The sequence below is a fragment of the Numenius arquata genome, chromosome 4 (genome assembly GCF_964106895.1).
Source record: "Numenius arquata chromosome 4, bNumArq3.hap1.1, whole genome shotgun sequence".
NCBI lineage: Eukaryota > Metazoa > Chordata > Aves > Charadriiformes > Scolopacidae > Numenius > Numenius arquata.
In genome coordinates, this window is record NC_133579.1 from 42,823,437 (window position 1) to 42,967,615 (window position 144,179).

A 144,179-nucleotide genomic window follows, 5' to 3' on the forward strand; every position below is an offset into this window, starting at 1 on the left:
TATATGAACGTATAAACTGTACATAGGCTAAGCCAGTATTAACATAGATCAGAACAAGTCAATTTGAAAACTGCAGAAAACCATCTTCTCCTTTGCTCTGCTATACTGGTCAAAACACAGAAAGAGCTAGAAACAGGGACTGGCAGCATGGCAGACTTGCCAAAGCATCTGACAGGACAAAGAACTGATCGAATGCAGCAACTAGGAACCTACAAAAAAAAAAGCAAGTTGTGAGGACAGGATAAAAAAAAAAAAAAAAACCAACACACACACACACAGAAGAAAGAGCATCCTAAAAACATCAAGAATCACTGCAAAGACCTGGAGAGCCACTAAAGGATCAGCCTCTCCAGGTTTTGACCCATTTGCTTTCATTGGATTTTGCTTATTTTACTAAATTCTAAGACTATGCAGTGCATCCTGCTGGCTTTGACAACAAAGTTGGATCAGGAAAAGCAGTATGTAACTCTATTCAATTGCTTAAAATTTTTGCAGGGAGCTGGGCAGGTTGCACCCTTGCTGTAGGGATTGCTCTGCTGGCTTCCTTCGGGCAGCAGCTGGTGAGCAGCCCAGAGGCAGTCCCCCAGGGGCTGCGGAGAGCCTGGGGAGCGCTCCCGCAGTCCGCAACCAGGTGTATGGAAGCACCCAGCCAAACCGGTTTCAGAGCACAGTAGGTGAGATGCAGGGAGTTGTCATCCGACTCAGCTTCATCTCTGCCTTGCCTTGTCTATGCAGAGATAACTTGGGGGGAGCTGCAAAAACGGCTCAGCCCGGGGTTGTCTCAAGATTGCATCACAATAAGAACTGAAACCGAATGGAGCCTTAACTCCCTTAACAAATAAAATGCCCTGAGTCCCATCCCACCACTAGTCCCATGACTTCGAGTGCTAGACAACACAAAATTGGCAACAGAGACTTGGCCATCGCACCACCAGAGGTAAACATCCCAGATAGTGTAATCCACTCAGGCATAATCCTGCACCCCCACAGAATCAGGAAATATAAACCACAATGTTTGAGGAGAAAAAGCGGGAATCTTCCAACGATACAGCTGGCCTGTAGGAGATTCGTCCCCCCCTTGTCCAGGACGCTGTACAGGGTAACTTCCCAGGGATTGAGCGACCTTACCTGAGAGAGAGGGTAAGTGATAAAGAAACATACGTATGGTATAAGGCATGCTATTAAGATCGTAATTTGTGCACTCTTAAGGTATTAAAATCTAGCGCGCTTGTGGCTTGCGTTGTTACTTTTCGGGATCACTTGTAGGTTGCAATAGTATTCAGCAAATTGCTTTAAATTGCAATAGTGTAATCGCCATTGTACACATGGAACTCGCAATAGTGACGTATTGGACCTGTGAGTGAAGTCCAAATAAATTGTTAATTGGAACCTCTCAGTGAAGTCCTTTTTCCCGTTTCGTCACACCAGGGCCGACAGTCCTCACTTTGTTCTCACCCTTTTAAGTTGGGTGTTGGTCCTGACACTTTGTTAACAGAAAAACAAAGAAACAGTTTTCTCCAGCGTCCATAACAGAAATAAACTGGAAGCAGGCATTTTTTCCAAGCACAGGTATAAAAATAACAAAATCTCTACTTTCAATAGGAGCATGAGCAAATCTGCAGTTATTTGATTATCTAGAAAAAAAATAACTTTGTTAGCTTTTGCAAAGAAGATTAGCACTTCCTTTAGTTATAGATGATCATAAATACACCTAGATGTGTCTGCAAGTGTACACAAGACATAATATAGCTTGAAATATAATTCAATATCAGAGCAGCATGTCTTTTTCTGAAGAAAAATTGCACTGGATTTCATGAATGTGAAATTTAAAAGAAAGCCTTTTCCACCAAAACATTCTTGTTACAATAAAAAATTTATATTACTGCACAAAGGGTACTGCTGTTTCCTGCGGGGACATTAAGCAGTAGGAAGACTATAGTCTATTTGAAATGAGGCAGTTTTTTTGGGTTTTGGGGGGTTGGCTTTGTGTTGCTGGTTTCTGGTTTTGGGGTGGATTTTTTTCAGAGGCAAATCCAGCTTTCTCTGAAGAGAGTGGTATAACTGTGGAGTTAGACAGATCAACTATAACCTGTCTAATCCAAGATTGTGCCTGATGAGGTTAGACAGACATTTTAATTTTGCCTTTGTCTATTTATAGAAGCAGCACACAAACCTTTCTTCTTTTTTTATTAGGACAAGGATGCATAAGACTTCATCTTGAAGAAGACAGATGGCCCTCACACTTGCATGTTTGATTTTAATAACAGGGCTAAGGGCTGCGAGTTACATTGCTTAAGTGCCACACTATCGAACATCTAGGGAAAAAAATAGAGAATTAGACACAGGTCTGTCTAAAAATCAAGGTTATGTGAGCGAGCAAAGTTATACAACTCAAAGTTGACTTCCTCCTTTAGAAACACTTTTTCCTTGCAGCAGCTCCTCCTCCTCCAACTTGGTCTCACAGCCTCTTCCACAAGCATTCTGCATTTTCTGATCAGTGGTGCCTGAATCGGGACCATACCAGCCCCAGCAGATCACCTCAGGATGCAAAAGCATCACCTCCTTGTCTTGATGCAAAGGGTAACATAAATGTTTATACCAGAATTTTAACCCATAGATCATTCTTAGTCATAAGCAAAGGAGACATCAAAAAGAGGCAGACTTCTTCCTTCTCATAGCAATCCCTATTTCGTTAGACTGTAACATTTGTGGGCTGAATTTGTAATACCTACTTCTCCATATGAAAAGAAAGTTTCCAGGAGAAAAGTCTGGAATACACAGATTCAAATAAACCCATTAAAAAGTTATCCTTGTTGTTTAAGGTCTAAATAAATAACAGATGAGTTCTTCATTGCTTAATACAGATACTTCCCCACCACCACCACCAGTTAAAACTCCTGAGCTCCTATATTCAAGTTAGATTTCAAAATCTGCTTCTCTCTGGGGTAGCCTGGCTCAAGAGTGCCTGGCACCTCAGTAAAAGCAGACACTAGAGGAAAAGACCAAGCAACAAGCCATAGTCTTATATTTGATTGTAGTGAAGCCAATTAAGCAGGAAGTCACTACAGAAACCTGTGCCACTTCTGTGGAAAAAGAAAGAGAAGTGCATCAAAACATGTACATGAAAGTAAAATCTAGCAGTGGATCAGATTATGAAACTGGTATTTACTCTAACTGCATGTGGTTTAAAATTACAGGTTTTAAAGCTATCATTTGGAAACAAAGCAGACCATTATCATTGTTTTGCATCGAAGGGTTTTATAGGACTGACATGTCATCAGCAAGTGAAGAATGTTTGCTTTAAAGCATATCAAATTATAAATGCAAAGCAGTCTACAAATCAGAAAGAGGACGGGGAGACAGACACAAAAAGCACATGAAACCACATTAGGCATCTCATTATTTTATATTTTAAATACAACTGCAGGTGTTGAGAACTGTGTTTCTTTTAGGAAGCTAAACCTTCACTGCAGAACTGGAGATGTAGTTTCCTCAAGGAATCTAAAACTAAGATGAGCCCAACTGAACACTTGTAGATTGTCAGGTTGACTTTGTATTCCTCGAGGTAAAAACCCAGACCCCAAACAACAGCAACTGTCACTGGACAGTCGAAACTATGAGACATTCAAAAGCATGACTGAAATGGAAATAGTGAGATGATTTCTAGTGTTACAGTTTGCAGATGGATTAACAGTTGCCCCATTTTCCTCTGAGTACGCTGAATACTTGCCACCAGGGAATAACAGGTCCAAACAGAAATGCAATTCTTACCACATCAATAACCACCAGTAGGAACGGTGGTTCTGTGTTGGCATCTAAAAGATCAAAACAGAACTGAGTTTATTAGCTGTTGGGAGTAAGAGACTAACACTCCAGAAGAACCTGTGAGAAAAAAGCTACAAAAAAAACCTTAGGATATGACTGCACAATACTTTATGAATATATATTGCTCTGTTAATTTCCATACTGACAGCAAAAGTGAAATGCATAAGTAAGATATGCTGGTAGTAAGAAATTACTGCTTTAATTATATTCATATTTCTTGATTATGGCATTTGCAAGTCTTCCCATGCCAGTTGCATTCCAGTTTTAAAGGTTAGACTTGGGAAATTTGAGAAACATTGGCAAAAAATCGCAACGACAATACAATGAATGACAAAAATGCATAACTAATTCAGATTTGGTCTCTGCCGAATTCTAAATATCCCCAAGTGAGAAACTGTTTTCCTCAAAAACAGCAACAAAAAGAAATATTAGGGTCCTACATTAAGATCAATGTCTGTAATAAATATCTACAGGATATTTGTTTTATCCTGTATTATTATCTACATAGATATTATCTACGGGATCCTGTTTGCATTCTGTGTCTCTGGCTTGGCTAACAAGTAGATTTCATTTTTTAATTTCAAATGCAGATTCTCCTCTCAAACAGCATCCTTTCTAAGTAGCACCATCAAGAATATTTTAGGTACCACTTGAACATTTCTGTAACTATCAGAATTATCTTAAGAATACAGTGGGGAGAATTAATCAGAATTCAGCTTAAACTTCATTATCAATGGGAAAAAAACCAATTCAGCTGTAAATATATAACATTAAGAAGTCATTGCTTGCATATCAGCAGAGAACCCATTTGTCTGTCCTTCTGGGACGGAATCAATATTAACTTATTTTAATCTGAAAAGTTTACTTTCTCAAAAAGTAAAGGTCTCTATACAGCTCTGATATCAAAGGCTGCTGTCTATGTATCCTGTTATTCTCCTATTGCAGCTCAAGATACGCACTGTCAGCGAGTTAGACATTAATAGTACACAAGTATCTGCCCTAAGTGGCAGGACTGCAGCTCAGAATGAATTCTCATACCACACTACCCTTCTGCAAAAAACCATTCCCCTCCTGCAGGAAAGCAAGCCTTGGTAGCAGCCAGGGTTGCATTTAAGCACTGTTACTGGCAGGCAATGTTCTTTTGGTTGACAGACACTCTGTTTCCAGCTCCACCAGGTACCACCTCATCAACTTGCTTGGGAGAAAAGAAAGAAGCAAAAGCTCAAATACAACTTTTGTCCCTTAGCGTGTGTATCTTTAAGCAAAGTTTGTTAAAAACCTACTACAACCCGAGTATGAGCCTTCAACTTTGAACCCAAAGCAATTTCACGTAACTTCTACGTCAATCTGCTGGGCATTTTAGTTGAGTATAAACTATTGCAGAACAAGCAACCCTGAGAAGGCCAAAGGTTAGTATTCCTCTGCCTGCTTTCACTAGACAGGTGAGTTACAATGAGAGAGCTAACTCAATACCGGGGAGAAAGGGATAAAACTGATGTCTAAAACAGTAGAAGGATCTCTTGGAGAGTTCTTTTAAATGTTTTTAGAGTTTTTTGGGTGAGATATAATCCATTGTTGAACATTGTGAGATTGTTTCAGTAAATTCTCCAAGATATTCACAATAAAAATTAGGGAACATGGTGGAAGATGGTAACCACCCAGATGAATGAAAACCGATAAACATTTCCTCCTTTTAAAATAAAGGTTTAGGAGCAATGCAGATATTGTAGACCAGCTATATAAACTTAAATTCATAAAAAGTATGGAACAATTTTGAAGCACAATAAAATTTAGAGAAAGTGGTTTTATCAAGAACAGTCATTCTAGATTAGTCTACCTTCCTTCTAGAAAACAAGCAATGTATCTTTAGAATATGGGAAAAACAACTATCTTAGCAAACTCTTGATGTGGACACATTTTGAGACCTGCTCAAAATTCAGTCATGACGGTATTTCCTCCACGAGGCTATCATGTTTGTTTGCATAACAAATTGGAAAAATACACTGTGTATCTACCCATAGCACATTTAAAAGACAATGATTCATCACAGATGGATCCGAAGGGATCTGTCCTAAATCCAACAGTATTTTCATTAGTGACATCAAGGGTTGAAAGTATATGGGAGAACAGAACAATACTAAGATGAAAAAGGATCTTAAGTTGAAGTGTTTGGAAAAAAACCCTAACCCTCTGCGCCTTTACTAAATTGTAAGCGCAAGGAAGTTTTAGTCTGGAAAGCAGTAACTCAGTACTACTGGCAAAGTGAAAGTCCCTTGGGATCAAAAGTTATAATAGATCCCGAGATAAACCTAAGTAATGTGTCATATGACTGAAGAAGTCGATCAGCTTGACAGGATACACAAAGTGAAATGCAGTATATAGGACACAATCTTTCCTTTTTACCAGGTATCAACAAAGCTACCAGAAAAGTAACGTCCAGTTTGAGGTGTCGCATCTCAAAGAAAAGGAATAGTTGGAGTGAGCTTAACAGAGTGGAGCAAGACTGTTGAAAGGTTTTCAGGGATGTAATCTGTAAGGAAAGAGAATATACACCACAGCCTGGAAAAAAAAAAGGAAGTCTTTCATACATCTCTGCAAGAGAACGCAAATGGCATCATTTTCCAGTCTCAAATACAAAGGAAGGAAAACCCAAGTTTAAACCGGAACAAGGGAAATTTAGGTTAGCCAAGAAAATCCACAAGCTGAACAATTAAACACTGGAATAGCTTTTCCAAGAGTGCTCTTGTAATATCATCTTTGGGGCTAACTAAACCAATTAGACAAGCATTTAGCTCAGAAAAAGTTTGTTTTCTGTTTTGGTAACAACTGAATGCAGGTTTGCAATAGAGACAGTAATACACATCTTAAGCGTTCCTTAACAGTTTGCAACCTTGGCAAAACAGTTTATTACTTCTTTGTAGCCACAACGTCACTGAGCACAGCATAGACTCTCAGGCTTAAAAAAACCTCAGTGATCTTTTTTTTTTTTTTTCAAATGAATTCAGTTTCCTGTAGAATCTAGAGTTAAATATAAACTGTATCTAGAAAGGGTATGTTTCTCCTGCTTTTCATCAAAACAGCATACCCAAATACCACCCAAATCTCTGCTGCCTACGGCAGGAGACCCTTTTGAAGTTTTTCTTTGTTGTGCTGTCCCCAGCTCTCTAGCTCCACACGAAGCTCACCACCCTCGTGACAATTTCACAGAATCTCAGAATGATATGGGGTTGGAAGGGAACTCTGGAGATCCAACCCCACTGCCAAAGCAGCTTGACTTAGAGCAGGTTGCACGGGAACGTGTCCAGGCGGGTTTTGAATGTCTCCAGATACGGAGACTCCACCACCTCTCTGGGCAGCCTGTTCCAGTGCTCTGCCACCCTCAGAGTAAAGAAGTTCCTCCTCATGTTTAGATGGAACTTCTTATGGTCAAGTTTGTTCATCTGATTATCCATTCTTAAAAAGTGAACAAATATTACAGCATCAACAGAAAAAACTCATCACCCATAACTTGACAAAACTCCCCATGAGTTTCAATCTGGTTTTTAGCCTGTGACTGCTGCTTCCCTTAGTACAATTCACAGACATTTACAGGAATATTATGATAAAATTTGCTGCAATGCTCTTATGGGAATAGCTGCTCCAGTGAGGAGAGAATAATAACCTACAAGGCACAGGATGCCTGATCTCTGCCATGCCTCTGACTTGCCCCCTAGGGATGCTGAGCAGCTGGACATCTGTAGGTCTAAACAGCCACCGCAGCTTTTAAAGAAAGGAATATATGCTCCTCTCCGAAAAGAGCTCTCCTCCCTCAGTCAAGACATTCTGTTGCCATCACAAGTGATAACATCCCTTCCCTACTCTCACACTGTACCACCTCAGTAATATTTGTATGTTTAACAACTGAATTTTTTTATAATGTTTTCCTTTTTTTTTTTTTTGAGACAAAGCCCAATCATAGTTGTTATTTTACAGTTGTACCTATGGACATGGATTTCTTCTTCTATTTTTACTCACAGATCTGCTTGTACATAGATTGAATGCTTAAGATTCATGGATTTAAAAAATAAATAAAAAATAAAGTAGTTAAAAAACACAAACATATAAGCTTTAACATCTAAACCAAGAAGTTCAGAACATATTCAGAGCTATAATAGCAGCAGCAGCTGAGAAACTATTACAAAAAGGCATACCATAGGGAAAGGTTTCAAAGCAGCTACAAAAAAATAAGAAGTCCACTGTAAAACTTCAACGCCATTTTACCAAGTCAAATAACAGCATTTAAGAAAAAAATAGTATGCACTCTTCCTGACATCTTGTTCAGGTTGCACACTTTGGGTGTTTATATCTTTGTGCACTTCTTCACAACATACTCTAACATTCAACATCTATTCTGCATATTCCATCAATCCGTTAGAAACAAACAGGACAAACAAACTTATAATTTGACTTATAGTTGTACAGACTTACATTTGTCTGTTGTTAAAAGACAAATGAATACTTTCTGATAGTACTTTCCTACCAAGAATTCTGGGAGAGCGCCTTGGTTTGGCTTTATTTTAAATAAGGACTTTGCTTCTCTCAATTTTATGATTTGTATTAAGCTTCAGAGTTTTAATACTCCCAGACCATTTTCTCAAGGACTTTATCCCCAGCAATTCTAGTGATAACTTAATGATAATAAAGTTATCTTGAGCTCTGCAAAAGAAAGTGGAAACTCATGGCAAAGTCAAGAAAATAGAGTGTTATCAAATGCATATTTTAGCCTCCATCTACCAAATAGCTTAAAGACCTCTGAATGCCAAGCAAGAAGCTGAGATTTAGCATAAAAGACTGATGCTTCGTTCATACCATGCAGAATCTTATATGAACAGAAATATCCACAAGCAAAAAGCTCGTCAATTGTGTGCCATACTAATAGGACGCTGTGCCTTATTAAGCAGAGCAATTTAAATCAAAACTTTTAGGAATAAGATGAAATATTAAATAAAGATTTACATTCCCAGTCAGTATGTATGCTTTTTAACACATCAGTGGCTACAAAAACATGGATTAGTAAGAAAGAAAGAAAGAAAAAAAGAAAGAAAAGAAAGTGGGCAGCCACTCGAAGATGAACTATATACTTTGGAAGTAGAAGATGAAATATTTACTTTGGATTTCAAACTATGTATCTATTTCAAACCTTGCAGCAACTGTAGTTACTGCAAAACATTTTAGTGCATATCAGTGTAATATTTAGAAGAATTGTGATATTATGTAAACAAACATACACAAGTTTATGTGACTTCACACAGTTTTCAAAGTCTGTCTTGTGAAGGTGTAATGCAATTTGATATACACACAGTGATGTATTACATCCATATTAAAATAAATACTGTTGCCTATTGAGCAATGCAAGTCAACTATAAAATATATTCTCTATAAAACAGAAGTGCTTTCTCTCCTAAATAAGGAAGCATAGGAATCTAACACCTTAGTGGAAGTGGCCAGAACACTGTGCCTACACCACCCATGGAGCTGAACTGGTGCCTCGGATACTTGGCTATGGGGCCTCTTCTGTGGGGCAGGTGGAAGCAGCACAAACAAAAGCCCCATACTGTCAGGATAAGCACTTTCATACTTGTTTTTTTTTCTACATGCTATCAGAAATTTTTTTCAAAAGGCTTTTTTGAAGTTCAAGTTGCTTGCGAGCAACAAATCCTCAGAGAACAGGATTGCAATCACGTTCCATGGGGTACCACGTCTTTAAAAGCCCTTTCGGGGGCGGGGGGGAAGAAAGTCTAGCTTATTTGTTTGGAGGAAGGCGTGCTTATTCGAGGTACCACACAATTTCTTTTGTCTGTAGAGACAGTTTTTCCTTTGACTGACATCTGATATAATAATCTATAAGTGTTTCCCCCCCTCTAAAATTTAGAGACAATGTGTAAAACAAATTACAAAAACCTTTGCCTTCTAATAATGTCAATACAGTTTACAGTCTAGTCCACTCATTCACATCTCATAGCTGTAGTAACCTTCCTCACAGCACCAACCGAGAAACGTCATCTGTCATCCAGAGTGACAAACCATTCTTTAAACATATTTATTATTAACAAGTAACATCATACACATTTTTCAAAGCATGGTCACTCTATATATCTTACTCAGTTGAGTTCACACTTCTTTATCAATTACCCTTGCACTAGACATTGCATGACAAGTAAAAGATGAATGGAAGTAGTAAAGCCAAATTCTATAAGCTAGACACAGCACAATGCCCTGATGAATACATAGAGAAAGATAAAGACATTATTTACTTTGGAAGTAACAGTAACATTAGGGTAACATAGCAGAATAGCTATGTGCCCTGAACATACCTTTAATACAAGCCAGCTGTGGCATCATTCTAGAGCTCAGTAGATTGGTTTGAGGGATTAATTGATATTCATTGCAAGTTCAAATGCTTCTTACAGGGCTGTATTGCTACAGGATATACTTGAAGTGAAGCCTTCACAATCTCAGAATGAAGTTTTTCAAAAAAAGCACTGTTTCATCAGAAATAAATTATAACATGAATTGAAAGTTTATTCCTAGGAGGCTACAGTACCTCTAAGACATTAGAAATACATTAAATGACACTTTAAGAACACGGGTCTACTACAGAAAGGCTCTGTGTTTTCTTTTTTTAATCATATTAAAAGCTTATGCATTATATGGGTCAAACTGGGATCTTAGAATTCTTTTTTTTTTTTGCTAGGCTAGTACATAGTTCTCATGGAAACCCACATACAGGCATATTAATCAAGAAACTTTGCACTATGAGCAAGTCATTCACTGAGAACACTTGCTCATATACAGTGCTTGACTTCCCAGAATATGAATTCATCCATCTTGGAAGGCAAGGCTGAGGTCAAGTATCACTTCTTGCCTTTAAGCACACACTTGTTTAACTGTTTTTCTGTTACCCTAAATTCTTGGTCTCATCAGACTACCACAAGAAAAACAAATGTATTGAAGAGTGAGAAAAGCCCCAACAACTCAAAAATCATTTGCTCTTTCCTTTCATCTCTTTAGTCACAAGGAGCATTGCCTTGATAAATACTAATGTCACTATGCGCCCTACAGTCTTTAAGTAAGTAATTTCTGTACCCATCATACAAAAGAATATGGTGGGAATGGGATTACTGATGAAGTAACAGCAGTTTAAAACAAAAGTAGTCCTGAAAATAAGGCATTTGAATCTTCTGGAAGGTTATTCCAGATGTAATATAGTGAATATATTAGAACACAATGTTTGTAAGATACAACAATGGAAATAAAGAGAACTACTGACTCTGTTCACAAAATAAGCACTTACACACACTCATCTACAACCACACTCTTCTGTGGGAACACTACCAGACACAGAGTGATAACATATGAATTCGGGGTTTGATAAGACATGGTATTTCTGTTCTCTTGAGGATGCACATACACAAAGGGTTGGAAAGATGGGGGGAGAGGGAGCAGAGTGGAAGTCCAGATGCAACTAGGCATATGGAAGTAATCAAAATGACCAAAAAAATTTCTCTGCCAAGTCATCTGTTTTTATTACACAATTACCATACTCAGAAATGAGCTTAAAACATTTCCTGCCTGTTTCAAATAAGCTCTTTAAGCCTGCCTAATTGTTTAAAGCCTACACAGGATGGCAAAATCATCTTCATGTACACATAAAATTAGAGGGATGGCATCTTTCTTTGGTACAGTGAGGTCAAGCTGATCTTCGATACTCTGGCTGCCACATAACTATTCTCCATTTCCAAGCCAGAACATGCCACTGGGACAGCTGTGGGTCTCTCTCCTACCTATCTTCAGCATCTTCTAGCACTCTCCCATCACTGAGTGCTGCTAGCTTCAAGTTTAAGACTCTGAATTCACAATTTTTTGCTAACACTGCAGGGTGCAGGGAGTTTTTCTAACAATTGCATAGGCAAGCATGATAAAGTTTTTTTTTCATCCTATAAAAGCCTCTTCCTTCATCCCTAGCCTTTGCCTTTTTAGTAAAATTCATAAGACTAATTAAAAGTACTGAGAGAACAGTATTAAGCTATGCAGCATGAGTTAAAGAAGATCTATCAAGATAGTAGAAAAGTGAAACTATCTTAAAATAATGCCTCTGGTGTAACCCTGGTAGTATTTCAGCACAGCTCACCTTTCCATACTTTCAGTGGATCTCCACACTAGTAAGACACCAAGTTCCACAGTACCAGAAGCCATTTAAATCAGCTATCTGCAGAAATGCTAATGACGTCTTAAGCACGAAGGTTTAGACAGCCTGTCACTAAGATGCGATCAGGTCCAGCTAGGTATTGGAATAAGCGCTAGCCTTCCTTTCCACTTATTCTACCTTTAGCACTTCAACGGCACTCCAACATCTTTCAGCTTACATGTAAAAGACAGCAACATTGTGATTGATTAGCATTAGTATTACCCTGGGAAGCTATTTTAGGATGTTCTCCCAAACAAGCACATTGTCATTCATCTGAAAGTCAAGAGCAAATGTTATTAGCATACTTTAGAGGCACTATTTCCTTGCTGTTACAAGCTCTCCAAAACTTATAACACTACTCAGGTAGGACTTTGAGGAAGTTTGATATATCAAGTGACTGTTAGAGCATATTTCTCTCTTGTTATTCCAGACAACCACCAAATACTTCGTGATACGAAGACAGAAGTATCATCTTTTCTGAAACATTTAACCTCTACATCAAAATATTCACATATAGTCCCCTAAATGGTTGATAAAGACTAATTTAACAAGAGACAGAAAAAACAGTGACCTTGTTCTGAGTTATTGTTAACTACAAATTTTTATTGTGCTTCCATCTTCTCATGGTATTAAGTTGTGGCACACAAGTGATGAAAGCACAAGGTTTTGAACTGAAGTTTTCAAAACGAAGATGAAGCAATAGTTGAGCAAAAAAGATGGACAGTGTTGGTTTACAAACAGAAATAACTGAAAATTCAGCTCACTAGAACATTATGCAAGCTTTCTTTTTAAAAGCCACATTGTCTCCACTGGAGACACCTAGTACACTAAGAACCAATGGTTTCTTGAGCACATGAGGTACACTACATCCATAAACAAAGCATTTATAGTAGTATTGCTATGCTCCAGCAGAAAAGCTGAAGTACTATTTACTTTCTTATTTTACATGCCAGCATGGTAAATATCACTCTTGTGTCAGCATAATTCCTACAGTTCTCACTTCCCAAAATACTCAGTGCCTTCTGAACAATCCTAGAAAAACCTTCTGGAATGGATACCATGTCAGTCAGATACTGTCACCAACACCAGTTAACAGCGTAGCTAGGACAAAACTTTGTCCTATATCTTGCGTACCTTGTGCAAGCCATGACAGCCTGCTTGGCCAAGCTGAGCAGCCAATAGCTGCACTCATTCTAACACCTTCAGAAGAGACAGAACAGCTCTGCAAGGCAGAAAGGGAAGCTAGATTAAGATCTAGGCACAGCTGTAGACAGACGTGCTACACCTAAGCATCATCGTCCAGCACAAGTCTTACTACAGCACCAAGAACAAATTTCAGAGGAGAACCTGTACATTTAGGTGGCAAAAAAAAAAAAAAAAAAATCAGTTTATACAAATATTTCACTGTTATGACTACTTATTTTGCCATTTTCTTCAGACAAAGAACAAGTTGGGTGTCTTGCATGTAAGGTCCTCCTTAAAGGTCCCTTCCAACCTAGACAAATCTATGATTCTATGTATGTTCAGTGCATTCAGTATCTTATGCTGCTTTACCATTCCAAGGTGATATAGTAATCATTTACTACAAAACACTGCCTTCCTAAGCTTGTTGTACTATACAAGGTGTAAGCACAGCATGCACCCTTTTTATGTGAATTTCCATCTTAAGTGAACAAACCCTTTACCGCACTCATAACCTTTTGGTAAAATGAAAAATGTAGTAACATACTGCATGACAGACAGTTTAAAATTAAAGCATTGCAGTTACTAAACTGTTTTGTGTGATAAGAATATCTCCATGGTGACAGGAAAATCCCCTTTGCAATATTATAGCTAGGCATTAAATTTAGCATTTCTTATAATGTGACAGTCATTTAAACAACAATAAACCATACAAATATATGTACCTATTACATATGGGGGAAGCAAGCACAGTCACACATGCTACAGAGCTTCACCTACATTCTACAAATCCTCTCATTTTCCTAGATGCTCAGCTGTTTTCATTCCCAGTAAGCCTGAAAAACACCAGGTTCGTAAATACCACCAAACTCTATTCAACTTTGAACAGGATAAAACCACTCTGTAACACTGAGGGAGAACTTCACTCACTGCTGTTTGCTCAAAATTCTCAAACAGCTCAGCTCTTGTAGCCAGAGTTCCTGAAGGGCAGAGCCAAATTATTTCTGCCCAGCTTCACATTTCATAAGAACTTTGTTTTATAGTTCCAATTTAAACATGATTGTATTTGGTGTTTGGCTGGAGGTACCTCACTGAAAATTGACTTTTGATTTAGCACAATCATTTTAACTAAGCACACTAAATGCAACCTGTGGTTCAGACACAGGTGGATTAAGTGTGATACCACATCAGCTAGTAATGTGATGTTAAGCCTAAATTTAACTTTCCATGTTGATACATTAAACACATTAATTTCTTCATGCACACAAAATCATATACATAGCTACATTTGACTTTTTCTTGCCATCACAATCAATTCTGAACTTTAGCAGAAAAGCAAGCAACTTGCTCAGGAAAGATTACCATTTGTAAGCAGCACACAGAGTACATGTTCTTCATTCGGCAGCTAGAACAAAATAAATTCCATGATTTGCACTAAAAGTGGAAGACTAATTTTTAAGTTACCAATTGCCTTTCATTTTCAAATAATACTACTTAATGTTTGGGTTTGGTTGGGTTTTTTTACATGCGTATTACTCCTTAGAGGAATAACATTCCATTTGCCATATTGTCATAAATACTGCAAAGATACTTAAAATTATACCACTGTGCCCTGCCAAATGGAAATGCTAAGAGCTGCAAGTGTATTTGCTGAGGTTCCAAACCAAAGTAAGCATCCTACCACCTTAAGCTGATATTATAAGCAAAGAAATGCCTCAATACCAGAAGTCCAGACGCTAGCTTCAAGTTTAGTGTTTCCTAGTCTTTCCACTGAAGAGCCCCTGTCATGAGACAGACTTCGTTAATGTTGGCTTTGCACTGGACAAAACAAACAGTATCCTTATCCTAAAGATCTCACAACCTACATTTCCTCCACATTCACAACGTCCTAAAAAACAGCTGTCAAAAATTCACAATTGACATTGCTTTTTTTAAATCAGTTCATTTCCCCCCCGCCCCATGGTTCAACTAGAACCACACAAATTAGCAGTTCCCTACATTGCAGCATAATTATTATGACTAAGGAATGGTTTTGAAAGGTAATGGGATTGAAGTTCCAAGTTCCCTGCTTCACAAAGGTAGCTTTTAGGATGATTTGTTTCAAAGACACAGTTAAAAGTAGGGTGTGGAATCTTGAATCCTCAAACATTCATACATCTTCAACCCTCAATGTGACCATAGCTATAATTAATCTTTCTATACTCAGAATTAATTCCCTATGTTCTGTGTGTCTATTAAAGCTTGTCTTTAGTTTTATATATTATACTTGCTTCCCTCTCAAAGTGGGGAGATTTATTATGCTCACTTGTTGAAAGACTTTCATTGTTCAGACTATTAGTTTGATTCATCCTCAAGTTTTTAAAGGTCAGCTGCAAACCCACAAACAGCTTGACAAACAACCAACCTTTGTAGATGAATATCAAATTTACGTGATATTATATCATTCTCATACTCTTGTAATTTGCAGCAATCTAGTTCATGGCATGTCATTTAAAGATATGTAGGCCCTGAATTATTCATGGCTTCAAACCACCAATAAATTGTTCAGAACTATTCTCCTTCCTTGGATACCTGTTCCCATTTAAATAATTCCAATTTCAAATAATCTATTCAGAACTTAAACTGATAACCAAGATCACATCTGAATTTGAGTGTTTATTTCTCAATTACAAGGTCCCCAGTAAAAATAGTTCTACAAAAGGTACTCAACCTAAGTTATCTAGATATTGACCATGTAGCATAAGTTACTTATATAATGATGTTTTATTTACAGTTGGAAGAAATAAGAGTGTTTTACGTGTGTGTACACACATACACACCCTAAAAGCAAAGACACTGTTTTCCAGCCAATAGCCATTTAACATAACTGTTGGGCTTTTGGTACAATTGGTGATCATAGGAAGTGGTGTCAAAGACCCCATGAGAACGTTCAGTTTACATATCATAAAAATTGCAGTTTAATTTAGGAAGAAAGGGATGCAACAATGGTGCAAAAGGTGGCCCCATGCTAGGACTGCATCTCTGACCCCAACACGAGTCATTTGCTCTACCTTGAGTACTCTACAATAAGAAACTCATCCTACCTTTTCTAGCATTTTCAATGGGAAAGCAATAAAGTTTTCTCTATATATGCGTTGCTTGGGAAAAAGAAACACAAAACAAGATTTTAACTTCTTTGATATGTCAAGTGGCAGAAATCATATAATACACATATATGTGCTTGCTAGAAAGGCCCCAGGCAAGAGTAAATGCAAATTACTCACCTCAAGATATCTTTACCTCTTCCATGAGGATGGAATCAGTTGACTGATATTTGGGACATTTACAATTAACAGTTTATTCACTGTTACTACTTTTTTGAAAATGAAGGGCCTTGCATCTGTCCAGTGATTAGTATTTCACATAGTACTTGCTTTTTGTTTTCAGAAATCACTTGACTAGTTTCTCAGCATTGCTGAATGGATTATTGATCTCAGATATTGTACGTTTGTTGTTGACACAGATCACTTCAGAATCCTTTGAAACTGCTGGATTTCTTCAGTATATAATTGATTTCTTTAGACATTGCAGTGTTAAATAAATAATTATGAAAATGCATGAAATATCCAGAGAGGTTCTACAAGCAACAATATCAGAATGGTTTTTGGAAGTCACATAACAGAAATAAATGCATAAGCAGCCCTGAGCTCTCTCCAATGAAGATTTTAAACACTAAAATAACCCACAGTGGCAAACACATGGCAATAAATGGCACCTCTTCAACCATCCTTCACATTACCTTTATACGAAGCAACTCATTACTTCCAGAAGAAACATCACTATGGAATTTCCTTGAAGGTTCATTAAAACCATTGTACACGTCACTGACCTTCTCTTAGGCTTGTAAGTGCTTGCAAATGTTTTATCACATCCCTAAAAGCTAGGCTGTTGTGAAACAAAAGGAGAGGGGCTGGAGAAAGGAATATAACACATTGATACTACCACAGTTCATCTGCTATCATTTGGGAGGAAGCCTATTTTGTGCAGAGAAATAGATTTCCAGCCCCACCTTGGGTCTCCCAGGAGTGTACAGATGACTTGAATGTATAAATTTACTAACACACATTATCTCAAGTCTCCCCTTTAAACTGTATGTTTTAATCCTATTAATTTTGAAGCAATCCTGGCACATACTTTCCACGCACGATAACTGCATAGCAGCTTTTATGGAAAGCAGAAACTTGTTCTCATTTGCACTAGGAGTATTTCAGAACATAAAAGGCAATCTCAAAGTTCTTTCATTTCTTCCACGGTAAGCGCCATCTTCCAAAAATTGATTAAGTTTATAGGAAATACTTGTCACTCTACTCCTTTTTATCCCAGTACTCCAAATTGCTTCAGTTAATATAAATTAAAAACAATAATAACATAGCATCATGGGGTTTTGATTTGTCAGTTTTCTGCATGTCAGAAAGAGACCAACTTGTTCAACATTACCAAGTGAGCACTGAACTCAATTATAAGCAAAGATTACAGCATCTAGCTATTAGATGATGCCTTTAATATCTGGTAACTAAAAGATGTCACTTGCCTTTAGTTTTCTTTCACCATAAATTCCAATCACGGAAGAGCTGACTGACAAAAACAAGAATACAGGGGTACCAAAAAAAAAGTGATGCCATAAAAGACACAAAGGCATGATCCTACATTCATTCACATGCTAGGCTTCCCACATGGAATATCTGTCTGTAACTCCAGCTTGAGAGGAAATCAGCATCTCATGGGTGATGCAGCATGGCCACAGAGCCAAAACAGTAAGAAGCACCTGAATTAGCCTTCAAGACAACATGCAACATTTTGAGAAATGAAAAGTTTGGGGTTGTGATATTACTTGTTTTACTTTTTGCAGTAAGGAGTCAAAAATAGGGAAAAGTGGACAAAAGTACAAATTTTCTAATAACCTCTTTGGGTAGGTCAGCTGCTTAAAGATACTCTTTTTGTTCCTTTATTACGGGAGGAACACCTTGAGTTGGCCTTTCAAATCTAGCAAATGTTGGCAGAATACTCTTGGCTAGGTACTAAGGTTATTAATGATAAAAATGTATCCTGAGGCTCAGGCAGTATGTGCATATATTTCAAGCTTACTGCTGTTACAGAAATTGGCAGATCTGAGAGCCAGCCGAATAAAGACTATCACTCTCCTCCAGTTCTTTCATTACTAGACTCTCCGGTTCCATTCCTTCAAGGCTTTTAAACCGTCTGTTCTCCGCATAACATTTTTATATGCTCCTTTGAGAGGGTACCCTAGAAAGGCAGCATTATTATTTTAAGTGCCCCATATACCCCCCTTCTCCCTATAAAAATAATAAAATAAAAAATATAAAATAAAAAAAATAAACTGAAGTGCAAAGAACACAACTTTAAGGAAAGAGGTCGCCCCGGAGCTCTGTACAGAGAAAGACAACTTTTCTGGAAAGCCCCGTCATACTATTCGTCTGCAAACTGCTGCCACACCACTGTCCTACCTGCTGTTACAATTCCACATCTCACTTGCTTTTTTCTTTTTTTTCCCAGAAGCAGCAGAACTGACAGAGAGAGCACTGCTGGCTCAGACACAAGCAAGTTATCATGATCTTAATGGGTTACACTGCCAAGCTGAAGTAGCCATCTGCCTACATGCTTTTAGCCCACTTCAATTATAAGATAAAACAATTTAGCTTAATCTTCAACGTAAGAGCTAAATGTGAGACAACATGACTTAGCTCAAATCTGAAACTAAACTACATTATCTCTCAATTTGACAGGCAAAGCATGCACCCAACTAATGGATAGTAAAGGTTAGCTGAAGGGAGGAAACTTGTTAAGCCATTACAACTCAATCATGCTAATGAAAGGTTTAATCTAATGTGCTTTACAGCGTATCTGCAGCCGTAAGTGCAGTTAAGGATGCATTCACGAACAGTTACTCCAGCTCAGATGAGGCACAATAATTCACAAAGCTGTGTGGTTCATTCGTGATGCCTGATAGATCATATAACATTCGCATATACAAACTAGCCAGATTTTGTTCTAGAAAAAGTCAAACAAACCTGAACATTCAGCCACAGATAACCCTCCTTTTTTGAGGAAGCTACTAACCTATCATCAGTTTGCAGAAGATTAATTTAGTCTTTAAATCTGGGGATGCTGTTTACAAAGCAAATAAAAATAAAAACTGCATCCAGTTTTACTGTACATGGGTCCAGAGTCACACCCAGTGTCCAGTAAGATTGTGGTGAATCTCCATCACATGCTGAGACCATACAGAAATTGGCAGTATGTCAAAGATATGAGTGAGTATTCAATTTTGAAATTAAAGTGGTACCTGTATAAAAATTACCACTTTTATTTTACATACATGCATATTTAATAAATCCATGCCTCAGCACACAATGAAGCATAATATACTTTGTTTTGTGCAAAATGATCCTTTAAGGGTTTTTAGTCTGAACTTTAAAATATAAGAAAAAAAAAAAAAAAGGCAGCTCCTCTAGTATTAAGCTGCTGTGCCCGAGAAACAATTACATTTCTTTCAAAGGGTTGCTGTTTGCTCAGATACCTTCTCTGTGCTTACACACCTAAAACTTTCCAACAATACTACATTTATCTTGTTGCAGTGAAAAACACCACAACCTATTCTAGCTTTCTGGTTGCTTAATAATATGGCAAGGCTTTATTTTTAAATAAATGGTAGTATTCTTGACCAAGCTTACCCTATGCTTACTCTACTGAATTCAGCAGAGGTACAGCAAAGATAACTCTGGTCCATTATGCCAAAGTGATTTGAAGCCAAATTATGATGAATTATCAGGCAACGGGATTTTAAAAAGAGCCAAGGCTTCTGTTCAGAATGCATACTAATAAGACTAGAAACCACCAACACAATTTACTGCACTTGCACAAAATTCCACTGATTGAGGATCCGGATAACCACATAAAATAATGCATCTGGGTACTGATAGCTTTCCATAAGAACATGTAGCTACCAATTGTAACAGTAGCATTAGCGTCAAAATTTTCCTCAATTTTTATTTAAAAAAAAAAACCAAAACACCCAAACTTAAATATGTATGGATAACTAAGAACATTCCCTCTTCTACCACAGGGGTTTTGCTTTAATGAATTGTTTTAATTCTGATTTTGAAGTAGATACATGCAACTGTACCAAGCTTGTAATGTCACTTATTCTAACCTGCTGACTTTTGTTGGACCAAAACACATTTTCTAAGCATGAAATATTTAGATTCCTAAATATTATTTTCTGCTCATAGTGCCTCAGTGGAAGATATTCTGCCACTCCTCTTCCTTCTGTCACATATAATAATACTGCAGTTTTATTCCATTGTTTCTCTTTAGCCTTTCAATTGAAACTTAAATGATATAGTGCAAATCTCTTAGCAAAAGCTCGGCTTTTCTTCCTGTTTTCCTAAGTGTTTTCTTTCTGCATAAAACTTACAAGTTCTGGAGTCAGCTCACCAAACACTCGTAACAATTAAGGCACAACAAAAAAACTGTGCAAAGAAAGATGCTGTTCCAGAGTAATTATTCTGTATTAGCAGTATGTGAGAAGTTATAAGCAGGCTTTTGTGTTATTTATTCTTTTATTTACACAACTCAACTTGTGTGCTGTATTGTTCCATATCATAAAAATTAAAATTATAGCCTCCATTTCTCATAATAATCGCCCAATTAAGAGCTCACGGGCTGGCTCAGTATTACCTGATCTACAGTGAAGAGCAAAGTGTTTCATACTGGGTTGAGCACTGGAAACGCCCCTTGGGCAACGGCATGGGCAAGGACAGCTGCTTTGCTTTCGAAAAGAAAGCAGCCCCCAAAGGGGACAGAAGAATATAATGAAATTTCAGGATCTTTTTTAGTTAACAAGGAACACACCCAGGGACAATTTTTTTTTCTCCCCAGCGGGCGTGAAAACACTTATAGGCCCAATGTTAATTGTAAACTATTGTAAGTCTGACTATGTAGTACATCTAGACTTTTCCAGTAAATTGATTAAAACTACCATTTGTCTACATGACTACCTTCTCTTTGCCTAATAATGTGAAACATTTTACAATGTAGTACTCTTCCCAAAGCTGAAAGCTTAATCTAAGTAATGAGCAGCATTCATCACGCTCCAGCAGGGACGGTCAAGTTTCAGACAATGGAACCAATTTAAGTTTGCTTAACGAGCATTTCTGGTGAACATGACTGATTTTCTTCTTAGGTGCAAGATCACCAGGTATGAGCATCCACTAGATATACTAGATACCTATTTTGCTGCCAGACTTCCTCAATTAACTCAAGGGAGATGAAAAAAAAGAATCCTTCAAATATAGCTGTTGTACACTAAAAGTATTTACATAATTTACCATTTTCATATACAACAATCAGCCAAATTAAGTTCCATCTTGTCAAAAATCATTTCGGTTTATGAAAGCATGGCTGACCTTGGGATAAGTGGAGCAGCTGCATTTCTTATTGAATGCTCCAGCCAGAACGGATGTCCTGGCAGAAGCAGCACTAGCTTGGGATTCAGTAAAATCATTAAAATAGACCATATCTCACATAGTTTACAAACACCACATTTTTGTAATGGTAGTCTACTTTTTTCCTCTTATCTACTCCACAAGTTTTATGGAATTTACCTCTTGCTTCTGTTTCTACACACAGCAACATGTTTACACCCAAAGCGTTACATAATATTTGCAGTAACGAAGCTTAAAAACACATATGAACAGAGAGGGAGGAATCCTCTTAAACACATCCCAGACAAGGACCATCTTTATCCCTTAAACAGTGAACACTCACTATTCTACAACACATTACAGTCGCTTCAGAAAAGTTTTTTATCCCAAAACAAAACCTTCACTGTATGTTCATGCATATGTATATGTACCTTTGCAGGCACTATGAAAATTTTCAGAATTCAACATCTTCAACCTATATTCAAAGGTTGCAGAACATGTGAATTGATTTTTCCAAATACTTGATCACCTAAATTCTTCAGGGAGAGCTGCTGGGTACTCAAGGAAAGCAAGTCAGCCATCTCCAACACCTAAATACAAATTAAAGTCAGGCTTTGAAGGCAGTCATAACACTTCCATATAAAGGTCTCTCAAATCCTGGAGGGTTGAGTGGACATTAAGAAAGAAGCCGTCTCACACTTAAGACTAATAAAACCAATTGGAGGCTTCTAAAGGACAGAATATATATTCCAAAGGATAGACTATAGAGTAAACTACAACATTTTTTTTGGTAATATTAAAATAAAGAGAAGTAAAACTGGCTAATCCAATTCTAATTAATTATTTGACTGTCTTATAGAAGAAATGATTTAAAAATGTAGTATTCAATAAATATATGCTTCCATAAAGCACACACAATCACAAAAATAGCTGAAGTATTTTCACAAGAGGCAAAACTTTGGTGCAAAGTTAAAATAGGAATGCTACTTAAGTAAAATGTGGTAACATGGATACACCAATAGCTTCCATGAAAAGGAAGTTTGCAGCAAATCTAGCAACTAATCTTCATGCTCTTAAAAATAGAAACAACAGCTCTCAGCTCCCAAACATTTTTAAAAGGACTAAAAATACTTGAACACGCCAAAGACTAGTTCTGCTTTGTTTGTCCAAAAGCCAGAACTCAGGCCAAATTTACTGTGTTGTTGTGTTACAATCTGTTATCCCTTAATTTTTCTATATTACCCCTTAAAGATCTTCCAGTCCCTTTAAATTGAAACTTTCTACTGAAGATACAAAGTTCCTTAAACAGTTAACATATTCATTGGTTTTCAGCGATAAGACCCACGTTATACTTTCAGAATGCCTTTTCAATTAAAACCCTCATGCCAAATAAGTCACATTAGAAAGATGGTTCTACAGAATGATCAACGACATACTTAATGATGACATTTAAAGTTGATTTCACTTGAAAACAGTTGTCACATTTCATATTTATTGTCTACAGATGATTTCCACATCAGGTGTTCTCAGCTTTCAAGTGTAATTACTTTTTCCTTACTGCTAATAACAATAAACTACCAAATTCAAACTTAATCTAAAGGATATCTTCTACTGGATTTGAAGATAAAGACATGTAACACTTAAGGCCTTGGAAAGTAATACAGCAGGTATTTTTTCAAATTTATAGCTGTTTTCTAGATAGGCTTTTCTAGATAGGCAGTGTTTAGGAGATTCACAGTGGAAGAAATTTACGGAGGAAGTACAGAAATGTACTTCTTCCTTTAAGTGAAGTAGACCGAAGAATAAAAATTTTAGTTTCACCCTTGAATTAATGCTGGTGGTTTATTCATTCTATAAGATAGCCTACAAAACAAGACAGGTTTAAACATATACATAATGCTAGTCACCCTTTTAACCAGGGCTAAAGAGAACTAGAGAATTAGGACTGTTCCAAAGAGCAAAGAAAATTACAGCATGGATTTAAAGGGTAAGATTCTCCCAGTCTAACCATAACAATTTGATTGTAGAATGCGATACACATTTCCAGTGCTTTGCAAATATTACACAAAAGCCATGTATTTTATGCATCCAGTTTTTCACTAGGTCTTCTACAACAGCAGGGGTCAACAAGGGGTTTGAACTAGATACCCCCAGACCTTTTATCCCTATGGTAAGCTCCTAGAAACAATCAAAAAAATAAATAAAAAAAAAAAATTAAAAGCCAGATTTCACTAGATTATGCTAGAATAAATAGCTTTGCAAAATAATTGAAGCAACTAAGACAGACAGCAATAGTAAGGTTCTATATGCAAGTCCTCCCTCTATGCACTGTACATAGAGCCTTGCTAGTAATGATCTGAGTTTCAAGACAACCTCACAAGGTCCCTATGCTTTTATCACCCGTGAGGGTCCCTCATCTATTCCCAATCCCCGAGCTATTCCCAATCCCTGAGTTGTCCAGCTCTGTTTGTCCCTCTTCCCTCAGACCTTGAGCTCCCAGATCTTTGAAGTCTCCATCTCATTCCCTGCTGGCATCCAACAAGCTTTCCCACAGCATACACAACTGCTTCCCACTCTCCCAGGAAGGTCACCTGGCCTAGTTACTCCAAAGTAACCCAACATACAGACTGAGATCAAATCCCATCCCTAAAGAGGTGCACACTGACCTACAGAAACCTGTCTTTAAGTACAGTCTTTGCTGGGAATTCTTGTAGGGTGAGATTCAGGACTCTATCCACATTGCTTAATGTTTTAAATATGAAAGCCTGTCCTTCACTGCCACAAGTGTTTCATAAAAAAACAGAGTTAACCACCTAGAAGAAATCGCACAGCTCTCAGGGGAAAAAGTCTGTTTCCCTCTGCAGCACCACCAGTAGAGCTGAATACTTGCAATATTTCTATTGATCTCAACAAGACTTACCTTCCTTTGTTACTCAGAGTAATTAAGTCTTCTCCTTTAGGAATGCAATATCTGACTATATACTGAGGTGTTGGTATTTTGACCAGATACTTTAATTAAAATGCCTCAAAGCATATCAGCAAGTATTAAAGCATTTCAGCCTACATGAATTTTATATCTACCTACAACCTATAGGCTGCAGGTAGCTACGTTCAGCCTGAAACAACTCTGCTTTAAAACCTAACTCTCTACTGCGTTATCTCACAGTTCAGTGAATTAATACATAAAGCAGAGACAAAACTATTTACTTTTGCAGATGCACAAGTATGAAGGCAGAGGACCTATAACGTAGGTCAGGCCTGGGCAAGTCCCCTACAAGAGCTGAAATGGGGCCCTGAGTCTCATGGGTGGAGGGAGGGTCCCAGGTGAGGCTGTTCAGGGCCATTAATGCCCATTAGTGCTCTCAGGGCACTGATCTTCAGCTGCTTATCTATCAATCAAGTTGGGTTTTTTCACCAGAGAGTTTTTTAGAAAGCATACTTTTGGGATCCCTTCTCACAAAATTATATTCCTTGATTCATAATTTCCTATCTTGGTTCAAGGGGAAAAAGGAGCTAAAGTAAAAAAAAATGTACCTAAGGATACAACATCTTTATCATCGACAGAATGATAGAAACCTTATTGCTTTCCAAAAAAACCTGGTAACTAACACAGAAATTAAATTCACCACAGCAGTTATAATGTAATGACACAGTGTAATAAATTTCAGATACTACACAAAGCAGCTCAGGTCATTAGAATCATTTTTCATAGCTTTAATTGCATTTTTTCATTTAGTCCAGGTCATCAGTATATCTATCCACCTTCTTCTCAAATGACTGCTTCTACTGAAAATAGATGGCTCAGAGTTGAGGTTGGACTTTATTCACCTTTTGGATGGATCAGCTGCTCTTCCATGCATGCCTGAGTCACCGCAGACACCTGCCTGTCCCTCCACAGGCATTTCCAAATGAAATGAAAGAGAAGAAAACACCAAGAAATCAAAGTCTGATGAGCCTTTTTGTTTGTTAGCCCAAAAACTATTACCGAGCTTCCTCTTCTGTTGGTTCCTGCTCAATCAGGGTTAGTGCTGTGAATAGTGCTGGTGAATAATGACTCATTTATGAGTAACAGCCTCGCTGTTCTTCATGACAACTCTTAGTAAAAAGTCACTTAAGCTTTGAAATTGTTCCTGTTTCCATTTTTTCTTTTTTTGTTGTAATATAATATTCAACTGAATAAACAAGCAATTTCAAAAATGGTTTATTTTTTGTTAGGCAGTTGAAATCAAAATGATATTTGGTTTATAATGTAATTACTAGATGAGAGAAGGTTATTCTACCTGTTTTCCTATAAGAGATGAACATGGTCTCTGTCATAGCTTACGTAGTATATTTTAATTTTGTGTACTTTCAAACAAAGAAGAAAAGAAAAAGCAGCAAGTACGAGGTGAACTTGTAATCAGTAAAATTGCGAAAGTGTAGTCTCAGTATATATTATATTGAAATAATTGCACGAGGGTAGTGTGTTATTGTAAGTCTTCTATATCTTTATTTATTTTAACTGCCTTTGAAGTTGGTAGGTACTCATCTACAAGCAAGAAAAGGAGCCAACTGTCATGACTGTCATGTTTTTAGCTTATTTTGTGGGGTTTTTTTTCAAGAGTAATTCAGAGTTTCTAGTGCTTTTTGCATGAACTAGACAGACTAACAAGTGCTGTTCCTATAACAGAAATCCCTACTCTGAGTGAACTGCAGGCACATCTCATTTTGGCACAAATGAATTCTACATTTTTAAAGAATGGACTTTTGAAATGGAGGTGTCCTCCAAAATGCGGAACCTTAAAAATATACCAGGGATAAAATAAATTTAGGATCAAAATACTGAGGGTTACTTATTTTCGAGGTGAATGTAATTACAGCTAAAATAGAGAATTAGGTATAAAAATCTCTATACAGCTGTCAGAAACAGAGTAATTTTGGCATAAATTTTGATCAAATAAAATTAATATCATATGTTATAAGACTGCGTTCCAAAGCACACTTACACTTGGGTAAAATTATTCATAGTAATATATAGGTCACCATAACAGCGGTTAACAGCATAGAAGCTCAGCAACACCCAAACCAGCACATTTAGAAAAAGCATTGCAGTGTGCTATATGTAAGATAAGGACGTTTCCATGTGATATGCTTAATTTTCATGATTTGTATTGCTCTTCACCTACACAACTGCCTTCCTATCTCATGTGTTATGTTTGATAGAGGGTCCTCCTACAAAATTAAGCAATGAAAATTAATTGCTCAATGAAACATAATTGTTCATGTTCATCAACACAAGGCTTTGCCTACAGAGACAGACAGTTACAGGCAAAGCAGTATGCTAGAACTGCTAGGAAAGGCACAGATCTTGTCTGTGATACATATTAAAAAAAAAAATCAATATTTTAAGTTTATTAGCCCTGAGTATAAAATCAGACATTCATATCTGAAATGAGTCTCTGTAAGGATACACGTGGCTGTAACACCTCCATAAGCACAAAGAGAGGGTGCCAAAGTCTTGTCAGGCCTGGTTGTTGCTGCTTCTGACTTGACAAGTAATCTAAACCAGGTTTCTAAATGCTGATGGATTTTCTCCCATACCACCCAGGTTACCTTTCTTCTACAGCAGTGCTCCTACTGTAGTAACAATACAATAAGGTAATAATGCTTCCCCTAGTCTCCTGAAATAGAAAAGCACTCTTTTCATTCACAGAATCACAGAATGATATGGGGTTGGAAGGGACCGCTGGAGATCATCTAGCCCAACCCCCCTGCCAGAGCAAGTCCACCTAGAGCAGGTTACACAGGAACTTGTCCCGGTGGGTTTTGAACGTCTCCAGAGACAGAGACTCCACCACCTCTCTGGGCAGCCTATTCCAGTGCTCTGCCACCCTCAAAGTAAGGAAGTTTCTCCTCATGTTTAGATGGAACTTCTTATGTTCAAGTTTGTGCCCACTTCCTCTTGTCCTGTCACTGGACACCACTGAAAAAAGACCCCTTCCTCTTGACTCGCACCCTTTAAGTATCTATAGGGGTTGATCAGATCCCCCCTCAGCTTTCTCTTCTCCAGACTAAAAAGACCCAAGTCCCTCAGCCTTTCCTAACACCAAAGAAATAATTTGGGAAAAATTTCATAATCCATGCCAACCTAGGTTATCTCCACCTTCTGAAAGTACCTGAATGAAAACGATGCAGAGAGCTCTCATGTTTCTCTTTGTAGGGGCAAAGTCATCAAGACCTCATGCTCCCAGTCCTCACTGAACCTATGAATCAGGAATGTTTATTGAGGACACTGGGAACACTTAATTAGCCCAGGATTTTAGAGAGGCAGTACGAAGGGAATGACCCAACCTGGAGGAGAGCAGCCCAAGCAGGAAAGTGTGTCTCTTGGCAGGCAGCTCTTTACACCTGTAGTGCAATAACCTTAATTCTAAGTAATAAGGCAGAATTTATTTTTTTTTAAGAGACATTGTAACACAGCTTAACATAGACACGTGTTCACATAGCCCATCTTCATTAACACAAATCTCTTTTCCCCTCTAAGAGGTGTCTGTGTTTTCTGCAACATCAAAACTCCAGTTTCCCAGAGAGCCCATGAAAGTTAAACTAGGTAGTCTCATGACAAAGCTGTCAGTATCTGGCTTTGTTAATGAGACTGCTATCCTTCTTGCATCCTCCCTGAAACACAACCTTACCTATTTTCAGTCTTTTGATACAGTTTTAAAACATATCAGAAAGATAATTCTTTATAATTCCAAATGTTTTTATTGTGGTGTCAGAGACAGTCCAGGTTCATAAATTCCTTCTATCAGAATATTAAGAAATAGCTTTCTCCCTTTCAAAACAGCAGTAGAAGCAAAACAACAAAAGTGAATTAATTCCTACTGCAAAAGACAAACATAAGTCTTCCTTTTCCCACTGGAATTTTGAACACATTAGTTTGCTGTTCACCCAGGAATCCCCTCCAGTTATGCACCCTCCATCCTACTCTTTCAACTAGAAATGATGAAACATTTGTAATAAATACATCCCAAAAAGGCAGTTTATTGTTGTTAAAATAATTGGAAATCTACATTTCATAACTCATTGACATGTTTCTTATTATCTGTCATAGAATGCAGAAAGTTACATATTTATGACCAAACCTGGCAGTGCTCTCCAGATTTATATACCAAACACAATCTCTTCCAATTTACAGCTTCAGTCAACACATTTAATACGGTGCATACATTTCCAATTATTCTTCCACTGTAGCAAGGCAAATACCAGCTAAGATGCAAATTAGCTGCTAAACATACAACCCAACCCCACACCCAGAGCTTTTGTTAGATCACTCTGGAGAGGAATTTATAGATCAAGTTAGCTGACTAGTAATTGACTTATTTTAATTTTTTATAGCTTTATTTTGCCAAAACCAGGAACACATCTGTTTTAGCTAATTCAAGGTAATTCACTTAAATTATTATTCAGTCTGAAATGACTCAGCAGTTTCAAGGACTGTTCCTTATGTACACTGTCTGTGGGACTAATCTCATAATCAACATCAGAAAACTCAGCAATTTAACAACCAAACTGTTAAAGCATTGACAATTTTTGAAGGTCTTGTCTTAGACTTAACCTAAACCTGGGAGTGGGAGGAGGCATTCTTTCCAATCTTCACTGTATCAAAACATGAATATTAGAATATTTTCTGTAAAATGCATATGACAGTATCAATATACCAATTAACATGACCACTTAAGAGAACTTTTGCCCTAACTACTAAGATGTGTATTACCCAGATAGCTGAACTACTCCACAATTGTCTCTGGTGTTCCTCACCCAGAGTAATATTTTATCACTTATGTCTACTATATTCTAAAAGCATGGTTTCCTGAAAAATACCTGAAGACTAATCCCATTCACTTTAGCATCAGTTCATAGTATTGACAGTCTTACTAGGAACGTGGGAGCAAGGTAGGGAGACCAGAAGAAGCACTGAACTTACCTGGAGATTTCAGTTCATTATATCATAATTCAATTACACTTTGCTTAAATTTAAACAATTTTTATAGCAGCAAAATAAATAATTTAAACTTAATAAGATGAACGGATTACAAGACCCGGAGTGGCAACCACTCAGGAAAGATTCCTACTCTCAAGGCAAAAGTGGATTTTTCTGCTTCAGAAGGAAACAAAAATAAAACTTACAAGCGTATTTTTTCCAATCATTCCTTTTCACGACAATCTCTTCCCTAATATACCAAATATTTTTTAACTTCTTTTGAAACAGAATATCTAGGCCCTTCAGCAGATCAGACGTTAATTTCAGCAGCCTGGATACATGTTCTTAACACACAAGAGGTGCTCATTAACACATTAAAACCTGAAAGATTCTTTTATTTGCCAGATATTTCAAGATACACTTCCATTGATAGATTGTAATCATCCTTATGTAAGTGTCAAAGCACATCAAATTTATACAACTGCCTCACACTTAAACCTTCTTCCAATTCATACAATTCCCTTCAAAGAACTTAACTACATTGCATGGCAATAATAAATCTAGCTGAACCTTTTCTAGCATTTGTATCATAATCTGCTTTTTCTTACTTACATATGTTTTGTCTCTTCTTTTCCACTGACAATGAAAACAATATTTTGAGGTAGCTACAAAAACTAACTTCCAGTTAGAAGAGTAGCAACCTGTGGCTCAAAACAGTTGTGTTTTATTCCCAATTCTTTCAGTGACCTTCCTGCAAACTAGGGCAAGTCACATCAAATCGCTTTTTTCTTTTGTTTACTCTCTTGATTTACCCTTCTGGAAGCTCCTCTGAGAACAGACTTTCCATGTTTCCATGTGTGTCCCAAGGAGGCCTCACTCTCACTAAGGTCTTCTGGGTCTTTTATGTTAGATTCTACGTATTAAATAATGAATAGGAAACACTATTTGTTTGTAGTTTACTAATACACATGGGTGAAGTGTTAACTAACAGCCAGGATTTTCAGAATCTGATCTTGCAGGACCTGCCACAGACAAAGAGAGTACTCAACGTGGAGGGAAGATACTCAAACCCAAGCAGTTAATGTCACTGCCCTAAAGAAGAGGTCCCTGTATGAAATTTAGAAATACAGAGAAAGTAAAAAAGTGAACTTGTTTACATCTCTTCTTCCCGCCCTTGAGGGTGTGAGTAAATATTACAGAGGAAAGACCCAACCTGAAATTCTGTTTTTATCCCAGCACCAGAAAAAAAGTCTAGCTTTAATTTTTTGTGACGATGCAGTGGAGTTAAATAGTTTCAAAAAAAAATAGGAATGCAACCATTCCTTTTTAAGAAGATCTGTACTGCTGTACAAATGTTTTGATCTCAGTTATGGAATATCATGATTGTTCCCTGAAATTGTAGTAACTTCGATTTTTCCTTTACTCAACCCTCAGACTACAATTGCAGAGGAAATTCTCAGCTCATCTTCATTAAGGCAAACTATGTCGCTCTTTGCTTTCCCCATTTATTTGTCTTACCCAGGCTGAATATAATTTAAGGCATCTCTTGAGATAGTAGTGGCAGGGGGAGAAGAAACAAGGCGAGAAATACGAGAAGAAATGAGAGAGAAATCTTGTTAAATTAACCCTGTCCACAGAAAAGCTTTGAAAACAGTTATATTCTCATCTAGGCTGGGAAGGGAATATTACTTTTTGTATATAACACAATAAAGCAGTAAAATTTTAAAATGCACTTGGTATCTCAGTACTGAATTTTCTGTTATCAGTTACAATTCAAACAGCTGAACTGTTTGCCTAAGGGACATATCAGGGTTTTTTGTACCAGTTTTTGAGGCATTTTTTCCGCTACGTATGGGAGACCTGGTTCAGAAATAGCCTCAGAATCTTCTCTAATCCTCAGGCTCAAAATAAGCAAACTCTTACGGCTATATTTAATCAATGGGTTCAAGCACACTGAGTCTAGATTAATATAGTAAAAAGAAACTACCGAAAGCAAGATGTAAAGACAACTGTATTAAGATAATTTAACTGTAGTAAAAAGCTGGAAATCTTGGGTATTTTCTAAACAAAAGAAGGCAGTTGAAAGCCATTTTCAGTGAACAGCTCAAGCATCAAAATTGAGTGAATTTCAAATAGCATCACTTCCTCCACTGATGTAAATTCAGTGGCTCAAGCTTTAAAAAAGCAAGCTCCTCCCAGAGAAAATAAATAGTAATCAGCTGACATCTGATGTACAGAAAGATTTTTTAAAAGACACAAATGGGCAGGCCTAAAACATTTTAAAATGTTGTTTCAACAGAGGCATTTTTGTTAACAAATGAGCCGTGATATAAAATGGAGGATATTTCACAACCGTGAAGACTTTTTACAAGTCTGGGGCAACAAAAAGTGCTGAAATTTGGCTCAGGCAACTGCTCAAAGTAAAAAGACGGGAACCTAGGAAAAGGGATCCGGAAAGACTGCTTCAGGAGTGCCTTGTTAGCAAGGAACTATGTATAGGTTTTTGCTCAGATAGCAGAAATACTCACTGAAGAGGCAGCTGCAAAGCCTATCCAGGGCAGCCAAGAGCTGGGATGGCGAGGTGGAGTAGCACAAGCACATCGAGCATGGGATGAAGCAGAGTCAGACTGCCTGTGGAAGCGGTGGCCAAGGGACTTGAACTGCACAGCCAGCTGCTGCCGGGATCTGGCCTGGGGTAGGAGACGCCACAGGGACCTGAAAATCACAGAGAGGGCTGGGGCTGAAGCAGTGGGAAGCAAAGAGCAGCCCCACTAATAGCCTTGCCAAGAAGAGGACTGTACCTAGTTTTAGATTTCAGGAAAGCAATTTTAGGGATGGCAAATCATCTCATTGCACTGTAAATTATCCTGTTGCCCTTCCCCCTCGATAAATTACTTTTCATCAAATCAATCGATTCATGTCTGAAAGTGGAAAAAAGATAGCTAGCTTACTGAGCTCCAGACAGCCCAGTTTAATTTCCCCAAGCTTCTAGGGAAGGCTGAAGCTAGCATTTATTAGTGATCCATAAAATTTCAATTGGGTATTTTTGCTGCCAATCAAGTCCTAGAGTAACTTTCTTTATTCGCAAATCCACACAGTGAAAAGAGATATTTGATTCTTTCTTCAAACTGAAAAAAAGGCCCTTTCACTGAAAAACAAATATTGAGACAATCTAGACAGAATTCGAGCATTTTCACTTTTAAACCTTGTTGTTCCTGGCTATGTAAAACTCCTCTTCTTTACTTGCTCCTACGCCCCTTGGGCTTGAGTAGCCCATGGTGCAGTCTTGCATTCAAGCTTGACTGAGATCTAAAATAATCCAGTGGGGGGTTTGTTTTGTTTTGTTTTGCTTTAACCAAAATGCTCTTGTGCATAGAAGCCCTGGTAAGCATTTTCAGACTAAAACTAAGACTAAAATAACTATTCAAGACTAAACACAGCATAGGAGAACCTGCTGCTGTTTCTCAAAACACAGTGTTACATGTACCGCTTTTGGCAACCAACCTGGAAGTGAAGCGAAATAGGTTCTCTTTTCAGCTCATTGGGATCAAACACTTTGAACTTCCCTGGTGAGCACCCAGCACCCTCTCCTCACCTGGGCAGGCACCTTCCACTTTTCTTTTCTAGCATTTGCACTGTGCAGATTAGAAGTTGGTGCCCAGCTGGGAGCAGGTCTGATTCCCCAGCCCTTATGATCAAGAACAGAGAACATGCAGCTCCAGATCCCTGCATTAAATTCTATCACTAAATGAAACTGAAGCAAAGTACAGTAACTTCAGTGGGTGAAATGGAAATTGCCTCCGAAATAGTCTATATTTCTGAAAGTGAGTTTTCAAAGCCCCAAAGAGCAAGCCTCAGAACTACTCCAAGGAAGTTCACATGCATTGTCCTGTGGACCATAGGCACCTCGGGGCACTGGAAAACTTGAGTTTATTTCCACCTCAGTGACCTATCAACTAAAGGATGCAGTTTTTACCTTTCATAGTGCTAAACATTTGTTTGGTTTAGGTTTTGCTTAAGTGTGCCAAGAAGCAGTGTGAGCAGGATCCTCCGCAGTGGGGGTTGAGCTGGGAGCTTAGGGTGACCCAAGTGCAGGCCATGCCTCCCTGATGGGGCAACATCTGGGCCAGAGATGGTGGCAGAGTCTGCCAGCAGCCCAAGGATCACCAGATTAGGTTTGTCATATCTCTGCTAGTACTGGATTTCTTAACAGAAATCTCTGAAGCCAGAGTTTGGTTTCCACTCCCCTTATTACCATCATTTAGAAACAAGAGATAACTTCTCGTAAGACCTTGTTCCCCAACTCAACTCTGCTGAACTAGCAACAGGGTGACAAACATGTATGTGTACAAAACCTACCCAAGAACTTCATACTTATAGGATCTGTATTGCTAGGGTACCTGCACAGGAATACAGATACAAAATCTGCTAACCACTCAGAAGGAGGAGCAGAACTCACAACAGCTTGTCCAACACCCAAAGGCTTGCGTAGAAAATTAAGGCAGAATAGATAATAGCAATAGAAATTATTTTTTTAAATAGTCTTCAGTTAGCGACTTGCTCATCTAACCACCAAATAATCTTTTTTCACAGGTGTTATTTATAATCTTCTGTGAGTCTTTAAAGGCATTTCAACATCTTTCATTATTTATACAATGGTTCTTGTTACAGTTGGGTATAGGAATAAACTACAGATAAAATGTAAGCCTATGGAGTAATTTTCAGGCTCAGGTTTCTTCTACAATCTCCATAGACTACTGATAAACTACTATAGTGAAGAAAGCAGGTCCTTTCCAGTCATTTAAAACTGCTCTTATTCTAGATAACAATACTGCCCTGAAAAATGGGAGGCAAAATAAGAAAACATAAAATAGAAAACACAGACTAAAGAATCAGGTATGTGAAGTAGCAAATGTTCTTGCAATTGTATTTATTTGCAGAGGAATGAGTGGTCTCTACTAAAAAAAAAAGCCAGTGAAAGTCATAGCTGTAGCAGTTCTCTTGCTGAGGTTGGAGAAAAAAAAAAGGCTTTCAACAGAATAGAGTCAAGCTTGACAAATTACATAGTTCAAATGATAAACAGGAGACAATAACTCCAGGAGAAATCATCCTGGGCTGATGTATCGCAATCTGTTTAATATATACTAGATAAACAGATACAATCACCAAAATAAAAGACTAATTTGCCAGTTTAGCATTTCATAGCCCTTTTGCAGATGTCTGCATCAAAGAACTGTGAAAATGGCTTAAAATTTCCTTACTACAAATGACAGTAGGAATGTGTAATTCCTCACTATAGGAATGTATTCAGTGCCTCCATGACGTCTTTTCAGTGACATCCAGTTGACTTGCAGTTGTCTAATGACAATAATTTGTCCTCGTTTCAGCTGGGAAAGAGTTAATTTTCTTTCTAGTGATTGCTGTGAAAGGAATGTCAAGAATGCACATTGTTATTGTTGTTGCTAGGCCATGTTTATACTTTTCAAGGGCTCTTTTCAGCTTCATACAGATGCATTGACAGAGCAAGGAAAAAGCCAATGGAATGTTCTATACCACAGCCATCATGCTCAGTACATAAAGGGGGGTTTGCTGGAGGAGAGGACAGCGGCAGGAGGGGGCAAGGGAGTGGGTGGTGCCCGAAATCTGTGATCACTGCTTGGGAAGGTACCAGTTCACCAGGTGGTGAGAGTGACTTGCATCATTGTTATTACTGTTGTTGCTGTTGTTATTTTCCTTTTCTATTATTGTTCTGTTAAACTGTCTTTATCTCAACCCACGAGGTATTTTTTCGTTTACCTTTTCCCTCTTTTCTTGGGGAAGGGGGAGAACTGTGTGAGTAGCTGCATGGTCCTAGCTGCTGGTTGGGATTAAACTATGACAAATATCTATTCATTTGTAGGAAATACTCATCCTAACTTTAAAAACCTGTAAAGAGAATAAAGATGCATTTTAAAATATTTTATTGGTGGGCCAACAAAACAAACACTGAAAGAATAAGGGGTTTTTATATGCAAACACAATGACTTGAAAATGGAGATAAAGGATTGCAAAATGTTTGTATGTTTTTAACTAAAATCACAAACAGTTCATAATATTTCAGCTTGCTCAGTTGAAACTTAAATGGCTGTATGTTTTGGCTGTAATAAAATTGCTTCCTATATTTTTTCTTATAATCACTACTGTCTGAATAAAATTTGTGCATAACCTCCTACTGGTCTTCAAAAGGATAGTGATGCTTAAGGGTATTTTATAAATCATACAGTGGCTAAAATATAACTGTCAAAGTTAATGGGCTATGAAAACCATAAATATCTCAAAAAGTTCTTATAGGTCAGAATAGAGAGACTGGTAAAGAGACTTGCAGGTTAAAAATACATCCTTAAATATAAAATAAGTATTGAGTTCTTCATGTAAGTGTTAGCAACAAAGAGACTTTGCATAACTGACTGTACTTTGGAGGTTATCTATATGCAACCAGCATCAGTAATATTTCTGTCTTCTTGAATAGCCTGTGAGGGAAAGTTTGCTGACATGTCTTTCTTTAGATCAGCCCCATGCTGAGCACGTAAAGACAGCCTGGTGGTTACAACGCTGTTACCCATTTTTACAACAGAACAGTTCTGATATAAAATCATTTCTATAACATTAATGGATAGCACTCATGGAAACTAACAAAAATAAAATGAAGATATGCTCCAGATCTCTGACCTTTACTAAATCCCCCCCCCCCAAAAACCCAAATGCCTATTATTTTTAAAGTACATATTTTTTCTATTATTACTGTTTTATTATGTTTATTATAATAACAACTATATTATTAGTTGACATCTTAATAACTAATCTGAAGTTCTATATAAGTATAAACTACAAAGCTAACTTACAATGCCATTTAAGCACTGCCCACTTATTAATTATATTGCCTCTATTTTAATGAAAGAATAGCAAAATTAGGGATAATTTTTAAAAAGTACAAGAATTCGTTGAAAGGATTTTATAGCCACTTTTGAAGGTTCAGAATGGTTTTTTTTTCTAGCTTAGGTAGTTTATTTCTAGTCAATAAGTACTTTAAAGGTAAAAAAAGAATTGGAAACTGAAAAACTGAGAGCATGTTTTTTTCACTAAAAAGGTAGTTATGAGATGCATATGACAAGCTGAATTCTATTAGTTTTAAGATCTTGAATTACACAAAATATGCGTAGCTTTATGGTTTAATAAAGCACTGTCTTTTGAGTGCCAAACACTTTCTAATAACTCTTTTTTGTTGTTGCATATTCATCATTACATTTCATTAATTTTTATTCAAATAGTAGCTTACCGATGGTTTTAATTTTATTTCCATTTTCCTCTTAAAGTAATTCAACACAAAGTGAGAGCTAAATAAAACTTTTGAAAATTAGAAGCAGTGGGATTCATTCATAATACAAAATCTAGCAATCTGAAAAAATGTTAGGTTGGTTTTAGTCTTGTATACAGTATGTCTGTACATATTTGGGGAAAAACTGCACCGGATTTGTTTAAACTTTACATGCAGCTGTTCATCAATTTAGCAATAAACCCTAATGTTTCCTTGGGGGAGGAAAGGGGAGCAAAAAGTAAAAACTAAAAAGTTGGTATGTGAATCAATCTGTGCATGTTCTTGTGGATGTTCATCAATCTGTGGATAAAGTAGATGGTTTAAGTTACTTGAGCTAAGTCAGTCCCCACTAGTGATCTATCTGCTCTTGGAGTTATGCTTTGATACTGGCACATATTTCAGCCTCTGTAAGGTAAAGCCCATCTACCTTTCTTGGCATATATAACATAATGTGCTATGTTGCTCATTTTTTACTAATTTATTTCATATGGTAGATAAACTTTCTTTTTTAAATATATATATAAAAAATTGTTTAGTCTTAGTTTTTCAACAAATACAAACTATTTGAATTCCACAAACTGGCAGAACATGCTGCTACATATGATATTTAAAGAATTCAATTTTTTTAGCAGTCATTCAAATATTCCTTTGATGTAAGGGACTCTATGCTCACTTGCAAGGCTCTGTGTAGAGACAATGCTGCTTAGAGGAGGATATATGTGAGCAGCAGGGTAGCTGTCCTCCACTGTGATTAAAATCAGTTCCTGAGAATGAATTACTCTTTGGGCTTAAGACATCTAAAATGAAACCTTCTGTGTAAGCTGCCTGTTTCCCTGCATGCTCTGTTCTCCGCCTGGTTTCTATAATGGAAAGAAACCAGTTACATCTGCTGCCACAGACAGCCCAGATCGCTCTGAAAGGCTATGTCTGGATTATGTCTTGCAAGAGCATGTTTCAAACCAGCCACACCTAATGGAGAAGGCAAAAATGCTCTTTCTGCCTTCACCCCACTAAGTTTCAGCCGCTTTGTCAAGCACTTTTTTCTTATCATTGTTATGTGGGGAAATGCGGATGTACAGAAGTATCCATCAGTAAGTTTTACAAAAAACAGAGATTGTCCAGATGATTACTCAGTAAAGAACCGTAAATATAATTAATTTTGAAAGATTTAATGTACTCGCAGACTGGAATATAGAGGCATTAGAATCCTAATGATATTTTATTAATATAAAAATAAATCTCCTTGGCAGCCCCATGTAACTTTACACTGCCTACCTGTATTCTGTGAATGCAGGGGAAAATATAGCACAAGTAAAGCAGAATGGAAGGGACTCTAGTTTTATACAGTGCTTTTCATATGTCTGTCTAGCTAATGACATCCAAATGTGCACCTGAGAGCATCATCTGACATCCTTTGCCAGTGTCCTAAAGAATTTGCCCGCAAGTATTTTTCATTGTGTCATTCAAATGCAATTTTATTAAATAAAGGAAATATAATGGCCTGCTGACCGTTTTACTTTTGTGTGTGTCAAAAAAGATGTATTATAGTAATTAAATTGTACTTGTTGGGCCCAGTTCCTACCTATATTTCTGAGCTGATCTAAAAGTATGTGAACGACAAGAAAGAGCCAAATGATAAATAATGAGTTAGTGGTTTTATTCTAATTAGTATAATTACAGATTGGCTGTACCTCAACTATGTCTCAGGTCTTTAAATGAGTCTCAGTTATAAACGGAAATCAGCAACAATCTCTCCATCAATTTCAGGTTAAACCATCTTTTCATACCTTCGTGTGTCAAAGTGCCTTAGTATTGACTATCTTTCCCCAGGAAATGGCTGAAATTTTTATGTGAATTATTCTTTTCTAAAATTCAAGAGCTTCTATCCCCCTCTCCCATAAAAAAAAAAGAAGAAAAAAAAGAAAAAAAAAAAAAAAAGAAAAAGGACAATTAAGAACCAAAACCACCACAGAGCCCCCCTTACTGTTGTTGGCCAAACTGCCTTCTCTCTGCCCCGTCCATTTCCAGACTTTGTTCCCTTGGAGCACACCAAGATGTGACATCTAAATCCCGGTCCCTGCTGCAGACTGTGATAAAATTCCTTGAGTGCTCCATACCACAGCTCATTTCTCACTCCTGCACACACTGCCACAGTGTCCTGAACCTCCTGTGTCCTCTTGAGCACCCATGAGCTGGAGAAGAATGAGAGGAGCTGGAGCACCCAGGCACAGAGATGCCATGGGCAGCAGGATGTGGTCTCTGCCATCATCTAGCTGCTACATCTCAGAAACCATGACCCCAGGAGCAAACCAAACACCAGTTGTGTCTCACTGGGCTACCAGCCGATTGTTTTGGCTCAGAGATGCTGGATACATGCTCTGAGATCCTGCCGGTGTGACCACGCCAACAGGCAGGTATGGGATGTCCCAGGCCAGAGTGCTGGCTGACTGGTAGGAACAAAGAAAACGTTTGCTCCATTCAGACAGAAAGAACCTCCTGTGTTTCAGTTTGTGCACATTGCCTCTTGAATTCATGTAACGAGTAAAGGAGAAGGCATAAACTTATGCTTCCCTCCTGGGACTACATCCCATAATTTAAATTATACTCCAATGTTATTGACCACTCCTGCTGCAACTGCAAAGACAATGAATCCAAAACACAGTAACAGATCTCTTCCATGCAGATTTAAGAATATTAGATTATAAAGAAGCTTATAGTGAGAGGTTTTTGGAAAAGAGGTTAACGAAACATTTTAAGTTCTTTACAGTAAATTCAAAATATTTCCAGTGTTTCTTTCAAATTTGCTTTCCAACAGATAGTGCCTTCCTCATGATCTGCTGTCTCTTTGGCTGGATTTTCAAACTCCTAGCTTTATCAAATGCTGTAGAATTGGGCAATCTAATCAAGCCCTGAATATCTATCCAGTTAACTGCATCTGAAGTCATCAAAAAAACATTTGGTTAGAAAACATCAGGAAGCAGAGGACCGGGGCTGGCCTTCCAGCAGGGAAGCAGGGGCCACAGGGGATGCAAGGCCGCCAGGCAGGCACTCACCCCTGGACTGCAGCCCTGTGACACCCAGCCAGGCAAGCTGGTATGGGTATGGGCTAGAACCGAGGCCTGAGCTTGTAGCTGCCCCTAAGCAAGGGGGAAGCCCCCTTGCAGCCTGCTCCCACTCAGATCCCTCCTGCCCATAGGGCCCAGGGCCCATAGCTGCCCTCCACACCAGGGCTTGCCAGACACCAGGGCCCAGCAGAAAACTTCTGGAAAACGTACTTTCCTTGTAATAAGAAAAATAGAGAAATTCACAATTAACAGAAATGGCTCATGATGTGACCCACAACATTTTTCTCCTCCTAACACAATTAAATTGAATTCACAAGTGTTTGCTATGAGTTTTGTTTACAAAATCTGGAATTGGAAATCTCTGCATAAGATGTGCAACATACGAAATTAGCAAAAAGGTGACAGGCAGGCTGCTGACTGAGTAATGTATAGAGTTCCTTGTATCTATTTGCCTTTGTGTTTTAATCCTGATGACCCCATTCACAGGCCTGGTGCCTCTCTGGTATGTACTTACACTAGAATTACATCTCCTGCTTTCAGATAGTGCCTGCCTTTCCTTCCTCTGCAGTATAAATACTGCGTATGAATTATATATATATAAAAACATATATATATATAACATGCATTCTTTAATGACCACATATCCTCACTGATATATAGAGTTCTCTAGAGAACAGTACTATAAAACTCCAAGAAATGGTATCACCTTTAGTTTAGAGCCATGTGAGGACCATCATCAGGAAAGTATGCATTTTGCTTTACATTAAAGCGGTTGTGAGAGAGAAAACGTAAATTGGGAGCTGTATTTATATCCTCTGCCTTCAAAAATGAACAAATGATCAATAAACTCAAAAATTACATACAGAGACAAAATATTTTTTACATTTTGCTTATAAACTTTTGAAACTAACTACTGCAACATATGAATCGATTCCAAGACCTTAGGAGGATTCTGCAAGTATTAGCCATGTATAATGAATACATCCAGAAGTGTAACAAAACAAATAGGCAAGCATAAAATCCAACAATTTTCACCCAGGTCACCTAACCTTTCAAACATCAACTCTTCTGCCAAACAGGTTCCAGAATTACTTTAAACACTGAGATAACAATACTTTTATGTATGCTAACAGACTTTAAAAAATTGTTTCCAGACTACAGTACTATAGTATTAAACTAGTTTATTAAGTGAGTATGCTCTCTTCAGGCAGTTTACCTCATCTGCATTTTAATCTTCCATTTAGTTGTCCTATTAAGACAGTAAATACATTTGCCAGAATTCTACATTAGAAGATAATATCAGAATACTTAAATTACTAAATAAAAGCAATAAAATATAAAAGGTACAACAGTAAAACTAGAAGTCATTGACACTGCTTTGGTTAAACTAAGAAAATACAACCTTTGAAGAATAGCAGTAATTATAATACCCAGCTCTTGCATAGTCCTTTCAACCAGCAGGTCACGAAGCACTATGCAAAGGAAGTGCATCAATACCTTTGCTTTTCAGATGAAGAAAGTGGCTCAGAAAGAGAAAATAACTTCCTAAAGTTGCCCCACATATTGACCTGGATGCGTGAATGAGTATCTTGAGTCTGAGTACAGTATTAAACTAAAGAGGCCATGCTCCTTTACCAAAGATATGTATGAGGAAAAGCAAACAGAAGCAGCTATAATTACTGGTATGCTTTCAGATTCAGCTTGTCATAGTATGAGTTTTAACTCATTTCACTGTCCTCAATAAAAACAATCTAAGGTTTTTTACGTAATGAAGACATTATGAGGATACTGCCTGCTCAATGGAAAACTTCCTTTGCACACAACTACATAGAGTGACACATAAAGACAGTCACACTGAAGAAGTCTAAGTTGTCATTAAGTAACTCACTTTATTCTGGATATATTGTGCTGTGAAATATAAGGCACTATTACCAAAGAGACCCCTTAGGTTGGCAATTATAGTAAGAAAAATCTGGCATGGGTTGGCCGTAGAAAAGTTAATAATTATTCTCAGAGATAATGGAAACTATCAAGAATGCTGTAGGCATTACGTAAAGTTCATAATTGCAGGGAATCCCTTCTTATCACAATGACTTTTATTAAAGAAAATAGACAATCTGGGTACAAGATACTGAATTCAATTGAATTGACTACATGGAACAACAAGGGATTTGCTTGCAACATGCCTAGGCTTTCATTTTGGGAAGCTTAGTCCTTATTTGCTATAGGCATTCGTTACACTTGAGCTTGTGATCAAGTCTCCATTCAAGTCCTCTTTGTCAGCTCTATCATATTTATTTATGCATACAATATGAAATAAATGAATATAACACATTATTTATAAAATACATACCAGTACATTTTTTTGTCTGTTTTCAAATTTCTGTATTTGGGGGAAATCTTCTGTCAAATACTGTCTAGGAGTATATTTTAACACCTTTGGTAATGATAACTTGATGTCATTAACTTTGGAAATGACAATACAGATGACATGACTTTCTTTGGTCTTATGACACCAAAATGGAAAGACATAGAAATGCTCCAGAGACTAGCAGACACACTTGAAAAAAAAAAAAAAAGAAAAAGAGAAAAACATGTCAGAGTTGTCTACCAATTCCTGTGGAAGAAAAAGCCATGAAGAATGCATAAAATGATTGTCATTTTATTCCAGACTTTCCATAGCTCCATATCAGTGAAATCACTGGAAGGAGAAAGAAGCGGCTAACGTGTAATTGTCACTCCAGTGAACACATGGTATAAAAAATATGACTGATCCCTTTAGACAAGGGAAATCTTCTCTAGGAACATTTAGGCGGAGGGACCATTACGTCTGAATCCTTCTGACACATGCATTAAATCACTCTGCTCATTGAAAACAACTGCTGAAATCTGATGGGGAAGCCGGGGCTTGTCTCACACATTTTGTAGTATGGACTGAGTACCATTCCTACCAGCTTCCAAAAGTCTTTCTGCACCAGAACTGTAAGGTTAAGGCTCTTTGAGAGCCATCAGTAATGCATTTCCCTAAGAACAGCTCTCCACCACATTCTAGGGAACGGTTGTAAATGATGACATCAAACATACAAATCAAATATACACATTTCTGTACTTGCCCAAGATGCAGATTTCTCCTCTTGTCATGGCCTGCACTTCTACCTTCTTAACCACAAAACACCTGTTTTTTCCAGAAAATTCAGTATTGTAGCAGCACTAGCTGACCACTCACAGGGGAAATGATTTTCATGTGATTATTCTACACAGACGAATTACAAAACATGGACTGTGTTTTTCTGTCATCCAATACACTTTTACCTTAAAGAAGATCAATAGGACTCTTTTCAGTCATCACAGCATCAAACACCAACTTCTTAAAAAACAGGGGTGTAGAGTGATGTTGCCTGGTCATCATACTACATGAGACAACTGGTGCAGGGAAATTGTAAGAGTTTAAGGAACCTCCACTGAAGAAACTACCTTTTCCAGTCACTTAACAACTTAATCATGCAACACAATATAGATATGTTATGCCAAATTCATGTACCATAGCAAAGGCATATAATCTGTTTCAATTATCTTTGCATGGATACAGAAGGAAAATAAAAACAAACGTAAAAGAGGAAGAGTAAATACATAAAATCAGAGGTAATGATTATTTCAGGGAAATTATAATAGAGAAACTGTCTATAATAGCAGAAATCATACTCCACATGCTAGTGAATATGAGCTTACTAGCTCATATTCTTCTGTTCTATCTCTGATACTTACACAATTTTATATGTTATTTTATGATAAAGACCACAATAACTGAAACATCTAGTATTAAATTACACATAAACACATTCCATTTAGGAAAACAGTGTCTGGCGTATTAATTGCAATATAATTTAATGTAAGGGGTATTGCTGTATTTAACACTATACTTAAGAACGGGAGAGGAGAACCAAACGCTATACAAAAAAACGCCATTTCACCTATATGCTGCTGTTTAGGAGGTGACTATCATCATCTCATTCAGACCTTGTGACTCGCCTCCCAGAGATACTCAGAAACACCCAGCTTTCTAAGCCTAGCATCGTAACTGGATTTCAGGCCACCTGTGTGCACCATCACTGTTCAATCACAATGTGTACCTTGGTCAGGTTTAGTAATATTGCATGACACCTGTACTGATAAGCAGAGAGCCTAATGATTAATTTCATATTATAAGGCCACTTTAATTAATAATACATTAGCTCATTTAAACACTGATGATTATATTGACGTTCGGAAAAATAACTTTCCTTCTTATATTCAGCCTCTCTACTTCATACATTAATTCTTCACAGCAAAGTGTTTCACTAATATTGACGTAATTTCTTCTGACTAGGATTTTCAAAGATACTTACGGTTGTTATGTGCCCAGTCTCCTATAGCTGAGTTTGAAGCACTTAGTTATAATCTTTGACAAGCCCAGCCCAGTACATCATGTAAAATTAATTGAAACTCCCAGAAAACGTATTTGAAGTTACCATCCACCAGTTGTTGTAGCAGAATATTTGTATCTGACAATGCCACTATCACTTTGTTTTGTGTGAAAACAAATTTTTATTTACCTGACTTTAGCCCATTATGTTATGACAAATCTCTGGCTCTTACCAAAAACCCCTTCATGACAAAACTGTATCTTTAGTCGTTGCTGAAGAAACAGTGAGTGATTTCTCTTGGGATGCCTTTTTAAGCAGCCATAGCAAACTAGAGAATTATTGCTCATTTTCATTCTTGACTTTCTTCATGGCCTCGGGGAATACATTTGTTCATAATCATCTGTCATTAATAGGATATTAGTGCCCCATTTTCCTAAATGTACATACTGTGTCTCTCCTCTCACAGCATCTTCCTGCACAGTATTATGCAGTTGTAACATATAGTCTCTCACCAGCTACCATAACACAGAAATAAATAATCTTCCTATGTAGCAATACCATGCAAAGTCAAAATTGACTAAACCTTAAAGCAGCCTTCAACTTCCTGGTACAATTTTTCATCAGCAAATTGTTGTGCATGTCTTTTTGGCACTCAATAAATCTCAAATTTCCTTTAAGTTATAATTTTATTGTTTTAGTTTAAATATATGTCACCTCCAAAATGTATGTAACTCTGACCAGGGGAAAAAGCTGCACAAGTTATTCCTATTACTTGTGGTAGACAAAGACCATGGGTTAGGAACCACAGGATTTCCATCTCAACATGAAGAAAAACTTTACTTTGAGGGTGACAGAGGACAGGAAGAGGGTGCCCAGAGGGGTTGTGGAGTCGTCTTCTCTGGAGATATATTCAAAACCTGCCTGGATGTGCTCCTTCCCAGCCTCCAAGCAGGAGGGCTGGACTAGACGATTTCTAAAGGTCCCTTCCAACCCCTGTAATTCTCCGATTCGGTGTTACAGACTAATATTAGAACAACAATTAAAATGATTAGGTGCAGGTTTTATGATAAGCCTAGGGCATCTGTGATGCTACTGTTGTGTAGATCACTGTGCTGGCCTTTTTGCCTAGACCCTTTCCATTTGCTGGGCACTGGTTGGTTTTTCCTCTCCTCCCCGATGCCCTCCTGGAAACTGGAATGATGCTACTGCTGTCAATTCAGTGCTCCAGCAGCAAGGAGTAAATTTGTGAGCTCCTTTCTCCTGCACCTTTTTTCCCCATGCCAGTAGTGCTTTTCCTTCTCTGATAGCAGCAAATGTGAAGTTGGTGAAGGGGCCCCGTGGGGCATACATAAGCAAAAGAGCTGTGCCGAGATGTATCCACAACTTGTATCTTTGATCTTACCAACTTTTACCTTAAAGGAGATCAATAAGACACTTCACAGTCATCATTGCAACAAATACCAAAATGTTAAAAAATGGGAATCCAGAGTGATATTCCCAGATAAAGCCTTCGTGACTTGTATTTCCTGCTAAAGCTAATGTGAGCTGAAGTAAACTCACTAGTCATATCTACCTTTTCTCTTCCGTTATGAAAAGTGATTATCTTTTTAAAGATAAAAGGCAACTGGCATATTCAATATCCAAACTTATCTATTCCTGACTTTCAGTCCTAGATTAGACTTCACTGAATGTTGCAGAACGGAAGGTGATAACGTAAAGTATTAACTAAATTAAATGATTGAAGGTGATGAGAAATATAAGCTAACCATGGAAGATAATGCATATTTCTTAACTGGGACTATCTAGGCAAAAGCCCCACAATTCTTGTATTCTTACATTCAAGAATTTAGAAAACATGGATAAAATAGTTGTAATACTTGCAAATAGCAGTTGCAAAATAAACAGTTGTTAGTATCCTCTTTAAGGTTATAAGCAGTGCTTGGTATCTCTCCAGATGCAACTGCAGTTTCAGTGCTCAACTTCATCACGTCTTCTGAAATAATCTGTCTGGATCTCATACATAACAGTATATCCACACTTCGTTCCCCAGTCCTTCCTTCACATGAGGTAAAGAAACATTTTTCAAGGGGCTTGCTATAGACATTGATGTAGTAAAACATTTGGTGAAGGACCATACAGGGGGCCAAAGCTTTGTATATGCCTCTTCTGCAAGGCACTGCAAACTTTGGCTTTAACAGTTCAGAACTCCTGCTGAGGATCAACCAGCATGAAAATCTTCCATTCAATCTTTGTCACATTAGTGTTATATGTTTGCATAAAACCAGTGGTTTATAAAAGCCACACAAAATTTATCACACCAGGTATAATTCTAGCCTTGATTCCTGCGAGGACTTTAAAACATTCTTGACTCTTCCAGAAAGTCCTTCATCAGAAGCACCAGGCACTGAAGACCTCAAGAATGACATGGAAGCCAAAGCTATCTTTCTCTATACAGCTAAGTGTAGCCATTTCAGAAAAATTTGGGGTGTTTTTTGAAGGAGAGGTTGAAGCTGTCACTGATACATACACCGTTGTTTTCCCTTCCAGGCTGCTTTTGCTATTGACATATCTGAAGTTATCTAGGTGATTATGTAACCAAAGAGATTGTACCAAGGCTTTGGAGGCTTGCCGCAAGGGAGCAAAAAAAGCATTTTCCACAGATACATCAGGGCAAGCCATCTGAAATAGTATATTGTGCACTGAAGGCACAAGGTTAGACTGCAAGCGTTTTTTCTCTCCCCCGTCCCCCTTTTTTCTTTTAATTTAAAGTGAAAAAGGTCAGTTTGAAATGGTTGGTAAATCCAAACCCAGATGATAAATTTCCCTGACTAAAGCAGCTGGCAGACTTGAGCTACTGGCAGCCCTCACCACTTCTGGAAAGATAACTCCGTAAATTCAAGGGTAAAACTCTATCTGTGATGTGGCAGCCTACATTTGTCCAGAATTATTCTTTGTTCTTAGAGAAAAAAAGAAAAAAAGAAAAGGAGATTCTGTCACCTTACCTTCCCTACTCTGCATAAATTCCAGATTTCTAGCTTACTATATCATTAATAAGTTCTTCTAATAAGGAGGAATATTAAAAATATACACATCCCATGAAACTGTGAGCAGTAGCACAACTTAGTGCTTTTATGGCATCACCTTCCTAATAAAACAAGCAAGGCTTTGCCCTTTTCCTTCCCATTAGTGGCATTATCCATACAGTCCTGAGAGGAATAAGAGCCACTGCAATGACCAAAGGCTATGCGTTCTAAAAATCATGATGAAATGACCATCCAAAAACTTGCAAGCAGCTCACTCCCAAGTGGGTGTGAAGGAGAAGAGCACACAGTGCTCGGGGGGAGATTCACTTGTCCTCATCAGGCTGACTTTTGAGAGTTAGTGGAAAGATCTTTAAAAATACCTGCCTTTAAAGAAGCAAGGACATTATTTGAAAGCACCTGCTGCTGGTCTGCAAAGGAAGCCTGGAGTAACCAGCTCAGCTTTCAGCATTTTAGACAGCTCAGAGCCAATTAACCTCCCTGGAATCTGTCCATCCTCTCTCAGACTCTTCCTCCTCCCGCAGCCTCCGCTGAACCTGCAGTTGTGCTCCTGAACTGGTAGATCAAGTTTTCAACACCGAGAAGAGTTATGCCACACTCTCGCTATCTATAGGGCTTTTAAGATATTTGGGGGTGTGATACCCATAAATCTCTGTAAACACTGACCCAGGACTCCAGAGGACGCTGCAGAGGCGGTGGAGAAAGGTCAAATGCGGCCTGCATCCATCATTTGCAGCTTCACAGAGCGTGATGAGGCTCCTCTGCTTTTCAAAAGCAGGGCACAATGAATCTCTCCCAGAAGTATACCTTAACCCCTCTCTTGCAATTGAAGATATGCAAGGTATTCCGCTTTTACCAGTTGTTTTTACACAGAACTCATTCTGACAGTATGGTAATGAAAAACTATAAAACTATAGACAGGGAAAGGAAGAGTGATGATTTAATGGATAGTAGTGATACTACTATTACCCGCATATACAGAATAGATATAGTGTAAGAAAGGACCCATTCTTTTTAGCGTCTTCAAGCAAAAGTTTTATCCTTTATTTATAAACCTTTCACCCAATACTCTGAATGCCATATAAAATAATAAAGAAACACTGCCTGTTAAATAATCTCTTCAGAGTAAGAAAATTACAAAATATATACTTTTTAAAAAAAAAAAAAAAGAAAAGAGAGAATGAAGCCACTGAAGAAATTTTACCATAACTAAAGGACATATAGCAGAGGAATGCCAATTTATACCAGAAGAAGCAGGTGACATTATATAACTTTCATTTGCCTATGATTAGTATCCCCTCCTATATGGTAAATATCTTCTATTAATTCTCTTTGCTGTGTAAAATTTTATCTAATTTGCTTCTGTTTTGTCAAGAAGAAATAATTTTCAGCAGCCAAGAACCTGGTGAGAATTTTTTAGTGAGAGAATATTTAATAGCTTCTGTGTGCGAAATTGTAGGTCAGAATTCAATGTCTGGCCTTTAAATAAGTCGTAAGAGAGCAGTGTGAGTGACTCTCAGTACTTTCAGAGATACCAAATAAATATAAGGTCATATTGTTTTTTCTCGAACAGGAAATAGCTCATAGAAATCTTGAACTCATTTTTTTGTAATATCTTATTAAATTATGTAATATCCAAACTAGAAAAAGAGCACATTTTAGATAAGCATACAATATTGCAAAGACAGATCTTTGCAGCGAAATATTACTCACAGTATTAAAATACAAGCAAAAGAATTAGAATAAAAAAAATCAGTGAGAATGTGACTAAATCTATACTGACAAAATATTTGTAAAGGAAAACATCAGCTAAGTAATTTGGAACTCTGCAATCATCTCAAATATTGTTTTGGTCATTTTTAAGTATATCTGGAGAAATGGTTAGCTTCACAATTAGTTTTAAAACAGGCTTAAGAGTCCTTCACTCCTAAAAGAGAAGACTGAAAAAACATGTTCTTTCTTTCTTTGATGCTGTCAAGCCCCACAGGTTTATAGCTTAATGAGGAAGAAAAAGGTCCTTCCTTGCACATGTACCCTATGAACATTTGTCACTGAGAAGTGACAAGCAGCTTGCCCAGAAACAGTCCATCTGACATTATCCAGTTTGCCCCATATCTCTTAGAATTGCTGACTGTTTATGAAGGTGTCTTTGATTAGCTACCCTTCCCATAACTAACCTTCCTTATTACTAGGCATATGATTTATTTTACTTTCTCAGACTGTAGCAAAGTTGCTGAAGTAGCGTCACCACTGCTCATCGCCAGCAGAAACTCAAGCCAGAAGATGGCTTTTGCTGGTTCTGGGCCACGTTCACTCTGTTTGCGTGGCAACAAGCCACTGTCACATGCCAAAGAGCAGTAAGCCCCAGGGACACCAGGGCAGGCACGTAGGTTGCGCAATGTGGGAGAATGGCTAGCTGAGAAGGGTCACGTAGACATGATCCAGCTGGCCGAGCAAAAGCTTGAGAAACATCGGATTCAGCCCCCGTAACTGCTGGGCTGGTAAGGACACCTTGTCCTTGACTATAATTGTTGTATGATAACAGAGAGGTTGCAGCTGCTCAGGCATGGGAAAAGAGGATGAAAGTAACTGTAAAGAAGGAACCAAGGGCGGAGTTGATCTTTCTAAGAACTAACCAATCATGAGCTTAACTTTTGTAATATGTATGAGCTAATTATGTTAGGACATAAAAGGCAACTGCGTGAATCAATAAACGAAGCTTGCTGATCACTCATATTGAGTGGCCCTGTCTTCCCTCCGTCGTGACAGCGCAATCTAAACTGATGCCCACTAAATGTGCTGAAGGCAGGAAATCTGACTGCAGAAGAGGTATTCAGCAGGAAGAGGCAGCAACCTCTCCTCAGATGAAGGTCATACAGAGGATAGCCAACCCCAAAAACTAAGCAACGTTGGCTTTGGAATTAGGATAAAACAGGATCATTTAGGTGCTGAGTTACTATACATCTCTTCCAGCTTTTCTAGATATCGCAGGAAGCTAAAAGCTGTCTTCTAGAAAGCCCTGAGGCATCTTTCCCATGGTATAATGAAGTTCAAAGTTCTAAATTCAAAGGACTGATTATTAACCCGCAGAAGACCATGTATGCAGGTAGCATCCCTTTAATGACAGTATCATAGTCTGCTCTGCTATATTGACTCACATCTTGAAAACATATCAGTTTGATTTCATGCTACATACAAATGGTGCAATTTCTTGCACTAAGAAAGGTTTTTGGTTTGGTTTTTTTTTTGCCCTGTGTTTTCAGGCTGATTCTCTACTGAAGGGGGAGAGTTATATAATGCCACTATTTATCCCTGTCAGCTTTCTCCTAACATTTTTTACTCCCTTGGCCAATTTCAATAATTGTGACCGAGGCAAAGGTCTCAGGGATGAGAAACAGGTGACCGAGAGAAGGCAGAGAAGTGCCCCACGGGGAGGGGACGGAAAGCAGAAAGGGAAGGGATGAGCTCTGTGATTCTCCCTCTTGCTGCAGGCAGGGCAGGCAGCAAGCACTGCCCAGCAAGACCCCCTTGGCGCAGACTCAGGCACAGGACCTGTGACCAATGGTTTGGCTGGATGGAGAAGGCAACTTGGTGGGAAGAAGAAGAAATAACAGGAACGGCGGGAGATACGGCAAGGCGAGGTGTAGGTATGCAGACAAGGGTTAAAGGAGGACACAACAGGGGCCTAGGATTACTCAGGGGGAGGCAAACGACACAGATTAAAAGTCATTAATTCTGCTGCTCTTGAAACAATTGGGCTTTGGGGGAGCTGTAGAGGGGAAGTGATTTCACTGTCAGGGTGACTACCTAATAGAGGGCATAGATGTTTGTCTATTAAGAAATTAACAGATGAGGATTAAGAGCACAGGAAGTTTATCAAAGAATTGAAAAGAAGTTGGGGGAAGTCTCACTGGATAAACTCTTCCTTTGCTGCAGAACACACTCTCTATTCTGCCGAGGTCCTTTGCAGAAACAAACCAATTGCAGCCCCCACTCAAGCACACAAAAATATAATGAATCTTTCCTTTTCCCAATTGCCACCTTCTCTGATGAACAGAACTATCACCTCTGGATAAAGGATAGGGATTTTCTGAAATATGTCCTTGAGGTAATAAATGTCATCCTCTCTGAAAAGCAATCTCACCTCAAGATAACTAAATCTTTTTTCCATTTATCAAATATCAGAAAGATAACTATTCTTACTTTCTATTTAAATTCCTCTGCAGAAATTGAATTCTCGCCTCACGAATAAAGATTGCTGCAATTATTTTCTCAAACAGTAAGCACCATTCTGGTTTAAAAAAAAAGCAGCAGGGGTTGAGTGGAAGAGCATAATCTGTAGACTGGGAGAACCAAGCCATTTTTGTCCATATTTTGTACTCTAGAGGAACTCAGGTATCATGTTGTGGGGTTTTTTTTTTTCTTTTGTTTTGCCTTTTTTCGGGGTGAAAGATCTTCCCATTAACTGAATATTATTTACTAGCAAATTTTGAATAAGGTTCTTGGGTCTGCCAAAATTCAGATCAAAATAAAACAGGCTTATTTATAACTCTGGCCTGCATTTGCACATTGTAGGAGTTTCAGATATGTTCAGCTAAACATCATGTATAAATCCTTGCGAAGAAAAGCAGTGATTTAAATCCACTCCCAAACTCCATACACAAAAATCAAAGCAACTGGAATTATACAAGCACTATGGTGGTCTAAGCACCATGAATCCAACACCATGCCAATTTTCTCTGACAAGCAACAAAGCAAGAGAATTTTTTTCTTATTCTACAGTCAGTTGTTTTAGAGAAAACAGTGATAAATCATGTCTAATTCAACTGACATAAATCATTAAAAACAATATACCTTCATTGTCTGAAGACTCAATAACAGATCTGCTTCAGAATATGCTGTCTCAGAAAAATGTAAGTAGAAAGGATGTGTGTTTCTGGTTTTATATATATATTTGAAACCACTTTTCTTGAAGGCTATGAAAGAGCTCTTTTGTTTTGTTAAGATCGAAGTTTGATGTAACTTCACATTTAAAACCTTCTACAAAACCAAAACAATGGCCACACAATTTGTCTTTTTTTTTTCTCCTTGTTTATTCAGCTTTAGTAGTGTTTAAGTTATCATTTTCAACCAATCCTTTTAAAAATAAGGTAGCAATTGCTGGAGGTACTACATGAATTGACAAAAATCCCTCTTTTTAATTCTCCATTCCTTTCCCTTCTTTTTGTTTTAATTGTCTCCAAGTCTGAAAGGAATACAAGTTCTCCCCCATGAGCCACTATTTGCTCATACAAGCCTGTTTCAGAGCTATGGCTTGCGAAGGCTTAAGCTACTCCAAGGCCATGCAGCCTCTCCCAGCAGGGGAAGACTTTCCCAGAGCTAGAAAAGAAAGCCTGGCCTTTCTGAAGACATGCCCACAACTCACATTCCCTTTTTTTTTTTTAAATGATGCTGTCTTATTTTCTACTTGGTTGTATAATTGCATCTGGAAAAAAAAAATCAAAGTATTTCTGTGTACATTTCTATAAGGATGGCAACAGCTAGCCAGGTTGCATTACAGAGACTATAGGATTATATAAGAACAACGCAGATGTGATAGATGTGACAAGGTATTCCAGGAAGGACACTTCTTCCCTCACACACGGAGGCGATCATAACCGGGGAGGTCTGACGGTAGGTCTGGATTCTATCTACATTCTTTAGCAGGTCTAGGCTGTGGCTGGATTTAATTTCATATGGGTACTCAGCTAAAGAATAATACTATTTAGCTATTTAATTAATCTGTTATGTTCTACAGACAGACCATAATACAAAGGTCAATACTGCATCATAATATAATGGTCAATACATTGATGATCACAAATATCTCATCAATAACATCTGTCTGATCCTTCAGGTGTGCTAAAATTGTGGGGTTTTTTTCAGGCTTCTAGGACAGTATCTTTTTCTTGTTGTTTTGCATACATTACCATTATCTCAAACAGCATATTGGCTTCATCTCTGAAGTTTCAGTCAGCTCCTATGGTGATATCAGCAGCACATAAGTGCTTTTAATAAGCTTTCGGAAAATGTAATGAGGAGGATGATTTCTCTTCAGTTCTGCTTGGCACAGTGCTAGAGCACAACAATGGAAAGTCATCAGAATAAAAGTCTGAATCATGATGTCTCATTTGCTTCCTTTCATTACTGTTTGGGGGAGGAGGGGGCTGTTGTGACAGCTGGTCAGTAGTGATTCAATTATATGCTCCATTCTCTGGACTTCAGTTCAAGATGTCCTTTGGCAAGATGAGATGATAGATGCCTGATGATAGATTTAATAGCTAGGATTTGATAGAGTATGCAGAAGGACATGACTGATTTTGATACATTTCTCGGGCAGCATGTCTTTGAAGGTGAGCTATGAGCTATGGAACATCCATTTCACCAAAGCTTGCCATTAAGTCTAGTTCTCCTCTCCCTTACATAGTGAAAGTTATCTGCAGCACCACCACAACACCCCTTGGCGTGTGGAATTATGTAGGTCAAAATGAGAGGAAAACCAGGCTCACAAGTGCTAAGGACTCAAAAACATTTTTGTCCTGATGTAATGTTACTTTGGTGATGGTCGTGTCTCAAGCAAGCAAGAGAACTTGTAAAGTACAAGTTCACTGAACACATTCACAACACACGTGTATGTACAGAAAAGGACACAAGGGATCCCCAAGAACTTCAATAACATCACTAAGTTGTGATGCCTTTGGGTGTCTAGGGCAGGTGAGCTCTCCCACAACAGCCTCTCTCCATTTCCATAGTCCAGAGAACTGGACTATGCAAGGAAACAATTTATACAGCCTTTGAGTTCAAAGAAGCTTGGCTGAGAGCTCTCCCACCCATCTCTAACACAGAGAAAACTGAAGTCAGTCTTCTGAAAAACCAAGGCAGTAGAACAAATGATGAGTTAAACCAATATCCATAACTGACGAGATCTTGCTAATATTTTGTGGTCTATGCTTACCACTAGTCTTTAACTGATCCCCCTGGAACAGCCATCTGAGCTTAAGGAAGGATGGCTGCCAAGGGAGCCTTCTCAGCAGAAGAATGCCTCTACTTGCTTCTGATGCAACAGAGTTCATCTTGCATAGCTGGGAGATTCAAGCCTTATCTGTTCTGCCAGATTTTCCTGAAGGCTTTAAGATGCCTGAATAAATGATGTAGAGCAAAGGCTTTTACTATCTTTTTAGACACCTTTTGCAAGCACGCTAGAAATCTGTTTTATGACGAATATGAACCTCATACAGATTCTCATGGAAATACGTTGTGACCATTGGTGGGGCAAAATCATACCATTAAAAATTATATAGCAAGAGACGACATCATTGCAGGTCAGAATATGTGCAAAAAAAATACCGAATTATTCTGTTTTGCCTTTCCTTTCAAGACAAAAGCAACTTAGTGCTGCTATTATGCTTGGCAGTGTTGCATGAAAGTAAAAGTTTCTCTAAATTCTTAGTTTAAAAAAACCAGAATAATAATTTAGGACTTATTGTGTAACTACTACAGTGACAAGTTTACTAAATATAATATATTATACATAGTATAGCAACTAAACTATAGCAAAAAGTACACTCATATTTGTCATAATATAATAATAATTAGCTAAACCTGATTATTGACATATCTGTTTCTGACTATTAATGAATGCAACCAGTTTCATTAAATCTTCTTTTAACATAGCACCTACGATAAAAAGTGTAAGGGAAGTAGGCATCACAGTGCTAGAAGGCTGCAAAACAATTTTGTTACCATGAGCTCATAATTTTACAAAACCTTACTATAGATGTTTGGCATATATTTTTCTTATCTAATCTACACCCAAAGATCATTTGCACGTTTCAGTGAGATTTCTTGGGGAGGTTAACTTATAGAGGGAAAATTATGGTATATTTTCATTAAACCCCACTAAATGGGTGGAAAACAAATCACATACAGCTAAAATTTGAAAAATGGTGAACAAATGACTAGATACCACAATTTGCTGTACTTCATTGTATCTACCATGCCTCATCACAGCATTTTGCCAACTGTAATTTCAATACACTTGATTATGATTGTGCCTTATGGCAGGGGCCACTTAAGAGTTTTTCAGCAGGAAATTGGCTAGAAAATGCTAGGTTTTCAAAAAAACATATTTTTAATGCACTGGTTTTTAATATTTGTCCCAAAGTATTTCTAAAAGTAAGTACAGAAAAGGATATCCTAGGGAAATCTAATTCCACTGTTGTGAAAATGCTAGTCATCTTCTTAAACAGAAGTTGAGTCTTTATTAAAATTGTCTGTTCTGAATATTCAGTTTTATTGCTCTTTTTTATATAAAGATTGTATTTTTAGCTGGTGTAGCTGAGTGTTACGTTAACAATATCTTTCTTATATTTGGGTTTATATAACTTTGATTTTTCTTTACATGAAATTATTTCTGTGGAATGGTTAGAGGCATATCAAAAAGACTCTTTAATCATTGCTGTTTAGTTCATTATTTTCATATCACTGTGATGACTCCTCAGGGAAGCCGACACCTGTCAGAAGTTCACATTTCTAAAATGTGCTTGTGTAATATTGCAGATATTAATTTTTAAAGCAGGACAGTAGTGTTTAATCTCAGTATTTTCTGCTTTATAAGCACTAGACTTCATCCAAAGTTTCCACTTCATCATACCTAGTTTTGAGCTACTGTGATATTACAGAAAGAGTTCTGAAATGGTCAAACATACAGCAGAAATCCCCCAGCAGAATTATTTATAATAATCCTTCCGGTAACGCACAGCACATACCTTCTCTAGGGACACAGTCCTTTTAAAAAAAAAAAATCTGTTTCCTTTGCTTTAGCTCTGATTTAAATTTTGACTTGTGGGAAAGTAACAGAAGATTGGCAAGGAGGACTGTAAACACGCTCAAGTGACTCACATGTGGGGTGCTGGAAAACACATATCACACTAACTGTTGCTTAGTTTTGTGTGCTCAACCAGTAGGACATCTGCACTTAGATAACACAGGCCTGGGATGGACTCAGGGGCACCTTATCAAACACGCCTGAGATTCCTGCCCTGCTGTTGAAGAGATCAAAGCACAGCTGAAAACTCTGCCTGCCGGAATCCTTGAAATACAGGCCCAAACAGCAAGTGGGAGCTCTCTCACTCCCTTGCTAACAAGGACTCTCGCTGCGCAGTGCCTGCATCCCCTGCTTGCCTGCCTCTGCCCAGGTGCTGCTTCAGAGGTTCCCCGATCCATGAGGTATTGAGATAAAATTTGTTCTTTGCCCTTAATCTGTAGTTTTGTGGTTGCTCCTGCATCCTGCCTCCTTTTAAGCCTCCTAACCAATAGCACAACCTTGTCCCTCTGTGTTCTGTATCACAATTGACGATATATAAGATACCCAAAAGTTTAAGGTCATATCATTCTTTCATTGTCATGCTCAACTGATGATAACAGAATAACACCAATGAGATTGCAGAATAGCTTTTAAATAAAATTAATCAAATTCCGGGTTTCATTAAAGTATAGCCTTTATGCAGCATGTGTATGGGGAGGGGAATTGACAACCCATGAGAATTTATGAAGAATTATATTCCTTTTTCTGAATCTTACAAGAAACCTTCAAAGATGCACGGAAAAATATTCCTTCTGTAACGTATGTTTTACCACAAAAACTTGTTCACAAGTCCATCCAAATATATCCTGACAAACTGTTGCACCAGGAACTAAATCACATAACAAGATGACTGATTTAATCTTTCAGAAATTAAACTTAATTTATTAGTTTATGGATTAATAAATGGCAATTAACAAGTTCACTGTGATCTCAGCAGCTCTCTCCACATTCTGTACCAAGTCTAATGCTTGGAAACTACATTACCAAAGCTGCCATCCCTTCCACCCACCCTACGGAAATAAACATACAAACACATGCCCAACAGAATATGGTTTATGAAGAGCTTTCACTTAAAAACAAATCAAGGATTCAGGTAACCATTCAACAAAATTAATTATTCCCATCACTTCAATCAAACCTGAAAATGAAGCATTTAACCTGTTACAAAGACAGGAAAATATTCTACACCTGTTTGTTTAATTCTTTTTCTTCAAATGCAATACTCAATTACAGAGGCATACTCCTTTCTGAAAAAAAAAACCCAAAACCAAAAACCTCATCATGTCTTCTGGAGACGAAAAATAACCTTTGCTGCAAAACATGTTTTCTTTACAAGCCTTTGCTCTCAAAATATTTTGTTGCTGTGCATTTCCTCTAAAATGTTCTGAAACAGATATGTAAAATATCCACAGTAATTGCTTGACCCAGTACATGAGACCTGACTGAGATTAAAAATAGGTGTAGTTGGAAGAATATCAAGCAAAACATAGAAAATATTAAAACGTGTAAGTTCAGTCTTTACGACAGAGTGAAGGCATCTAGAAATTACATGTAGATCAATTTATTGTGGAAAACCCTCTTGTCTGCTTTAGCTTCCTGTTGAATTTAAATAAGCCAAACTTCCTCCCCCCACCCCAGAGAAAAGCAGAAACACTTATTGTATTCAATATTCAACTCTTTCCAACATTTTCCAAGAAGGGATGTATGGGACCTTATTTCAGCTAACCTCTGTCCTTCAAAGGCAAAAAAAAGAAGCACTAGACAAGTTCATTGATTATAGAATTCAAGACTTTGTTTAAAAGGAAGTGTATCGACAGCTCTTCTGAAATGGTATGTTTTTTCCCCAAAGGGACAAGGACAGCAATAAGAAATGAAGTATCTTAGAACTAGTAGCTTAGAATTGCATGAAGGAGTATCTACCATAGGGGAAAAAGATGCATTTGTCTAAGTTTTTGAAATAATTAATGCTTAAATAGATGTGAAAAATTGAGGGGGTGGGGGGAAAGCACACTCAGCTAAAGATTTTTGGTTTTCAGAGAAAGGATGACCACCAGCTGTATTCATAGGACGTGAAACGGATTCTTAGTTGGTGTTGCTTCTTTCATCTTCTCACCGTGTCTGTTATTTAGCAACATTCAATAAGTCCAAATTAATAACTGAATGAAGTTTTCCCAATGCTGACAGAACAAGATGCTTAAGACAGTAGATGAAATATTTCCATCTCCCTAAGCAGTGTTTGGACCACCAAGTTTAGATAATTTACCACTGTGTCTCACATGGGTACAAAGCTGATTAATTGATCTTTGCACACTACTCAGACTTGAAAGAAAAAGGAACATAGCTATATTTGATACTGGCTGTTGTCTTAGAAAACAGGACCCAGCCTCTCCATTTTCAAAAGTGCATGGTTAGTAAGGACTCACTTTTATATAGAGAGTGCATGTGAAGCAGAAATACCTGTATCTACCAAAATGAGAGCACTTTATTTAAAGAGATCAACAGTATTTGTGTACACTGAAATTTTTCCTATATTTACAGCAGTTATTTGGGACTGTACACTGAGGAAGGGGGTAAGTTATCCTGCCTTGACTACAACACGATTTGGAAAGTTGGGCTGACAAATGATACTGTCCCCTCCAAAAGCAAAAGTCTAAAAAATTAGGGCTTTCCCCCTACTTCTCCTTCCCTAATCCATTCCTTTTCCCCATCATTTCTCTTCCCAAGGCAGAAGCTGTATGCCTATAGTCCTTCATCTTGGCAAAATGGCAAAATTCAGTTTTGCCTGTACTCTTGAGAAGACACAAGCCAAATCCAAAAAGCAATTAAGACCTCAACAGATCTAGTCCGGGTGCACTTGTAGAACAGTGAATGAAAGGAACAAGAGCAGGACTCCTTTAATTACATGCTCAGAGTGTTCACCCAAGATCCCTTGTCGAACGAATCCTGCATGGTGCCCCGCCAGGAAGACTCACATTTAACCCTGCCTGGCTAGAAGTGCAAGCAGCTCCTGGTTGAAACAGCAACTGTGCATTTTGTTACACATAGCTTGCACAATTTCAGATACTTCCAGGTGAGAAAGATTGCAGGTGGGAAGCAGGAAGACAGGGTTTTAGATGAGAAAGCACAAGGAAAATAGTCTTTTTAGATACAGTGCAATTTTACAGAGAGGCTCTGGTTTTATAGAGAGGGCCAAATAACTTCCCAGTCTCTAGTGCATGTCTGTAACTTCAATCCAGATTTGCAACCAAAGACTAGAAATGCTTTCTCTGTTTCATCAAACAGATAAAATCCTAGATTATCTCCGAATACAGGAAATGTACCAGTTACTTCAACATTTTCCAGGAAAAAGATACTAGAGTTCCCTCATTTTATTTCCTTGGTTTTACACCATTTCATCAGGCAGAAGTCTCAGCTGGAGTATTCAGTACTCTTCTATTCAGTGAATTACCCTACATGAGGTGGGACATTCATTCTATCATGATTGAGGTGAACTGATGATATTTACAAGAAGACAGTGAAAACAAAAAAATTAAACCCCTGTAGTTTCTAAAAAAACTTAGTTTCTAGAAATGGCACTGCTAGAAAGTGCCACTGACTTTTAAAGAGGTTTAAGCTCTTCAACAACTTACCACTTTTGAAAATAGGACCTGGACTTCTAATTGACTCAAATACATTAGGAAATTGTACAGAGGGTTAAGCTAGATATCCAATTTTTTTTTTTTTTGGTAATTGACATGCTTCTCAGAAGCATTTTAGGACATACATCTCTTGGGTTTTGACTGAATATTTTATGTACAGCATTGTTGTAAGCCCATTAATCATCATTTTTGCTCTATTGCTTCCACCTGGAAAGAATGAGCCTGTAATTGAAAAGGCAAATTTAGCATTTATAGTGGTAATAACACAGTTTCATTGCCATTCTCCTCGAAAAGAATTTGAACATTATGGTGAACCATATCTTATTGATAAGTGAATGGAAGGGAAGTAAAGCTTTCTCATTACCAGGCCCCTGTGAGCTAAGTCATTTGTTTGTTGAGCAGAGCCTTCTATTGTGTTGTAACAATTACTTTTACTCCCAGATACGATAACTCTTTGAAGCAGTACCTGGGAGACGCACGTGACCTACATTAGCAGAGCAGTAACACAGTGTTGGCTGATAAACTAATCTCATTTGCTATGCACCTGGTATTTCATTGGTTGCTTTTTTTCTTTTAATGGTGAAAGCCATGGACTCTGATTCAAATAACAACTCAGCAGAGTAAATTACTTAAATCCAAAGTGTGAGATTACAAATTTATTTTAGAAACTTCTGTTGAAAACAATACTGTGCTTTAGCATTTTTTAGCTAGCTAGAGATTAGAACAGAGTTTGAATAGAGGCTTTTTATGCTGTCAGGTATGTATGTATGTTATTCTAGGATACCTTCTCAGGCTAAAAATCTTCAGTAAGCTCCTGCATCACACTGTGATTAGGAGACAGAGAGATTAGGAAGACAGTGAAACAGTTTTCATTTATCATAAACTACAGCTAGCATTTAAAGATAAGACACATGAAATACAAAATGGATGGATCATTCTGAGAAATTACTAGTATCATAAAGACAACAAAATTAAAGACTGCAACAACGTGGTTTTGCTATTTTTCAGTACTCTATGCGCAGAGTAAATTTGTATGTACACCTAAACTAGCAAAACAATCCAATCCGCACCTTTAGTTACAGGATTAGGGAAGTATTCTCTGAAGTGACATGAATTTTAAAACATCTTGGTAGCTAGGATTGCACCCAATCTGTACTTGTCATTGTTAAAAACCCTTATTGTTATGTAAAGTAATAGTCCCTATATACAGTTTTACCAGGATACCCAGGTATCCTTCAGGAATTCAGAGTCAAGAGTAACACACATTGCAGGGGAATGGAAAAAAAAAAATCAAATTTAACTGTAAAGCTTCTATGTGCTCATATTTAAACAAAACACCCATACAGATTCCAGTACAAATCTCTGTTTTGCTGACCCATTCCCTGGGTTTCTTCATTGTACAAGTAAAAGTAGGCCCCCTGACTTCAGACATTCATCAATATGCCAATATACTTGATGAAAAAGTCTTATGCCCTGAATATGGAATAAAGTGATCCTGACAAAGAATGGAACAGAAGATTATACCACTATACAACTCCATGGTTCTAAAGGTGTTTTTTTTTTTCTTCTCTGGAAAAAAATGAATAAAAAAAAAATCTGTTATGCACACGATGCTCACCTTTGATACCTCCATCTGCTCACCGGAGCAAGAAGCAGACACAGTCTCTCACTAGTCATGATTATCTGGCCTGCAGAACAGCACTGTATTTCAAGGCATGGATGCTGAAGCCACTCTGATAAACAACCAAAGAGCTCTGGTATCTTCCATATCCACCGAGGTGCTTCAGGCAACCAAGCTTTCATATCTACTCAGGGCCACTAGATGACCTCTCTGCATCTGGCAAGTACCCCATTCATCTGCACAAGATTTTCTTAGGTACTGTCCAGTTCCTGCCTCACTTTCCTGCGCACTGAAGAGATGAAGGACAAATACTGAAGCACTGTTTGTATACCAGTATTCAAGCTGTCCCATTTGTTGGGCATCACTACAACTTACCTCCTCCATCAGCTGCCAGTCTGAGTTTTACACATCTGGGTAATGCAGCTGCACACTGAACAGCAGAGATGAGGTATTTTAAGAGCTTCCCATGGGTCTGTTTTCTTGGTGCTGGCACTCCCTGAAAACCGACACTCACATATCCCAAGGAGAAGCTAATAAATCCTCGACACAGTACCCTTTCTTATGTCTCAGAGGGCACTGCAAGAAGCCACGCTTCAGTTGTCCTTGCTGATTTTATGACCCTGCTGGGGACAGCTGGCCATTCTGCTCACAGGCACCTGCATGCATTTCACAGTGCTGAGGCTCAGCAACAACCATGACAATGAATGTATCTACCTCCTGTTCTGAATGTATCTACCTCCCTTTCTTTGGGACTATCAGGAACAGCAGCTCTTTTCAGCCTTCTCACTTTTTTCTACTCCAGGCAAGCCAACTATTTTGACTCTCCCATTTCACTTATACTCTCCTAGCTAAAAATCCCCACCCATTTCACACCCTTTCTCCTCTGATCACTACCAGAAGAGGAAAGAACATTCCCCATCTCACAGGACAAAGGGTCTGCACATCACACAGCACTTGTTACTGTGCACGATGTGACTGTGGCAAGTAGGAAAGAAGAGATTAATACTTCCATGAAAGAAAATACATGTCCATCCTGATGCTATCTTGTGTCACCATAGGCTGCATGCTCCAGACTCCACCTGTCCTGAGTTAGGTACCAATGTAGCATAATGCGAACAGGCAGCCTGACAGCTCCATCAGCTCAAAACGTGGTCTGAATCTGGTCTGAAACTTGAAAGTACCACTCTGGTTGCCAGACACCTCTAAACGTTTCAGGTGCTGATGAAACTCTTTGCCCAAGACTGAGTCTGGCTTTCCAAATGACATTACTGACATCCCCACTCCTGACCAGGAACAGTGAATTACTAGTAGTTATCTGGTGACCGCTGCTATATTAGGTACAGTCATCATGTTCATGTGCCACTCCCATCAAACTATGGATACAAGAGCATCTGTCATTTCATTTCAGTGGCCAGTCTGGCCCAAACCACAACACTGACATAAGCCTGTACAGTTGGGCTTATTCAGAAAGTACCCTTTGATTTTGAAGAAATTCCTTAGTGGGTTTCTCTCCAGGTTTCCTGGGCTAAATCAGGATTTCTGAACCACGCTTATAAATAGCTATGAATTACCAGGAGACACCAGGTGTGACAGCCCCTCTGCAAGCGTGCACAAATCTCAGTAGACACGTACATGGATTCAAGATTTGTCCCTCTCTACAAACCTGTGAAAATTCTCTGCAAATACACAGAAAGATATATTAGCAATCTGTTTTCAGATTATGATTGTGATTAAATTTTCTAACATCCTCCATTTGCTCCACTTGAGAATCATCATTTTCAAGTAAAACTCAGACAGAAGCACAATCCTACTGGAAAAGTTTTTATTATGAGAACAGTTGCAATATTAAGTTGTTCTCAGGCAGGTAAAAGCCATCACATCTACAGATGTGGACAAAGGTACTAATGTCCATATGATTTCCAAAGTATTCCTCAACAGTTTGAGTGACACACCAGACTGACAAGATGACTGCAAAAGATTGCAGTTTTTTCCCCCCTAAATCCAACTGGGAATCTGATTCCTCAATTCCTTTTTCTCATCTGCCTTTAATAACCTTAGTAAACTGTTTAAAAGTAAATCTGGAAACTAAATTTATTTCATATCTAAAAAATGAGATTTAAATATGATTTGATGGAACAAAGCTCCTCTGTCCACATGAAGTTTGCAATGTAATTCTGCCTTCTTATGCGGATCACAAAGTGATGAACCTGCAAATCAAAATAACACCATGAAGAACAAGCATTCATTCATGAACCAAGCTCAGGTGGTAGGTAGGTTCTGAAAAGCACTTACAAAAGAAGCCAGAGAAATGTTTGGGTTTCCTCCCAAACACAGCACTAATGGAAGAGTGACTGTACGCATTTTTGTAAGGAATACTACAAGTGTGCTGCCCAGTGTGGGATAGCATTTTTTTGTGCTCTTGCATCTTATTTACTCACTCTCTGATGGAGATACTTCATAGAGAATGGTCAACTGATACCTATCAAACAGTACAAACACTATGCTACTTTCATTTCAAGGAATGCATTTCACTGCTGCTATAAGGCGAGAAACTTCTTCATCCTTGGAGAGGTGCAAAAATATCTATTTTCAGACACATGCTAATAAAAAAAAAAAAAGAATTATGACAATCTTGAGCTGTCTTCTAGCCACAAAAGATCCTTTGCCTATGTAAGCTGCTGAGTTGCAAAAGCTACTAAGCAGAGTAAGTGTCCTTCTAGGCTACTAGGTCAGTTTTGACACTTAAAAAGATAATCCAGACACTTCCTCAAGGGATTTGGGGGAGGAAGTCAACAAGTTGATCCTCCCATGGAAGGGAAATAACAGCAACTCTTTTCAATAGCGAAAAATCTCTTTCTTGGTCAACCCTCAAAGGGGATAATCCTCAGCTAATCTATGATTTTAGTATTTAAAGCACATCAAGAGAAAAGAGCTACACTGAAACAGTCCTTTGGTAGAGTGCATCAATCCAGAAAGCCTGAGCCTGCAAACATGCTATAATTACAAGAGGAATATGGCTAAATGTTGGTACTAAAGGCTACCTGTAAGTAATTACTGTAACTTGTATTCATGGTGAATTCAGCATTCCAAGCAGCCATAAAACAGAGCTCTAATGTTCTTACAGCAATTAAAACCATTTAATCACCCTACATAAAATGCTGGAAAATAAAAAAAGTTTTTCTTTCAGCAACGTGCAGCCTGAATTTGAAGACAGTTAAGTCGCTTCCTTAAAAATACTAAAGCAAAGTCAGTGTCATTGGTCCTTTCTGAGGGACTTCATTAGAAATCTCATTAGTGAAGGAAGAAATAGAAGTGCTGGTTGATCTGCATTGTCCAACTCAATGTGAACTGATACAATACCACTGATAAGATGATGCCTCGACGTTTGTCATCTTGAAGTCTGCAAGTGGTCTAGATTATACTTAGCTTCTGCTTACTCACTCAAATCTTGCTTCACTTTCTTCAGTAATCCCATTCCTCAATAGGGCAAGTGGGGAATAGTTATTGCATGTTCATAATGTTCCAAGGGGTCTTTTAATGTCCTCTAAGAAAAAAATTAGCACGCATTTCATTCCACTGAATTAGTATATATGATACAAAACATTGATTCAGAAAACCAATTTTCTCAAATCGTTCTCTCTTTGCTCTTTTAGCATTTATCAATACTTAATAATGAAAACAAGCCGTTTCAAATTTATTTCTATTTCAGATTCTTGGTACAATTTTAGGCCTTATTGTAGAAGACCTTAAGGACAATTTTAAAGTAAATATTCCAGCACATATTCTTCATTTATATGTCAATATTCACTAATGCTGTGGATACAAAACCATCTTTTTTCTCTTGTAGATTTCTCATACAGTACCCTGCAGAGATGTTGCCAGAATCTTTTCTACTTGCTTTACACTACAGCTCTTCAGTACTTCTGGGGCAGCTAGATACTGGCTTTTCTTTCACTCCAATTTTCTTGAATCCAAATGAAATAGCAAAACTGCTAGAAATTTAAACCATGCAATTCAGTTGCCTTGCCTAATTATAACATTCCTAATTATTACATGTTGTCATTTCTACTATGTTTTTAGATGGCCAACTTTGTGGACATATTTGATGATTAAAAAGCTCAGTTGAAACCTTCAAAAGGACAATTTGCCTCTGTCTGTATTAGAATGACTAGTAATACATTTTACCCCTGCCCTAGGTTTGTGCGAATTTTACTACCTTTAGTAACTTAGTCAAAAAGGAGAATTCAGACATTTTTAAGTAGTAACCCACAATCATTGGGGGAAAAAAATAAATTAAAAAGCCAGTATCCTTGTCAGCATTGGGAACACTAATATGAATTGTCTCTCACACACACCCCCCTCTGCTTGTACTAATCACTTGGGTTTTTTTCTTATTACTTGATACGCTGATAGCAGTTGGCTGTTTGTTTCAAGCTTTTATTTCCCTGACAGCTTGGCTTTCTTGTCTGGTTATGTTAAAAGTGAAGAACTGGTTACCAGCTGAATGAAGGAATTGGTTGAGAAGTCCCCAATCATACTGATGCTACCTAACTTGGATAGTTCCTTGTGACAGAAACTGAATTTCCATTCATTTGGGTGCAATAACTTCAACCAGTCAAGTACCTGAGACATTCATTCAGCAGGATTTGGCGCAAAAGAACACAACTGCATTCATTGTTCAGAGGTAAAGGACTGCTATGCCCACAAATTACACCACCTTCACAGGCACAAGAATCAGCTCCCCCTGCAGCCTTCCATCCTTTCCTGTTCTATGCCAGAAACGAAAATGCAATGTCATTCCACCATGGAGGCACACAGAACATGCAGTTGGCCCACAAAAACACAGTTTTACAGTGATTTCTGAGTATATCCAGGTATTCCTGTCACATTATCTCATCAGGTCATTTCTCAAGAGGCTAGAGACCATTTGGAGAAGGGCTCTAGGCAGGATAGCACAGAAGCTGAGGACAGAAGCCCAAGGGCCTGACAGAGAGGACAGGACAATGGGGTCAGAACTGCTGGGCACGTGAAAGACCACCTGAGATTTGACTGCAAGCCATCCTTTCCCACTCAAACTTGAATTTCTCTCCTCAGGTAGCCAGTTGACACACGTCAAAGCGGAACCCATCTCCTTCTCGTAATTTAGGCAGTGTGGATAAACTTACCAAACAAGGAAAGTATGACTGTCCATGTGAATCAGTTGTCACTCTGGACTCCTGTGCAGAATAGCCTTCTAAAATTGCAGCCTTAGAAATGTTAAAGAAGAAAAAGAAAAGTTATATCTAGGTTATGAAGCAGTCTGCTTCCTTTTCCTCTCCTTCTTTTGATCAAAAAGCTGAAATTTTAAATGGGCTTTGGGAAATGAATGTTTGACCAAATTATGAAAGGCTCCCAGTTTCAGTTCAACATCTGTTGCTTCCTTTGAGAGGTTTGGGGAGTTGTCAAGGGTTTTATTTTTTTAACTGAGCAGTTTAATTTTTTTTTTTTTAAATTGCTATTGCTTTATGATATTGGTATAATTTAACACATTGGGATGGTATAATGACCAGACACTGCACTACTGCTTCATAGAAGAATAGGACACAGCTGCCCGTGCTTTATGCAAGCAAAGCATTGAAAATAATAGCCTTGTGATGAAAGCACATTGAGCTGTTAATCACTTTCAAATATTCTGCGCACAGAAATATTCTTGAGATCTGAAATTAGACACAAGAGGCAAGACAAGGCAACATTTTTGAGTAGCCATGTGACAACTATGGCCATCTAACCATATATGTGTAGAAACTGCTCTAATTGAATCCAAAGGAGAAAGAATACCTAGTCTTCTTCTCTTTGACATATCTGCCAAACCTGTAATTTTCATTCCAGAAAAGTAAGTCCCAAATAGTACAGAAGATGATGATTCATATGTGCCAGCATTTAAATGATACAAGTTATCCAGATGACTCCAGATATTGGGGAAAGTACAAAGGTATAAAATGAAATATGTATCCCAGAAGAGACAACTAAAGAAAAGATTAAAAAAAAAAATCAAAGGATCTGAACAGATTCAGACAAGAAAGTACACCTTCTCTCTATGGCTGTACTGTGAAATATTTCACATACGAAGTCTTTTCCAGATAATTTAACCTTTTTTAAGAAAGTTAAGGCAGCTTTCATCTTACACTGATCAGTCTCTTGTGTATTAAAAAAAGAATGGTTTGGACAGAAAGAAAAAATAAAGCTATGTGTAAAGGACAAGCATTCATTAACACACAGCTGTTTATTGTAATAGTCTGGAGACTTAAGACAGAGAACATTAGAAATGCCCTACTGGATCAGGCCAATGGTCCATCCTACCCAGCATCTGGTCCCCAGTAGTGGCAAGAGCAGATGCTATTCACTGAAAGCATGCAAGCCTGCCCACTCACTGTTGTCTACCCCCTCCACACTTTCCAGGAACCCACAGTGTGGGTTCGGGTTTTGTTTGTTTTTTAAGTGAGGCTTGTTAAAGGGTACCCTCCCTTACTCCTACCTACTGCATGTATCTATCCCAATTATTTTTTTCAGCCTGCCGATACAACCTGCCTCCTTATCCTCCCGTCACATGAAGTTCCCAAAGCTCACTGATGGATGAGGACAGTAGTTTCTCTTATCCACGCTGAACTGAACTGCTAGTTTCCTTGAGAGGCCCCTGGTTGTAGTTCTGTGGGATCTGGTAAATAGCATTCATCACTGCCCTCATGGTTTTTGAGCCTCAGTCATGCGTCCACCTCCTCAGGCCCCTCTGCTCTGAACTGAGCACTCTCGTCCTTTCCTCATAATATACCTGTTCCAATCTCATAACCAATTTATCCACTCCTCTCTACCTGCTTTACCTCTGCTACATCCTTCTTTCAGTCACAGGCAACACAACGTCATGCTAAAAGACCCAGGACTCGGGTGAGGGCCAGCAGACAGGCAGTATGTTTGCAGAACAGCAGCAAGCCTGGGAAGAAGCAACACCGGATCCCTTGGAGCATGCTACACCACATCCCTTCCAAACACCAGCCTGCCAAGAGTGAAAGAAGGGGAACTTCTGTTTGAAGAAATATGCATATTTTCCTATTTTATGACATAAAGCATAGGGCTGTACAGGTTCCCCATCCTTTCCCAATGAGTCATAAATGCTAAACTTTAACACATCAGGTGTCTGTGTGCATCATGCACTGCTATTTCATGACCCTCGCAAGTTTTCCTGCTGTGTTGATCCTGAAAGCATGATGAGCTGAATTGGGAAAAATAATGTCTCAAACTAAAACCCTGCATATCCAAACTTGTCTTGCCTGTGGGGTGAACTCCAACTCAAGTCTGCAACTTGTCATCACATTCCCATTTGATATATTTCCTATAGTAAGTCAGATGATTAACCCCATATAAGTATTTTCTCATAACATAGCCTCTCAGCTTGCTATCATCCCTGACTTTAATATTAGTAAGACAAATTCATTAGGAGCACAACAGTCAAGTCCCACAGTATGGTATCTTTTCTGATACTGGATTTTCAAGTCTTAGCTTGTCCTTCTTTATGGGAGGTTCTAAAGGATATAATAAAGTAATATCAACTTTTCAAAAAGTTACAAATTAAATTGACTAGCACACAATCATTTGCAAATTATTCAAATGCATTTGTAATACACAGTTTGAAATTCATGCTGCATTACTCAGTCACCAAGCTTATTCACACGGGAGTAATGAAGCTATCATCTGACTTGCATATTAACTAGTCCAAGAAAGATCAAAGCACACACCTGACTTTCGCCTAGCCTTTTTAGATCGAGCTGCAAGTTTCAAGATTCTGACCAATTTAAGAGCAAGGTGATTTGCAAAACTAGCCACCAGAGCCCTACTTGTAGGCTTTTATAGCGTGCATTTAATTAAAAATTTGCTTCCAGCTTTGAGCATTCATGCTTCAAAAATGTATTTTCCACACCTTTTGTTAGGAAAAACGTATTAAGTATTTTTGAACAAAAGTTGTTACAGTCAAATTAAGACCAGCCTTCAATTCAAAATCCACTGGGTATATTGTAATAATTCTAAAGTATAATTGAAATTTGATATTCTTGTATAAATTTTCATACTTAATTTGAAGTAGGGTGTTTTCCATGTTGACTACCACACAAATGAAAATAAATACATTTGAACTAAGGTGAAGTTTATTAAATTTGGAAGTTTGAAGAAACTCTCCACCAATTTTCTGAACAACAGCTACCTGTTATGTGACAGCTTACATTTAACTTACTGTTGGCTGTAACTTGCACCCAGAGACAACATGCATGCATGCCATTTCTTGGAGGTGTCAGTTTCATTCAAAGTAGAGTGCAGGAGGGAAGTTGTAAATATATACAACTACTCAAGAGGAATTTAGGCTTTGCACATTTATGGTTAAGTTCCTTAAAATGACAACATAAATGCAAAACAACTATTGAATCACCTTCTCATAAGGCCAGTAGATGATATTTTGCTACAGCACAAAGCAGACTGTACCACTGTATTCCAAATGTTTGTTTCACTCTACTTCCACCTAATAAAGCTGCTATCAATGTTTCCATCCACAACACGACAGATTTGGGAAAAAAAACTCCAACAAAACACATCATAAGATCTCAGCGTAGCAGTTCCCAATTTATGGTTTACAGGGCACTATTTTGTTTGCAAGATATTCTGATGATAGTCTCAACTACAGGAAATTAAATGGCAGAAAACAAAACCCAGTAGCATTGCTCAGAGTGCTGCTGGCTCAGCATTGGTGCTTGGAAAACAAAGGGGTATGAGAACACTATTGCAGGGAACATTAATTCATACACTCACCACGTATCTCGTATGTGTGATCAGGTATAGAGGAACAATATTCGGATATACTGCTTTTGTAAATATTTTGCTATTGGGATTCACAATGTTTTGCTGCCAAAATACTTTGCAGCGAGAAAGGAAACCACTGTTAATAGAGTAGAGGAGGATTTACTTGTGAAAGGTGGGCCAAGATATTGCCTCAAACTATGACTCACAAAATCAATGTCAGTATTATTTATGTCAAAGACATTATCGAAGATCTCTCTTTTCTAATTCTTTTGTTTTGCATTTCATCTTTTATAGACTGAAAGGCATGCTTCATCCACGCAGGGGTGGGAGGCCAGAGACAGATAAAAATGACACAACCCTTTGGAGCAGGAATAACTAACTCCTGAGATTTAGTAACAACAACCCAAAGCAATCATCTCCAGATAATACACTGAGGATATCAGAAATTTCAACCCATGATCAGTCTGCTTAGCCAATAAGACAAAACAAATTTTGTCACAATAGTTTATAACTTTTTTGTTAAAACCAAAAGACTGTATACTCCTGCTCAGACAAAACCTTAACAGACAAGTTTCCACCAGACTTTTCAGATTTATCCTTCTTTTTTCTGCCCAGAATCATTTAAGTCAGTTTCAAATCAGGTTTTCTTTATGTATCATTAAAAAAAATAAATCAGAAGTTACGCCTTGTTAAAAAAAAAAAAGGGTGCTCAGGCAGTACAGAAAATTATCTAACTGCTTTGTGCAGAGTAGTGTGCTTTGAGTCAAAAGGAATACAGGAGATCACACCTCTGAGTTTAATTGATCATACAAACCTCGAGGAGCCCTTGTGAGACAAGGACGGGGCTCAAAAGCCAACTTCTGACAAACAGGTCAGGCACCTGCAGCATAAGCAGAGACCAAGTAGCTTTTGAGCAGCAAGGAAACACAGAGCTATACCTCAGAGGTGGTGAAGAGATTTTCCTGGAGACCCATGTTGTGTTTATTTTTTTTTTTTTAAATTGCCAGAGATTTCACAAGTCTGAGAGAAAGGATCCATCCTGAAAATTTCCTGACATAGAACCAAGAGGTATGAAGGCAGCTTAATTAAAAACGCTTCCTATTTTACTATGTTGCCCTGAAGACTTGTTTGTGCATTTTCAGTTTTATCTTAGTTTGCATTCAGAGACAACCTAGCTTTAGAGACTGAAAGCCTCCCTGTGGTTTTTGAGGAGGCAAACTAATCTCCAGTCTTTGGGCTATGTGGGAAGCCTGCCACACAATCCCTAAAGCATTGCTAGACAGAAGGTCATGAGGCAGTCCTACACTATGAGTGAGAGAGAAAAAACACCGTTGGAAGCAGGCAGTGGCAGGAAAGCCGCTTTCAGTTTGGCATCCTCTGCATTGGGATGTTCATTCATATATACCCCCTCTTGCATGCTCTGAATCTCACCTCCATTCTTGCATTACAGTAAAGCTTAACAAGGGAAGTTCAGCCACAGATGAGGAGCTCCAGCCTGATCTCAGTGAGGTCTTCTCCCTTGAAAATGACATGGAGTAGGTGTTGTAAGAGGTGATGCAGTGTACGATCCGATACTTAAAAAATAACACCTGCAAGCCTATAAGGTAAGAGGAAATAAAAAAAATGCACTGGCATTTCTTAGTTTCTGTATTTCTTTTGTTGTTTACTATTACACATAAGTAAACTATTACCATTTTTGGATCGCCAAACACCTTTCATTCCTCAGGTTATATTTCAGCATACTTGAAGCTGACAGAGAAGTTAATTTATCCAGACTCACTAAGTTTAATGAGAAACCTGCTTGGTAATTCCCTAGTTGGTGAGAAGAGGAGGAGGGTTAAACATTTGATTGAACAAAAGACAGTGGCATCAATAGCACATTCATTGCCACCTTCGCATCCACATCTGCTTCTAAGAGTATTTTTAAAGTTACCTTTTCACCAGTATCATGGAGAAACACATACTTCGTACATGTCTGATTACAGATTCCGTAAACTACAGTTTGTTTGCATTGCAATTGGGTGGTTTTGTGGTGTGTTTGGTTCACCCTTTTTTTTCTGCCTTGCAAATTAGCAAGCTATCAGCCAGCTGTGAAAATTGCTTCTGGAATTCACCAGATGCAGGTTTTTAGTTTAAAATCTTCTTGATCACTCGCATGAACAGAACCCATTAGCAGGAGGCAAGCCTCTCAGTCAAGAGTTAGTGAGGTTGTGCCTATGAACAGGGGCCCTCAGGCAGCAGTTGCTAAAGGTACTAGGCCAGCTACCATTCAGCTGGCATCCAGAAGAAAAACAACAGCATTTCCATCCTACCCCCCAGCTCTGTGAAAATCTGCTCCTGCAAAAGGGTTAAGTGGGACAGAAACAAGTATTAAATGTCAATTATATGGTATAGGCAAGCATTGAAAAGGAGAAAATGGGGTCAATTGTTCTGGAGGAAGAATCCAGGTTTTAGCTTTTTTTTTTTAAAAAAAAAAAAAAATAATGAGAAAGCTAACACTGAATTAAAGCCAATATATTCATATTGTACAGTGAGAGCTTCAGTTTTCCTGCAACAAAAACATGGGTGTATTTAAAGAAAAATTTCATTTTTTCATTAACAATATGTAGCAAGTTGAAATGTTTTAAATCCAACACTTACTTCTTTCTGGACCAAATTTAGCAGAAGCTCATCAACAACCCCATACGAGAGCGTGCTGCCTATCGAAACTGTGGGTTGGGCAGGTTCACACTGTTTAAACAAAACTCCTGCCCAGCACCATTTTGAGCAATAGCTTTGGGCTTTCTACTAAAAATTGGGGTGGTATTTTTATAAAAAAAAAAAAAAAGTACTTTTTTTAATAGAACTACTTAATCTTTGCTGCTACGAAGTAAGAACTTTTCAACCATGTAATACAACAGTAATGCGGTGTTCAAAACAAACAGCTACGAGGCAAAATTATTTGCTATGAAAACCTGCAAGGATTCCCTTACAAAAATCATGAAAAAGGGAAAAACGCAAGGAAAACAAAAGGCAGAGCCTTATTTTTAAGTAATGCCTGAAGCCCCAGGTCCATGCCGCCACGGCCCTGCCCGGGCCCCTCCCGCCGCCCCAGCCAGGAGCCGGGCAGCCGCGGCCCTCGGGCACCGCCCTGTCCGCGGGGCTGGCGTCTCGGCCCCGGAGCAGGGCCTGTGAGGCCCAGGGCGGTGTCCTCTGGGCGCTGCAGGCCAGAAGCTGCCGGAGGGACGGCGCGGCGCAGCCCCGGGACAGGTAAGGGGAGGTGGGGAAGGAGGGTCTGTCAGCGCCCCCAGCCCGCTGGGGCCCCCTGCCCTGCTGCGGGTCGGGCTGCAGCCCCACCCGGTAGGCCTCGCTTCTCCCCACGCGGTAGTTGTCTTTTTCGGTCTTAAGAGCCAAGAGGGAAGAAATAAGCTCAGCCTCAAGTTTCCAGTTTTATAAGTTAGGGTGACTATGTAATTTCTGTTACTCACTGCTCTCTTGAGAATTCTTTTTTTACAGAAGAATTGAGAGAAGTGTCATGAGTTGGGCAGCTGTATACTATAGTAACAGCAGAAACACGAGCAATCACCCGCTAAGCTTCCACTGTCCTGAAGACACAGGGCCTTAGAAGGAACCATATCTGTAATGACCCTGCAGTCATCCCTCTGTAGCACCTTACCTGGCAGGTCCAACACACGTGTCCCTCAGCCTATGCCACCATATTATTTACAGCTTCTGGCTAAAAGCTACCAGGCAAAGGCTAGCTATAGCCATACACTGAGAGACCAAAAACAAAAGGCCAGGAAAACTCTCCAGCCAGTATATGGCTGTTGCTCACAGTGTTTCCTTTTGTATTGCCCACAACCTGTTAGGGCCACGGGGCACTAGTAAGCCCAGATGGCCCCAACTAGGCTCACCTGGAGCCTCCTCCACACCCATGGGCCCAGGAGCTCTATTTAACTTCTGCCAGGAAGCCTTGCCTCTTGCCTGAGTTGTGCTAGAGGGTTGGTAGGTTCTGGCTTAGCTGCGGTCCCTGCCTGGCTATGGATCACCTTCGCTTAAGCCTGCCCTTGTAGCTCTTTACATGGTGGTTGTTGGACCTAGCCTTGATCTCTGGTTTGATTTTTCCAGGCTTGATCTCGCACTGACTTCATCACTGTTATATTTTCTTATAATCTAAGCTTGTGGTTCAATATGACTACTTTTTCTGGGTCTGTTTTGCTTACCTTTGGGGGTGGGGGGGAACACCAGAACAGGGACAAGCCTGAGCTAGTGAGGCATATACCTTACAGGCTATGAGGTGCTCTTTAGCTCCTGGCTTGCCTTCACTTAAGTAGCAGCCATGCACTCGCTGCTTTTTGGTAGTAACCTGCTGTACAGACCTCATACTGCAGCATGTTGCTCCAAGGTGTGGCTCAACAGAGCTATTCCTTAAGTTACTGGAGCTTAACTGGGAGCCAGCTGTGCTATTATAAGAGGAAAGTGCTTTTGTTACTGCTTGGTTGGGGAAAGCTTAAGGAGGGGACTATATATCTGCTCTTTCGTTTCTTTATGCAACATACTGTAGTAACGCAAATTTTACTGAGTGTACACATGTATATACATACCCTTAAAAAAAGCCCCACAATTTCCATGACCTTCTTAACTCGCAATTTCAATTCTAATGGTTGAGATCACCTCATGCATTTATACTACTCCACTGAGCTATATAGAGTGCGTTAGTAGCTATAGAAAATAAGATTTGTACAATAAATGTGTAGGAGACACTTGCTATAGGGACAGTCCAGACTGTCTCAATTACCAGTTATTGGGGTCTAGAATGCCATGAGGAAAAAAAAGTCATCTTGGTATCACACCTCAAACAGGATAAATACGGAAATGATTTTGTGGTAATTCTCAGAAAATACTCTACAGGCCTTGGTTGTGCAAACATATGCCACAGCAGTAATGCAGCTTGCTCAGTACCTCAGTGTCTTACTAACAGTGGTTCTTTCTGCTAGCACTTCTAATACATCTTGATTTTTAAAAAGGGACTTAAGAGTGTGTAACAGTGTGCTGAATCTGCCCTGGCAACAAAATACTTTTGGATCTGAAGTACTTATTTGCCCAGGAAGATAAACTATAATTATATGGTCATATGTAATATGACCCCCACATTCTGTAGTATTAAAACATACTCTCTGCTGCATCAACAATTGAACAAAAGTTTCAACTTACAGCAATATATAGCCTTCAGTTATTTATAACATACGGCAACAGATTTCTCTTATTATATTGGGCAGCCAGCCCTTACTGGTTTGTCCAAATCTTGTCCCAAGACTGCCAACCAGAGCTTTTCTGCACACTGTGCATAGCTCTACAACATCTGCTTGGGCTAGCTTCAATATCAGCAGAAGTTAGTCCTGTGCCATTTTATTAAATTCTTCAAGGCAAGTGGTTAGCATTTCTTCTAGACCAGATGGAGCCTAACATGATGTAATATCCCTCACATTTAAACCTCATCCATTTGATAGACTTTCCAGCATAATGATCAACATGTGAGGCCCATTGTTATTTCTTCTGTGTCTGTTGCAGCTTTGGCATGGCATGCTATACCAGCTGGAGAGGGAGCCAGTTAACAGAACCCAAAATGTTCGTCAGTCCTCTGCACCAAATTGCTGGATTTACACCCCAATTTACTTACCCAGGTAAGTGAACAACATAGCTGTAGTATTCAGCAGGGCTCCTTAGGGGCAGGTAAGCTTACTAGAACTAGATGATCTTTAAGGTCCCTTCCAACTCTAACCATTCTACCATTCTATGAAGAATTAGGGCCCCTTTTAGCTTGCCTATGATGAGGTGAGTCAATGCTCCGCTTTAGCTTTTATCTTCAGTCATGCAGCCCCAAACTCAGACCCCTTGGATACTTAGTGCTGTTAGAGTCTAATTCAGTCACAAATGAACATTTTAGCTGGACCATGCTTGTCTTCTGCCTCTGAAAGTTCACGCAGTTGATAGAAACCTGGCACAGGCTGTGGTTTCTGGCCATGTCCCTGTGCCCAGGTAGATTCTCAGGCAAACAATTGTTAATCTTGGATTTTCACAGGCTGAAACATATCTTCCTGCTTAATATTGAACATTCCTTGTAACTGCAAGTATATAAAATATATGCACAAATTCTGCTCTCAGGTGTTGAATCTGAAAAAAGCTACCATTTCCAGTGCAAGCAGTTCCCATGTGCATCAGACTAGGTGGGAGCAGGATGTGCCCATTTAGCTTGTACTGCTGATACCAGCCATCCTACAACTCTGCTTAGTGAGTGTAAAGTGTGGGAAGGGAGGGTGCTCTTAGTCTCACCAAGCTAAAATCTGAGAGTTTTTGTAGTAAGTTTTACAACCTCTGTCCAGGTGAGCCCAATGAACCACATTTGGGCCTGCCTCACATTTTGTGCACCTCAGCGAAAGTAAGAATTTTCTCAGACCACAGGGAGCATCAGAGCAGGCTTCTGCCCTGTAAAACAAAAAATGCCTACTGGAGAGAGGGTGATTATACCACTTCAGGTTAACAGAAGTCAGCCTTCAACTGATTAAAGCTATAATTTTGAAGGTGGAAGACTTATCATTAAGAGACCGGAAAATGTCATACAGCCATAACTGTAACAATAGCATTCTTTCATTTTTAGAATCAATCTGATAATTTTAATAGATTTCTGAATGTTAACCTAGTATTCATGTCAGGGCACATTTTCTGTGAGCAGGCAGAAATATGGTAACTTATTTGTCCAAAGTGGCCTTCTTTGTGCTAACTTGGAGGTTGCTTGGTGACTCACCTTTAATAAATGAATACCAGGAAGCTCTTGCAATACCATTCTGTTCCAGAAATGTCAGCTGCAATTTTCCATAGATTCAACAGCCCTAAATGATATTGCACCTTCTGCCTGGTAAATAATTGATATATGTCTGATAAAGCAAATGGAGCAGGGAGATTTCTGTTGCATGACTTTTCAGGCTGCTGTATATTTTCTCAGGTTTGGCAACACTAAACCGATTAAGAAATATGTATTCACTACAAGCTCAAGCAAGTCATACATTCCACACATGAAAGAAAATTAATTAGACTCTCAGAATGAAGCAATTCAGAGGGTTAATTTGCCATTGTGAGTCTTATGATTCTGAAAAGCCAGTAGACCACAAAACCAGAATTTTTAATTTTTCCTAACATTTATCTAGGTTTTGTTTGTGTTATATAAGCAAATAAAATAAACATTGGAAGAATTACCTTGCAGCTAATCTTAAATTCTGAAATGTGTTATATATTGTATCCTTAATCCAGTAACAACAATGAAATTATTCCCTTAGTTTCTTAGTACTTTTACTCTCTAAAACTGAGATACTTATTTGCCCCTGCAGTGGAAGGAGGTATGAAAAGGGTTAATGGATACCCTCTGGAGAAGATCTTCCTATTGCTATATCTACAATAGAAGTATTAAATGCTTTTGAGTGCCACAGCCAGAACACCTGTACAGTTTCACCACCTCTTTTACTTCTTTTCTGTCTGTAAGATGTATTGTAGAATTTAGACTGGACATGAGATCTCCAGTGTTGTAATGCCAGCAGTTAAATCTGGGAGAATTACTTTTACATTAAAAATTAGTGTAGAATTAAACACTAGTATAAAATGAACTGTTGCCAGATTAAAATGCAGGACTGGACAATTCTAAATATATGGTGGCTTGTCTGGAACCCAGTTCTGTTGGTCTTAAATCTTGCAGCACTTGTCTTTCTTTAACAGACTTAGGAGAAATTAATGTGTGTGTTGTTCAGACTGAATAGGAAAGGATTATGTGCCATTCCAGCACTTCCCAAAATGTCTCTGTCATTTGCTGTGTTCATTGGCTGCCGGGGGGATCTGAGCAATCTCCCTCAGACCAAACCTTCTTAATTCCCATACTTCTGTGACTTCTGCACAGGACTCCTCTGCCTCTGCTCTAGTACTCCCAGTGCTGCAGATATATTCCCTTTTTTATCTAAAATAAGGTGTTCTGGGATATATATGTGGTGATCTGAAAACTCAAACGGTGGTAGCTGTGAAAAATCTTTGTAGTTTCCACGCTTAGTTCAAAGCACCTCATTTAAAACAATTATTAAACTGCATGTAATGGAATTTTCAAGTGAACCTTACGTATTAATATAAAGTGCTGAATCCTACAATTCTTTTCCTACTTCTACCTCATTTTTATTCATCCTCATTCTTCACTAATCCAAATCAATGTTATTTGGACTGAGAGTGCACGTTAAGAGCTGTCCTCACAAAATAAGAGAAAATGCTGTACCAATTAAATTCTCATTTACACTACTGAAAATGTGGTAATCGGAGTAAATGCTGTGATGACAAGTTAGAAAGATCATCCAGTTTCATAACAAAAACAATATGATCCAAAGATTTTTATTTCACAGAATCACAGAATCTTAGTGGTTGGAAGGGACCTTTGAGATCATCGAGTCCAACCACATTAAAAAAAACAAACAAACAAAAAAAACCTACAACACACAAAAACAAACAAGCAAGCAAACAAACAAAAAAAACCACAACAACAAAAAAAACCACACCAAAAAAAAAAAAAAAAAAGCACCCACCAACTAAACCCCACACCCACAACCTCACACACAACACCCCACCACAAACCAACAATCCCGCAATCCCGGGCACTAGAGCATGCCCTGAGGAGCCATGTCTACACGTTTCTTAAATACCTCCAGGGATGGTGACTCCACCACCTCCCTGGGCAGGCTGTTCCAGTGCTTGACCACTCTTTCAGTAAAGTAATTCTTCCTAACATCTAATCTAAACCTCCCTTGCCACAGCTTCATACCATTTCCTCTGGTCCTGTCGTTATTCCCTTGGGAGAAGACGCCAACCCCCGCCTCTCTACAGTTTCCTTTCAGGTAGTTGTAGAGGGCAATGTTTTTATGAAGTCTCAGCTTTCTCAGGTATTTACATGTTATACATGAGTTATGTCTGATGCAATAAAGAATTCCCATGGATTATATTATCAATTAAAATCAATAAAATTTGCTTACAGGTTTTTTTTATATGGGGTCAGGGTCTCAGCAATGTAATAAAAATGTTCATGTTCATTAGTGATCTTCTGATTATCGTCAGTTTCAAAATCCACCTTAGAAACATGTCCATGCTGATAATGCCTAAGTGCATAATCAGTCATTTAAAAAGGGCAGTCACATTAAAATTATCTCTGAAATTTGGATATTAAAATTAATTATATCCAAATTAAATAATTTGGATATAAAATACTTCAATAAACATGTTTTCTGCCATTCGCTAGTCTCTAGACATCCACACATTTAGAAGTGGTAAAAACACTAGATGCTAAGTATTTTGCTATATTATCTGTTTCTTTATTGAGTTAATTTGATTTTATAGTAAGGGAGTTTTGTTCATTTTTGAAAGCCAAGATATTTCTTCTGTTATTTCACAGAATTCATCCTTCTGAAGGGTTACCATGCAGTCTGTTCTGAAATGGCTAACATTATATAAATTCAAAGAGCACAAGTCCTATCTTCTTTCTTTTGGTGGGTTGTTTTTTTTTTTTTTTTCAGGCAGATTAAAAAAAATATCTTCAAATAGTTAAGCCAATGATATCTTTATATCTTTGCCAAATGTGCTAAACTGTCCTTTTCTCTGTATAGATGTGAAAAGATGTGGTCTTGCTGCTGGTGATATTTGCTCTGTGAGAAAGAAGCTGAAATAATGTTCTAAACGCAAATAGAGTACAGATGACTTGGGCCCTTTGAAAATAACTCTCTGTATTGATTCACTTCAGGAATAAAAGCCTATAGGACTGATTGAAAGTCAGCCACAAGCACAAAGGAACCATTGCAGATTTTTTGCACAAGTGACTGGAAGGCTCTAATAAATGTCAGATGCAGATAGCAGGTAGAGAGAATTACCCAGTAGCTGTGTATCCCCCCTGCCCCCAGATCTTTTTTATTCCAGCTCCTGAAGACATTCAATTTATTTTAAAATACCCTCTTCCTTTGGTAGGTGAGGATTTTGAAAGTGAGGATGAAATCATTGTTTAATAAAGTGATCATCCAAGTGAGATGAAAAGAGAATGATAACAAACATTTTAAGAAAACTTTTACCAGTGTTAAGGGGTAGGTATTTGCTCTGCCTAAATACAGCCAGCGTATTACATACTTTGGTTCCTTTTACATACCTCTAATGGAGAAAAGTTGTTTTTTTTAAAAAGACTTAGTGTGAACCTAATTGTCTGACTCACCACTTTAGAGAGAGCACATTGTCTCCAGAGCATTTTGTAGAAACATTAATTCATCTTAGTTAATATTTAGTATGAAATCATATCTTTTTAAGTTCCCATAGCTAACCGCTTGCTGGCCTGTTTGTTTTTCACAGCGTAGGCACAGTTAAAATCTGTCTACCGTTTCACAGTGTGAGCATATACACCCATGGGACACTCACGTTTCTGCCCAACTGGGTGTCACATTGAGAGACTGCCAAATATTAGTGACTGCACATAGATATAATGAAATAACTATTGCTTAAAAAAAGGTCTGATTCAGGTAAAATACTTTTCAGCAATCCACATAGCTCTCTACAGGGAAAGCAAGGACCAGAATACAGCACGAGACTTACACTTAGGAGATGACTGCAAAAGGATACATGGTGTAATTTTTGTGTGGCTGAATTTAGGAAGGTATGGTTTCCTGCTTCTCTGAGTCAAGTTTGATCAAGAAGATGTTAATATTTTTCATGATCACATTCAATTTGGGATTTTACATAAAGGGCTGAGAACATTGTCAGTTCATCCCTGATGTGGATGACTGGTAGACAGTATCATACCTGTTCATACTGCTGTCTTCCTTTCAGGGGGAAGCTGAAAGTCAGGCATCAGTTCAGCTGAATTTAGACAAATACGTGTTTGATACAGCAATGTTGTGTGCCCAGCACTGTATCATCTGGATACCCTAAACCCAGATATTAAATTTACTAGATTTCTTTCAGGTTTTGGCATGGTAGATGTTAGTGTTACAGACACGTCAGCCAGTATTAAAACCCCATACAAGTAAAGTTCAAGCCCAGCTGAGAAAGAGTTTTTCAGATAGAACTTTTTTCTCCTCTTTGTTTCTAGTTCCTGTTGACCACAGGGGGATAGAACAGAGTAATAGTGGTTATTAATGGCGATATAGTTTTTAACCTACTAAAATCAATCCAGTAGCTCAGCTCAGTTTCTAAACTGACATCATAAAACCCATGTCAAATTCAACATTACTCAGGAGTCTAAGCATGGGGGTCTATCCACCTTTCTGCAAAAACACCGGGAATAACGCACTTCACACTGTCAAATGACAGTTTTAGTAGTCACTTTGAATGTATGCTTATGTTATTATTAATAAGATGTATTCATTATGCAACCATGGAAATTAGAGTTTTTCCTCTAGGAGTCAGTTGAGCTTCTTCAGAGCAAACTGCGTACACAAGAAACAGTTACAAAGCACAACATGCAGGCTGATTTAGCTCCTGTAGCAAATGAAAGCTTGATTTAATAAAAGGATTTCAGTGGAGCAAAGCCTCATCCTTGAATGGGCAGCAAAATCTGGCAATTTTTCCAGGATCATTAACGGGGCTTGTAAGCAGTACTAGTGAACAGGAGAAAAAAAAAAAAGGAGATTGAAAGCGGCTGTTAAGGAATGCAGTCTCTTTCAGATTCCTGGCAAGGCAGGCTCTTCTGATTCTGTATCTTCTTAGTCTGATGGAATTGCTGCAGACTGCTAAAGATCAAGGAGAAAAAAAACCCCAAGCCCAGAAACCCAGCATTAAAACTCAGAACATAATTATACATTTCAGCCAGCATTTGCAATTCTGCTGTCCCTAGGGAGAATATGGAAACCGTCAATTTTCCCCATGCTAATGACCACATTCAGAGGCTGATTTAGGAGGGGAAGACAAACAAGGTGCCTGAAGGATATAATGCTATTGGGGTACAGAAAGAAGTGCTATTAATTTGCCAGAATATGAAACCTGTTGTTTCATCAGCAAAAGACAATAGAGCAAATGAAAACTTACCTGCTATTGGTAATGAAAGTGTGACAGCAGTGTAGATCCAAACCCAATAAAACCTGCTGTTAATATTCATGGTAGACTTCAAAATCACAAGGAAAATTGGTGAATTTCTCCAGGAAGAGAAGCAAGACCTTAGGCAATGGAAATTCAAAATGGATTAAAAGGGATCTCCAAAGTTAAGAGGAGAGTGACCTGAGAGCTTAGCTGCAGATTAAAACTCAGAAGTTGTTTGGAAGATGAGAGCAATCCTGTGCTTCCTGAAGTGAAGCAGCCCCTCACAGCCTATTTTAAATTAATGTTACAGAGCACAGTCAAAAGCTGCCAATTCAGGAAACTAAAGGAATGATGGATTTCTTGAAGTATTCATTTTGTCTTTAAGGAAGAGTTATATTGTACCAGGTAGGCAATATTTTCAGTAAAGTACTGGATTGAATTGTTTCAAAGTCAGCCTCTGCAAGGGCACCAGCAACTGGTAGCATTGGTTTTTTGTGGTCTGTAGCTCTGAGTGGCCACTGGTACATTCAGTCTCCAGTCACAAAAGCAAGCAGTGCTTGCAACTTTCTGAAAGGGCACAGCTCCCATTCGTAAATAGGAAAAATATCTTTGGACAAAATGGTGAACAGTCTCACAGTGGCATTATATGTTTCACCCCACAACAGACATTAAGCTTTAAGCAGCAATTTTCCTGCTTGCAGCTCGCTGACAGATGGCCAGCAGCTGAGAGGATGTCACTTGGAAAAGGGATGGTAGCGGCAGGACTGAGAAGTGCCCTGATGGGATTTATCATCAGTAAGGAACCAGTAGGGTGCTGCCAAATCATAAGTCTAAGAAGGAGTCAAAAAGAGGATTGCAAGAATAGGGTGTGAATATCCCATTTTCTGCCTGTTACACAAAATAGGAGAGCTTTCTTCTTTGCTGTGAAACTCAGCTGGTAGCTCAGGGTGTTCTGGAGATACTCTAGGCACTAGGAATTGCTTAGAGGAACAGGTAGCAGCTAAAGAGCAGAAGCAATAGCAATTGCTCATCACTGCTGCTTCTGCAGTAATTGCAGAACAAGACACATTCTATGATGTGACAACACTAGTAGGAAGTGATGTAACAGCAGCATAAGAGCAGGATCCCTGATAGACCTTACAGGAAGTATGACAGCATTTTGGCTAGCCGCCGTATGTTTGTAGAGCACTGGACTGATGTTATTGAGACAACACTGACTTTATTCTTGCACACAAGACCTTTTAGCGTCTGTGTTCCTATTGCCATTTGAGAGAGGAAATTAAAAAAAATACTGAAGGAGAGTCATGAAAGCTTTAAATGACAAATCTGCTACCCACCTATTGTAGCTAGTTGGCTGACTAGTAACAACTGAGATAAAATGATGGCAGGCAGAGGCCATCCAGAAACTGTTAGCTGCAGACTGAAAGAACAAATTAAGTAGCAAAATTACACCACCGATAAGTACTGACTGTGAAAGAGAGGGCAGTACTCCTCTTTTCCTCCTCTTCTAACTGAGCATCTGCATGTTTATTAATTGCTTTTTTAAAGCAGCATCGTTATCATCAGAACCTTGAGTACGGGCCTGTGATGAAGATAAAATATTGAAGATTGGATCTTCTCTGCCAGTCCTCTGTCAGGGAAGATTCCCCTCCCTATCCATTTCTCATGAACAGTAATTTTGCTTAAAATTCAACACACACATACCGAAGCTTTATTAAAATGTTTCTGTCTGAACAGTGCATCAAAAAGCTGCAAAATGTAATGCTGACAAAAGGAGAAGATCCATATATGAGCCAGTGACAGTAATTGTCAGGTTTAACAAGGATGAAGGGTTATATATTATATTTCCCATCTCTGTTTTCCAAAGAAAGTAATAATCTCTGTGGGGTTTTGTTGTATAATTCTGAAGAAATAGGCTTGTTTTTGTAACTCAGTGATCATGACATCTATTTATTTTTACCGTAAGTTCTTAAGAGAGTTCTGAGAACCATTTTTATGCCTGACAAGCTATAGCAATAAAAATTAAATGCCTCTGATGTATGGTGATTTGTGATTATAACAAGAATGAGTTGTTCTTGTATAATTTCATTTTCACATTACAGATGTTGTCACAAGTATGATGTATCCATATTTGGATACATGGTTTAGTTTAGGAAAGACAACAGTAAACATCAGAGCTTTCACTTTCTGATATTCTTGTATTTGTTTTCTCTCAGAATTATCATCTTCCTGAAGTGTACCCACAGAGAAGTAGACTAAATGCAGTAATATTCTGAAAAATGTGTTACATGGGAGAGCGCCTTGCTTATGAAGTATCAAATATTAAAATAATGAAGCTACCTTCCTAAACCAAGACTGTGCCACTGTATTTCAATGCAAACAAACCCCTGTTCATTAGACTGATATGTCAAGTGTAAAACTGCTTCAAAGCCATTGTAGTTTTCCTTTTTTATTTTCAAGGTGGAAAGAGTTTTTTCCTACCCTTACTGGTACTGAATAGCATCAAAGACCGTGAGTAGGTCTGCTGATCTCTCATTTGTTGGTTCCCATTGAGTGTTACTGTGCTCGTTGTGTGTTACAAGAGCAGCCACACAAGCTGGTACTGCAGGGCAGCTGATAGTAAGTAAGCCTGCACTCTCGCTTATTTCCCTGGTAATTTGTAGCAGCAGGCAAAGGGGCTGCTGATTTTCAAAGTTCAAATTTTGATTGTATGGCTTGTGGTGGTAAATTGATGACACGGGCACAGATGTTTTTATAACCAGGAAACATTTTAAATATTTCTTCCGTTTCTTTTTTTTCCTTTCTTAGGAAAAATTTGCCATCTGAGAAGCAGACTTCTGTGAATAGTTTAAATGCAGCACCTGAAAAGTGAAGCATATGCAACACCAGGTGGGCCGGCCAGTTTCTTAGGCAGATGTTTCATCTGTTAGTCTTCTGCCTGACTTTTTATATTTACTGTATCTGCTATTCCTTGGTCATTATGTCCTACATTTGCAGTTTTTAACAATGAAAATACTAACCTTAATTAAATTCTCTCTTTTTAAGCCAGGTCCAAATTTGTTCGTATGCATTTTCTCCCTATGCATACATAAAAAATCTAATAAATTAATTCTTAAAAGTATCAGTCACATTTACAAATGTCTGATACTTGCATTTCTTTTTAGTGCATCGACTTCAATACAAGGCAACATAGCCCTGTGCTGAATGAGTTTGAAAAATCCCAATATCAATTTCCATTTCTCTTAAGAGATTGAAACATGTCAGTTCACAACACACGTCCTCATACACATTTTGAACATTCACTGTCAATGTACCCATCTGTAAGTCAAATACTGGTTAAAGGCCAACTTTTATACTGTCTGAGAATTTGACAAGTCTAGTGTTAATTACAATCTTGGTATCCCTGTACACCCAAAAAAAAGGAATATGTGGTTCACTGGTAAAGCAAAAAATGCTGAACATACGAAACTGCACAATTCACAGGTATTTACATCATGATTTTGATAAAAAAACATAAATTAAACAGAACTAAGTTAGCTGGGAAAAAGCCACCACATTTATTAGCATTACTGTAGTTGTTATGTGACAATAATGTAGAATTGCAGGAAGAATTCACTTCTGACACTGAAAAAGAACTTTACTGAAACAAAGGTATCTCATCCTGTTCTTTCTTTAACTCCTATAGCTTGAATGCTTTGTACTTAATCCAGAATCAGTTTGAGCAAATATAATCAACTCTCCCTGAAAGGAGTTCAGATTGGGATCCAAATTAAACACAATAAAATAATGATAACACAAATTTAGCTAATTTTTTGGGATATACATTGGAAATGACATTTGGTGTTTTGTCTCTTAGTTGTATGTTTTTCAAGTATATGAAACTATTAAAAATAAGCACAAAATTTAGTATATTTTTATACTTTAAACGTATAAAATAACAGGAAATTATATTAATTGCTTTATTCACTTTACACAATATATTTTTCAAGCATTGGAATCAAAATATGTAGGGATTATATTATAGGATTAATTTAGCAGCGTATAACCAGTTTTGTATGTTTAAATCAGTAGATGTTTTCTCTTTATTTCACTGAGTTATACGGGCATTAAATTGATATAATATAGCAGTGGATCTGACTCAGAGATTATACACGGTTTATTGTGACTTTATGCTAGATAAAAATAAGGGAATTGAAACATTTATGTTCAGCAGAAAACAACTGATAAAATGAAACTCAGCAACTTTACTTTTGTAGGAAAGCATTTGTTCCTTTCAAAAATGTCAAAAAGGAAATTACACTTAATTAATCAAACTCTGAGTGATTCCCAATTAGTTTCCTACAGTTATTCTATGACAGCTCTTTCCATTATTACAGAGTGTGAAAACAATAAGCAAAAGAGAATGATAATACATAATAACCTGGAGAAATTCAAATGCTATACCCTCATAAAACATTCTCTCTCTCTTCCTCAAGCTCTGAATGCTTACTTACATAGAAGTCCAAATTTAGGTTTGTGTGCACAGCCCAAGTAACGTCTATTCAGAATGCCTCTGGCAGCTTCCACGAGTGCAGGGACTGTCAGGTAGTGACACAGAGCTCTCCCTTGCACCTGTGAGATGCTGTAGGATGGGAAAGATAAAACACTTTTCATTTTAACTAAATTCTTAATTTAAATGTGTTCTAATTTCCCTAAGCAAAAATATCTTCAGGATGGAATTCTGTTCTTGTTTGTGTTCATCCTGTTGTTACTCACTCGAACAGTGCTGTTAAAGCCACTGTAATTACAGAAATTGACCCTCAATATTTTTCCTTTCTCTCCTGTAGGGAATTGAGACATTTAATATGAGATAACAAAACCAGCCAGGAAGTAAAAACATAATTTACGAAAGTCATACTTCCCCAAATGTTGGAGTTGAAAAAAATAGATTTTGCAATATAGGGCCCATTCTTTCTACTGCATAAATGGAATTTTTAGTTATTCTTTGTGGAATGTCAGCTCTGTCACTGTAGCAGAAACATTTCCAGAAAGGAGCACTATAATTTCTTTCTCTGTGTCAAATGTTACTGGTGTTTCCCACGCATGAAGGATCACCGATGCACTCATTCTCAATTGCATCTCCCAGATTTTGAGACTTCTCTGCAGATATTTTTGCAAGTGCTTCAGCAAATGATGAGCAGAAATCAGTTTATTTGTTTTAAATAGTATAGTGTGCTATTATAATTTCATGCATTTACTTTTTATTTTTCTAAAAGCAAAGACAAAGTAATTCTCAGCAGTTCTGACTTGCTTCTCTCTGCTTTTATTCTTTTAAAAAAAGAAACTAAAAATGATTCTATCTTGAATATAGCCTATCTGCAGAGTATTTCTGATTCTCAATGCTTAATCATTGCTGCCTTAACCTTTAGCTGATTTTAACAGAAGCATCCTTTGCACTATTGTTCTGATTCCTGTGTTGGAACAGTTAATTACTATATGGACTGCATATGTGCTTGCAACCAGAATCTCATCTAAAAGTAGCATCTGGGAATTCAGCTTGCTTGCTTTCTTATTTTGTTCCCTTTACAGGAAATCTTTTCTATCATACCCATATGTGCAGGGAACTTTGAAATCTCTGTATCATTGACAGCTGCTGAAAACACGTGCATTGTAAGACACGCACAACTTCCTTACTAACCACAGCTCCTTGCTGAACAGTGTCTCCCCATGGAACAAAATAGAAAAACATGGAAGATTAGTTGGGAGAAAATGGACAAGAGAAGGCATATAGGGAACTTCATGGTTATCAGAGAAAATATTTCACAAACGGTGAAGAGCTGGTAGTCATAACACAATAATAGTTATCTGCCGCTTTTCTGTGTATTTGCTGTCATCTCTCTGCTCAAGGATAAATATCAAAACCATAGTAATAGAAGTGGTCTAAAACTCAGTATTGGGGTTTTTAAAATTATCAACTCATCCTAGGATGGGACAACAAAGGTACTTCTTCCTAAAGAACAAAAATGCTATATAGTCAGTCTGTGAACAGACAGGCATAGAGGCAACAGCAGCAGCACATCCCTCTCGAAAGCTGAGGAGCACCTTGCAAATTATGTGTCAGGACCCCCTTTCAGATGGGAAATAGAGCAGTTATGGTGAGAGGCAGAAATATGAGTGAGTTGAGCCTACGAAAATAATCTGAAATGTTCAGTGAAAAAAGAGTGGTTTATAAAATATTAACCTTTGACCATTGTAAGAGCCACATTTAGTGAAAATACCATTCAGTCTCCAAGCTAAAAAAGATACAAAGGTGTGATGGCTGCATTTTACTATAAAATTTGTTTGCACTCCAGTGTAGCGATTGTTTGCAAGGCAGAGGTAGTTCTGTACATTAGTTTTTCCTGCTTGTAAACATTAAGAGGACCATATTTGACAAACATAGGTTCAAACTGGTAATAAGAATTACAATCAGTCTCAAGGAAGAACTTCTGTCAAGAACCAGGATTTCTTCAAAATTTGGGTGAGCCACTCCTGAAACTTTTGAACTGAAGATATTAGTACCAAAGTGTGATCAGACAGTAGCAAGATCAGTCCTTTCAAGGGTTGTGAGCTGGGAGGAAAGGTGTCGGTCTCTTTTCCCAAATAACAAATGATATGAAATGAGGAAATGGCCTCAAGTTTCTCCAGGGGAGGTTTAGATTGGATATTAGGAAAAATTTCTACATTGAAAGGGTTGCCAGTGATTGGAACAGGCTGCCCAGAGAAGTGGTTGACTCACCATCCCTGGAGATACTTAAAAGACATGTAGACATGGTGCTTAGGGACATGGTTTGGTGGTGGACTTGGCAATGTTAGGTTTATGGTTAGACTCAATGATCTTAAGGGTCTTTTCAAGACTTTTCTATGATTCTATCCAGCATGCTGCTCTTTTCTGTGCTTAGATGAGTGAGTTGGAAGCTCCTCTGGCAGGAGACAGAACAGAGTAACTTTATGGCTCCAAATCTGACACTGAGGTATTCTTTCATCTAACAGGCAAAATCACAGCAAGAGCTTGGAGATTAATTCAAGAAGTCGTAAGGGTTTATATTTCATTTTTAACAAATAATAAGCTAGGGCAACTAGCTTCCAATACCTGTTTACAGGACATAAATATTTCATCTTTGGAACACTATGAATAAGGCTGGATTTCTTTCAGACCCAGATATTCCTGGTAGTATTCTCTATGAAAATCTTTATTCTGAGATAGCCTTCTGGTATTTATGTTTCACATCTTAAGCGTACAAGTATTCTTCTGTTTCATACTTTGTAATGTAGCTTGCCAAGGATGTTTAAACTGCATCTTAGTGTTCAAAACATTTGGTTACCCTAAACAGTCACAGACCTTCACAACTGATAGAAAATCTCTGCTTTCCCCAAGGAGCTCATGAAGCTGAAGGTGTCACAGTGCAACCACATGGGCCACCTGGAGTCCAGAAAGGTGTGACTTACCTGCAGCCCTCTTAAATTGGACTGCAAGTTAATATTGTCATGAGGCCTCTTTAGCCTGGTATTCCTTGTCCCTGCTCCCTCCCACTGGCCCCAAGAAGCAGGGACACCCGTTTCATAAAGTGTCTTTATTATGTGAAGCTGTTAAAAAGGTCTTTTTGATTGATGGTCTGAGCCCTGTTAATAAAAACGTAAATTGTTTCAAATACTTAATCCTGAAAAGTCTTTTTAAGTGTGGTTTTATTTAGCAAACACAGTGTAAAGCAAGGTGTTAGCTCTACATTCTGCAAAAAAAAAGGTATGGACCTTAATTCAACAGTGTCTGTTGGAGAGACACTGTGAGAGCAGGGCGATTTGGGCAAGCATGATTTTGTGGCCTTCCCCTCTGCCACTGGTCAAGGGTGTGCTGAGAAATGATTTTTCAGTAAACAAGCTGGCAGCTTCAGGAACAATTTCATTCTCTGAGTTCTATAACCACTAAGCAGATCAAATATAATTCCTCAGAACAAGGAGAGAATGATTTAGGAAGCAGAAAATACTATTAAACTCCTGATGCCACTAGAATTTCTAGAAGTCATCACAGAAACAGCCGTGAGCAGGAAAGGGACACTGTAAACACCATCAGTCTGAAGAGCTCCTGTAGCTCTTCCTGGGTGGTCTAAAGCCAGAAGCCATGTATGGCTTTCAGGGTTCAGCATAAAAGATTTAGCCAAGTTTGCATTTTTACATTTTGAATTAGAAGGGCCAAGGCTCAAGCCGAGCTCATCTTGGCCACTACAGTTAAGAATAACAAAAAGAGGTTTTTTCGGTATGTAAACAGTAAAAGGAAGATTAGGGATAATGTGGGCCCACTGATGAATGAGATGGGCACCCTAGTGGTGGAAGACACGGAGAAAGCAGAGTTGTTGAATGCCTTCTTTTCTTCAGTCTTCACTGCTAAGGCTGTCCCTCATGAATCTCTGGCCTTGGAGGCAAGGGGGAGGGTACGGAGAGAGGAAGTTTTTCCTCCAGTAGAGGAGGACCACTTGGCCAAACTGGACATTCATAAGTCCATGGGCCCTGATGGGATGCACCCACGAGGGCTGAGAGAGCTGGCAGATGTTATCGCTGGGCCACTCTCTATCATCTTTGAAAGGTCATGGAGAACAGGAGAGGTGCCTGAAGACTGGAGGAAGGCCAACATCACTCCAGTCTTCAAAAAGGGCAAGAAGGAGGACCCTGGGAACTACAGACCAGTTAGTCTCACCTCCGTCCCTGGGAAGCTAATGGAGAGACTCATTCTAGATGTCATCTCCAAACAAGTTGAAGAGCGGGGGGTTATTGGAAGTGGGCAACATGGGTTTACCAAGGGTAAATCATGTTTGACCAATCTGATAGCTTTCTACGATGCTACAACTGGTTGGTTGGATGAGGGGAGGGCAGCAGATGTCATCTACCTTGACTTCAGCAAGGCTTTTGAAACAGTCTCCCATAGCATCCTCATTGGGAAACTAAGGAAGTGTGGGCTGGATGAGGGGACAGTGAGGTGGATTGAGAACTGGCTGTGTGACAGGACCCAAAGGGTAATGATTAATGGAACAGGTTCAAGCTGGAGGCCTGTAACCAGTGGTGTCCCTCAGGGGTCAATACTTGGTCCAGTCCTGTTCAACATATTCATCAGCGACCTGGACGAGGGGACCAAGTGTATCCTCAGCAAGTTTGCTGATGATACCAAACTGGGAGGGGTGGCTGACACCCCGGAGGGCTGTGCTGCCATCCAGCGAGACCTGGACAGGCTGGAGAGCTTGGCGAGGAAGAACCTCATGAGCTTCAACAGGGAAAAGTGTAGGGTCCTGCACCTGGGGAAGAAGAATGTTAGGCACCAATACAGGTTAGGTGTGGACCTGCTGGAGTCAAGTTCTGAAGAGAAAGATCTGGGGGTCCTGGTAGACAGCAAAATGACAATGAGCAAACAGTGTGCTCTTGTGGCCAGGAAGGCCAATGGAATCCTGGGCTGCATAGGGAAGGGTGTGGCTAGTAGGTCGAGGGAAGTCATTCTCCCCCTCTACTCTGCACTGGTGAGGCCACAACTGGAATACTGCATCCAGTTCTGGGCTCCCCAATTCAAGAGGGATAGGGAACTACTGGAAAGAGTCCAGCGAAGGGCAACGAGGATGATTCAAGAATTGGAGCATCTCCCTTATGAAGAAAGGCTGAGAGAGCTGGGACTCTTTAGCCTGGAGAAGAGAAGGCTGAGGGGAGACCTTATCAATGCTTATAAGTATCTGAAGGGTGGGTTGAAGGAGGAGGGAGCCAGACTCTTTTCAGTGGTTGCCAGTGAGAGGACGAGGGGCAACGGGCACAAGCTGGAACACAGGAGGTTCCACTCAAATATGAGAAGAAACTTCTTTACGGTGAGGGTGACAGAGCACTGGAACAGGCTGCCCAGGGAGGTTGTGGAGTCCCCGTCTCTGGAGATTTTCAAGACCCGCCTGGATGCAGTCCTGAGTAACATGCTCTGACATGCTCTGGGCAATCCTGCTTCGGCAGGGGAGTTGGACTAGATGATCTTTATGGTCCCTTCCAACTCTAAAAATTCAGTGAAATTCAGTGAATCCCTTTCATTGCAATGATAGGCTTGAAAATGTAAAGCAGTCCTGTACACTCAAGGTTTAGCATGGATTTGACCTAATTATCAGTTATTCCAAATCCCTACTAGCCACTAAAAGTTAGGATCCTGGGGACCTAAAGTCCTATACAGCATCCTTAGAGTGTTTAATAGGGATGGTTTCTTCATTCAGCTAAAGATCCTGTTGAGTTGTCCATCTGACTTAGAAAGGAGGCAGACCTGGTGCAGCCACGGATTTCCATTGCAGTTTAATCAGGTCTTGCGGGGCCAAATGGCCAAAAGTGGTCACGTTTTGAGTACCTAACATTAAATAAAAAAACTTAAAACACTTGTCATCTGTTCGAAACTAAAAATCTGGCAGAAGCGGAGTCAAACCTGCAGGATGCTGAAAGCTTTATCCTTAATCTAGAAAAGCAGTTTGGCTCCCAAGATAGCATGACGCACACAACAGTGTCTAGTGACTGCTCACCCAAACTGGAGGATATGCTTTTAGGGAGAACAGGCAGAGAATTCTGCTGTGTTGTTTCTGATTATATTAATTATGGTTTTGTCCTCTTTGCAAGAGTGCATTAGGCAAAACTATTCTAGAAATGCTGCTTTGCTTTAAAGAAAAGAAAAGAAAAAAAAAAAAAATGAAGTTGGGGCAAAGTTTGCCAAGTTAACTAAGGTCTTGGTATTTGAAAGAACTAATGTTCATCATCTGAAAGCCCCTAATAGTTGTCTCCTATTACCCTGTCAAGTATAAGTAACAGTATTAGTGAAAGTAATTTGATTCTAAAATACATATTTCCTTTGAAGATCTCAGAGTATCTCTCAAAAAAAGTAAGTGGAGCTTTAAAACTTTAATATATGCATTAGGTAATAAAGATCATTATAATTTTTAAGCAGAGGAAGTGTGTAACAATTTTGCAGTCTGCTGCGCAAACATTGCCTGTAAATGGTTTCAGCCAGGGTTGCAATTAATTTTCATTTAGCTATAGATAGTGAGGCAAACATTAAGGATCCATCACTGTATTGGAAGCCATCTTTCCCTGATTTTTCTTGGTTTCTGGGACTTTGTGAAATTAGTTTTATCTTTTCCACTACAAGTTTGCAGATGTCCATGAGATATATTTTATAGAACATGTGGTTTCTGAAAAAATTACTTTACTTTTGTCAGGGAAAATGTGCAAAAATTGTTAATTTTTTCTCAAACAAAACTGGAAAAATATCTTGATTTCAGGTGGTTCTCCTGAATGAAAACAGTTTGCTTGTAGTACCTAATCAAATGCATTTATTCAGCTAGTCCACTTGAACTTTGGCAATGCTCAGTAGGCAATGTTTCATGTTCTCATTTTCCCATATGCTATAAGCTTCCTTGCCAAACTATCCCCACCTATGAAAGAAAATTTCAATCCACAACCATGTCTTTATTTCTTAACTATGTTGCTGTCTGACCACTTTTTTCTCATGAACATTAAACTTTTCCCTGAGACTGAAAGACAAACATATTGAAACATTAACATTAATTTAAATTAATGTTACTGCCACAGGCTTGGTGGACAAGGGCAGAGCAACAGACGTCATCTACCTGGACTTATGCAAAGCATTTGGCACTGTCCCGCACGACATCCTGGTCTCAAAATTGGAAAGTCATGGGTTCGATGGATGGACCACTCGGTGGATAAGGAACTGGCTGGATGGCCTCACTCAAAGGGTTGTGGTCAATGGTTCAATGTCCAATTGGCGGCCAGTGACGAGTGGAGTTCCTCAGGGGTCGGTACTGGGACTGGTGCTGTTCAACATCTTTGTCGGAGACATGGACAGTGGGATAGAGTGCACCCTCAGCAAGTTTGCTGATGACACCAAGCTCAGTGGCATGGTCAACACGCTGGAGGGAAGGGATGCCATCCAGAGGGGCCTGGACAGGCTCGAGAGGTGGACTCATGCAAATCGCATGAAGTTCAACCCGGCCAAGTGCAGGGTCCTGCACTTGGGACGTGGCAATCCCAGGCACAAATACAGGTCGGGCGACGAATGGCTGGAGAGCGGCCCTGGGGAGAAGGACTTAGGGGTGTTGGTGGATGAGAAGCTCAACATGAGCTGGCAGTGTGCACTGGCAGCCCAGAAAGCCAACCGCATCCTGGGCTGCATCAAGAGAAGTGTGGCCAGCAGGTCGCGGGAGGTGATTCTGCCCCTCTACTCTGCTCTCGTGAGACCCCACCTGGAATACTGTGTCCAGCTTTGGAGTCCTCAACACAGGAAGGACATGGACCTGTTGGAACGGGTCCAGCGGAGGGCCACGAAGATGATCAGAGGGATGGAGCACCTCCCCTATGAAGACAAGCTGAGAGAGCTGGGGTTGTTCAGCCTGGAGAAGAGAAGGCTCTGGGGAGACCTCATAGCAGCCTTCCAGTATCTGAAGGGAGCCTACAGGAGAGCCGGAGAGGGGCTCTTTGTCAGGAGATGTAGTGACAGAACAAACGGTAATGGTTTTAAATTGGAAGAGGGGAGATTTAGATTAGATATTAGGAGGAAATTCTTTACTGTGAGGGTGGTGAGGCACTGGAACAGGTTGCCCAGGGAAGCTGTGGATGCCCCATCCCTGGAAGTGTTTAAGGCCAGGCTGGATGGGGCTTTGAGCAACCTGGTCTAGTGGAGGTGTCCCTGCCCATGGCAGGGGGGTTGGAACTAGATGATCTTTAATGTCCCTTCCAACTCTAACCATTCTATGGTTCTATGATTCTATGATTAATTTGTATGTGACATTGGTTTTGGGTGTCCTGAGCGCAGTGTCCAGCAGCATGTGCTGAGTAAGAGAGCTTGCAGTGTACTGTGTGAAAGGTATTACAAAACTACAACTCCCTTTTTCTTTGTTGAGTCTATAATCCTTAGCACTGTTTAATTTTATTATACCTGTTTATAAGGTTATTTAGAACCTGATAGCAAAACCTATGAGCTTAAGCCAGTTTTCAAAGAACCTAACGGACAAAGTGGAGGTAGGACTTGTGAACTTGTGAAATGGTCCTATGGCAAGTGATCAAATAGTTTCATTTCATTTTATTCTGGTTCTGATGCCTAGGAGCTTTGAGCATGAGAGGATTCGACAACAGTTTTATCATGACCTAGGCCAGAACAGTAGGCTATAGCCTTTGCTAATGGGAACCATTAAAAAGAACTGCATGATTTTGGCAGAAGTAGACTGAGTTGTAGTATTCAAAAGAGATAATGTCTGGAATTAATTCCTTACCGTAGAATGGGACTCAGTCTATAAAGGCACAGCGTGGTAGCAGCAGGATAGCTGGGCTGTTTTTCAATGCACTAGTGCTTACTTACAGACACCTACACAAAAGCACATCAGGTACAACTACAGAGTTAGGCAGTCAGAGGATAATGCTCAGTTTATAGTCAGTTGTGCAAACTGAATTCTTTCCTGTTCATTTTGTCCAGTCCTTCTTGCCATGACAGTAGTGCCAGCAGGCTATGGAGTTTCTGGCTGCATTCATACAACCTCAAATCTGTCATCTTCGTCTACTGCTATTATGGAAGACTGTCCAAGTTTTCCTGTCCCTATATCCAACAAAGAGAGAATAACACAGAGTCCCAGCAGTCTGTGAAGTGATTAAACATGGAGAGAATTTCTTGGATCAAATATAAGCAAGATACTTTGCAAAGGAAAACTGTTAGGAGACTTAAAATGCTGGAAAAACATCCTTGAAAGTCATAGCATTAAGCATGGAAAGAATATTTAAAATAATTTTGATCACGTCTAGAACTGCCATGTAGAAAATGTAGTACTCAAATACTAGGCCACTGTACAGGGTACTGTAAACAGAGTATCCAAGGGGCCTTTTCATAACTCTGGGACCTAAAACGTCCCTCTCCAAAAATGAAAGCTTTGGGTAGGAATGAAACTATTGGGTATTTCTGATGTACAAACCAAGTGCTAAATAGTGCAAAGGAGAAAGAAGAGAGAAAAAGGAAAGATAAAAGGCTTGGAACAATATGCTAGTCTGTGCTTAGCAGATAATAATGTCAGAAGGACTTTTAAAAGAAATGTTAAAAAAGTGAAATTATTTTTGTTCTGTCTCTCTCAGAAAGCACCTAATTCTTTCAATTAATTGATTTGAATGACAGTTGTAGACAGCTAATGAGCTACAGATGTCCAACTCTATAAGCCGCAGTCAGGAAAACATGGCTTATTTATCAGTCCTTTACAAGGGGAAAAAAACAATGAAAACTTCTTATCTGTTCTTTTTTATTTGTGTTTAGTTCCTTCTAACTTTGCAAAAATCTTTAGCTCCATCTTCAGAGCAGTAATGTATATGCAACTTCAAACCAGAGAGGTAGGAATCTGTTAAGATATAACAATGCATGGGAAAGTAACACAGCACAAACACTTTGAAATATATTTGAAAATGACAGAATTTAAACCAAGTATGAGGCAGAAAACTTTGAAGTACACCACTTCCCATGGATTGGTCCTGATTCTGGCAGTTACTTGTGCTAGGTTGGTTTGAGGAGTTCTCGTGTGGCTTAAACGTATGTGTGTGTAAATCTTTCTTTTCCTGAAGTGTACGTTTTACCAACGTGCACTTAAAAGGTCAATGAAAACCTCTTGGCTGGGACTGGGGGGAAGGAGTAGGGAGTGCAGTGAAAAACAGTGATCTGTTTAACCCAGTAAATTACTGGGTACTGAGCTGAGTGGCTTAAAGCTGCTGATGAAAGTTGACACTCAGCTGTTGATAGCAGAGGCTGAATACTTAGGAGCTTGCTGCGTTTGAAAATAGGAAAGCCATCATTTGGCTGAGTTAATGGGCCTGTTGTCAGCTGCATGACAGCTGGGTTATAGAGTGGTAAGGCTAAGGAAGTCAGAGAAGTACAGAATAAACTAATTCTCAGCTAAAAGTATGGTTGCTTTAAATGTCAGTACTTTAAAGACATTTCATCATTTGGCTCTAAGTGCCAAGTCTGCTTTTGGCAATGGCTTCTTTTTTTTTTTGCCATCCCACCAGGGCAGCTTCTGTCTGAGATCAGGTGGAGCTATAACCTGTGCTACTGAAAACATTGCATTTCCCTGAATTGCCAGGGAACATGAGCAAGTTTATTGGGTCTATTTCTATTTCAGTTATTCAGTTTGCAGTGTTTTCAGAATCTACATCAAGCAAATACCTCTTGCAGCTCAGTAACCAGTTCGGGATCTAGTTTTACTGTAACCGCATGGGTGCTGAAGAACAGACTTAAATCCTTACAGGCTTGATGTAAACATACACATTCAGTTTAATATGCTTCAAGTCCAACTTTATTAAAACAGACTTCCTCTTCTCAAATTCAGCAAAGTATCTCAAAAGTGTAATTAAAAAGACACTGATGTTAAAACCCAAGGACATTAATGTTTGCATTGTTTTTTCAATAAAGGTGAATTAAAGCAAATTTAAGTTTTAATAATAGCTAGGAGAATAGTACTTAAGACAATTCAAATTAAGCTGGACACATTAAGTTCAAGACAAGTGTCCCGAAGCAGCCCTAAATAATTGCCAATTATCCTCCTTTCTGCAAAATGTAATTCTTTCAGACTTAGGAAGATACATGTTGCCTTGGAGTTTGCTTATGATCTCTGCATCTCTCCCTCAAAATCAGGCTGTAAAAAGAACAACTTTAACGCCTATGAACTTGCATTTGCTCCCATTGATGGGCTGTGCAAAGAATTTTTGGTCTGGTTCAAACAAACATTAAAAACTGTTAAAATGGTAACCTTCTTGTGAGCTACCTATTAAAATGTAGTCCTGACATGCCTGTTGCTACTGATCTTCCTTCATGGGTCACAAACAGCGTATTCGGTTCAGCTGGTACTTTATTCTTTACCTGTCAAATGCAAGTCTGCCTAACAATGTAAGCATAGAGGAAGGGGTTGAACCTTACTGCACTAAGTAAATAGTTAAAATAGAAAGTGTAGGAGGAATGAGTGTGATGCGTTGAAACAGCAGCAGCTCTGATAGCTCAGATCCTACTCTCTGTAGACGCTGGATTGTGCCAGATACTGTAGGGGCTACATTAACTCATTCTTAGAAGTAGGCAGTACCCCACCAAGAAAAAAGAGGCAGTAAGCGCGTGTGTGGGAGTTCTTCTCTGGTTACCAAAAAGACGAATGTTTTTTGGAAAAAATGCGAAGTAATCTCCTCCACCAGTAATTCGGGGAACTGAAGGGTCATATGCAGAGGCTTGGAGGTCGCTTATCACAGCCGTGAGGGAGAAAGTTTTAATAGGAAATAGAGCTGCTCTCCCAGTCCTACACTGACATGAACAATCTCTTAGGAAAACACGAATTCATATGAAACAAGAGCTGGTAGTACTGATAGTCTTCAGACAATTGCCTGTCCTGAGACTGAAGGCAAACCATCAAGTCTGTCCTGGCCAGCAGAGAGAGCATTTCCTAGGATCTACTAGTTCTCATCTCCTGCTAAGATTCTGTACACTGTACTCATTAGAGTGTGTGTGTAGTAATAACAGCCTTTCAAAAATGCCTAGAAACCTGAAATAAAGCAACTCTTGCCATATGTATAAAACGTAGTAAAGGAAATAAGGATGATTGGAACAATAGCTAGGCAAATTATCTATATTTTGTGCAACTGGCTATGATACTTTAATATTAACTGGGCTTATTTTGTAACTGGGTTTATTTTGTAGTCTCATGTAATTTTTTTTTTAATAAGGGTCTTTCAGTCATTGTTTCTACTTTATTTTTTCTTAATACTAGAAGAACATTGGTTTTCTCTAGTTCTTAATTCTGGTTTTAATTAGTCTGAGCTGCCAATCTGATTGTGTCAGCTTAATGATGTAAAGTGAGGGGGATACACAAGTCAGATCTTACAACTTGATGGCTAATTGGCGTTAATAGATACACTTGTTGATGTATTAATACCACTGTGATCTAGTCTATGTGCAGTGCATTACAACTGCCCGCTCATACTCTAAGAGCTGCTCTTAGAATGTTATGTTGGGATATCATGTGGACAGCTGAAATAAGGCAGTTATTTTATATAGCTGCATATAATAATTTTAACATTTTGCTGACTGCTATATTTCGGGTGGGAGGAACATCCAATAAATATTCTAGAGACATAAGAATGTAAAAAATTGAACTGTTTATCTGGAGCTTACACTGCTCCAGCACAGCATACAAATTTAGGTCCAACCAGACTAATTGGGCCAGTCCTTTCCATCCTTTCTCCTAAGTAACAAATTAAAATTAGGGACCAGAAACTTCATGGTATCACCTTCCCTGTATTGTGCAATGCGCCAGCCTGCAAACTCACTTCTATAAAGATGTTTTTGTATTGCTTCAAATTGCAGTAGCCTATCTCCTCTAGCACTTAAGATGCATGAGACACAAGGGAAGTCAGAAAAAAGGGCAAGTGGTGCCTCACTGTCTTCACTGGTTTTCATTGCATGTGAGCTGCTGGAAAGCTGCAGAGACTCTTTCCAATGCAGACGTTTGGAATTTGGAAAGTAGCTCCAGCATCTCTGGTTCCACTGTCACAAACTACACTGACAGTAGTAGTGTAGTCTGCTACACTTGGCAATGTGGCTTGATGAGGCAATTTTTGGAGAGCATAGACAATGCTTTTTAGCATTAGAAAATATCAAAATAGCAATATACAAATGTTTGCATCCTTTGACCCCTTGATGTTCCAGGAAAAAAGTAAAATAAAATGTCACCGTTCAGTGGGCTGTTTCTGTTTTATACTACCACAAGCTCATCTTTACTTGCGTATCAGAGAACATTGGCTCTCTGTCACTTTGAGTACGTTGAAGAGCTGGTGCAAATTCCTGTCCTCATCCACGGACAGAAGGAAAAGAAACCAAGATATGTGAACCAAGCTGAGCAAAGTCATGCTGGAATTCACTGGAATAAACAGGAATGGGATGTTGGTTTATTGGGAGAGGGGTTCCCTATTTAGTAAGGCCTGTTGCCTTTCATCAAGAATACTTCTATGAAGTACATCCCAATTCAATTGTTCAACGTGACTACGGGAAGGTGCTGTGTTTAAATGATGTGTCTCGCTGATACAAAGTTGTCCATACTAAGCACAAAAGGGTGGCGTTATTTACTATCAACATGTGAGAAGAAACTGATTTTACAACTGCATTTCTAGAATCTATTTTTCTGAGATGTAAGCATTCTGTAGATTAAATTATAAAAATTGTAAATTAATAGAAGCTAGATATGTGTAGATTTCACAAAGCTCAGCTTGCTTGCAAATGTGGAATTCCTTTTGTCGTTTCCCCTTGTTCTTGTGTTGTACCATGCATCATTCCATTAGTCCACAGCTTAGTGCTCATTGAACTATCATCATTCTTTTTGTGCTTAATAATGTTTACTAAGGTTTTAACAGCCTTCCTGCACACAATAACTGTAGCTAACAGATGAAAAACACAGCCATTTCAGTGCAAAACAATTAGCTTACATATCCTTGAGACATTGCTTGTGTTATAAAATGCAAGTTAAGAAGGAAGAAACCATGCATGTTAATTGGAAATAAACAAAAAATACATTACTGGCATGTATTCTGATGTAGGAAAATGCAGTACTTAAACACTGCATTTAAGAGGTTCATTTCATAGAGAATATTTAAGTGCTTTATAGTCTTGCTTCAGAAGTCTGCATAAGTCATTCTGATCATCACATGTAAATCAAGGTATTCCTGTAGTACTCAAGAGACCGACGGAAAATTATCTGCCCCTTTTTTCTTCATTGTACCCGAGCATCCTGGAACTTCACTGTTTTCTGCATCCACACAGGCAGTCTTCCAGTGAAGCCTTTCCAGGAGAGTCAAAACTATCTTCTGCAGAAATATAGAACAAATCCGGGAAGTAGGAAGCTATTTATGTGGCCAGAGATTCTTGCTTATGAACCCACAAGAGGTTGGAAGCGTGACAAACTGCTGCCACCTGCTGTTGGTTCATTTTCAGCCACCGAAGCTCCAGCAAACCAAATTCACAGCAGCCATCAGAAATTGCAAATCATTTCGTTCTTTAGGGGAAAAGTGAAGAAACAACTTGCTATATTTATCCCAAGGGTAGGCAAGCACGGCTTAGACCTAGGGCACTAGTGCCAGTCCTATGGTTGGTCGCATTCAGTACCTTGGCTTTTCTACACTGTAATCGCCGCTCTGTCAGTGACTTAAATGTGTGACCTTGAGAAAGCCAATTAAGCTTCTTAATGTTATTTTCTAAGCAGTAAAAGGGAAATAAAACTTTCAGTGTTTTTCACAACAGTTTCTAAAGGTGCTGAATATATTGATGTGGCTGTTTAGGAGTGTACTTTTTTATTATTATCTTTACATCTTAATTCTTTCAGTAGGCTATTTTAATAAAGCTCCCATTGTAATAAAACTTTCAAGCTTTGTTAATAAGTAAGCATTAATATTCAACTGTAAGGCAGTAAGTCTGCTCCGATTGCACATATAATAGGGTGAAAAGAGAACAGCCTGAATAAACAGGAGGAGATTAGAGTAATACAGTGGTTTTTAGAGGTATACATCCACACATTATATGTGGCTCTATGCAGTTGTCAGTAGGGTCATCAAAAAAATGATAGGGTGCTTCTGGAGACCTGCTTTTTAAAGATAGCAATAATCATTGAATTTCAAATCAAAGAAGAGCTCAACTTTACATGTTCCACGTTTTCTAATAGGTGCCATGAAGCCCCATAGTGTACTAGAGGCAATACGATGAGCATAATATATACTAGCCAAATAGCTAAGAGTTCTGACGGGTTTTGCTACCTGTAAATATCACATATTTTTGAAGGAAATCCTTTCCAGTCAGTGGCACTATAATGCAAACTGTCCTGGTCTCACTGCCAAGCGTGGAAGGGTGAACCACAGAAGTGGAACTGCCAGCAGGTGATTTTCTGTGCTCCAGAGGAGTATCTCTGTGAGGGGGAATTTGATGGCCCTGGGTCAAGATGAAGCAAGCTTGTTCCCAAGCTGGCAGCTCTCTCAGGGGCAGCAGCAAAGTTGTGCAGCTCTCAATCGTGGGGATGGCCTGGAGCCTGGCACCCAGCTTGAAAACTCTTTTTATTTAGTTATGCTTCTGAAGGCTGCACATACTTACTACAAAGCAAGCATTCTTTTGATCTGGAAAAGACCAGAGTAAATGTGAAGCATACTAGTTCTGTCTATACAAAATTACCTGAAAGAAATATGTTTGTCGACACATTTTTAATCATTATTTCAAAACCAGCTATTTCTCAAGTCAGCACCATTGGAAGATGCTCAAATGCATGTCTGCTATACATAAAACAAGCTGCAGATATAAGGAATTCTAGATTGCTTATGTGTATGTTTTCGGTACTCTTTTAGGCAATTGAGAAAGATTGGGCAATGCAGTGTAAACTCAATAGCATTTAAGAACGCACACTGGGGACAAATTGCCCACTGGCAATGTACAATGTGCAGCTACTTCAAGGAGCTGAGTCTCTTATTTCCAGTCTTTATGTCAAAAAACAGGGCCTGTTACTCTGTCACTGCTTTAATTACTTCATTTCCTCAGATGAAAAATTCTTTTTAAATGGTGGTATTCTCCCACCTGTTTTTTGCTTTGCCGTAATCAAAAGGAATACACGGAGGTTGCTGTCTGTGATAAGAGCATCTTGGAGCCTCTTGGCTTTTTCAGATCAAAATTAACTCTAGGGAATCCCAGGGAGGTTCATGGTGTAGCATCAAACACTCACTGTTCTAGGATGATTATGCTCCGTCCCTTAGTGTGACAAATTCTGCCATAATTGCTGACTTATTCTCACTTTCTCTCTATGGGGAATTAAAACAATAAGGGTTTATTTTAAGAAAAAAAAACCTTACCTCTTCATTCTACTGTGGAAGAAGGATAATTCATCCCGTATGTACAAACAAGTGATAGCAGTGCATCTTTACTTTCAGCCAGGAAAGTCTCCATTCGTCAACTCAATGCCACAAGTTAGAAATTTTATCTTTATTCAAAGGGCAGCTGTGGTGTGAAAAAATGGTTGTTGCTGGTTTTAGTAAGGGGTTTTGTTGGCTATCACTGTTGACCTCAGTAAAAAAAAAAAAAAACAAAACCAAAAAACACCACACCTTATCCAAGATCTCATGAATATGGAGATTTTTTAAATTAGGACAAGGTGATCAATTTTTAATGTTGTTTAAATGCATACCAGAGCTATTTGTTTTCAGCACGCACCACAAGCACAATAGGAAAGCAGAGAGACTTCTGTTTGCTGGTTATCTTAGTGGAGTAAGGCATAGCCTTTGTTGTCAGCCACTTTTCTTACCTTGAATGAGTCACTTGAATCTTCAGTGCCCGTGTTTCTCTGTCCATAAAACAGAGACAAATCTGCATCAATTCGTACTGAGCACTAAATAAATACTCAAGACTCACTGGTTAATCTGTGAAACCTGTGAGGCCTGTTCGTGTGATACTTTCACCTCATCTGAATATTAAGAAATACCAGAAATTCAGAGAAAATATAATCCATGGAGATTTCCATGGAAACTGGTCATCACATGCTCAGATGACCTGTAGAGTAGTTCAGCTAAGCCACTGAGAATATCTCAAGTTTCTCACTGGTAATCCTATTATGGTAAAGGTAAAATAGTTCATGCCTTCAACCAGTAGGTTCAAAGAAGAATATACTTGTCTGCTCCCTTTGGAGCTGGAAATGGCTCTTTTCAGAAAGGAGGGATACATGTACCAGCTGTTGGAAGGGAGTGCTGGACTTCATTCCTTATTTTTCATTTCTTCTTTCAACAGTTCTTACTAATAATGTTATGGTGTGGATTTTTTCATTCCTGTTCACATTACAGAGTTATATAATGATCCCTATCATGAGAGGAGGAGCAGAACAGGATAATGTTGACATCAGGTTAGCCTACAACACGAAAGGTGAAGGTCTCCGGACAACTGCAGATGAGAAAATTAATTGCAGAAAATCAAACATCAGCTCCTTCTGTTAGAGACCTATCACAATGCCTTATCACAGAATCAGTCACTGAGGTTGGATGGCACCTCTGGAGATTCTCTGGTCCAGCCTGTCTTCTGAGAGTAGGGTCACCTAGAGCAGATTGTTCAGGGCCATGTCCGCTTGGGTTTTGAATTTCTTGAAGGATGGAGAACAGGTTGTTTCAGTGTTCAAACACCCACACTGTTGAGTGTTTAGGTTTTTTCCTAATGTTTAAGTGGAATTTTCATAATTCATTTTGTGCTTATTGTGCCTCTTGTACTGTCACTGAGCACCACTGAGAAGAAAAGTGTGGACCCATTGTCATTTACCACTCCCCCCATCAGGTCCCAGCTCTTTCAGCTTCTCCTCATATGACACATGTTCAATGCCTTAATCATCTTTGTGGCCCTTTGCTGACTTGCTCCCGTACATCCCTGTCTTCCTTGAGCTGGACCTAGACTCCAAATGTGTCTCACCAGTGCTGAGTATAAGGGGAGAATCACCTCCCTTGACCTACTGGCAACACCCTTCCTATTACAGGCCAGGATACCATTGAGCAAGGGTGAATTGCTGGCTTCTTTTCAACTGTCTGCTAGGACACCCAGATCATCTTCTGCCAGGCTGCTTTTCAGTCACTCGGCCCAAGCCTGTACTGTTGTGTGAGGCTATTTCTCCCAAATTACAGGACTTGGCATTTTCTTTTGTTGAACTTCATGGCATTCCTGTAAGTCCATTTCTCCAGGCCGCCAGTGTCCCTCTGAATGGCAACACAACTGTGCAGTGTATCAGCCACTGCTCCCACTTTCATGTCATCTACAAACCTGCCAAAGGTGTGTTCTGTCCCGTCGTTCAGGTAGTCAGTGATGTCACTGAACAGTACTGGCCCCAGCATCAGCCCCTAGGGTACACCATTATGGACAAATTTCCAGCTGGAGGTCATGCCACTGATCGCAGTCCTCCGAGCCTTGCAAGTCAGGCAGTTCTCAGTCTGCCTTGTGGTCCACTTGTCTGGCCTGCTTGTCTCAGTTTGTCTATGAAGGAGTTTTGAGAGATGGTGTCTTACAAAATTAGAGATATCCGCTTGCTACTTTACTGTGTCAGTATACTAAATTTGAAATACAAAAATATATAAGATGCCATAGCAGAAAATGTAATAAAACATCTTAAACTGAGGTGCATGACCTTTCTTAGATTTGCTCACTCTAGCACAGACGGTGTTTTGGGATAGTTCAACTAGGTTTACTGGCATGCAACAAATTTTCCTGATTATAACAGATGAAAAATATTGCTTAGGCAATTGAAAGTGAGGGCTGTCAAGGTCATGGTCCTGATTATGGAATGCTTTTCAATGGCTGTCTCCTGATGTGCTAAGTTGCTATAGTGATTATCCATCTGCTTTTACAGCAACTTCATAAACATCAAGGAAAGCTAATCCATTTCCCTGTAATATTCATTCTGAATATTAAACTGTTATATGAAAGAGGGCGATACTTGACACTTCTAGTTCATTAAAGGTTTTCCTGGATAGATCTGAAATGATATTGCAGGGCATTTTGGGCTCTAGACAAAAGTTTTGCAAACCTGCTAAGCAAAGTAAGGAAATTACCCCTGTAAACAGGAACAGCAACGGGTGGTTGTAAATCTTATCCAGGATTTCTTAATGAAATTTTATGTCTGTAGTATATATACAGCCAAAGGAAGCACCACGATGTCATATTTATTCTTCGCAGGATATTAGTACTATCATAATACAGTAGCAATGAACAATTTGAGGGTCACGTCTCTGTGTTAATTTAATTAAGGAGCCCTGCATTTTTGGACTTGCCATCTATTAACCGCATGGAGGGTGTAGTCACCTGGAAGATCCTGTAATTCAGGCAGTGGCACAAGGGTCTTAGTGGACAGGGATTCTTTTTTCCCTTACCCTGTTGTGTTTCAATTCCCTTTCTTTGTAACATAAAGCAGAGACAATAAAATAATAACTTTCTCAAGCCCTTGCAGAGCACTTCGGTCAGCCAACATCCATACATTTTGCCAGTAAATACCTCTCCATTGTTGCAAACATAGTAAGGTGGATCCTGAAGGAATGACATATAATTATATACCATATATGTATGTTTGTGTAGGTAGTCATGCAGATAAAAATATTTTGTTTGTTCCTTTTAGAACATTGGCACGGTTGCTTTTAGTTCCTACTAGTTACATAGTTTAGCTTCAAATTATTCTCCATAGGTCTTTGGAAATAATAGCTGTGGTGGGTTGATCCTGGCTGGATGCCAGGTGCCCACCAAAGCCACCCTATCACTCCCCTCCTTAGCTCGACACGGGACAGAAAATAAAGCAAAAGGCTGGTGGGTTGAGGTAAGTACAGGGAGAGATCACTCAGCAATTACCGTTGCGGGCAAAACAGACTCACCATGGGGAAATTAATGTAATTTGTTATCAATCAAATCAGAGTAGAGTAATGAGAAATAAAACCAAATCTTAAAAACGCTTTCCTCCCACACCCCCTTCTTCCAGGGCTCAGCTTCACTCCTGAATTCTCTGCCTCCTCCCCCTGAGCAGCGTGGGGGGACGGGGAATGAGGGTTACAGTCAGTTCATCACACACTGTCTCTGCTCATTCCTCCTCAGGAGTAGGACCCCTCACACTCTTCCCTGCTCCAGCGTGGGGTCCCTCCCATGGGAGACAGTCCTCCTCGAACTTCTCCAATGTGAGTCCTTCCCAGGGGCTGCAGTTCTTCATGAACTGCTCCAGTGTGGGTCTCACAAGTCCTGCTTCAGCGTGGACTTTTCTCTCCACACGTCCACGAGTCCTTCCAGGAGCCTGCTTAAGCATGGGCTTCCCATGGGGTAACAGCCTCCTTAGAGCACATACACCTGCTATAGTGTGGGGTCCTCCATGGGCTGCAGGTGGATATCTGCTTCACCATTAATCTCCACAGACTGCAGGGGGACAGCCTGCTTCACCATGGTCTTAACCACAGGCTGCAGGGGAATTTCTGCTCTGATGCCTGGAGCACCTCCTCCCCCTCCATCTTTACTGACCTCAGTGTCTGCAGAGCTGTTTCTCTCGCATATTCTCTCTCTCCAGCTGCAATTGCTTTTGTGCCATTATTTTCCCCTTCTTAAATACATTATCACAGAGACGCTACCACCATCACTGGCGGGCTCAGCCTTGGCCAGCGGCGGGTCTGTCTTGGAGCCGCCTGAATTGGCTCTTCTGGACATGGGGGAAGCTTCTGGCATCTTCTCACAGAAGCCATCTCTGTAGCCTCCCTGCTACCAAAACCTCGCCACACAAACCCAATAAAATAGCTATGATTTTCAGAGAACTCTTAGAAAAATAAGTTGTACTGTGGTAGATAATTTCAATCACAAAGAGACTTTCTGGTCTGTGTGGGTGGCTTCTCTCACAGCAGGATAAGATTCCAGAATTGGAGAATCTGAACACCCTTCTGATGCAATGAATAAATAATATTGCGTGATCCAAAACCAATTAAAAGAAACTCAGCTTTAAGTCGTGCTTAAGCACAAATAATAAATTGGGAACAGATAATAGCATCTTGCTATCCAGCTGCTAGATCTTGATAAATATATTTCTTCCGAGTGACACATTTCATGGCTTATAGTTTCACTCCAAGCTCTTTAAGAAAGTTGACAAGGGACGTCTCAAGAAGTAAATAATGTCTCTGAGTCCCTAAAATGAAAGAATGGAAAAGGAACCAGAAACACTTTTTGGCAAGTTGTCAACAGCAGCTTGATATTTTGTAGCCTACTCTGAGAAATGTAAAACTACTGAAAGTGTTTAAAAACTGTGTGTCTTTCTTTGATGCAGGAAGGCATCCACAGTGGGACTGTGTAAAGTAGGATGATTTTAATTTATTAGAACACTTAAAATACTTAAGAGATGACAATCCTTTCTCACAGCTAAAGACCTTTTAAAGATTTAAACCACTCAGGTAATTTGAGTGTGTACATCACAGAGCAAGAACCCCATCTGAATGAGAATTTTATAATGTGAAGGCATGTATACGTAACAGCAAATCTAAAAAAGTGGTTCCATTTTGGGGAGAACTGTGTAACCTAAGGGACCTGACCAATCATATTCACCTTTTCCTTTATTTAGTACTGAAAACAGAAGTAGAAAGGAGAGAGAAATGTCTGAGCATCTCACCTGATCAATCCCTTCTTTTTTTATTTAAAAAAAAAAAAAGTAGTGAGGCTGTACCCAGAGAGTGGACTAATGAGAAATTAGTAAGATGTTGCGAATGAGTGTGGTGTTTGCATGCTGGGGAGTAGGCAACTGGCATAAAGGACAGCAGAATACTTGGACAAGGATCCTCGGTATGAGATTGTGGATTTGCATATGGTAGATGGTGTAAGGGCTGATAAAACCAGGAATGTGTGGCCATCTGACAAAGATAGCCAAATGTCCATGTTCTAACAGTACCAGAAAGAAAATGTTTAGAAGAGATGGAAAAGAAAGAGAGTAACAGAAGATGGGCTCTTAGTAGCCCTCTCGCTTTTGTGGCATCTAGAGGACCAATGGAGAGAATATTAATATATAAGTGCAAATATGCTAGCAAATCTGAGACCCAAGTATCAGCGCTGAGTTTTGTGATGCCTACGTATGCCTGCTTGGGAATGATGGCAACCAACTCCTATGATGAGTCATATAATTGGCATATGATGAATGGTTTTATTCTCTATGAGTTTGCTAGCTAGAAAGCACTGAATTCAGCAGAGGAATCAGTATTGGTCATATTGGTCATTGCCATTTAAGTGGAACGCTAAGGCAAAGCAGCAAGGTAATAGGCCAAAGATCAGATGGATGGACTGCAGTTTACCTGGGCAGGGACTTGTGTGTTTTCTCCAGAAAAAAAAATAATGAGTAAATGCAATAATTTTACAGCGGGACTCAATGAAGCAAGTAAGCTCTGTTCAGGCAGGTAATGGGCAGGTACAGTTCTTGGGTTAGATAACTGGGCAGGAGGCTTCCTTTTAACCACTGAGTGGCAACTCTTTTCTCCAGAGCTTCACTATGAATACCCATCCCATTATTCTAGAAATAGGTATTTGCTTACCAATCCCATTATTCAGAAATGGCAAGCAGGGATTAAGAGACAGTGTCTTATCCTTCTTCTCACTTAGGAAGAAAGATAAAGATTAACTTAATCTATTTTAGCTCAGAAAGTCTAACTATTTTTCTGGGTTTGGCTGTCTTTGTAGAGTGAAGAAGTCTCCTAAGGCAAGTGGTAAATAAATCGAAATAGTCTGTTTGGGTTCATACTGGAAATGTGAGTGCTACAAAGGTAAAATTCCCCAGATACAGATCAGAAAACATGGTCTGTTTTTTTCCCATCTATGTGAAGGAAGCAGGTTTTTATGCCTCAGTGCTTTGTTGTAGGTTGTTATGCTCCTGAGCTGTACTACGGACACAGCTGTCACCAGTAAACAGTCTGAGCTGCAGTCTCGCAACTGGGTGAGTACCATTAAACTCTTACCCTTCACACAGTTTGCAAGCTCATTGTATTTCATGTTCATGAAAATGTCAGGTGTTTGCAGGTACCCAGGTTCCAAAGGCTATTTGAATTTGCAAAATGTGTGCACTCTAATTTACAAATAAGAGCTAGATGGTTGCAAACATGCTTTTAGTTGTACAATGTAGTTCTAAAAAATTAGCTATATTAGATTAAAAAAGGGTACTTTCTCACCAATGTCATTAAGATACCTCATGGTTCTGACTTACCTTGAGATTTTTGTTCTCAGGAAGGTGAGGGTGGGGAGGGAGTGTTGGTATCTACCTCCTTCCAAAAGTTTCAGTAGCTGTCATCCATTTTTTTCTCTCTGAAGTTCAATTTAGAATTTCCCTGGGATAAGCAAGTAGGAGGACTATGGCACTCTGTGGAAAAACAACTTTGCAAAAGTTCAAGTTCTCTGACAGGAACTATGGAAGAATTTGCTGTATTGCACTGTATTATAAACATGCTGGGACTCTATTATAGTTTGTCTATCAAACTTTAAAAAACAAAATTTAGAATCTGAAGCTATTAAAGAGTTGTTGCCTGGGACTTTGCTGAAGACACAACAGTGTCTCAAAAACCCTTTTTCTGCCTCCTTTTTGCACTGTATACTCTCCCTCTTCATTGGTGTTTAAGTCAATTAAGTTGCAGAATGCCACATGATAGCATTTTTTGTGATCAGAGATCCCCCACAGCCACGTGTCTTGTCTATTCACTCCACTGGCTGGCACTGGCACTCCAGGCTTTTGTTAGGGGCTCTGATTTTTTTTTCTCAACTATCCGTCCATCAGACCCTGTCTTTAGCAGGTTGCACAGCACTGAAATTGGACACTGAATAGTACCTCTTGGTGATGCATGTTTTAGAACAATGGTATTTTTTACCTTCCAAAAGTAAAAAATAACATGTTTTTGAGCTTGTTTTGTTGTTGTTTTTATTTATGGCCAGTGTTTGTATAGTAAACTCTGTATTTTAATCAGGTGTTTGAATTTTTCTGAGAACTCCATGGACCCATGGTTTGCCATTTACACTTGATACAGGTCAAAATTGCTCAGCAACGTTTTCCAACATCGTCAATAATTCACAAACTATAATGGAGCTGAGAATAATTTTTTATTCATAAAGATTTTGGGTTTTTTTTGCATGGGAATTTCAGGCTTGGTTTGTATAGGGCAGGAATAATGTATGACGGGGTGTGAACTTTAATGGCTTCTAGAGTATGCAGGCCTCAAAAATGTTGAGCGAAAGGCCAGGGAGGCTACTTGCACTGGAGAAGAGAATCTAACTCATTAACACCATACCCATATACTATGTGGCTGCTTACAGAGATATATTATTTCCGCTGCATTGACCCTGTCAAGAAGCGTAGGCTTAACATCTCATCTGCTGGTCCCTAAAATGTTAAGACATTGTCAGAGAGTATGTCAGAGGGAAAATCCATCTATATTGCTTTCCCTGAAAATACCACCCTGCCTGGAACTAATAGCCACTTTAAACTCAGTAGCAGTGAGCCTGTGCGATCCTAGCTGACAGCACATGGCCCCAGGGCCCTCAATATCACACATCAGGGAAGGGAGCAATCCAGCAGAATAACTTTCAAACACGAGAGGAGCTAACACTGTGTCTATGTGGTATGGTCCTGTCTGACTGCAAGGATATCAGGAGTCAGTGACACCAATTTTGTGGGCTCTGGTGTCCTTGCACAGACAAGACCAGATGATGCAGACACAGGTCTGGCATTTCTTGGAGCTATGTGGCCAAGCATACATATATCTTAGGACTTGTAAAGAATAACCTTACACAGTAGGGTTTTATTTGAATGTATGACTGGGAATTAACATCTGGTTAACAGGAAACAGTCCTTCACCTGTGCTTTTTCCCCAGTTCATGACTGGGCAGAATCTGTGGTTTCAGTGCCGATCTGTAAGTGAAGGCTAATATTACTAATGTACCTGTGTGTTCTCTACAGCTGCCCTTCTAAGAGATTAGAAGCCCTTGACCTAATGAAGTGATATATGATGAGAAAATCTAAAACCAGCTGGATTTTACAGAGTTCCTTTTTCCATTCATTAATTGAGGTCTCTCTAGAAGAAATGAGTAACAGCTCACATCACTGTTGTTGCATATAACAGAAAGCAAGTCATAAAACTCCCATCAGCTTAATCCCATTTACAGTGAACCTAGGAAAGGGACTTTTTCAGCTGCCTAACTAAGCAAATGAGAAGCTGAATGATATGTAACATTGTTTACTGTAGAAAATAACATTATGTAATCATCGGTCATGCAGTTTGCAAAGACAAATAATTGGTCTGTTGTAATTAATATCCTACTGCTTTGAGGCGTAGCCTATAATTTTGCAGGGGAAAATTGAAAGAATTAAGCTATTCAGTTGACACATCGAGCTTAGCCAGGTCATCTCCCCAAAATTTCTCTGTTACTCCATGGAGAGACAAAAATTCTTCCTAGCAGCAGCAGAGTACCAAAATCTGTTTTCTCCACTAAATCACCGCTGGGAGAAGCCCATTTCAAGTCTAGTTGCTCAAAATTGGGTGATCTTACTATTTCCCTATGTTAGATTACACAAATTTGGACAGCATGTCAGCGAGTACTCCCTGGTATATTTGTTATCCATTTTAGCTTAACTCCCTTCCATGAGAGTAGAATCAATGAGATGCACTGAGTTAGGGCCTGGTGCTGCAACCCTGGCAGTCGACTCCATGTTCACAAAGAGGGGGAGAAGGGTTTCATGGTGGCAGTCTAAGCAAGGAAGTCTTTGTGCAGTCCCCAGCTGCCAGAACACCACTGATCAGAGACGCACAGCAGGAAATGCTGAAATAGAGTCCCCTAAACTGGCAGATACTTGTTGGAAATCTGCACATATTCTACTGTCAATCATCCTAATAAAAAAATCTTTTTAAATCACAGTGCTGCTAACTCACCTTTCCTGCAAGGTCACTTTCAGCTAACTTGTTAAGTATTTTAAGAATGCTACGTATGTTGGATTGAGCGAAAGGGGAAAGGTTTGCCGTTTGTTTTTCATGAAATACAGAAATACTGTTTGGTTCAAAGTCTTACCTTGAGTTAAACCAATTACTCGTGAGTAACCTGTGTCAGGGCTTTGCTGAATTTCTCCAGGGGCTGACTAGGAGGTTATTTGGGCAGCAGATATTCTGGACCATGAGTAGAAATAGCTAGGGACTGATGAGAGCTACTAAGCTTGAAGGCAGCAGACAGAGGGCAAGTCAGCACAGAATTACTGCTTCTTTTGTCTAGGGATTGAAATAGCCTGCTCTATCCCCAGTGCCTCTAGTCACCGGCTACATGTGTAGTCTTACAGGCCTGCAGCTAACAAAGCATTTAAGCGTGTTGTCAGAGAGGGTTGAGACTGCACATAATTCACAGCTGATGACAGGATAAAAAAGAAGTTACTTGCAGACTCAACCTGCAGTGCTGACAGTTTGAGCGGAGGGGTCAGAGAGGAGACTTCTTTAATCAGATTCAAGTTATTCAACTTTTCTGCCTGTTACTAAGCAGAGAAGCTGGTAGTCAGGTAGGTTTTAAGGAATATAAATGAGTCAGCAGTTCCATTTTATGACTGTATTTAAATCAGTCTTCTTTCTTATTAGGATTACTGTTGTCCCAGAGCTTTTAGTGGGATGTTATTAAAGAAAATTTTAAAAAATCATCTAAGCAGAGAAATTAAGGGCTGTTTGCTCTCAGTCACAGACAAAGTGACTGGAGTAAAGTATCCCACACTAAGGACCTGTGCTGTTGTCCAGCAGCTAGTAGACAAGACCAAAAATCCCCCCCAAAACAGTAAAAATTAAGATTGAAAGCAACCCAGCAGTACTAAATTTATGATCCCTGTTCTATCCTAGGTTTTCAAAATAATCTCAGCAAGTCACTGAGCCTATGTACTCCAAAGTGTTCCTAAGTGTCCAGCTCCCACAGATTTAAGCAAGAATAGGCATCCATTGCTTTGTGGCTCTGGAATTTAGTTTCTCTATACCTCGCATCTTCATTTGTGAAATGAAGTAAAGAGAATCGGGTTTTCACTGTAGCCTCCCTTTCCCAGCATGGCATTGTGAGGCTGAACAGTGCAGAGCTGGTTGGCTGCTCCTGCGGCAGAGGGAACTTCCCTGGCCTCCCTCCCTCCCCTGCCTGACCTAGCCCTACTCACCGAAACACTTACATGTCCAAGTGCTTTTCTAAATCATAGCCTCTGGTACAAATTAGGAAGAACAGCTTTCATTATGTTCTTCAGATCTCTGAGAAAAATGAGAGACGATACCTAAGGTGAAGTGACTCAAATGAGGAGATAAGTAATCAATACCAGTGCACATCAGTATAGCACAGTCCCAGATTTCTCCCATCTGGATATAATACTCATGGCAATCATTTGAAAGCAGAGCAGCTGGAGGTTGAAGCAGCGGAGGGGAAAGAAGAGATAGTATATTTCTATCTTAAAGATCATGGAACACAGAAACACAGAGGAGACGGAAGTTTAATTTGCAAATAAAAAATAATAATGTGCCTTGTAAGTAAACTGTACGTTACTCAGCACTGTGCTTCTCCGTAGCAGAACTTTGTGCTTTTAGTCACTGAGTTTTTCTTATATTTGACAATGATATACAACTACTGGGTAAAAGCCTTAAGTACAATTTTCTACATCTATATTTATATTGGGGCAGATTATTTATCTTTTTGACAATATTAATCACCAAAAATATAATCTGTAAATTAAAAACTCTATAATATTGTTACTCAGAAATACTGCATCCAGCTGAGAACATTTGTCTTCTGTGTTGCTTTTCTAGCAGAAAAAAGTTATTATATGATTCATTTAACTATATCTGTATTAATTATGACATAGTTTTGCTATAGTTTTCTCCAGCTTCTGTAAGTTAAATGAAAGAGTTGACTCCTTGAGAGCCTCTGCAAGTTCTGTGTTTTGCGATGGTGAGTTTTTTGGAAGATTAATATGTATTGCAAAATTTTAGCATGTACAAATATTTTAAAGCCTACAAAGTTTACTAAGCTGGACAAAACAATCTAATATAAAGCATCTAGATTAAAGCTCCTGAGTAGCTGTGCTAATTAACATTCCCATGGGCCATTTCCATACCAAGGGCCTGGTATAAACTATTTCCGTAATACATCAGAGATGCTGTTGCTGCTCTGCACAGATTTCATTTTCTCCATTTCTGCCACCAAAGCAGATGTTCTGCAGGTAGATGCAAGAAATGACCACCTGTTGCCCTAGAGCGGTCAGTAACCACAGGTTCCTTCCAGAGCATCTTTAGGATTTCATCACAATCCACGAAAATATCAATGGGAAAGGAAAAGAACTAATTAAATTTGCAGGCTCCTACCTTGTCTCCAGAATCATCGAGTACAAATCTTGGAAGATTTTCCTTGAAGCTTAAAAAAAAGTGGTAAAAATAAAATGCACCCCCCTCAGAACAAGGTCACTGTGTTAACACTCTCCCAATCAGTTAGAATTTTACATGTAGCTGCACCGTAGAATTTGAAGTCTTTGCAAACCTAATTGCAAATTGGATTACAGAGAGAAAGCGTGATTAATTTGTTATCCTCAGGCCTATTGCACTAGATAAATTCTGATTCCTTTTCTTTCTTTTTTTTTTTTTTATTTTAACAGTAATTTTTGGCTGACAAATATCAAAGGCCTCTGAAAATTTCACAAAACAAGATTTATCTTAAGCTTGTGTAATATGTTATGCCTATAGGCTAGAAATGATTATCAAGTGCCATGTAAGGTGACACAATTTCTGTACTTTTAAAGTACCAGCCTCCCTTTTCAGATAATTTAATATCAATATGGCCATATTCATTCTCTATCATAAGGAATTAGTTAGCTCTGGAAAATATTTTTCACCAAGTTGGTTCTTTTAAATAGTTAACCCATTAGAACTGCCATTTAGGGAGCTGCTATAAAATAAAATAGTGTCTCTGTGTGTCAGGTCCAGTTCAAAGACCAAGTAGGAAGCAAATTAATAGAAGCCAGGTTTCATTTTTTTTTCTACCAAGAGAGGAAGGCGTTAGTTTTCAGATTTTATTTGTAATTGCACATTCAGCTCTATCTTGACCTTTTAAAAAGTTTAATATCTGATTTAAACAGATATTTTGGCTTTATTCCTGCTGTTTTGCTGACAACTAGCAAATGCATAGTCCTCATCTTCCACAAGTTTCATATAGGTTCATGGAAGTCAAAGGAACTATGTTCAGTTACTTAGGCTGTGTCACATTTCAGAGGTCGGTAGAATAACCTCTCTAAAAGAGTTAGGTGTCTTTTTGCCTTCAGATTTATGGCTTTCTGTGAAAGCTGCAAAAGAAAATATTCTCCATTAGAAACCTAAATAAACCAACATTTGAATCCTTAGCAGGCCACAAAACATGGATGGTGCCAATACCTTTCCATCATTTCTCTTGTGCGTTTTTGACAGAGCCTGCTGAATGGGACGTGGAGGCCCTCCACTGTTCCCACTAATCTCAGTGCTGTATTTTCATAGCATTCACTGTAGTCCAGGGATTCAGCTTAGTAGCCCCTGAGTATTGCTCTCTGAAGTTCACAGGATTTGTTTCAAAGAACAAAAGCATATATTAACCAAATGGTTGAGAAAATATTTCAAAGCTACTTGGAGCTGTCAATTTTTTCCCTTTTGAATCACTTTTTTCTTTATTTTGTACAATAAATAGTACATGTCCATATCATTAATTATCTTTATTAGGCCTGATACAATTAATAATCATTTTACTCTGTTTCTGTCTGCCTCCTTTGGTTCATTTTTCTCCAGCCTCCTAAGGTTCACCTCTTTTCACTGTATCTCTCTGGTCTGTAGTCAAGAATTTTATTTGGATGTGAGACTCAAGGTGATTCAATTATATTATATCATGATTTTATTATATTTGCTCTCCGTAAGAGATTACAGCATTACTCACATGATTAGTTCTGCAAATCAGCAGTTCTCAAAATTTAAGACCTTAGAAGATCAGAAGTAGTTTGTGTATACTTCTTCATTTTAGAAAGTGTAGTCATGAATAGCTTTCATTATACTATGTTAGTTTTTAGCATGTATGTGTGAGAACATCGGGTTCTGAATAAGGGTCAATCAGAAGCCCTTCCCAAAAATCTCCCAGTAAATTCGACACCGATTTTACATAGGGACAGCATTTTCTGCATAGAGCACTAGACAATATAAACAACATTGTAAAATTATAACTTTATCTTTTTTCCTAAGATGTTGAAGGAAAAGAGTTCATACTTAAATTGTACCAGCAGAAAAAAAAAAAACATCTAATAGCTGTAATGAAAAACAGTATCTGTGCATGCATTTGTACTCCTTTTCTGTCAATTTATATGAGTGAAGACAACAGACTTTGGCATATATATACACTCTTTTATATATGTATATATATATACACACACGCATGTATATATACTCTCAGAAATGAGGTGTCTAGCACACTGTGTGTTTTGCATTTCATTCCATAGCTTGGATAAACTGCAATAAAGAAAATTTCCAACTTGCAACTACCTAGTTAGTGTGAAGAGCTTTTAGTTACCCTTGTAGTTACAGAAGATCACACTACAAGAAGTTCTTTTTGAGTGCTCTAGAGATGTGTCCATAATTCACTGTGATCACAGAACTGAAATGATAGTGTGGCAAAGATTAATATAGATGCAATCTACGGCAAATATACTCACAACTGCCTTAAAGGTAAAATGCCAGAAAATGCCAGGAAAAATAAACAGAATAAGCATTTGTGTACTTGAGCGTCTCTTGCCTGTATTTTCAGAAAATGGTGTTTGGTTTGGTTTACTATTGTCAGAATATTTTCAGTACTGTGTCAATAATAACTGTCATTAGAAAGTATCCTGAAATACAACTTTTCAGGACTTTTCAAAACTAGTAAGTACTTGTGGAAAAGAACTCTTTTTTTTCTCCAAGATTTTAATCAAGAAAAAAATAAGAGCTAAGCACAGAAAACCAAACCTATCTGCAGCTACTGGTGGGCAGCTCAACATAGCTAAGAGACAGCTATATGGAAGAAAACTGCTTCAGCAAGAGTCTCTACTCTCTACTGGCCACATATACAGCAGGGAGTAAGCTACTTTATGAAAAGAAGTTGTATAAACTCCTCAATTCTCTCTGTAAACCAAGAGTCGGAGAATGTGTAAATATCCATTCTCTGGTCTGCTGTTCAGATGGATTTCAAAGTTCTGCTACAGACCTTAAAGCTTAACTGAATGTGACAAGGTAGCCCTGCGTGAGGGCAGCAATATTTCAAGAAGGGTGAGGTGAAAACAATAGTTCTTGGGATTATGAGAAACTCGCGAGTTTCTTAGTTGGGCGCTTGGGCACTCATCCACAGACCATGTAGCCGTCTGGCAATCACTAAATTCAGAGAAGTGAAGTACCCAAGTATTTTGATGCTTTAGACACAGAGCAGGTATTAATAAATGCATTGGCTTATTAATAAATGCAGTATCACTCTGCTAACAAGGAGTGGCTCCGATTTAAAATGAAATGGGTCATGCTTTCATCAGGGGGACGGAGATGAAAGAGGTCTGGGGCACGCTGTTAAAAGGAGTTTAAGGATGGGAAGGAGATACAAAGCTGAGATATCCATGTCTCCTCGGTTACATGGTATGTAGATAAAAGGAACAGCCAATTAGAGAGATTTGCTAATTTGGCATTGATTTTAATAATGTGCATGCTTACTGGTTTGTGGGAAGATTCTGAGCTATGTAGGGTATATTAGGAATTGTTACAATTCCTTAGCATTTCCATTTTCTTACTGTTTTAGACAATCGTATCTAAGAGAATGTGTAACTTTGGAGTAGGGAAGAAGGGGGCTGGAGTCCCCTGAGCTTTGATTTCAATCAGTAAAACTTTTATTTGAACTCCCAGCCACCAGCAAAAGTTTGTAGCCTAGCTGTTACGAAAAGTCTAGAGAAAAAGGCAGGTGTTTGCTCTGAATTCAGTTCCACTTTGAATTATAGATTTTTTTATGCCAGCTGATTAAACTGGACTGATTTCTACTGCTGGGATCTGCCCCAGAATACCTCCAATTTACTTTTCCATTGAAGCCACAATTTTCTTTGTTGACCTGAATTAGACATTCTGTAGACCTGTCAAAATGCTCAGTGTGGTCAGCAGATGGCAGAAATGCAGTTTGGGCTTTTCTTTCAGACTGGTCATCTGGAGACAAGTAACACCTCTGACAAATATAGATTTGTACTGTGGAGGAAGAATTTTGTCTAATGCATTTGATTTTGTGGATACTACTTAAAAACTGTGGAGTACACTTTTCTTTTTCCCTTTCCTTCTGGAATGAAATCTGGCAAGGGATGTCAAGGACAAGAACGGCTTCTTCAAGTACATCTTGACTAGGAAGACTAGAGAAAATGTGGGTCCACTGCTGAATGAGATGGGTGCCCTGGTGATGGAGGATACAGAGAAGGTGGAATTACTGAATGCCTTCTCTGCTTCAGTCTTTACTGCTAAGGCCAGCCCCCAGGAATCCCAGACCCTGGAGACAAGAGAAGAAGTCTGGAGAAAGGAGGACTTTCCCTTGGTTGAGGAGGATCGGGTTAGATATCATTTAGGCAGACTCGATACCCACAAATCCATGGGCCCCAACGGTATGCACCCACAAGTTCTGAGGGAGCTGGCAGATGTTATTGCAAAGTCGCGTTCCATCATCGTTGACAGGTCATGGAGAACAGGGGAGGTGCCTGGGAACTGGAGGACAGATAGTGTCACTCCAGTCTTCAAACAGGGCAGGAAGGAAATCCAGGAAACTACAGGCCAGTCAGCCTCACCTCCGTCCCAGGAAAGGTGATGGAACAGCTCATTCTGGATGTCATCTCTAAGCATGTAGAGGAAGAGAAGGTTATCAGAAGTGGTCAGTGTGGATTCACCAAGGGAAATCATGCTTGACAAGTCTGATAGCCTTCTATGGTGGCATGACTGGCTGGGTAGATAAGGGCAGAGCAGTGGACATTGTCTACCTCAATTTCAGCAAGTCTTTTGACACTGTCTCCCGTAACATCCTCGCAGGTAAGCTTAGGAAGTGTGGGTTAGATGAGTGGGCGGTGAGGTGGACTGAGAACCAGCTGAATGGCAGAGCTCAGAGGGTTGTGATCAGCAGCACAGTCTATTTGGAGACCTGTAACTGGCAGTGTCCCCCAGGGGTCGGTACTGGGTCCAGTCTTGTTCAACATATTCACCAATAACCTGGATGAAGCGGTAGAGTGTACCCTCAGCAAGTTTGCTGATGACACAAAACTGGGAGGGGTGGCTGACATACCAGCAGGCTGTGCCACCATAGAGCAAGACCTGGACAGGCTGGAGAATTGGGCGGAGTGGAACCTGATGACATTCAACAAAGGCAAGTGTAGGGTCCTGCAGCTGGGGAGGAATAAACCCCTGCACCGGTACAGGTCAGGAGCTGACCTGCTGGAAAGCAGCTATGCGGAGAAAGACCTGGGAGTCCTGGTGGACAAGTTGACCATGAGGCAGCAACATGCTCTTACGGCCAAGAAGGCCAATGGTCTCCTGGGGTGCATTAAAAAGAGCGTGGCCAGCAGGTCGAGGGATGTTATCCCCCTCCCCTACTCTGCTCTGGTGAGGCCCCATCTGGAGTACGGTGTCCAGTTCTGGGCTCCCTAGTTTGAGAAAGACAAGGAAATACTGGAGAGAGTCTGATGGAGGAGTCCAAAGATGATCAAGGGACTGGAGCACCTCTTTTGTGAGGAAAGGCTGAGAGACCTGGGTTTGTTCAGCCTGGAGAAGAGAAGACTGAGAGGGGATCTCACCAATGCTTATAAATATCTAAAGGGTGGGTGTCAAGAGAATGGGGCCAGACTCATTTCAGTGGTGCCCAGTGACAGGATAAGGGGCGATGGGCACAAACCGGAACACAGGAAGTTCCATCTCAACATGAGGAAAAACTTCATTATTTTTAGAAAATAAGCTACAAAGTTGAGCAGGTAATAAGACATTGTGGGACATAGCTAACACAAATGGAAAGATAACAGTCTCCTATACCTCCTAATAAATCCTTTGCTCTTTGAATCTTTGTTTCTCAGGAGAGTCACTTATCCAGTATGCTGAGCTGACAAATGGGGCAAGAGGTCAGAGATACGCTGTGTTGTTTTGCTGATGCTGTGCTATATTTCAAATATATAAAAAAAAAAAAATATGTGCTCAAGCTGATAGTTGAAGTATCTAACCCTCCAGACTAAGGAGGGAAATCTTTATTCTTAACTAAGTCTGCTCTCCCAGATTGTCATTTCCTACATTTCTTTCAGTGCAATGCTAACCAAGTTTTTAGAACATTTTCCAATTTAATTGTAGAACCACAAGGTCATTTTTTCCTAAAGATTTCATCAAAAATAACTCAAATTGGCCTTGAGAAAATGTGTTAAAAGGCATACCAAAAGAAGTTCCTCACTGCTGAACACCGAGACAGAAAAGCATGACACAAAACACAAGATATCCACAGCAGTCACATTTTGTTATATATCATTAAATGATGTGGCCACATACTGAGGAGCAAGGATGTATAACTCTGGTTGGCAAGTACAAGACAGTGCACAGATATGCCAGCTCCTGGGCAGAAAGATAGGGAAGCAATTTTTCCTAGGTGATAGCAGAACACAAGTGTCAATCATGTAACCATGCCAAATCACAAGACCTGACAGATCTGCACTTACCTCTTCGTCGCTGTGTTAAAAGCCTTTTTTTTTTTTAGCTGCAGCATCTGCATGTGGTTTGTCAAGGTGTTCTTTAAGGCACGGCTGAAGGTCAGTCTCCATAAATCCATTATCTCATCAAAGTGACTGACCTGCTGTAGAGCTGGCCTGAGTCAAGAGTCAGCAATAAGCTGCATTCATTTATCATGCTGAGGTGTGTGTGTAAAGTGTGGGGTACCAATATATGTGGAATGTAAACTCAAAGTGTGTACAGGCTTCAAACTGTGACAAATGTTTCAGCAATTGAGAAAGTACATTCATCCCTCTGTAGGCTGATGACTTATTAATAATTCAATCAACAATGGAGACATTCAAAAGGGACATTAGTAATTGCAGAAAGACGGAACAGTCAATAGCCAGAAAACAGGAATGTCTGGAAAACTTGGGGAACAAGCCCTCTTTAGGAAAGGAGGGAGAGATCTTCTGGATTAGATCTTGACACAACTGGATGCAACGTCACTCTTCTATGTGTTTCAGCTATTCAGTGTTTTGCAACTATAATGTCCATATTTGGATTTTGTAGCCAACTTTCTTTTGTCCACTTACCTTAATCCAACTTGTGTTGAAGGTGATTTCCAGGTCCTAACAACGCGGAGGTGTCCATTCTTTCAGATCTGTGATCCTTGTTTCAGGAGACTGGCCAGGATGGCAGTGCTGTGTGGCCAGTACTTTAACAGACACAACAGGCAGCTCCTCCATGCACCTGATGGATCAGGGAACTAGTGAAAATAGAGCTTTATGTGGTAGAAGTGACCTGTGGCAATTGGAGTCAGCCTGGTGAACTGCTTGGAAGCAATAGGACAGTGGTAAAAAGTGTCCTTGAATCCCAGCTACCCTCGGGAGTTCATTTCACTGGGAAAAAGTGTGAAACAGCTGCTTTATAAATTAAAGCAATAGAAGATTTTTGAAAGTGAGCAATACTTGTGAGTACCATCATTTTAGAGTGCTAGCCAGTTAGAGGTCCTTTCAAAAAGTGTTTTAAGAGTGTGTGGGCAGTTTCTCCTTGAACTCTTCTCCCTTTAGAAAAGTCAGGTATTTTAAAAGCAGTACGCCCACTATTGCCCATCACTTACAAAGGTCTAAACCATAGAGAGAAATGTTCAGCTATTGCCCGAGACCAAATGGATGAAGACAGAGCTTGGTAGGTAAGAATTGTGTTGTACAAAAAGAGGCTGAAGCATCAGTTAAGGACTGGTATGTGACATAGCATAATCCTACACAGAAAGGCACGTGATGTAAGAAATCCTTGTGCCCCATCCACACTGTTAAGTATAGAATTGAAAGTATGCTTTTGTACTGCCTTATTTTGAACTTCCCGTCCTCTCAATTGCTTCACACAAAATAGCTTCAAAGTTTGTAACCTAGGAATTGTCACATAAAAAAAAAATAAATCCAACAGGCAAGCTGTATACTTACTCTACATGCCTGGCTGTCTTCACATTACTACTTACATATTTGCATTTATGTGTGTGTGTGAGTGTATTAAAATTATGTAATAACTATAGTTTTAAATATTATAATTTACTTTAAAATAAAATGCTATCTTTTAAAATACGTAGTATAATATAGATGTATGCATATTTATGCTTTACTCAGTTCCTCTTGTTAGTAATACTCTCGAATTATGCAATCTGAAATTAGAAGATTGAGTCTCTTATCTTAAATGATCAAAGAGGGTGAAAAGGTGGTAGCTTATTTATTTTCTACATCAAACAGAGCTTTGTTGTTCTAAAAATGAGCTAGAATCATTTCAGCTGTTTATTCTCCCTGTGAAAGCTGCTAACCACTTCTTGTACTGTTTAAGCAGGAACTACTTGCCATTTTCTTTTACACTCATGGGTAATGGTAGCAAGCTCTGTATTCAGTGCAATAGCGTCATTGCATTAGCCTGCCTTCTGTTCTTTTATATGGTTGTGCTCTTTCAAACACTTGTGTATCAAAAGGAATTTTCTTTTTCTTCTAACCTGAACCTCCTATAAATGTCACCTTTTGTTTGTGGCATCATAACTACCCCCACAAGGGGAAATTTTTCACAAAGGGTTATGGTCTTCACATTAATAAAACCTAGATTTAGGGATGCACAAGGAGAGAGCACCCATTTACAAACATCCATCTTCACTAATTAGCCACTTACAGGAAAACCTACCCTCAAATAAATGATAGATCCAAATGTTTCTGAAACTTGACTGAGCTCAAAAGTTCACTTCTAAAATACTCATCTTGCTGTCAAAATGGTAATGATCCCAAGAGATTGTTTTCAGAATCTGTACCACAGACATTGTATTTATTTCTTTTTCTTTCTTTTTTTAAAGAATAAGCACAGACTTTAAATTTTGGATGGTTATCTACGGACCATTAACAGAACAACACCTGCGTCCAGAGACTCACGTAAATGCAGTGTCTTTTCAGTAAGTATATGGATAGTGCTTTTATTTAGTTGCTGTGACAAAAGTTGTAGCAATAAAGACTGATTGATTAAAGACACTGACGATTATGGAACAGGACTGCAGCTAGCATAAATTGAAGCAACTGAACGGAGGACCTAGTCCATTATTTCAAAAAGCCTTTGTTCATTTTCCATACCTTTGGTCTACTTCCAAATACACTAAGTTTGCCCTGATAACTATAAATTCAGCTGAAGAGCAACATAGTGCCAAAGCACAGCAGGTGACATAGAAGACCTGGAGGCAAGCAAGGATCATCTATAGAGTTCATATGTGTGTTTGCCCAATATGAATTTATCCATTAAATAATAGCTGTAGTTGCTATCAGGATGTTACCTGATTGCAAGCAGATGAGGATGTGCCCAGGGCAAAGGGGAAGCAAAGCGTACGTAACACAACTTCTGCACTACAACGTATTTTACGCTGGTTTTCATGTTCCTCTGCCTTCGATATTCTGTAGGTGCTTATTAAAGAGACTAGGGGTCTGTTTTGTGAAAACTGCTACTTTCAGTTTCTACACATGATATTTGAGTATACAACTGAAAGTATTATAGAATTTGTGGATAACATTAACTTCATTGTGGTATTTCATGGCAGTATTAGAAGTGCAGGCTATCAGGAATAACACATTAATGATAACACATCTTCACTGCAGTAGTGTTGTAAATAGGAATCACTGTTGTGCTAATTTGCAAATGCTTACATACCGAAGAGATTTTCATATCATTGAAATGAATAGAGCCTAGATATCCAAAGGTTCTCTGAAAATTTCAGCTTTGTTTTCAGATACATGTTCATGACCCATACATTTACTAGAAGAAATATTTGTTCCTCAAGTACGAATGTGGACGGTTATGTAAATTATTCTTTGAATATTACATTTTCACAAATAGAGGCTAGCAAACATTTGCATACTAATAGTAAATTCTCTGGAAAACATAGCTCAGATATTCTGAAAGTATTCATGAATTTACACTGAGTTCATTGAATATTTTGAGCTCAGAAAAGATATTCTGTCATAGAAAACTGACTTGAGGAGGAAAAGTGTGAAAACCCCGGAGAGCCTTGGTGACCGTGTTTGATGTGGGAGGAACATCAAGGGGTGCAGAAGGAACTGAAGGACGGTAGGGGGAAGGCTCAGCTCAGACTTCCTCTATGACGTTTGTCATATTTTTCCAACAATCCCATAAAATACATTACAGAAGTATGTGATTAGGATAAGCAATTAAACTTTATTATAAGAGCAGGCATTTTCTGAGTAACTGGAGAGAAGTGTGCTGCAATGCACCTTTAAATGCTAGTATTAAGCTCTGCAACATCAGACGTGAGGTAGGGAAAAAGAATGCAAGGTTTTGAGTTTGACTTTGGATATTCATACTGACAGCAGAATGAATTAGTGCATTGGTTTTCAGAGTATTTCACTTGTTCATCATCTATATCGTTGCAGTGTATGCCTGCCTGGGCTAATTCTGTGTTCTCTTTCTTCTTCTTTGCTGCTTTGAACAAGAAAAAAATGAGTATAATTGCTTTGCCAAGTGGTTAAGAGGAGCAGATCTGCTGTCCTTTATAAACTGCTTTGTAGATCAATCAGTGTTACATGCAGTCAGCATCCCAGTAAATAGAGGGTAATCATTTTTACTACACCTATAATTAGAGGCAAAAATACCATATCTGCAGCAATTAAATACTTATTAGTAAGTAACCATGCTCATGAAAGTCTATTTTTTAGATTAAATATTTGTAAATATGTGCATATACAGAGTTAAATATATACAAAGTAGGATGAAGTAACTTTCTCCTAAGTCCCATCAGTGTTGTTATGGCAGCACATGCTGTATTTATGATTCAGTTTCAGCAAGGCTAAACTACAAAATGCCCACTTCAACTAGTAGTTTATTATGATTGCAGACTCCTTATTGCAAACCACAGGTCTGACCCTCCTGTTATGCCAACGTTATCAGATATTTCCATGGTACCCGCTCCAGGCTGACAGTGATGTACCTGACAGACAAATAGGAGCGTCTTTTTCTCTGACAAGTTCCTCTACTACACCATGCGATGGCAAAGCCCAGTAACAGCCATGAGCACAGAGCAGTAGCATTGATGCAAATGGGGAGCTGCACAGCCCTGCAGCCTCTGCTGTATGACAGCTTAAAATCATATTGATTGCTCCAGGGGACAGTAACAACTTGAGAGAAAAGCCGCGTTCCCCTCTATCCCTCTTGCTGCATGTCTTTGCCTGGGCTTTAAAAGCTAGAACTAGCTCTTTGTAGGACCTGATTCCCACTGAGGCATTGAGTTCAACTGAAATATAAATATCGAGTAAAAGTAATTGTAAAAGCTCTGTGAGAAAAAGTTACAGTTGTTACAAAACATGTTTAACTAAATCCTTCGTATAATTCTGTAACCAGTGAAGAATTTTTTTGGCACTCAGTTTAAAGTCCTGTGAAGAGATTTAGTTCAGCTTCAGCCTGGCCTTTCATACCTGTGAGACTTCAAGCAAACTGCAGACTATCAGCAGCAGAATCTTGAAGCTCGTTAATCAAGGTATTAGCATATTCCAACAGTGTTAACAAAACAGGGACTAAAATATGCAAACCAACACTAGAAAGGAGAGATTTCAGCATACTTATGTTCTGCAAATGCTAAATAGCACTCAGAACGTAATTGCGGATCTCGGACATAATCCACGTCTTGTTCTAGTATTAGAAGTGAATTGTGGTGAGTCTTTATCTCGGAATGGACTGATTAAGATTTCCTTGCAAAAACTGAAAAGCTCATCACCTGTTGCAGTTACCTTACGCTGATTTGGCAGCTGCTAATCCTTTATATAAATTTCAAGTGAAAGGAATTTAGCAGCCAGAGAGGGTCTGTGCAGCTGAGCCTGGTGGAATTGTTTATTAAAGACACTCCAGAAGGTTTCCAGCTGTTTCTTCCACCTGCTGTAATCTAAAGCCTGGTGCAGAAAAATGGAAACAGCTGGTTCCAGATGCCCATTCTGGGATTCATTTCACTGTGGATCAGCACAAAGCATCTTGGACATGTGAGGAATACGTGCCCTGTCAGTGTAAGGTGGCTGCCAGTGACTCATTTGTGTCCTTCAGGTGGCACATTCTATTGTTTATGCAGGGAATAGTGAGTGGAAAGCCTAGCTGCCGTTACCAAAATGTTCACTGCGTGGGCCAACTTTAAAGTGGTCTCAGTATTGCAGACTGAGATCCTCCTAGTGCAGTCTGGAAAGTAAATTTTGTTCCTCAGTGTGATGAGAAAAGGTATATAAATGGCATATAATCTCTTTAAGGACTTAGGTAAATAAGTGGTCCTGCTGAACAGAAGGTCTGCAGAATAGAGAAAGAGCAAAGGAGTATCTCCATCTCCTTAGGGTCAGTTAAAATGCCATGAGTCCAGAGTGAGATTCTTGCTGATGAAAAGTACCAAGAGCAGCTGAACTTTTGAGTTCCTGGGTGCAGAGATTTTCCTCTAGAAATTAAAATAAGTGAAGGTGACTCCCATTCAATATAAGGGAAAGCGGTACATCTTTAGTTTAGCAGTCTAGGTTTTCTGATTCTTCTGTTTCTATGAAATGAAGTCCATTAGTGAAACTTTTCATTAGAATGGCTGTTGGTCTGGGCTAGATCAAGAACGGGATGTTGTGGAAGACAATCAAAATTGCTTAATCTAAGGAGAACTATTATATTAAAACATCAACACCTAAAGCTTCTTGAGAAGAGGATAATACTAACCTAAAATACAGGAGGTTAGAAATATGGAAGAGAGAGTAATGCAGATGTCATCACCTGGAAGAAATTGCGTTTCATGAGTTCATAGCAGGCATATACCATATTAGAAACAAAACCAAAAAGTGATCCCTGCACTCATCTTCCCTATTAGCAGCTTTTATCATTGCTATTACCATTAGTGTGTGGCAAAAGTTGTCCTTTTTCCTAGGGATGAGTAGACTTTTTTCCCTTCAGATCTAGTCTCTCCTGCTTGGCAATTTCATTCTCAGGATTTGTTATTTTACTTGTAACTTTGCTTTTCATTCTCCATTATTAGCTGTCTGCTGAAGTTTCCTTTTTCTATCATCTGCCTTCCCTATTTCACTGCCTACTATTTTCACACTCTCCTGTTCATGCAGCATCTTTCTCTTTGATCTTACTGTTTTCTTCTGCTTTCTGATCTCAGTCTTCTCTCCAGTGCAAACTAATCCTTTCATTACACAACCACTCCCCAATTTATACATCTTGTTTCCTATTCTCTGTCATTTCCTTCTGTCTCGTACATTGTTTTTTAATGTTTTCTCCTCATTGTAGCTTACCTTTTCCCTACTTTCCTCCCTGCTGCTCAGAGCTCTCTGTATATTGTACATTGACTTTAACCTTAGCTTGGGAAGGGGTTGCCGAAAACCTACTAATTTTTACTTGCAGGCAAAAGTTTACCTGTTAATAGCTTGTTTTATTTAAGAACAAGACACAACAAGATTTGGAAGCCTTTAGATGTAATGAAAATGCAGATATTGCAGTAGGTATAATAATTTTGTTAAATAGTATGCTGCCTTCCTGCTTCTTTAAATATTTAAAATCACTTTGCAACTCTTTCCACACATTACACAAGCAGAAAGCAATTGGGCAAAAATAGCAGTCATTAACTTTGGAGATGCACTAAGCACAGCAGGTAGTATATATGATTCAAATTCAAACCACCACTTCTCAGAAGCAAACTCTGGAGGGGTTATCGTTTCTGCAGTAGACAGAGGGAGTATCATCTGAATGCTCGTTAAAATAAAACGTAAGGACTGATCCTTATATCTTTATTGGGATGAGTAGACTAAATTAGTTTGGGATTCGGGACTATTATGCTTAAAAGGAAGAAAAAATCTTTGAACAAAACGTAAGAAAAAAAAATCTAGATTAATGAAATAAACTAAATATTAGTTAACTGTATTACACACTCTAAAGAATGGAAAGTTGACCTTTGCAAATGTGTATGTATGGTAGATAAAAGTCATTAAAAGTTATTTTGAGGGAAATGGATTGCTTCCCTTTTCAGTGTGCAGAAATGCATTCAGTATTAATCCAATACTGTTTTTAACATGTTTGGTGCCTCTTGGGGAAAAGGTACATAGCTCATATTTGTAACAGAACATAAAAAGAAGTAGGCTATCGATTGGTCTCGCTGGCCGCGCATTCTCTTTTTGCTACGTTAATTACATCCACCTTCCTTTTCCACCTGCTTCATGAAGGCCAAAAGTTTAATTCCTGTCCAAAAGCTTGTATGCAGTAAATAGAGCCCATCTGACACCCAAAAAATCATTTTCTGTGAAGTCGAGTTTGAGTCCCTCATAGCAGCAGGCATGACTGCAGTGCAACTCACCAAAGCTACTCCCAGAAACCACAGGATTTTTGGCAGGAGTACAGTGGCTCCACGTTGCACGTTCAGTGGTGCCATTCTGAATCTGCTGGTGACCTCCAGGACGCAGAAGCTACCGAGTTGCCCAAATTTGTTTCTTTCCTGAATGACAAAACCAAGCAGGTTTAACTGCATTTCATATCCCTTAGTCACGTGGAATCTCTACATCAGCAAATTTAAAAGCAACCACCACTGAAAATGTGCGTTTGGTGTGAAAGTAACCATGGAAATGTAAATGAGACAGTAAGGACAGGCTGGACCACAGGTGCAGGCTGGTGTATTACGGCGGTGCACATGCCATTCAGATGGGATTTCTGCAAAGCAGACTTCTCCATACAAACTTCTCCATAGGGTCTGTCAGCTCCTCCTCTCCATAGGGAGAATGCTGTGTCTGTAAGGCTACTTCAGGTGATCAAAAGATTGTCTACTAGCCTGGGCTGAAATAGAATGTGAGAAAGTGAATGTTTTCTTAAGCTGCTTGGTATCCAGGGAGTTAAAAAATGTGTTGACTATCAGTCTTTGAAAATTTTCCTGCTTACAAGTCCTTTGTAGTGTCCTCTATTATATGTGAAGAGTTGCTGCTTTCGGTCTCCAGCTTTGTAGACAGCTTTCACCAAAAAAAAATAAATAAAAAAAAATCCCAATTGACTTTAATTGGTTGCAGTCTCAACAAAAGGTCAAGGATTAAAGGTGGAAAAAACAGAACTAAACTTCTGCTTGCAAAGGTGACCTGGCTACGTATGGGACGAAGATGGTAGAGAGGTGGTGGGAGAAAGTTCACTTGGCCTTATCCCATTGCTGCAGAAATAACTGTCCCAAGGAAAAGGCTAAAGGACTTCCGTCTGCAGGGATTTCAAGCCTTCACCTCTCCTGAGCACTGCGTTTCCCTTAGTGATTTTTATAAATAATTATCAACATGCCATTAGCTATGGCACTATACAGTAGCCTTCACCAAGTCAGGCCTTTCCATCTATATCAAGCAGGATAATATATTTCAAAGTCAAAAGGAAAAATGCATTAGGCAACATGATGGCAACTGTAACCCTTCTGGATATATTGCACCATAAATACTAGGAACCACTACAGTAGAGCTTTTATCAAATCCTGGGCCTGAATGTAAGAGACTGTACCTTCCACAAATCAGAAAAATGATACCATAAATCACTCTTCCTGATGTCATATTATTCTGAGCTGCCATCCCTAAAGAACATGGGATGGTCAGTAGTTGGTATGACAAATGGACCAGCCACTGCAGTAGCTTTCAGACATACACTCATCTCAGGTTAATCAATGTAAAGGGCATAAAATATCCAACTCTTTGATACTGTTATTCAAAGCTCCTGTTTGGCAGAGTACTAAAATATATATGGCTAATTTGGAATTCAGATTGCTTTCAACAGCAGCCCTTCTGTGCTTAAAAGTAGGCATGTATTTAAATGCCGTACAGAAATGGAACTTAGAAGGGAAAATGGGCTAATAAAGATATAGGAGTCTGAGCTGACAGACTGACCAGTTTTAAATTCAGACAAGGATGGCGCTTTTCATGTTATAAGGAGGAAGCACATATTGTTCATGTTTGCTACTTTGTAAGGAATCATACTTGCTCTGTTGGCACTGCTATCCCATAATTATTTCCCTTATCCAATTAAGGCTGCAGCTAAAATTTCACTCATAAATCTTTCTCCCCCAAACAATTCAATTGCTTTTACTTACCTCCGCTGCGATTAGCTGAGCGTGCACTTTTAAAGCCTGTTTCTTCCCCACATTCAAATATTGGGTCATGTGCTGACTTCAAAATTAACTTCCGAGCAAGCTGTACTTTACCAGCAGGGACACCGCCACTAGAGCAGGTTGCTCAAAACCCCGTCCAGCCTGGCCTTAAACACTTCCAGGGATGGGGCATCCACAACTTCCCTGGGCAACCTGTTCCAGTGCCTCACCACCCTCACAGTAAAGAATTTCCTTCTAATATCTAATCTAAATCTCCCTTATTTTTAGGAGCCAGATAGAATTTGCAGGGCTAGCCATGAATGGGGAGGGAGGAAGAAGCAACACTTGTAATTTTATATGTAGAATGAAAACATCTTTATAGAGTAAAAAAGTGCGTGAGGTGAGGAACTTGTTATTGCATGGTACTGTTTTAGATGCTTTTAACAGCAAACCCCGGCTGAAAAGACAGGTTATGGAAAGGGACATATGCTGCAGTACCAATGTTTTATATATATGGTTGTACCAAATGTAATTTCTCTGGCTCATCCTTCTGAATTAAATAAAATAATACAGCAAGAACATGCCTTCTTGGAAGAGTCTCCAACTCAGTAATGAAAATGGAGGAGTGCTGAGACAAAATACCAAATCCTGTGTTTCGATGGCAGCTCCGCCTGGTTTCAGCCATCATGACAGCTGTGCTAATACTAGCCCCTACAAATAGGAAGACTTCTCATTTGTTTACCCTGTTTCAAGTAGGAAGAATTAGATAGACAACTAAGGGTCTTAGCAGAGGAAAACATATCTTTCTACTAGGTTTCAAAGAATGCAGTAAACAAAAGAATTTTTAAAAGAAAGAAGGGTACCAACTGTAAATAAGCTTTAAAAAATACATTAATTCTCACTTCATTACATTCTCACTGATGCTGAGCCATCTTTATGTGGGGCGAGATAATTCTCTCATTGGAGAGTCAGGAAGGAGGGACTGGAGAACAGTGCTTTTCAGTGGCCTGAATTTCCTCAGTACTCATTTAGAGGGCAGTAGCTTGTGTTTGGTTACTGCATATCTTCCAGTCTTCAATTCTTTCATCATTTTGCTCCAGTGCCTGTACTTACTTCGTATTTATGTGTGCTTTGCTCATATTTTGAATGGGCCAGTCTTCAACTCATTCCTGGATTTCTCTGAAAAAGAATCAAGAATCCTTGCCTTTCTTTCTTTATTCATCAGTTGAAAAGAAAAAAACAAATTCAGATGGTTCTGTCTTTGAATGGCTCTCGCTTTGTGAACTTGCAGTTCTGAAATGAATTGTTTTATTAAGAACGTGTGCTATGTTGTTTGTGTATCTCAGGCAATTCCATAAATTTTGTAAACATATACATTTATTTATATTTTAATCAGTGACCACTTATTTTAATTACTATAAAAGCTAGTCAGGGATTGTAGGGGTTTATGTCAAAGTATTTTCACTTTGAGAAAAGTAATTTTGTCAATATTTAAATGCCTGAGAACTCTTCAGATCTAATACACACAAACGTTTAAATATTTTCAGAGGATGAATGTGGTAATAGGGAAAAGAAGTGAATATATTCCTCGAAAGGTCATAGGAGCACAGAAAAGATGAGGAAAGGTTACTCTATCTCTGTAAGAGATTTCACTGTGACCGTGGCAGAAATCTTGTATCTGGTTTCGGAGTCCACAGTTCAAGAAGTTCAAGAAAAGGTTTTGAGAAAAAACAAAACAAAACAAACATGAAAATGCTTTATAAGTTGGTAAATTGCTCTATACTAGCAAATTCAAGTGGTCAAGTATCAGATGAATGTGGGAAAATTTAAGGAGTGAAACAATCAAAGCCCAAATGGGGAACATAAAAGTGGTAACTCAAAGGGTTCTTCTGTTTTACGAATTAAACAATATCAAGAAGCAAGACCATATGTAGTGGAGCTAGATAAACATCCAGATCATAATCATTAATCTTAAATTAATTATTACAAAGATTGTAGTGAATTCGTTCACTGGCAGCTTTTTCCATCAAGATTGAACATTTTACTATAACTTATGTTCTGCTTCCACAGTGACCTCTGGCTCTTTGTGGTATCTGTTCTTTAGAATACTGTTCCTTAAGTATAGGTTAGTGTGGAAAAGCCTAAACTGAAAGGAAGCATTTAAGGTGGACTGTTCTCTTAGTAAATGTTTTTCAAGAGATCTTCATGTTCTTGATTTGCATTCTTTGCATTTGCAAGGAAAAAATGCTGAGAATAAAATGTTGGTTTCCCTCTTTTTGGTACGTCCTTTGAATGAAATCTCCTTTAAAAGCTGTATACTGAAGACATTTTGAAAAGCATAGGATTTTAGAAGCACAACACAGTGGAGCAGTCACTCATTACCTATTCAAAGAATGTATCCTTCTGTCTTTATTTGTGTTTGCTGTATTTATTGGTGCTCTAACACTTGAAAGAGTAATTTCAAGTATGCATGTGCTATACCTACACCTTTATGCTACTGGATCTGTCTTTCTTAACAGATGTTCCTCTGATTCCTTTGTGGTGTGTCTTCAGCAATATTTATTGTATTTTCAAGGATTAATGGAGGGAAACCAAATGTGAAGGAGTAGGGCTTTTCAGTCCTCAATGCATTCATATATTTTCCTGCTGCATACACAATCTCAGTCTATAGTTACTGTGGGGATTTTCCTTTCTTGGGGGTTCTCTGTTTCATATTTCACTATGGAAAGCTTGGCATTTACCTTTTCCTTTTTCTGGTTTTTTTTTTAGAGGTATTTCTAGAATCTTTGCAGATTCTGTGATTGCCTAAAAAAATCAATTGATCATATGCTTCCTGCTAACCTCAGCCCTTTTTGTCCCCCCTAGTTTATGTGCTAGAGCAGAGGCTTAATCCATATTTGTAGTCCATACAACTACTACATCTTACCAGCCTTTGTTTCTTCATGTTGAAATAGTTTCTCTCTTCTATACTGAAACTACAAGGTACCCATCCACAGAAATACCAGCCCACATTCATCTGAACTCTTGATTTTAATCAGACTCCCAGATCCAGATGCTTTTTGGAGAAAATAGAGGTTAGGTTCTGCACAATTAAGCTTTGTTATATATGGGTTTCAAGTTCAATTCATAAAAAAAATTTCTGTTCCAAGTGATATTTGGGTCTAGTTGTATTCTACACTGATTTTCCTTCTGATCCCTTTCTGGTCAGCCGGTGCAAATATCCATGTTTTTACCTGTTTGGGGCAGAATCTAAGAGATCTCTGGAATTGGGGCACAACAGCTGCTCTCTCTCAGTTGCTTATTATCCAAGTAGAAATTTATGCCTCTTCTTTTTGAGAATGAGCTGGTAGAGAGGTCTTCAGAAAAGGAGGCCTGTGCCTTGTATTAGCAGGATAGAAATACTCCCTTAGCTTCATGTTGGTTTTGATTTAAGTACTCAGAGCTATGGAGGATCTTGGGGGTTTGTGAGTTAGCTGGAGGCTGCAGCTGCTTCAGCAAAGCAGCCGTGCTGGAGACTGAAAATAAGTGGTGTGTACAAGAGGAAACTGAAATGAAAGGGGACCCAGAAAAACCGTGGTTGACTTTTCTGGAGTGATTGTCAAGATTACTTCCTACAGTTAGAATATGGAGTAGAAGAGTTAACACACTGTCTTTATCTGTGAATCAAGACACTTTGCAACATAGAACAGGACAAAAAAGGGGCAGAAGACTCATCCCCCAGTTTTGAAAATGCTTCAGCAACAGTGCTGCACTACAGTTCTCCAGTAACTCAACGGGCTTGTGTGCCACTGATGCAGACCAACATGGAAGGAATTGGATCTGCCAGTTACAATACTGCTAGCTCCAAACCTTAAATAATGAGATTCTGCTTTCAGGTTGCAGGATCAGCCCCCATTCTCTGGCAAGTCTTAGAATTATGTATACACCACCTTAAAAATGAGAGACTATAAATGGACACAGGAAATACCACATCTTTAACCTTTTTAAATTTTCATTTGGTTTTATTCAGAACTTCTGTCCTTTTTTCAAAACTCTTGTGCCTTGGTAAACTGATAACATGAAGATGGTTAAAAACAACAAGGAAGTACAAATTATTTCAGTTAATATAAACATCCTTTTTTTTTTTCTCCTGCCTCAGTGTCACTGTATTCACAAACTCTCCTGATCACTTACTACAAAATAACATTCTGTATTTTAAAAGCTGCCAGAAAAATAAGCCAGTCTAAATAAAGTAGGTATTTCAAAGATACCATTTTGCAAGCAAACTAGAAAGTTTTTTGGAACTTGTGATACTAATAAAAAATGCTGTTTGTTGAACAAGCAATTAAGTATTTTCCTAGTGAGGCACTACTCAGAGCTGCTGCAGATTATTTTTGGTACTCGCAGACCTTCATATATTTATTACACCAAAAGGCAGTCAAGCAGTGACACCCAGTGGCTTCAGAATTCTCTCTTCATTTTCTATCACAGAGAAATCTTGTTTATCTCTCTTAGTTTCAAATCCAGTGTTACTCAAAATAGGTAAGTAATTTTCTGTTGAAAAGGTAGTCAGAATCCTGTAGTTATACATGGTTAACTGGACTTTTCTGTCTGACTAGGTGGCTAAGTGTGAAATGATTTAACTACTATGAATATGGATACTAATCGACTCCATGCATGTACTCAAGAAATATGTGGGGATACACTCTGCAAATAAGCATTTCAGTTAGCCTTTGAACAATCAAGGGTAAAAAATCTGGGCTTAAAATCCTTTACCTGTCAGAGAGAGAGAGAATTTTTAACCATTTTTAAAGCCTTTGAAATTCATGAATGGAAAACACAATGTAGATGTAAAATTCTATTAATATTTATGATATCAGTAAAAACAAATAAGAGGCGATACTAGTACTGGCAGTTAGGATGACAGCTTGACATTCTCGAAGTCATCTGGAACTTAAACTGCAAAGTAAACCAAAATTCTGCCAAAATAAGTTTTCCTATGAAACCTGACTGAACTAGAATTTCCACAGAGGAGTAGCTTGAAAATAAATTGTCTTCCTAACATAAGGAGTAAATACAAGAAGCCTCATATTGCAATTGCTGTGTCTTGGAGATAAACAGATAACTACATTTTTCTTTTTTAAATCAATAATCTTGCTTTGTCAAAACAAGTGAAACGCCTTAGTCACATAGTACTGATGACCATAAGAACAAATTGTCGGATCACCCAGCCTTTTAAAATACGGTCCAATAGCTGTTCTCAGGGTGTGTCTCTGCCTAGCAATTATATGAAGCTTTTGTACCTTGTAGAAGCTGCAGAAGAGGAACCCTAGCAGACTTCTCCTTCTTTGTTTTGCAGAGATGCTTCTGAACCAGTTCAGTGTAACCAGATGGGTGTATGGAAATGAAGAGAGTATGGAGCTGCTACATATTTCAGCACGTAGGCTATATGATCCAATACAAGTTTTATTACCTGAGCTCAGAGAAAAGATAAGGAAGTCCATGTCCGTTACACTCAACACGTCTCAGTGTTCTCTCAGATTTTTGTTAACTGCCCACTGCAGGCACCTGCTGCACCATTCCTGAAAACATCAACGCGGGCCCATTTCAGAGGGAATTTTGTGAACAGCAGTCATGAGCCATAGTCTGTACTCCCACAGCAATGGGAGGGAGTAGTTGCATTGACTTAGAAATTCATAATGACTCCCAAGCCAAGGTGTTAAGAATGCACAGACTATTAAGGTCTTTCCCAGGACATGTCTCCCCTTTCTTATCAGAAGGGGAAAACAAACCACAAAAAAAAAAAAGCAGTGAGAAGGGTTGTCCTTAAAACTAGAGAATAGAGCAAGGGTGAACCTCAGACTTAAGAGAAACCCAGCCACCTCCAGGCCCCAAGGACCTCCCTTGGTGGCCTCCAACAGATGCCTTGCACCGCGCCAGTACTGCAGCCCGAAGGACACCAGGCTCTCTCCTCCCCTCTCCCTTGGGGCTCTGTGCTGAAGAGATGGCACCTCTCCACGCTCCAGGGGCAGGACCGGGCAATTCTTTTATGGAGCGCAGGGAGACCTTCTTCAGGCCAGCCAGGCCTCTCTTACCCGCTGGTGGGATGACTGGATGCTTTGCCCCCTCGCAGCCACTGTTGGGCATGGGGAGGCTGCACCACTTCCAGGGCACTTGGTGGATGGTGGGTAACTAAGGACCCCTGACCCTCCTGGAACACTGTTGCCACCATCTCATCCAGGGGACTCCTGGCACAGGATGAGGAGCGAGCTGGAGCCCAGGGCTCAGGAGGGGAGGTGGAGGGCAGTCCCTTTGCCTGAGGGCACAGGGGAGCGATCCCCAGGAAAAGGACCCTCAGCCCCCCCGACCCTCCTCCTCTCCCACAGTAGGGCATCTCTCAGGCCACAGAAGCCCAGCTCCCAGAGCAGCCATATTTGTTCACATCCATCCGCCACCACAGTGGCCTCCTGATGTCACGAGCCACCTCACTGCCTTCTGTTCTGGGCCCTGTAAATACAGCGACCCCACCACCTGGTCCGCAATTCAGGGCTACAAGGCCCTCCAATGCCAAGGATGCGTGGAAGCAAGAGGTCCCAGGCAGCTTCCCACCTTTGTGTTGGGAGAACAAGAGATGTGGTTGCAGGAGCCACGGAAAAAGAGGAGGTGTCATCAGAGATGGGGCACCATCAGCCACATGGTAATGATGGCCATTGCTTATGTGGCTGATGGTGGATCCACCTGAAGGTCAAGAAGAGCCAATGGAAGTAGATCCATCTCCAGCATGGCTCACCTGGCACATGGTGCCAGGGCTCCCCTCCATGACACCATGGCAGTGGTGTCACAGGAGTGCCCAGCCAGTGCCTTACCATCAGCCCAGCCTCTGCCTCTGGCATTAGCTGGGAAGCCCAGCATCCACGCCTGGCCATGCTGTGGGCTCTCCTGGCAATGAGCAATTATTTTGTTGATTGCTCTGGGTGGTGTGAGTCCTTCTCTCCCATCCCCCACTCCACCCTTCCTGAAGGGGTGCCATCTCTCTGCTCCGAGCCCGAAGAAAAGGGGATGGGACTACCTGGCTTCCATCGGGCTGCTGCACTGAATGACAGGAGTCATTCCTCAGAGGGCCACCAAGGTCCCTGGGGCCTGGAGGTGGGATTTCTTCAGTCTGAGGATGAGAAGGCTGCCCGGTGGGTGGCTGAAGATGAACCCAGACCCTCTGTGGTGGTGCATGAAGAATAGCAACAGATGAAGCAAAGAAGTTAAGAGAGACAGCTGTTCCTTTGGAGAAGCAGAAGACTGCAGTTCTGCCAGGAAAAAGTGCTGGCCTTCAGCATTCAGGTCCCTTCTAGATGCTTCAGTAGGAGTTCTTTGCAAGATTAGGCAATAGCAATTTTAAACACAATAAAACACGAAGGAAAAAAAAAAAGCAATAAAAATGGTTTCCTCTCTTATTTGGTACTCTGGCAAGTGCATTTGGACCCCTGTGCTCCCTCCTGGTCTCCCCAGTCTCCAGAAAGAACACTGTTGTGTGTAGTGTGGGCCCAGCACAGGGCCTTTGGGATGGTGCAGGTTGGGGCACAGAGCACACAAGACCAGGCAGAGGGAGCTGCCTCTGGTCAGGAGGGTGGTGAGACAGTGGAGCAGGTTGTCCAGAGAAGTTGTGGATACCCCATCCCTGGAAGTGTTCAAGGCCAGGTTGGCTGGGGCTTTGAGCAACCTGATGCAATGAAAGATGTCCCTGCCTGTGGCAGGGAGGGTTGTACCATAGATGATCTTTAAAGGTCCCTTCCAACCCAAGCCATTCTATGAGTCTATGAGTGAAAGATTCTTTGGTCAGCATCAAGAAGAGAAGGCTATCAGCTGCCTACTGGGAGGGTGTAGAGAAGATGAATCCTGACTCTCCTCAGAGGTGCTCTGTGGAAGAAGGACAAGCAGCACCAGGCCCACTCTGGCAGATGGAGAAATCCCAGTTAGATGAAAAGATTATCACCACAAGGGTGCTCAGACATGGAACAGGTACCCAGGGAGGCTGCAGAGTCTCTGTCCTTGAGGGTATCCAAACATGATGGAACAAGGCCCTGAGCAGCCTGACCTGACTGGGGCTGCAGGAGCTTGGACCAGAGACCTCTCAGGATCTCTCCCAAACTCTGTGCTTCTGTGGTCTTTGAATGTCAGCCTTCCTGCCTTATCCAAATTGGAGTCACTGACAATCAGGTGGCCTCTGTCCCACCACCACACAGGCCCCTGCTTCAGACAATCGCCAGTATGGGTGACTGGCCCACCACTGTCCCAAGGCGCACCACCACCAGAAACTGCCCCGTGGGTGGGCTTTGTTCTGCTGATCACAAGGCAGTAGTCCTCCCACTTTGTAGTCTCCTCCTGCCCATGCCTCACCCCTGTGCTAGTATGATGCTGTGGGAGACTGCTAAAGACAGAGTAAAAGATATTCACTGGTCTACCCTTGTCCCACTGGGCCGGCCAAGCAAGCTCCTAGGTCAGGCCTGGCATGACTTGTCCGTGGTGAATCACTGGCTCCCACCACCCGATGGCTGCTGCAGGCTTGGGCAAACAGGTTTCTTTTCAGAGGCAGAGAAAGCATTTCCCCCCTTGGGGTGCAGTAGGTAACTCTTGGCTTGCCTTCAACTTCTTCCAACCTGTTGCAGTGTCACAATAGCCAATAGCCATATCTTTTTTTTCTCCCACTATTGAAGGGCAGATTTAATTAAGGCAAATCTGAGGTATTGTGACAGTAAGAGCCAGCCATCCCGTATTTGCCTCAAAATAGGCTGGAAAGCTGTTCTTGCTACAATGCAGCTGATAGTTCAATCAGTATGTATCTTTGCAAACTCATCAGCAAAGGAATTTTTAAAAAGTATAAAAAACTCCTGTAGCTGATTACAGAGAGGTGGATGAAAACCACAGAACACCACTGAAGAGAAAAATTGCAATGGGAACAGGTCTTGGCTTGCTCAGGGGCTTGTTAGAGACCAGCTCCAAGATCAGGGATGTCTCAGGCTCAAGAAATCATTTGCTGACTGCCCTCTTCTTCTTTCCCCGTTTCTTCTCATAGTCAAATGGCAGAGGAATTGTGTTTACATGGCAAGGTTTTGGTAGCTGTGGGAGGCTGCAGGGGTGGCTTCTGTGAGAAGGCACCAGGAGCTTCCCCCATCTTGGACAGAGCCAGTGCCAGCCACCTCCAAGACGGACCTGCCACTGGCCAAAGCTGAGCCCATCAGCAATTCTTGTGGCACTCTCATAGCAATGTGAGGGAGTAGTTGCATCCACTTAGAAATTCATAACAATTCCCAAGCCAGAGGCCTGAAAATAAAAAACATTATTGAGGTTTTTCCCAGCACATATGACTCCCTCTTCTGATTTTTCTTCTTTAAAAAATTCAGTGGAGTATTTGCTGTGGACAACAGATGCTGACATGGCTGGTTTTATACTGAGGTGCCAGCTGTTCCTTATGTTCCAAAAACAATGCCAAACCTGCTGATAGGAGACTTATTATAGTGTCTTTCATTCAGTGGTAAGTTGTTCCAAGTGGGCAATTATTCCCGCTGAAGTTTTTCCTCTTTTTAATAGACACTTGTTTTTATGCCAGAGGTCACTGCTGTTATCATTACCTGTAGTGGCTGAACATTTGGAGTAATAAGCCATATGGCATTCTCTAAAGCAGACCTATGAGTGAAGAGCAAACAGAGCATTAAGCAGAAAGGGAAGTAAGTATTTCCATAACTGTAGCTACATTTTCACCCGTATTAGTTCTACAAAGGTGGGGATTGTGGTGCAAACACTGCCATTAGAGAAGATCAGTTTGGCTTGGCAGAAGTGAAAGTTCTTTCCCACCTACAGGAGTGCTCTCCCACCACAGTAATAAGACAGAACTTGTGACTTTGCAAGAAAAGCGTCAGTTCCCTCCTCTCCGCCTGTTTCTTCATGAACAACCAGCTCAGAGAAATCCTTCATGCACATATTTGATTAATCCCTTCTCTTACTTCTAACCCGCCCCCCACCCCAATCTCACTTCTAACTAACACAACCCGTTTCTGGGGTGAGCTCAATTATCTAACAGCAAGAGCTTGGGGCCTTTCACAATATCTATACTAGTATGATCCACAGCAACTGCTAAATACCTGGAACTCTCTAACCCTCAGATGCCTTGGCTTCACCAAGGGCAAGTCCTGCCTGACCAACCTAATGGCCTTCTATGATGGAGTGACTACATCAGTGGATAAGGAAAGAGCTATGGTAGTTGGCTATCTAGACTTCTGTAAGGCCTTTGACATGGTCTCTCAGAACATCATTCTCTCTAAATTGGAGAGAGATGGATTTGATGGGTGGACTGTTTGGTGGATAAGGAATTGGTTGGATGGTCACATCCAGAGGATAGCGGTCAACCACTTTATGTCCAGATGGAAATTGATGACAAGTGGTGTCTCTCAGGGGTCTGCATTGGGACCAGTACTGTTTAGTATCTTCATTGATGACATAGACAGTGGGATCAAGTGCACCCTCAGCAAGTTTGCAGACAACACCAAGCTGAGTGGGGTGGCTGACACGTCTGAGGGACGGGATGCCATCCAGAGGGACCTGGACAAGCTCGAGAAGTGGGGCCATGTGATCCTCATGAGGTTCAACAAGGCCAAGTGCAAGGTCCTGCACCTGGGTAACCCCCAGAATCAATATAGGCTCAGGGATGAAGGGATTGAGAGCAGCCCTGAGAAGGACTTGGGGATACTAGAGGATGAAAAGCTGGACATGAGCCGGCAATGTGTACTCGCAGCCCAGAAAGCCAACTGTATCCTGTGCTCCATCAAAAGAAGTGTGGCCAGCAGGTTGAGGGAGGTGATTCTGGCCCTCTGCTCTGCTCTTGTGAGACCTCACCTGGAGTACTGTGTCCATCTTTGGAGCCCTCAGGACAGGAAAGACATGGACCGGTTGGAGCGGGTCCAGAGGAGGGCAGTGAAGATGACCAGAGGGCTGGAGCACCTCTCCTATGAGGACAGGCTGAGAGAGTTGGGGTTATTCAGCCTGAAGAAGAGAAGGCTCCCAGGAGACCTTATAGCAGCCTTTCAGTACCTAAAGGGGGCTACAGGAGAGATGGGGAGGGACTCTTTGTCAGGGAGTGTAGCAATAGGATGAGGGGTAATGGCTTTAAACTAAAAGAGGGGAGATTCAGACTAGATATAAGGAAGAATTTTTTTACAATGTGGGTGGTGAAACACTGGAACAGGTTGCCCAGAGAGGTGGTGGATGCCCCATTCCTGCCAACATTCAAGGTCAGGTTGGATTGGGCTGTGAGCAACCTGATCTAACTGAAGATGTCCCTGCTCAGGGGCTTTGGACTAGATGACCTTTAAAGGTCCCTTCCAACCCAAGCTATTCTATGATTGTATCCTATGAAATGTCTATTCACAGTCTGGTCACTCTATGACTACATACCCCAAGAGCCAGTTCCTTATTTAGAGTTATGTGAAAATCTCCCAAAAGCAAAGTTCCTAATTGTGTCTCTTTCGGGGACTTCAAAACATTTTTTATGTGGGCAGCTGTTTTAGAAAAGACAGGTTCTGTAGCAATTTTGGTTCTCAAACTTAGTCCTACCAGACAATTCATGATGTTTCAGGAGTTTCCCCCGTGACTTGCTTTTCCTATTTCCACAATGAACAATTTTGTTTTCAAATGGAAAGAATGTATTTTCTCCAGGGACGAAACCATGGAAATATCAGTGTAGCAGACACTAATAATTTGGAAGTCAGTATTGTTGGTGCACATTTTTCTATAAAATTCGGGCACAAATGCAGGATAAAAATGAAGATGCATTTGCTTATTTTAACAAAACACCGCCCAGCAAACATCTGGGCTTGATCTGCACAACTGTCTACTGGAAACGGCTTGAACTAATGATGTGACAAAGACAGCAAATGGACATCAAACCCTGGAATTAGTAAGGCATAACACCAGCTCTAATCATTGGAGTTTCCCCTGCTTAAACCCAGGCTTCATTTAAGTAATTTAATGAAATGACTTCTTTCCTGAAGTTACGACATGCAATGCTGTCACTGAAAAGACTACTGGCTAAAGATACAGTTTTACCTGAGGCTTCATGATTAATAAAATATTCTCCGTATTTTCTGCAGTATAGCGTCTCCTTGCTTCAGATGTGAATATTTGAAAAGAATTGCTGTATTATTTTAAAATATGACATACATATGTAAAATCAGGATGATCACTAGCAGTATCAATAGTGTTTTTAAGTTAGTATACATTATTCATACAGACTTGACTTCTCTAAGAGGACAACTAGTACATTTAATGCTTAGACTATTTATTTTTGCAATAAAATGAATCAAAATAGAATACCAGCACATGTTCTGAAAAGAGGCAAAACCAGTAATTTTCAGGTAATTCACCAGCACTTCTTTTCGACTTTACCTCTTTTTCGTTGTTTATGTCAAACATCACTTTTTCAGACAAAACCTACATTCTTTTGGGCAGCAAAGACTTTGGGAGTTTGAGGGATTGTGTACACACACACACCAACCCTTACCTTAACAATCTCTTGTACCAACATAGTTTTTAAAAAAACAGCCTTAAAAATAGAAATAAAAATGTCATACAGACAGCTTTTTATTTACATTATATTATCAACTCAGTATTTAGTGATGGGGAAGATATTTATGAATAAGCTGACTTTTCCTCCTCAAACACTAAGATATTTTCT